At 40.4% G+C, this 144179-nt stretch overlaps 4 protein-coding genes, 1 long non-coding RNA gene and 1 other non-coding gene across 18 annotated transcripts; 3 read left to right on the forward strand and 3 right to left on the reverse strand.

Annotated features, from left to right (window-relative positions):
• Positions 1–45602: 45602 nt before the first annotated feature.
• LOC104585712 (G-type lectin S-receptor-like serine/threonine-protein kinase SD1-13) lies at positions 45603–51240 on the reverse strand. The gene is made up of 7 exons (XM_088896820.1): positions 48919–51240; positions 48451–48576; positions 47398–47594; positions 46978–47188; positions 46525–46762; positions 46175–46325; positions 45603–46097 (listed from the first exon to the last, which is right to left on the reverse strand). Exons 1-7 carry the CDS (start codon positions 50228–50230, stop codon positions 45789–45791), a joined length of 2544 nt encoding a protein of 847 aa, XP_088752946.1. The 5' UTR covers positions 50231–51240; the 3' UTR covers positions 45603–45788.
• A 4153-nt stretch (positions 51241–55393) lies between these two features.
• LOC109115920 (uncharacterized) lies at positions 55394–64688 on the reverse strand. Of its 9 annotated transcripts, none has more exons than XR_016080254.1 (5): positions 64252–64682; positions 61153–64065; positions 56233–56284; positions 55877–56149; positions 55394–55777 (listed from the first exon to the last, which is right to left on the reverse strand). XR_016080254.1 is itself a non-coding variant. In XM_088894454.1 (3 exons), exon 3 carries the CDS (start codon positions 61022–61024, stop codon positions 59213–59215), a length of 1812 nt encoding a protein of 603 aa, XP_088750580.1. In that variant the 5' UTR covers positions 61025–62898; positions 63598–64065; positions 64252–64687. The 9 variants fall into 9 exon arrangements, 3 of the variants coding, with proteins under 3 accessions (XP_088750580.1, XP_088750581.1, XP_088750582.1); XR_016080256.1 differs by having other exon boundaries at positions 63598–64065; positions 64252–64668; XR_016080253.1 differs by having other exon boundaries at positions 55877–56284.
• Positions 64689–65659: 971 nt separating this feature from the next.
• Positions 65660–69228, forward strand: LOC104585755 (uncharacterized). The gene is made up of 3 exons (XR_016081462.1): positions 65660–66091; positions 68451–68598; positions 68692–69228. It is a non-coding gene; the product is annotated as an uncharacterized LOC104585755 (long non-coding RNA).
• A 40560-nt stretch (positions 69229–109788) lies between these two features.
• On the reverse strand, positions 109789–109895 carry LOC148803899 (small nucleolar RNA R71). The gene has a single exon (XR_016081585.1). It is a non-coding gene; the product is annotated as a small nucleolar RNA R71 (small nucleolar RNA).
• Positions 109896–115866: 5971 nt separating this feature from the next.
• On the forward strand, positions 115867–120090 carry LOC148803900 (G-type lectin S-receptor-like serine/threonine-protein kinase B120). Of its 3 annotated transcripts, XM_088894458.1 has the most exons (8): positions 115867–116612; positions 116760–117292; positions 117484–117591; positions 117693–117901; positions 118730–118940; positions 119073–119310; positions 119418–119565; positions 119659–120090. In XM_088894458.1, exons 1-8 carry the CDS (start codon positions 115999–116001, stop codon positions 119965–119967), a joined length of 2370 nt encoding a protein of 789 aa, XP_088750584.1. In that variant the 5' UTR covers positions 115867–115998; the 3' UTR covers positions 119968–120090. The 3 variants fall into 3 exon arrangements, with proteins under 3 accessions (XP_088750584.1, XP_088750583.1, XP_088750585.1); XM_088894457.1 differs by having other exon boundaries at positions 115867–117292; XM_088894459.1 differs by lacking the exon at positions 119659–120090 and having other exon boundaries at positions 115867–117292; positions 119393–119528.
• An 8211-nt stretch (positions 120091–128301) lies between these two features.
• On the forward strand, positions 128302–132224 carry LOC104585713 (G-type lectin S-receptor-like serine/threonine-protein kinase B120). Of its 3 annotated transcripts, none has more exons than XM_088894461.1 (7): positions 128302–129752; positions 130016–130129; positions 130432–130604; positions 130734–130944; positions 131148–131385; positions 131537–131624; positions 131724–132224. In XM_088894461.1, the coding sequence occupies exons 1-7, from the start codon at positions 128465–128467 to the stop codon at positions 132033–132035; spliced, it is 2424 nt and encodes an 807-aa protein (XP_088750587.1). In that variant the 5' UTR covers positions 128302–128464; the 3' UTR covers positions 132036–132224. The 3 variants fall into 3 exon arrangements, with proteins under 3 accessions (XP_088750587.1, XP_010240983.3, XP_088750586.1); XM_010242681.3 differs by having other exon boundaries at positions 128303–129752; positions 131474–131624; XM_088894460.1 differs by having other exon boundaries at positions 128303–129752; positions 130019–130129; positions 131474–131624.
• The last annotated feature ends 11955 nt before the right edge of the window (positions 132225–144179 follow it).

Below are 144179 nucleotides of genomic sequence, written 5' to 3' on the forward strand. Positions count from 1 at the left end.
TTAACGATGACATCAAAATAATTCTAAAATTGACACCTAGAAATTTATATATATATATATTCAATATCACTTGGACCTCACCATGCCATAAAAGAAAAAACGAAAACATTTTATAAATAAAGAATGAAAAGGATATTACCTCTGTAAATGGGGCCATTGCTTAGTATAATAGTTAAATCTCGACTTGATTCGTAGGTTTGAGTTTGAGAACAGTCACTTTGTGCAATAAATAAATGAATAAGAGTTGAGTTTGCATCCAATCTGTCCTTTGAAAGATCATATAGTTGAGGCGTCTTTTTTCTTTGCCTCTAAGGGGCATCCCCCTAATCCACCTACACACAGGTAGGCATCCCCCTAACCCGTTTCAGAGTATAATCATTTTTTGGCCAAAAACTGTTGATTTGGTCAGCGAATCGTTAATCTGGGCGATTGAATTATTGACCTGTTGATTTGGACAATGGTTTTTTGCCTTTTTATTTTTTATTATTTTTTTGTCAAAATAGGTTGTTCGTTTGATTCAAGCAACCAGACTATTCGACCCGAGAATTGGATTCATAAAGGTTCCCTGTCCGATTTGGTTTTAAAAACCTTGTATGATGTAGCCCACCTTGCCCCAAAACCAGAAATAACCAACCCAACCCGGCCAAAGATATACATGCATTGATTATTGATGATTAAAGACACATTTTTCAAAATTGATACTACAAAATGCACCTCAAGTTGCTAAAAAAAGGTGTAAATATTTCAACATGAACTCTATAATATATATGTGTTTGCAAAACCAACGCTGTAATGTTTGTGTTGGATTTTAATCTCATAAGAGATTAAATCCAATGGGTTTGATTGGTCAATTATATGAGAAATTGCACCTGCACACTTGATTGGAAAATCAGTTTTTCTCTTACAAAACTTAGTTTAGAACTTTTCCCACATTGGAAAATTATAAGTTTTGTTTTTAGTATTTCAATAGGAGTTGATTTACATTCCTTAGAATTAGTAGAGGAGAGTATGGGGATTCGATACTGCGCAACGTGCGCGCACGTGTGTGTGGCGCAATGAGGCGCACTTTGCTCGCACTCGCGATGGGGGCTTTGGTTTTGGTGCGTTGCTAACCATTGATCACCGTTGATGAGATCAACGGTCACGATTCGATCGGGTGTGATCAAGAGGCACAATTCAAAGTTAACAGTCACTAACTGTTAACTACTTTTTAAACAGTCACAATGTTTGAAATTAACATTGTGACTGTTCAAGGTGCCTTTTCTAAACCAGCACCTACATTTTCTTCATACCTCTTCACAAATTATTTAAGGAGCATGAATTAGTCTCCAAAACACACAATTTCGAAATTCACTCACTCTCTCTCTCTCAGTCCGGTCTGCTACAGTCTCACAGAAGGTTTCTTTGGAGACTCTTCAACTTTGCTGGTTGCACATTATCGCCCAAGGCTCTGTTGTATCCTGGGAACGAATTTGCCTATAACCCAACAGCAAACTCAGTAAAGCTGAGTGGGGGCAAATGATGTTCTAAAGACAGTGTCTTCAGACGCGCCTCGGAGCTTCTCCTCCAAAGTTATAGTGACCCCATTTTCTCCAATAATTTGCACTTATGATTTACACTTTTGATGCACAATTTGCACAACCTTTCATCTTCTTTAAGGCTGCATTTGGAATCAGTGTAAATCAAGAACGATGTAAAAATTTATATCGGTTTGGTTTTGTTAGCATTTGGAAGGAGTGTAAATGAAGATCGATGTAAAACTCCACTCCGATTTAGATTTGTTGGCGTTTGGATGGAGTGGAGTTTTACATCGCGAATCGATGTAAAACCTCATCGAGCATAAAGTTTTACATCGATTATCGATGTAAATACTACATCGATTTTATCGATATAAAACTTTTAACTTTTTTATCATGATTTTCAAAATGTAACGGTCACCTATTATACGGTTCAGTGTAAAACATATTCAGTGTACTTTTACACTGATAACGTTTTACACCGGATCCAAACGAAGCCTAATTCTCTCATATAAAACAGAAACCACATCATTTTGCTTCATACCTTCTTCCCTTCCAAACAAATAACACCATTGATTCTCTTTCATTGAAAGTGGGGGCTACATCATTTTACTTATTGGCAAACAAAACAAAGCTAAATCTGAAGCAAAAATAAACCAGGATTAATTACACTCCGCCTATTTTACGGAACTCCTATTACATTAGTACAAATGAAATTCACATAGCAAACAAAAGAAGCCTTATGATGCTTTCACGATACCAGTACCAACGGCATACCAATCAGTATTTTTCGAGCTTTTACTTGTAAATCTTCAAGCAAAGTAATGCAGTGGCAGATGGTGCACTGATTGATAAGGGGTGTGGTGGATTTGAGGCAAATATGAATGGCTCGTAATGCTAAGATATTCCAAGGGAAGCCGGGTCTGAAAACACTTTCACTAACGTCCATGTTGCTCAACGTGGACAACAAGACAAATCCAGCTATAATAGAAACAAGAGCACCAACAGAACTACAACAAGAAGAATCCAAATGCAAACAACAGCACTTGGTATCCAGATTCCGGAGTTACAAATCATCTTACTTCGGGTCTTGCAAATTAGAAATTTCACTCCGAATATACTGGACCAGATCAAATTCGTATTGATAATAGAGTAGGTTTGCAAATTCAAAACATTGGATCTTCCATTCTACATACTCCATCTCGTTCTCTTATTCTTAAAGACATATTGCATGTTCTAGAAATTACAAAGAATCTCTTATTTGTAGCACAATTTTCAGTTGATAACAATGTGTTCTTTGAGTTTCATCCTCGCTTCTTTCTTGTGAAGGACTAGGCAACGAAGAAGGTTCTTGTACAAGCGATCATTGATATATGGCATCAACAATTAGGCCATCCTGCTCCAAGCATAGTTGGTCAAGTTATTTCTCAGAATAAACTACCAGTTAGTTCCAAAGAGTCTGTCTTTTTGCTCAGTTTGTCCAATGGACAAAAGTCACAAATTACCATTTTCTACTACTAGGTCTTCTGTTTCTTCTCCTTTACAACTAATTTTCGCAGATGTTTGGGGACCATCCCCAGTCACTCCTCATTCTGGTTATAAATACGACATTAGGTTTGTTGATGCCTATAGTAAATATTAATGGATTTTTCCCATGATGCAAAAATCTGATGCTCTATCTATCTTTCTCAAATTTAAGGCAAATGTTGAAAATGCCCTTGGCTACAACATAAAAGGCACTACAAATTGATGGTGGAGGAGAGTTTCGAAATTTTCTTCCTATACCTGAACAAAATGGGATCACTCAGGTTTTTGGACATCGATCTCCATGGAAGAAGTTATTTCACATTATAACTTCCTGAAGGTGTTCTCCATATTTGAGGCCCTATAACTCCCCTTAACATCACACCACAACCTTCTCCCCTTCACCCTATATCTGATCCATTGCCCTCCAATTCTGAATCGACTTTAGAATTGGCTGATCACCACACCAATGCCAATATCCCAACCTCCCCTCCCTCCACCTCTACTACTGTCCCTCTTAACTCTACCCATTTTGATCCCCCACCAACCAATACTCACCCTATGACCACTCAGTCAAAGAGTGGTATTTTCAAAACCAAAATCTACCTTGCACCCAAATACCCTACTATTGAACCCTCTACTGTTAAGCAAGTTCTCTTGAACAAGAATTGGTACAATGCCATAAAAGATGAATTTGATGCACTCACTCGTAACAAGACTTAGGTCCTTGTACTTCGCCCAATTGATCAAAATGTCATTAGCTCTAAGTGGGTTATCCGCCTTAAGTGTGGTTTAAATGGTTGCATTTTACTCAACAAGGAGGGTGTGGACTATCACGAGACATTTAACCCAATTGTTAAACCTGTCACCATCAGGTTATTACTTTCTATTGCCGTCTCTAAAAGTTGACCCATTCATCAAATTGATGTTCCAAATGCATTTCTTTATGGGGATTTGGAAGAAATAATTTTTTTTTCTGAACAACCGCTGGGTTTCAAAGATGCTATTCATCCTAATCATGTTTGTTTGCTAAAGCACTCCCTCTACGTGCTTGGTAGAACAAACTTGCCATGTTCTTACAAAATCATGGCTTCACCTACTCCAAAGAAGATCATTCTCTCTTTTACAAACATGATCATCATGGCTTCACCTACTCCACTTTGTTAGAGATTTCGTCGCCAAGAAGAAGCTTCATATTCAGCATATCAACTTTGTAGAACAGTTGGCCGATGGTTTCACTATAGGGCTCCCCTTTCACAAATTTGCATCTCTTCGTTCCAAGTTGCACGTGACATGCCCACGTACAACTTGAAGGGGGATAATAGAACACGCCTCTGATTTCAGATCTTAGTTGGGCTCTCTATTTCCATATCGTAGCTGGCTCTTATCCCTTTTGTTTTATCCATTAATTATAGTTATCTTTATTATTTATTAGAGTTCTACTTGGACTCCACTTTATTGTATTTAAATACCTATGCATCGAATAAGGCCTGAATTTATAATGTGTCAGGTTTGGTCTTTGGGCCCGGCCCATTTAAATTTTGACCAAAGTCAAGCCTGAACCCAACTCATGAATAGGTTTAGATGTAGCAGTTATGAAGCAGAAGCCATGGCGTCCTATGAAGTTCTCTAGCTATCAAAATGCAGTTCTAAGATGTACGGTCTTTCATTTTTTTATACAATGGAAATTTAAAATCCATGAAGAAGAGCCTAGCCCACCACATTGAGAAAAACTAAGGCTTCATTTGGTTCACAGGAATAAGAGTCCAGAATCGGAATCAAAATAGGCTATTTCAATTTCAACTGTTTGGTAGGGCAGAATTTGAATCCTATTCCAATTTCTGCTAGAATGGTATTCCCCCGTTTGAGGGAATGGCTATTCCCTGCCCCTCCCTTGGAAATGAAATCTCATTCCCAAACAGACTATGGGAATAGACCTCTTATTCCAATTCCAAAGGATTTTGATTCCAATTCCAATTACAAACTAAACGTGGCCTAAGAAGTTTAAATCCCACAGGCCAGATTGAGAAAAGGATTCCTCCCCCCTCAAGGCCTTTGCTAGCCAACCAGTCAGTCGTACTATAGTGTCCATTTTAGCTTTTAGCATTTCCGTTCTATGGTTCCTAATTATACAACCACAAGTGCAGCCCCCTATTTTATTTGGCTGTTGCATCAAATTGATTTTAATAAAATTTGGGTCAGGGCCGGGAATCCAATGCATCCCGTTCAACAAATTAGGAATATCCTTTGGCTCCTTATTAACTGGTTGATAGACCTTGAGGTATTCTATTGCAAAATTGGGATATATTCCTTATAGAGCGCTCCTCACAGCCACATCCCACTATGTATCGAGAACATCTCCTCATAAATATTAAATACATATATGAGAGATGTTCTCGATATGCGGTCAAGACATACTATGAAGTCAGTGTGAGGAGCGCTCTATGAGAGCCATTGTTTTAAAAGGCTATTGAGGCGAGGCTAAGAAAAACAGGCTTGACCTCAATAGCCTCATACCCCACTAACAAGGCTTAGGCCTTGAGTTGTTTGAAGTGTATGCCTTTGGGCCTTTGGCCTCAAAATGTTCAAGGCTTGTGTCTCAATTGTTTGTCATGCTAATGCTAAATATGAAGGTTTATATGGGGGTAAAATAGAAATTTAAGAAAAAAAAGGAATGCTTTATTTTGTATAAATTGTTGTATTAAACAAATAAATAAACATACAAACAACAAATAAATACATATAAAAGTATAAAAAAAATAGCTTGCTTTATTGTTCATGCTTTTATTCTTACACACTTGCCCACTTACCCTGTACTCAATGATCTATTTTGCATCACATAGGTGGTCATTCTTCACTAATGCATACAGGTGCAAGAAATGAAACGTGAATGCTTTACTCTTAAAACAGTTCTAATTGGTTCATATCCCTAAACTGAAAGATTTGACTATATTGTTTTATTCTAGTGTTTAGATTTTAGGGAAAAAACTACTATGTTAAGATTCTAACTATGCAAGGTTCAAAGTATCGATACGATATGCCATTGTAACTTGGGGTACCAATGCCCATTTTTAAGGTATTTAAAAAATTCTTTTTTAATAATTAAATAGCATAAAACTAACCATGCTATTGATGCAAAATTTTGAAAAAAAAAAAACATACATGGTTCAAAGTGTCCATATTTGATACACCCCTTTCAGGATATTGGGGTACATTAATACTAATTTTGTGTTTAATGTATCAAACATGCTATATGAGATCTTAAGTTTATGTTTTTCATATTTCTATTGTTTATGAATTATATCCTTTCTTTTTTACTCGAGGCTTGCACCTCAAAATGCCTTGAGGCTTAACACCTTATCTCCGTCTTTTTTAAAACCTTGTGAAGAACAAATCCGGACTCTCTACTGCATAGTTTTTAACTTCACGCACCATTTCCTGTTCTTCCAAAGGTACCGACAGAGGACTGATGTCAGTTCAAGTCTTTCTGGGGTAATTGCCATCCATCTTTTCATCTAGAAAACTAATTTGGAACTGTCATTTGGTGGTGAAATTCTTGGTCCATCAGGCGCCAACTTTGAACAGCAATCGGGCAGTTCGCTATAAGGTTTTTCTTAGTTGGCAATTTATTTAAAAGCATTAGGCATAGGAAGAATTTAATATTTTCTAAACAGCCCTTAGAGTATTTTATTAATTTCAGCTTCTCTTGGCGCAGGCTCTAATTTGTGTCTGGGCCCCATACTAATTCATCTTCTTTGTCATTCAGAGGAATGTGGATTGCCGTAATTTTTGGAATGAATTCAAGAGGAACATTTTCTTCTGGTTTCCTTTGGTCCCACCTGACTATTTCTTAGATCATTGACTTTGAGATTAATATTTATTTGGTTATTAGGGTTTGAGCACACTACCTCTTTTTAGAGGTTCTTTATCCAATCAGGTCACTCATGTTGTGGTACGCAATACTTACCTTAAGGCTTAAGCATAACATTAATTACTTGAACGGTTGGACCACTGTTCCTAATGCTGAGTTTGATTACAGTGCAATCTTATTTGCACTAGAACAAGTGCATGAGAGTGCAAATGAAAAAAAAATTACAAATTCTGATTTAATTTTGTTTTGGATTTCTCCTTTTAGGTTTTATTTTATTTAATTTGTACTACAATCAAACAAAATAAGATAAATTTTAAAATAAAAATAAATTATAATTTGCACAAAAAACATTTATGCTATCATAGTTTTGCATCAGTGTAAATAAGTTTGCGTTCCAACCAAACACAACCTAAGTTTTTGTATTTGATACAACCGGTCCTAGTTGGATGGAATGGCTTGTCGACTTCTTTCAAAATAAAGAATAAATTATAAAGACCCCCTGTACAATGGGGTTAGTGACAAATAACGCTCTTTACTTTCATTTGCCACAAATTAAGAACACATGAACTTTTACATTGCAATAAAGACACCCCGCTCCTCCTCTTCCATTAGTGTTCAGTCTAGGGATGGCAATTTTTACCCTATTCGGTAGATACCTACCCTGACGGGGTGGGTTTTTTTTGCTTGAATGATAGATTTTGGAGCAGGCATGGGTTTTGGGATTCTAACACCCTATGGATATGGGTGGGGTAGGGTATTAGGCTGAATTCAACCCTCCCCGACCTGCATATTGTTGAAAATCATATGAATTTTGTGTATAGGTATTGAATTTAATAATATTTTGAATTTTGTGTGAAAGATAATTGATAGCCTATGTGTTTTTTAGATGTCTTAATCAAGTAATTCGAAATCTTGTTGTTTGTTCATGTTAATTTACTTATTTATTGCTTATATATAACAAGAAATAATAGGAAATTAGATGCAGGTTCTAAACCTACTCACCCTACCGTTGCATGCGAAGAGGGTAGGGTCGAGGAAGGTTTTGCATTCCATGTATGGGGAGGGTTTGGATTTTCAAAATTCAACCACTATGGGTTTTGTGGCAGGTACAAGTTAGGAGGTTTTGCATTCCATGTATGGGGAGGGTTTGTATATGTAGAGTGCAAAATCTTGTATTTACACTATATATATTTATATTTGTACTCTTTCAAAATTTAGCCTTAATTTTGAAAATAGTGGGGACAAAGATGAGGCTGTGCTTCAAGTGCATATTTTAAAAATTCAAAGTATTATTAAGGACATTGTTGTCCTTCAAATTTTTTTTTCCATTAACCTTTAATGGTTAAATATTTTAAGAATGTATATTTAAGTAGTTTTGAAAATTACTAGATATATTAAGTAATTAACCTTTTTTTAATATATACATTTAGGCTATGTTTGGTTTGAAGGAAAATGTAAAGAAAGGAAGGGAAAGATAGGGAAACCTTTACAAACCTTGTATAAGTTCCCCTGTCTTTCCCTACCTTTTCCTTCAAACCAAACAAACCATAGGTTAGGGAAAATCTATGCTGCCAGAAGGATATGATACCAAAAAGGCTTTCATCAATCAAAACTACCGATGTGAATTTTGATAAATACCACCTGATTGATTATTACTTTTATGATATATACAAGTTTATCCTATATCATAGTCGAATCCATACTAAATTATTAATCTTTGAAACTCTAGAAGAACAAAGTGGACAATCTAGAAGTTCAAGATCTTAAAACAATTGATATTCCCATAATCAGCACATAAAAAAATAAGAAAACTGAACGACTGAATAATTAAGTCATCTCTACATGCATGGTTCATGCTGACTAGTGGCTACATCAGCCAAGGGGGGACCAAATTAAAGAAAGAGATAAAACCCAATCAGGTTCAATACGCATTTATTCACCACCAAACTTCTAGGTCGTTGTCTTGGTTCATAAAGCCCTATCTAAGTGATGCATGAACAAATTAAAATATTGTCAAGTCATTGTACCTTAACTTTCTCCTTTTTTTTTTTATTCTTTTTTTAGGTGTGTCTTTCACTCCTTGCCATTGGTCCTTTCTTTTTTATGTAGAAAGGTGAAGGCAGCTTTTCAAAATAAAGGGGTCCCAATTAATATTTTACATTATTTTAGGTTCGAAACTCGGGTTAAGTCCATTCAAATTTTGATAAAAGCCTAACCCAAACCTGCTCAAGTTGCACCCCTAAAAGGGATGAAACAATCAATCCAAAACACATAAATATGGGCTTGGCCCATGGTGTCCTTAGGAACTAGGAAGTCCCTTTCCCTGTGGTCCCTAGAAGGGATTGGGTCTTCATGTCATTTGTCAATCCATTCATAGTTGAGTTGGTCATAAGGCATCCCTTGTAAAAACCGGGTTAATATGCTTTTTATGTCATTTGTCAATCCATTCGTAGATTTTAGTAAAGAAAAATGTATGATACCAGAAAGATATGATACTAGAAAGGCTTTGACCAATCACAACCCCCATAAATTTTAGGTTACTACTTTTATGATGACAATTGATTGGTTTGTAAGTTTTACTTATATTATGTCTTCCCGACATCATAGTCGAATCCTTTTTAGCCTAATAGATGCATTCATTCATTTGCAAATTAAATGCTCAGATTAGAGTTACGCAATAGGAATTGATAATTCCTAATCTAATTTAATTATCCGCCTTGATCAAATGAAACCTAATTTTCCTCTTCCCATCCTTTTTGTTTAAGGGATAGATTTCATCCCAAACAAGTTGGTGCCTATATGAAATGATAGCTTAGGCTGCATTTGGCATTCTTTATTTTAAGAACTTATTTTTTTTTTTTTTTTGCTGTTAAAAAGTCGGTGTGCATAAGGGCATTTTAACTGCAAAAAAAGATAAATTTTTAAAATAAAGAATTTCAAATGCAGACTTAATATATAATTGAAATTTTATTAAAAACCTTATTGCTTTCCATGGATATTTCCCTTTAAAGGGGCTCTACCTTCCTATAGACATTAATGATGGATTAATGGAGATGAATTCTTCCACAGGGTAGAAATAGGTTTGATTGATTGCCTAAGGAGATGATGTAGCTAAGTCAGACTGTGCATCAGATATAGAATCTCGGTCAAAGTCTTCACCACCCAGCCTTTGCCAGCCAGGGGCCATTTGGTAGTGGCTGACGTGGTTAAACTGAATGGTTTATTGTTTTTTCTCTTTTTAACAAATAAAATGGTGATACATAAAATATGTAGGGTTTGTACATAGTGATGGTCGTGTGTAGGTTGTAATCTGTTCTACCATTCTATAAAAAAAAAAATCAACATAAACATACCATTCAGCCATTAATGAGTTAACTTATGCACTAGCTAACATACAAAGTGACGAGCCATTCAGTTCAGCCATAAAAAACATTATATGAAACAGATAGCTTGATCAGGCCAAATAAGCTGCTTCTCTTGACCACCCCTATTTATTATCACCATGATAAGTCATATCACCAATTAAGAACCATAGTTAATAATTGAGGGGTGGTCCACTTTGTATGTTAACTGATTTAGGCCATATTTGAGAGTGCTTATGTTAAAGATAAGTCGATAAGCACTTATTTGTGTTTGGTACTCAATTTTTTCAAGTGTTTATTAAAAAAAAAACATTAATTTTATATTGGGTTTTTGGTGGTTTTTTTCTCTAATAAGCACTTAAATAAGTAATTGTGACTCTTTTGTCCTTCATTTTTTTTTTCAAATTTTCAAAACATCCAACTCAAAGTAAATGAATAATTTATTTTAAAAAATAAGCACTTATTTTATATTGGGTGTTTGGCGGTCTTTTTCTCCAATAAGCACTTAAATAAGCAATTATGACTCTTTTGTCCTTCATTTTCTTTCAAAATTTCAAAATATCCAATCCAAAGTAAATGAATAAAAGTACTTTGATAAAGTGCTTTTATGGAAGTGCTTTTATAAAAGTGCTTTCATAAAAGTACTTTGATAAAAGCACTTCCGTAAAATACTGTTATAAAAGTGTTTTGTAAAACGTGCTTTTATAAAATCCCTTCCATAAAAATGCTTTTATAAAAGTGTTTTTGTAAAATTGCTTTTATAAAAGTACTTCCGTTAAAATACTTTTATAGAAGTGCTTTTATAAAAGTACTTTCATAAAAGTACTTTGATCAAAATGCTTTCATAAAAGTGACTTTATAAAAGTACTTTCATAAATCACTTTTATAAAATACTTTACTTTCGTAAAAGTAATTTTCTACAAACGTACCTTTGTAAAATTGTTTTTGTAAAAGGGTTATAATGGGTTTTCTAAAAATTCAGTGGGGATAATTATGGGAGAAAAAAAAATTGAGTAAGTGCTGGAAATTTGGGCTTAAAAGATAAGCCCTTATTTTTAAAATAAGCACTTATTTAAGGCTTATTTTCCAAACACTTCAGAAGTGCTTAATTATGTAGTCCCTGCTTTTTAAGCACTCCCAAACATGGCCAAAAGAGACACGGATTCAATTTCTACAACCACCGACTTTGGGGAGGGGATAATTAGTGTGATGCTGCACTATTCAAATGGCTCTTATGGGAGATTCGGACATATCACCGGCCAAAAACAAAATGTGAAAAACTATATTTGACGGCTGCAGCACCCTCTAAGAACTCTATACCCCACCCTCTAGTAAGACTCTCCAAATGATATATTCTTCTTCTTCTTTGTGCTGAAAATATCTCAGAACAAATATGGTGGAAAAAATGGACGGTTCATAACAATTGTCTAATTACTATATATTTCAAGGAGCAGACCCAATATTAAAATGGATAAAAGATATGCATAACAGGTAACTTTTTATCATCTGGTCTGACTCATCCCGGATCCATTTATCAAAACCCTATAGGGTTTGGGATTTTAGATTAAAATCTTATAGGGTTTGGGACGATATTGGGTTTTGACTTTAGGGTATTTAATACCCAATACGTGGGATGCATAAATATGAATCTATTATATTATATATTATGCACAAATTTATAAATTTTAAGTAGTAAGATAATTATTCTATTATTAATATTTTATTTGTGTAAATTTTTTGGGATTAAAATCATCATTTGATGTAAATTTGGATTTGATAGATTATTTATTTTATTTAGTTATAAAATACTAATTTTAAGTATTATTTCTTTTAGTTTTTAGTTGAAATTGTTAATCATATATATATATATATATATATATATATATATATATATATATATATATATGTATTGATTGTTTTGATGAACACAAAAATTAATAAAATCTATTTTATTTCATTAAATAACACAAAAGGTGAGATGACTTGGTGGCTTAAAGTAGGGCTAAGAGATTTGTCTCTATCATTAATTGATCCAACTTCAAGTCACATTATAAGCATTAAAAATCTTTTTTTAGTAGAAAACGTTTGGTCAAGGGGTTTAACGGGTGGGACGGAACGGGTTTAACAGGTTTGGGAAATTGAGAGAAAAAGTTAAATGGATTTGGAACCAGAGATACATAGGTGGGTTTGGGAATGGGTACCCTACCCATTGCCATTCCTAGTATCTAATTCATGATAGGACTAGTCCCAAATCAATCCTTTTTTTTTCTTGAAAAAGGTATACATTGAGCCACAGACTACAACCTCCACGCTAGATGACCCAAAAATACAAAGAAGCCTAGAACCAAACCCCCCAACCCAAAGGCTATATCCAGTAGCCAACCACCAAACAAAGCCAGACAACATAAATAATAATAACAACAACAACATATGACTTCATTTTTATAATATAATTGATGAGAGGTAATTTGGCCTTTCAGTGATATCACATCACGTGGTACTTCTGAACCGTTGCATAATATCTCGGTGCCACGTATGCAATGACTTGCCTTTTCCAAGATGAGAGACAAGCCACTTTGGATGCACCTCGAGCACACCTCGTACACATCAGCACCACCTCAGCAGGGCCGACTTGTGGGCACCTCGATAGGATCAAGCCAGCAATCTCGTCTAGACTAGAGACCTCGACATAAGGGGCGATCTTCTACCGAGATCCCACCGACTTGACTGAGGTCCAGTTGGCAACCTGTGTGACGTGGTGACCGAACTCCTCTATGTGCGATTTATCGTCTTCGAATCCTTTAGGACATTGCCTCACCAATGGAGCTAGCTCTCGTGCCACCCACTTTAGAGGTAATTGGATAAGCTCTATCACTTTACATGGAAACCATCTCCGAGCGTGAAACCACCTCCAAGCACAATAGGCCGAGAAGCCATGTCCCCCCAGCAATCTTGCATGAAGCCCATGACTACTCGTGCCTATATAAAAGCATCTCTTCAGCTAGAAGAGGTACGCACGATTTAACTCTTAAAACTCTCTTGCTCTCTTGCTTTCTAGATCTCTTAATCATTCTTAGCTCTTAAAACCACGACTACTTTGATTGTCTTCTTGCAGTTTGGCCAATCGACCACGTTCGACAAATGTCCGAACTATCCTCTAGCAGGGAGCACCAAATCGCATAACATCAATAATCTTTATAAAAATAATAACAAAGTAGTAAATTGTTTATATGTTAATAAAATAAGTGTTTTTAATCAAAATTATCTTATATACTATTTATGAAATTTACCCTTTTAATTTACGCATAAAAAGAATAAAAAATTTCTCATGGGCTATATTTGGTAGTTGAGAAATCACGTGCAAGAGACAGAGAGATAAAAGAGAAATGAATGGGACTCACAATCAATGTTGTAAGATTCGAACCAGCTGACTTAAATACTTTAATGCTTCTCAAGTCCTGGTTTTGCCGGTTATTGGATGGTTAACCCGTTCTGCCCATAAAAACCATCATTTAACTGAAACCGAAAAAGACACCCGTTCTTGGTTTTCACGGTCCGACTGTATGGCCCAAGCCAAATCTTAGAGATAAGAGTTAGTTTGTCCTTTTTTCCTTCTTTCTCTTCTCTTTAAATGATTTTTTCTTTATTGAAAAAAAAAAGCAAAGTACAAAGCAAGGTTTTTAAAACCAACCCGGACAATGAATTGATCAAGGGTCTAGTTTCTGGGTCGAACGGTCCAACCATTCGAATTGAACAGACAGCCCGTTCTGACAAAAAAATAAAAAACGATCAAAACCATTAAATGATTCGAATGGTTAAACCGCTTAGATCAGTGGTTTGCTGACCAAATCAATGTTTTTGACAAAAATCCAGTTTTAGGAAAAACCAAAACCAATCACCTGACTGGTTCCCAATTTTTCTGGTCCAACCGTTTGGTCCGGTCCGATTTTGAAAACCATGGTACAAAGGGTAAAGAAAGAGAGCTTTATGAATGTGTTTATCTTTCGGCCCTAATTCTTTTCTTCACGCAACAATAGAGAAGCTTGAGCTACTTTAGACTTCCAATCTCAAACTAGGAAAGAAATATTATTGATATTTCAATTTAATTGAAAAAAGAAAAGAAATGATAATTCAACTTAATTCAAAAAAAATAAATAAAAGGAAGAATGCACAAAGAAAAGTTTTTTTTGTAGGAACTTGAAAGCAACTTGCTAAAGGCAAAGACAAAATAGAAACCACTTTTGCCTTTTACTTTTCAGTCCACTCACGGTTTATCCATGGCGAGAAGCTGAACCAAAGTCACATGTTTGAATAGAAAAAGGCAGAAATAAAAAACAGATGGGCTTTTCGTTTAGCAAATAAAATAATAGTCTTCCAAGAGAAATATCAAAATAGGAGCTGTAGCCTGTAAGATAAGAATAGCTGAAAATCAATATGATGTGCCCGGTTTTGGATAGGGTTCTTTCCGTGGTGGCTCTTTTGGCTTAGCAAGGCAGGCCCCACTTGAACAGCTATCCTATAAATCACTGACCTTCCAACCAGTGGCCGGATTAGTAACCTTTTCATTGAGTAACTAGACGATTAATGCAGTGTTTGGGAGTGCTTGTTGCTTCTATCTAAAACAGTCCTTTTCAAATAAGTTTTCATAAAATAAGCATGTTGTAAGTGTTTGGTGTGATATTTTAAGGGGGTTTTTTCTTATAAAAGTGCTTTTCCAATAAGGATGGCAATTTTCTCCATTTCCTTGATTCCCATGTCATTCTGAATGGGGCGAGGATGGAGATGATTTTTTTCCACGGGGATGGGGATGGAAAAATTTTCGTCACCGTTAGCGAGAACGGGGAGAACACTCCCCGTCCTGTGGGATCCCCACTAATATATATGTATATATATATGCATACATTATACATCTATATATTAATATTTTTAAAAATATGGTTGAATATATTTGAATCTTTTCTAATAAGATTGTAAATTTTAATTATTTTATTTTTTATTTTTTAAAATAAAATAAAATGAAAAAAATAAAAATAAAAATAAATTATTTAATATTATAAAAAATCACAGGCATGGAGATAACATTGTCCCTGTTAGCAGGGATGGGGATGAGGAGAGGCTCCCGTCCCCGCCCCGCCCCGCCCCGTTCCTATTCTCCAATACATAATAAGCAATAGAGTCCAAAATTCCCGGATTTTTCTAAATGGGGTTTTTGGATGAAAAAAAAAAAAAACTTTTTTAGGCTTTTTTATCAAGCACCCACTTGGGCTATTTTGAGTGCTTTTAGAATCTAATAAGCAATATACTCAAATAAGTGCTTAAAATAAGCACTCCCCAAAACGGCCAAAAAAGCCGAGAACTACTTGTAATATTTTAGAGACAATGAGTGAGTGATAAGACAAAGAAAGGTACGTTCTCACCACTTATCTGCATTGACCATCACTCATTTCCATATCTGAAATGCTTGTTCCCTTACTATACGTTTACCTCTTAAATTTTCAGACAAACTTCATTAATTGAATCGTCTCATAATTTCATTTCATGTCTTGGTTAGCTGGGATGTCTCAAACAGAAGTCTCTATCAAACAGAGCCTAATGAAGGAGGACAGCCTGTGTTTTTGCCCATTCTGAAAGGCACTACTCTTTGGATCTATCCATCTCTCTTAGTCTTCTATAGTCTCCCTTGTTTTCTAAAAATACAAAATGGCAAGAGAAATAAAGCTTTTTGGTTTAGAATGAACCATTGAATTAACAACATTTGAGAACTGTTGAAAGCCAGACAAAAGATGTTGTTGCGCTTTCTAAATCATTGTTTGTCATCAAAATTCTGCCTACATGCTGTGGGAGACAAGTGGGCCTGAGAATCCGGAATATCTGGCCGAGGAACACCTTTTTATTGGTAAAATAAAGAAGCAAAACTTTTCTTCTCTTGAATTCCAGTATTTTTTTAAGGAAAAATAAGGATCCGTTTGGTTTTCAGTTGGAATCCGAATCGGAATAAAAATCCTTCAGAATCGAAATCATGATCTGTTCCCATAGTCTATTTGATCATTTAGACAAAAATTGAATTCATTTGGAATGAGTTTTCTTTCTCAAAGGAGAGGGAAGGGAATGACCATTCCCTCAAATAAGAAACACAGCAGGAATGAAAATGGGATATTCAATTCTGTCCAACCAAACAGTTAGAATCAGAATGGCTTATTCTGAATCCGATTCTAGCCTATTCCTGAAACCCAAACAGAACCCAATTGTATTAAGAAAGAGAGTCTCAAGTATCAACAAGAAGCTTGGAGGAATATCAAACCATTCATATAGATTATAGAGCCAAAAAAAGGATTTGGCTCTCTTGCTATCAGATTTATACCCATGATTAATTAATATAAACAAAAGAAATACCATGAGAGGTAGAATCAAATATCTCATCTAGTGACATGACATCTCTCATTCAAAATATTTGGCCGACCATAAAGATCTGTAATCACTAGCAATCAATAACATCTCTTAATTAGTGATCACCCTTGTTTTTATTTTCTTTGTTCCAGTTTTATTTTCAATAGTTCTTGTTCAATCCTAAATTTCGATTGTCCAAATAATTAGGGAAAATTGTGATTCTAATACTTATTTTGTTAAATCCCCATGGGAACGATATTATTATACTACTTGATAACTAGTGCACTTGCTAGGGTTATATATTTATAACTATCACCTTCCTAACTGCTGCCCAGTTGGGCTTCCTTGTATGATGTGTGACCGAAGCATTGATCTACACATCAACCACATGGGTTCAGCCCAGCCTTTGTTACAAGGCCTAGCTGAATACACTGTTATGGACAGTGCACCCCCTGAAATCCATCACATGGGCTCTATGGGCCCAACACTTACCCTAAGTGGTCCCTGGGCCAAGCTACCTTGTAACACCCAGGGACTGTGGGCAGAAGCAAGATTATCCCATCAGCTATTATCTTCAATGGTCTTACACTTAACCTCTCAGCCCATAATGATCAAACACTGCCCGACAAGAGAGGACCTCTCCCTCGGCTGCAAGGAACAGTGTTGCACTCTCTGCTTATATGGATCCCGAGAATTAAAACATTTTGCAAACATTTTAGAAACCATAATGTATATATACTTTTATATCTCATACAAAATATATTTTGCAAGACAAATCTCAACGATTGAAATCGGCTGCCGGCAGTCTTGGTTTCCATTAGAGAGAGTGCATCCCCGATCAAAGGAAACATGAATCAAATATGTACTTTATTCATTTACAATAAACTCATAATGTACATCATTCTGATTGAAGCTAAGGGCATACAAAACTGTCCAACACCAAGACCCCGGGGCCGAGCTAGACCCCGAAACTCAGAAAACGATGGTGTCCTGTGCATCGGTAGGCTTCCTCTGTTCGGACTACTTGGCCGAGGAGAAGCTCGTGCAGGCCGGCCTGAGCCTGGGTAGGTTGTCCTTTTAGGTCGCATGGTTTTTGTCACGACATTGTGTTCATATGCATATATATATTTCATTCTTACCGAACTAACACTGATTTCTTCTTGGCAGCCATCATGTCTGGTATCGATTCGTGCCTTCTCTCAAGCAACCAAAGGCATAAAGTGAAGAGGTCACGCCCCGACTGGACTCCCCCCTCGGGGGGCACTGAGTTCGGATCTACAGAGCTAGTTTTATCCTCACCTCCGCCTGAGATCCTGGCACCTCCACCCGAGGTAACTAGTGGGGCTGGTCTCGAAGGGGACGAGCTCCCTCAGCAGGGAGCAGCTCCTTGTAACCCCCTCCAGCCATACCCTTACCCTCCATTCCCAGTGGGGAATTGGGAAGGGGTGAACGACTACCTCGTGGCTCGCCGGAGGAGCCGGAAGGCGATTAACAACGACGAGGTCACTCACTGGGGGAATATGGAGCCCGGGGACCTCGCCGCGTTTGCCTCCTCCCACTGCATTGTGGTAAGTCATTCTTTCCTTTCTTCTTCTCTCATTTTGCTTCCTTTCACTGTCCTCTGATCTTCTTTTCTGTTGGCAGGTGAATACCGCCATCCATGCCATGGCTCTCCAGACGCACGTCCACCGCGTCGATGCCCTCGACCAGTGGGCTACTAATAAGAAGCTCCAAGGCGAGCTCAATGGGATCCGGGTTGAGCTCCATCACACTCGCAAGGGGAGTGAGTCTCAAGAGCTGCTCGTCCGCGACCAGGAGGCTCAAATTGCCTGGCTTTCTGAAGAGAGTGCGCGTTACAGGGAGGAGTCATCGAGGGTGGCGGCGGAGAGGGAGCTCCTCCGGCAGCAAGTGTGGGACTTGGAGTCCACTCTTCTAGATCGGACTCGAAACTTTGACCAGATGGTGGAGGCTGAACGAATGAAAGTGGTCTGGGATTTCAGAGACTCCCAAGAATACCACGACCTCTAGGTGGAATATGGCTCAAGTTTGTACCGCTTTGTGTTTAAGATCTGCCGGTGGTTGGTTCGGAAGAAGTTCTCCGGACTCAACCTCGACGGCATCACTATGAAGGGCCTGTCTCCTAAGGCGGTGGATCAAGCGGAGGAAGAGGAGCCTAACTCCCCAGAGGATGAGGATGAGGAGGCGGATCCCTGAGGCGGTGTTTTTCCGGACTTCTGGTGGCTCCCGGGTGCCATAAACCCAGTCTTTCAAAGGTCTTTGGTAGGGTGGTTGTGCCTTGTGATTGTTAAACTTTCTCGAGCTGTTTAGCTCGATTATTGCATTGTCATTTTTCTCTCTCTTTCTCTCTTTTTTTTTTTTGAAATGGTAATGAAAGTTCTCCCTTTTTCTTCCAAGTATGATGTGCTCTCTTTATCTTTGCTAAGGCGATCTCAACACCCAAGCTATTAGAGCTACATACCTGAAGTAGGACTCCTCGATAACCGTTATCTCGAAATGTCCCTTAAATCATTTAAGGCATTTCTATGGTGCACGGTGAAGTGATTACCACGCATGCCTGAACTATACGCTCGTCGGTTATTCTCTAGTTCGATCATCGTACTAGAACGAGCTATGCTTGGCGGGGTTTAAGCCCGAGCTGTTTACGCTTCTCATACTTTACCTTCATCATCGAAATGGCTAAGTCTTTCTTGATGCCGAGGTGTTGGTCAGCTCGGCACTTGAAGTTCGCCCATGCCATGGAGACGACTGGGTCTTATTGCGCCGAGGTCGTGTTAGCTCAGCATTTTGGCCCTTAGGCTCTAGGAGTGACTTATAGTCCACTCTTGGAGTTCGCCCATGCCATAAAGGCGATTGGGTCCTATTGCGCCGAGGTCATGTTAGCTCGGCATTTTGGCCCTTAGGCTCTGGGAGTGGCTTGTGGCCTACTCAGTTCTTACAGATAGTATTGTCTTAAGTTGACAATATTCCATGTCCGAGGTACTTGTTTCCCTTTGAGAGTCTCGAGCTCGTACGTTCCTTCCCCGAGCACTCGTTTCATTCGGTAAGGTCCTTCCCAGTTGGACCCAAGCTTGCCAGCGACAGGCTCAGGTACCATAACTTTGCGAAGGACTAGGTCGCCGACGTGGAGGTTCCGCTTCTTGACCCTGGCATTATAGTACCGAGCTACTCTTTGCTGGTAAGTTGCAGCCCTGATGTACGCGAGGTCTCTTACTTCGTCAAGTAGATCGAGGTTGGTACGGAGCTCATCTTCATTCGTCTGGTCATTGTATGCTTCTAGTCGCAATGTAGGGACTTCGATTTCTGTGGGGATAACTGCTTCGGTGCCGTAGGTGAGGTTGAAGGGTGTTTCTCCCATGGCAGTCTTCTCCGTGGTTCGGTAGGCCCATAGGACACTAGGCAGCTCATCTGCTCACAACCCTTTAGCCCGGTCCAATCGTGCTTTCAGTCCGCAGAGGATGGCTCTGTTCGTGACTTCTGCCTGACCGTTTGCTTGAGGGTGTGTGACTGAAGTAAAATTCTGTCAGATTCCCATGTCTTGGCACCAGTCTTGGAATTTGTTGTCCTCGAACTGCTTGTCGTTGTAAGAAATCAATACCCGAGGTAACCCGAAGCGGCACAAGATGTTCTTCCAAAAGAAGTTTTGGACGTTCCGGGCTGTGATCGTTACAAGGGGCTCAGCTTCTACCCACTTTGTGAAGTAGTCCACTACTACTATTAAGAACTTCATCCTACCCGATGCTGGTGGGAATGGCCCGAGTAGATCAATGCCCCACTGTGCGAAGGGCCAGGGGCTGGTGAGATACTTGAGGTCGGCATCGGGTTGGTGGTGAATATTGGCGTGCCTCTGGCATTTGTCACATTTTCTAATGAGCTCAATAGCATCTACCTTCATTGTTGGCCAATAATACCCCTGTCGAAGTGCTTTCTGGGCGAGGGCCCTGCCCCCCAAGTGCCCGCCGCACAACCCCTCATGAGTGTCGCGGAGTACGAACTCGGCTTCGTTAAGTCGTAAGCAATGAAGGTAGGGGAGCATGTAGGATCTCCGATATAGCCGTTCGTCTATTATGACGTATTTGGCTGCCTGGCGCTGCACGCTTCTGGCTACATTGCGATCTGCAAGGAGGGTCCCGTGTAGCAAGAAGCTCGCGAGCGGGTCCATCCAGCTCGGCTCTGCTTGAACGACGGGAGCAACCTCCTCTGCCCCCCCCTGAGAAAGCTAGGCCGAGGCAGGTCGTCTATTACACGGTTCTCATGGTGATGTCGCTAGCGCTGGCTAATCTGGACAGGGCGTCGACCTCAGCGTTCTCCGACCTAGGGATTTGCCTGATAAACTGTGACTGGAAGTTGAGCAGGTCTTCTCTGACCTTGGCTAAGTAGGCGACCATGGTTGGCTCACAAGCTTCGTACTTGCCAGTGACCTGGTTGACCACGAGCTGGGAGTCGCTGCAGATAACGATGTGCTTGACTTTTACTTCTCTGGCTAGAGCTAGTCCATCTATCAACGCCTCGTACTCCATTTCATTGTTAGATGCCGCGAACTCGAAGCGTAGCGCGTACTCCAAATTCATGCCACTTGGGTTGTGCAGAACTATTCCGGCTCCACTGCCCTGTTGGTTCGAGGAGCCATCTACATGAAGGATCTAGGGCTCCTCATCCCAGCTCGCGCTTGGCCGAACTAGGAGAGATGCCACACTGGCTACTACCTCACGGGGCTCGGACTTGACCGACCTGGGAGCTTCGGGCTCACCCGAGCTGGGAGCCTCGTGCTCAACCGGCCTGGGAACTTCGGAGCTGAATGTGCACTCGGCGATTAAATCTGCTAAGGCTTGGGCCTTAATGGTAGTTCAAGGCTTGTACTGGAGGTCGTACTCGCTGAGCTCAACGACCCACTTCGTCAATCAACCAGAGACCTCGGGCTTAAGTAAGACTTGCCTCAGAGGTTTGTCGGTGAGGACGATAACAGTGTGAGCCTGGAAGTACGGGCGGAGCTTTCGAGCTGCAATTATCAGTTTGTATGCTAGCTTTTCTATCTCTGGATATCTCGTCTCTGCTCCCTACAATACTTTACTAACATAATAAATGGGTCGTTGAACCCGATCTACTTCCTTTATTAGCACTGAACTGACCACTTCGTCGCTTGCCGAGAGGTACAGTTCTAAAACATTGCCCTCCTCGGGCCGGGTTAAGATCGGCACGCTAGCGAGGTACTTCTTGAGCTCGTCAAACACGAGCTGGCAGTCTTGGGTCCACTCGAACCCATTACTCTTAATTGCATTAAAGAACGGCAGACAGCAGTTCGCCGATTTGGACATGAAGCGGCTCAGGGCAGCTATGTGGCCGTTCAACCTCTGAACTTCCTTCAACTTCCGAGGTGGTCTCATATCTAAGATGGCCTTAATTTTATCCGGGTTGGCCTCAATGCCGCGCCGATTGACGATGTACCCTAGGAACTTGCCCGAGGTCACACCGAATACACACTTGTTTGGGTTTAATCTCATATTAAACTTACGCAAAATTTCAAAAACAGAATGCAAGTCTTATATTAATTCATGCGAAAGTTGAGTTTTGACGACCATGTCGTCTACATAGCATTCTACTTTTCTGCCAATTAATGGCACAAACAACTTATTTACAAGCCTTTGGAAGGTTGCCCCTGCGTTTTTCAATCCGAAGAGCATAACCTTGTAACAGTATAGATCGAACTCCATGATGAAGGCAGTCTTTTCTTCGTCCGTCGGGTCCATCTTGATTTGGTTATTCTCAGAATAGGCGTCCAAAAAACTTAGCAACTCGTGCCCTAAGGTCGTGTCCACCAAGCGGTCAATTCTAGGGAGCGGGAAGCAGTCCTTTGGGCAAGCCCGGTTTAGGTCGGGGTAGTCGACGCACATGCTTCACTTGTCGTTGGCCTTCTTTACCAGGACGAGGTTGGCTACCCAGCTCGGGTAATGGACTTCTCTTATGAAGTTAGCTACGAGGAGCTTCTTGACCTCCTCGTCGACCACTTTCCACCGCTCTGGGGCTAGGTTGCGTTTTTTCTGTCTAATGGGCCTAACTATAGGATCAGTATTCAACTTGTGAGTTATAAGGTCGGGGTCTATATCGGGCATCTCTACCGCAGACCATGCAAAAATATCTAAATTTTGAAGTAAGAAACTTACCAGTTCGGATCGTAGAGGTTCCTAGACGGAAGCACCGATCTGAAGCGTCTGAGCTGGGTCTGCTGCTGAGGTCGGGACTATGATTGTTTCTTCATGGGCGCAGCTCGTTCTTCGCCTTGTTCTATAGGCCGCTCCAGTTCGAGGTCGTCGGCCACCTTGGTCTTTCACTTTAGGGCGGTGACATAGCACTTGCGGGACTCGAGCTGGTCACCTCGCGCTACCCCCACACCGAAGTCTGTAGGGAACTTCATAGCCAAATGATAGGTGGAGACCACTGCCCGTAGGACATGGGTGATCGGCCGACCTATTATGGCATTGTATGGGGAGGGAGTCGCGACCACCAGGAAGTCGTGGTTGAGTCTGACTACGCAGGGCCATGTGCTGACTTCCACAGGTACTGTTATTTTCCCAAGGGGTCAGACTTCTTCTCCGCTGAAGCCCACCAAAGGAGTGTCCGCGGGCTTCAAGTCACTTTTCTACAACTAAAACTGGTCGAACGCGGATTTGAAGAGGATATCTATTGAGCTACCCGAGTCAACGAGTACGCGCCTGACCTCGATGTTGCTGATCATCAGCTTTATCACAAGTGCGTCATTGTGGGGGTAGTGGACCCCTCGCGCATCATCTTCCGTGAAGAAAATTGGCCCTTCTGTCCTCGGCCGCTTCGGAGGATTCTGTTCTTCCTAGGCGGCCTCATGAACTGACGTCCGAGTTGCTGCTGAAGTACAACCCGCGACGATCGAACCTCCCACTATCACGTGGATGGTGCCCCGAACTGGCCTCTCTTCCGGAGGCTGCCTTTGTGACTGTTCGGCCGGCCTACTGCTGGACTCGGGAGCATCCTCAATCTCGTCGTGGAGGTTTTTACAATTTTTGGTACTATGACCATGATCTCTGTGAAAACTGCAGTACATATTCTTGTTTCTCTCATTGGGATTTCCCCTCAAACGGGGTGGCCACTTCACATACGGGGCATCCTTGATCGTCATCAGGATTTCGGCCCGCTTCGCGTTCAGTGGGGTGTAATCAGTTCAGTCCGCTACAGGAGCTCGGAACGACTGACCCGGCTTTGCCCCCCGAGCTGCATCCTTTTTCCTTTGGCTGTCCCCTTGACTGGAAGGCTCTCCTTCCCTTTTCCTCTTTTCGGGCGCGCCCTCGCCCTTCTAGCTGATCTCTTCTTCGGTGGCTATAAACCTGTCCGTGAGCTTAAGAAATTTGGTTATGGTCGCCGGTTGGTTGACGACCATGTGCCATTTGAACTCTTTGTGCATCTCACCTTTCTTGGCTGCTGCGAGGCGCACGGTGGGGTCCAGGCACAATATCTGCATGCAAGCATCATTGAACCACTTGGCATAGCTTTGAATGGATTCTCCCTTTCTCTGCACTATGTTGAGGAGGCTTTCTTCAGTCCGCGGGCACCGCTTGTTGGTAACGAAGTGGGACGTGAAGGCTTGCGCGACCTGCGCCCAACTTCTTACTGATCCGGGCGCCAGGTTCCGGTACCATATGCAGGCTACTCCTCTGAAAGTGGTGGAGAAGGCCACGCACATGCACGATTCACTGGCTCTTGCCAGGTGCATCTGCGACTGGAAGGCATCCACATGATCATTTGGGTCGAACAACCCGTCGTACTTGTCAAGAGGGGGGAGCTTGAAATCCTTACGCATTGGGACTGCTAGGAGCTCGGGGGATAAGGGGGATTGAACTAAAAGGAGGGGAGCCTTGACTTCGCCCGAGCTTACCTCTTCTTTGCCTCTGAGCTCGGGCAGGTCGTGGGTGGCAAATCGGCGAGCTCGGCGGCGGCGTTTCTGCTTCTTGGTGGGCTCGGCGTTTGTGCTGCTCACCTCTGTGCTGTCAGGGATGGTGTGTGCAGGAAGTAGCTCAGGCCGCTGGTGATGACTGCGGACAGAGGGATCCTACTTGAAGCCTGCAGCCAGAATCTCGTACCAGTTCTCTAGGAATGGGGTATTGGGCTTGGAGGGCTGAGGCCCTTCCGACTTGACTGCCCGTGGTGAGACCAGAGTGGCCGGTTCTTGTTTGCCGCGGGAGGAGGCCTGGCTCCTAGGAGGGTTCTGGGGGGCCTCTCCTTGGCGAGAAAGGTGCTCCTCCTAACGGCGAGACCTAGCTCGTTGTGAGGCTGGGTACCGAGGAGGGAGCTACGACTGCTGAAGCTAGGGTTGAGGCAACTGGGGGAATTGCTGCTGATACTGGTATTGGGAGACCTGGTGTAGCACCTGTTGCTGATAGAGCTGGAACTGTTGAAACTGTTGCATTTGGGCCTACATGGCCCGCATGCACTGCACCAAGTCCTCCAGTTGGTTCGGGTTGGCCGCTGGGGGCACAACCGAGGGTTCGGTGAAGGTTGCTCTAACTGTAGTAGGGAGTGGAGCAACGACGGGTGCCCCTGTAAGAGGCACGTTCAAACTAGGGATCTCGTCCGCTGAGAGGGCAACGGTGAACTGTCCGATGCAAACAGTAGGAAGTTGGGGTTGTTCCCTAAAGTTATCAATCTCCATGCTTCGTTCAATGTTACTTGAGGAAGCCATGAGTGTCAAGTTTTCAGCGAAGAAAGAGCTGTGAAGGTTTAGAGAAAGGCTTTCTGAAGTGTTCCCACAGACGGCGCCAAATGATGTAGCACAATCCGGTCACTCCTAGCTGGCACTCACGTGGCTCCTGGAAGATACTTGAGATGAAGAAGAAGAAGAATCCCCGGGGGCTTACTCGGCGGGAACACTCAGATGCTTAAGTTAGTACTCTCTAGGAGAAGCAAGGAGAAGACGAAGGCTAAGAGTGCAGATAGCGCATTATCACTATACTCGAGAGATTAGAAGTCTCAAGAAGAAGTTTCTCTTCTGCCCTGAGGGCTTTTATAGGGGCGTTCATGTCAGGTCGGGCATAACCGCCACTGGGCTCCTGCCACAGCTGTTACCTGCCAGGGCTGCGCAGGTGGCCGTTGTGACGTACTTCTCGCTCGGGTGAGTGACACATCTCCAAAGTGCCAGGCACGCCTCCGCCTGCTGAGAGACGTGGACGCAGACTGTTGAAAGGACTGGGACTGTGCAATCGGTAAGGGACGTGGTGCAGTCCGATCGGTACGGCCTATCAGATAGAAGCTTCCTGAGAAGTGCTCACGTGGCTCATTCACGAGCTACTTTGTAGCGAGCTCGGAATACTTTAGGATTACCCTTAATAGAATTGGTCATTGGGATGACTTGTCTGCTTGGGAGCTCGGGCGAGCTAGTTCCTCTAGCTCGCGAGCTAAAGTTGCCTCAGAGTATCCCTTCAAAGGTAGCTCGGGGAACCCGGAGCTCGCGTGTGGCGAGCTTCTCTTTTTGTGAGCTACAATATAACGAGCTGTTTTATGGGCCTGCCACTTGATCGCACTAGGCTACAATGCTGAGCTGTCGCTTGTGCTGAGTCAGTATCCATGTGTCACCATTTCATAGATCGGGTCAAATCATCCTCCATCACAAATCAAATATATATACAAAAATTACATAGACTAACAGAAGAAAGGGAGAGATTTTAAATCGTTCATTAAATTTTGTTGGACTCGTTTGGAGCGGTCTTGGCCTATAAAAGCAGCTCTGTGTTTTCCATTTCGCTTTATATTGATCAGAACGACATCCTTTTCACCAGATCTTGATTCTCCCGGAAAACGAACCCCAAATCGGATCGGAAGGAAACTGGGTTTCGTCTTTGTAACCAACACTTGGCTTCCTCTTCCTCTCTCTCTCACTCTCTCTCCACTGTCTGTAGCTTCTTGTAGGGAGGCAACTAGAAATTTAAAGTGAGAGTATAAGGCAATCGAGCAGGAAAAAAAGGAGCGTTTTTCCTCTTCTCCCTGTCTTTCTGCAAACCTTGACGAAACGGTCTGTTTTATCTTTCTGATTCGACACTTCACCCTTCCTTCTTGGTTTTCGGCACTGTCATCCTCTGTAAATAAAGTTGCATTTAAGTGGGGTTTCTGACCGAAATATTCTAGACCGGTAGTATTTGACAGGGGTGAGAGATTGGAGCTGGCAAAGTGGCAATTTGTTTTTATAATAACAAGCGTGCATTAAAGCTTTTCTGCAATTGTAATAATTAGGGAATTAAAAAATAATTTAATTAACAGAGATTTAACGTTTATTGAACATTTGTTCGGAGGTTGAACAAATAAGGCCAAGTGATCTGATTTGAATGGATTAGTAGAGAAGAGAAGAGGAAGAGATCAGCAGAAAACCCAAACACGGTCCCTGGTGCATCCGGTCATGTAATATTGCCGACTGCAGTGCATGTCTCCTCACCTCATCTCTCTCTTGTACGGCTTTCTCTTATATGTTCTCGGTGGTTGACTTTATTCGGTGAATAAATTCAGCCTTTGGGCTTTTAATAAAACAAAGAAACATCATTTTAGCGGGGCGTCCTACAATAGTAATTTTTTTTTTTTTTTGTTGCCGGTTCTAAAAATAAATCAAAACCATTCGATCTGAAAATAGATGGTTTCTTAAAATAAAATACAAAAAACATGTTTTTAATTATGTGCTTTTTGTTTTTAAAACTGAAATTAAAAATATGTTCTTGAATCTAGTTTTTAAAACATCATTTGATTATTTAACAATATATTCCATAAATCATATAATTTTTATATACTAGAAAATTTGTTTTTTTTTTTATTTTAAAAAACCATTAATTTGTCGGTTTCAAAAACATGTATTATTTTTTTAAACATAACCAACTTGTTTTTTTCCCTTAGTTTTGAAAACAAAAACAAAGTTGAAGAACATGCTTTTGATTTTTTACTGATGTAAAATACCCCCTTAATTTCCTTGAGCTATGTATGGTTTGATAGACAATAAGGCTGTGTTTGGTTGCAGTGCAAGTTTATTTGCACTAGTACAAATGCATGGGAATGCATTCTTCTTCAAGTCTTAATTTATTTCATTTGTATTGCAATCAAATAAAATGAGGTAAATTTTAAACTAAAAACATATCATAATTTGCACCAAAATCATTTTCACTACCATTGTCTGCATCAATTTGCATTGCAAACAAACACAACCTAAGAGAAAAACGGAAAATAGACAAAAAGTTCTTAGCAAATTTTATGAAAATCTTTAACAACTCTCTCAAATTTATGTTCTTATCTTATTTTCTATCAAGTATCAATCCAAACATAGCCTTAAATAGTGATATAATGCATAAATGATTACATCCTCCATATCAATGCATATCATTAAAAGAAAACAAAGGATCCGCTGAATATTTTTCTTCTCTTTCTACCTGTTATTAGAATTAGATTTGAAACAAAGGGTTCGTTTGGCTTGCAATCAGAATTGGAATTGAAATCCCTTGAAATCGAAATTGGAATGGTTTATTCCCATAACCTATTTAGTACAAATGAGAATTGGAATCAAAATTAGAATCAATTAGAATGGAATCTCATTGCCAAGCGAGGGGGACGAAATAATCATTCCTTCAAATGGGGGAATCTCATTCCACTAGGAATGAAAACAGAATTCTGATTCTGCCAAATAGGGGTAGATTCGAGCCGAGGCAAATAGTATGAGGCTTGAGCTCGGCTCGCCATTGTTGTACAAGGCTCGAGTTAGAACATCGAGCTCAAGCTCGGCTTGAGTAAAAAACTCATAAGCTCAAGCTCGATTTCAGAAAAAATGTTTTATAAAAATAATATATATATATATATTTATTTGATATTTAAAAAATTAAGAATTATAATATTTTTATTATACATATTATTTTCTATAAATTTATTATATATATATATATATATATATATATATATATTCGAGCTCGGCTCGTTTATTAATCGAGCCTATAAATTAGGCTCGAGCTTGATTTCAAAGAAAATGTTTTATAAAAATAAAAAAGTTATATATAAAAAATATTTTTTATTTGATATTTAAAAAATTAAGAATTATAATATTTTTATTATATATTATTTTCTATAATTTTATTATATATGTATATATGTATATTCGAGCTCGGCTTGTTTATTAATCAAGCTTGTAAATTGGACTCGAGCTCGACTCGAAGCTTAGTTAAAACCGAAATCGAATAGCTTATGAATAGCTCGGCTCGTGGCCACCTACTGCCAACCAAATGATTGGAATCAGAATGATTATCCTATTCTCACAAACCAAATAGGCCCTAAATAATTTGAATAACGATGGACTATATCATAGTTGGGCCTTGCAAATATCTCTTGTTGATATCCAAGAGAATTTTGTTAGTAAAGACCTAAGCCCATTTATATCTCCAAGTCCTTAATACTATGTGTTTAATATAGTTTTTATTTATTAATAAATGTTTATACTTGATTTGTGAAAAAATACTTGATAAACCATTTATTGACAGCTATGCATCATTAACAACAAAATATTGAATAAATAATTAACTGTTAGAGAAATATTAAAATAAAACTTCTCCCAAAAGATTGAAGTGCATATAAATCAAAACCAATTTTTATTAATACTTGTACGTTCGAATCAAAACCAATTTTCTGACACTTGCTCCATTAATACTTCGAGCACTATAGAAAGGATTAAAAGCAATTCTGTAGGAAAGCGTCAGAATATTTATTCACTCACAAGGAGGGAGGAGTACTCCTGGTCCTAGTAAACATAGTCCATACTGCGTTCAGTGTGCGAACCGCCTAACCGGCAGATGGCCACTATCAAACAGAGTTTCTTCTTGCCATGAATGATCTGGAAACGTTAACGCCCATGAAATGTAGAACTTCTTACGTTTTAATGTCACTGTACCATTACAAGATCGTAAGCTGCTATACGTTTTAATTTACTACTAGACTTAGACAGGGCAGTGTACAACGGTAAGCATCCTGAAATTTCCTTATGCATAGCGGAACCATGAAGAAAGAATCAAGGATTACATCTCAAGAATGTTCACATTTATTTCCAGTTCTCAGGTGTAGTGTACAAGGGCTTCAAGTGGTGGAAATTAATTTTCATGGATATTCAATCGGTGTAATTGAGAACTTATGTACATATGGACGTATATATGTATAACAGAAAATTTGAGAAAATATATGCGATTGAAGCGTCTTGCTTTCAATATTTATTAATTGAGAAAAAATAATAAATATTCTAGGGCCCGTTTAGAATTTAATTTGCTTTCAATCATTTCAAGGGTAGGCTTCAAACACTTGACTGGATTGCTGTGATCCGACAAATAATACGTCACACTAACCCTTTTTAAAATAAACCGGACTGGACGATTAGATTGGAAAAATTGGGAATCAGTCACCTGAGCCGTTCTGTTTCACTCCAAAATTGTTTTTTAGCTAGAAATTATAGATTCGGTCAACGAATTACTGGCCTGGGCAGTTGAATTATCAAGTCAATGATTCAGACAATGGTTTTTGCCTATTTTTTGTTTTTTATTTTATTTTTTGTCAGAATGAACCATTCATTTGAACCAGATGATCAGACAGTAAGACCTAAAAACTAAAACTCGAAACGATTCCTATCTGATCCAGTTTAAAAAACCTTGATTATATACTATAACCACTCAATCTCTCACTTTTATTGTATGGCTCGCATGGGAAGTTATTGCTACACAGTCATAATGTGGATTGACAATTGATACAAAATATCAAAAACACCACTATTTTTTTTTTTTAAGTATACTTTCAGATTTGCACAAGGAGCTTGTAACGGCCGTGGAAATTAAGGCGTTGAATCACTTCAATTTTAACATGCATAGAGCCGTGATGAACTCACCAAAAAAATAAATATTATAAAGCCATGGCCGATGACCCCATGCATAGCTAGCTACAAAATTATTTGGCATTTCAAAATACTAATAGAGCTTCATCGACACATGAAGTAGAAAGAGAGAATACTGGTAGCATGCATTATGCATCAAAGTTCTGACTTTTGAGTAAATTAAATGACAGGCAAATGTTATTGCTGTATGCATAATGATGCCCAATATTGCCCTTGTTGTACAAAAATGTACAGTGTTTTGCAATGATGGCGCTCCTTAATATTAAATTTCATGACATAAATTCTGGCGAGAATGAGGGTTCAGCCCAGGCTAAGGATATTTAGGCACAAAGTACATTTGAGGTAGATGTCAACTCAAAATTGGTGTGAATTCATAGGGGGGCATTGATACATAAAGTGAAGATATATATTTTAAATATTTATAGATCTGAAGAATTAAAAAATCTGTATTGGATTTATCCCGTACTTTTCCGAAAATAAAAATTCTAAGGGGGGGTTGGTTTTAAACAGATCAGCGTCGGAAACAGCCCCCCCATTTTCAAGATTTTTGTTGATCAAACATTTATTGAAAATGTTAGTTGATGGCCTATCTTGTGCTTGGTTACAATTTCCAATGATTTTTTTTGTATAGAAAACCTAGAAACTTAAATAAAAGGGAAAATTTCAGTTTAATATCTTAAATTTTGAGATAGTGTCAAACTAATACCCAAACTTCATAATGTCTCAGTGCAATACCCAAATTTTGGAAAACTGTCAATTTATTATCGGTCATTAGTGAATAGTGATGCACGTGGTGTCACATGTAATTTATAATATTTTAAAATTCCAAAATTACTCTTTTAAAGACACTGTTCATTATCTTCTTCTTGGACACTAAAACTAAACCAGGGCGTATGTGGATGGAAAATTTGCTGTTGAAAAGAAAACTAATACCGAAAATTAAAAAAATAAGGACTGGTAATACCAGCAAACTAATACCAATAAGGATTTGGATGACGACGGACGCAAGGTGTAAAAAGGATTGGTAATTGTTTCCAGTTGTTAAAACAATTATGAAATTCTTATTAAAAAATTAGTTATATATATTTACTTGTTGTGATTCGTTTTGATAAAAAGGGACATTGATGATTGCAAGTGCTCACATATTTACTACTGTTGTTATTGGATTGGAGTTATCTCCCTAGCTTGGCTTATAGCTCAGTTGGGTTGGATAGTTGGACCTGCTGCCGACTGTTACAGGTTTCTTGACAATGAAGCCAATCTAGGTAGAAAAAAAAAAAGAAAAAAAGAAAAGGTTCCTAAAAGTCTGAAACCAGTCTTTTCTTGGTGAGATTTTTAAGAGGAATTAAACAAACCCTTCAAAATTCAACTTCAAAATATTGATAAACCAAAGGTTTCTCTTGAATGTTTGGAATCCTAATGGGGTTTTTAATTTTTCCTTTCTTTTTTATTAAGCTGCGTTTGGAAACGATGTAAATAAGTGTGAATACAAATATGTAGAGTGTAAAATGGCTTATATAAATTATAAAATTAGGTTAATTTTGCACTGATGTATTTTCATTTTTACCAAACAGATTTTTAACTGTAATGGATGCAAAAATGAATTCCAATAAAGCATATGTTTTTTTTTTTTTATCAAAAACCCACTTGAATATAAATTTACTTTTTTTTTATTAATATATTATTACATCTTATTATCATTGTAAATATGCATTGGTCTGTCATTTGTCAATGCATAAATGTAATATTACAGGCAAAAGTGAACCAAAGTACGAATTTACCAAAGTACGAATTTACCCTGAATCAGGATTTACACTCCATTTGCATCATTTCCAAACGCAAGCTTAGAAATAATGATTCAGCTCTATAGATTAACTCAATACGGTAGCTTTGTAGGGGCTACCATCGGATACACCATCACTCATCTATCAGTATGGTATAAGTAATTTAATCCGGCCCTCTAAGCTTTAAATGCTTTCTTTAACTTCTTTTCATTGAATTTTGGCTTTAAATGTTTGTAGATAATGTTTGGTTTTGATTTCATATTGCTTTTCTCAATCAGGGCAGTCAAATATCCAACTGCTTCCACAAGAACAGCCACCATGCCACCATGCCACTGCGACACATCACACTATCCACAATAGCAGATAATTCATCTTTGCTTGCATTCAGATAATTCTGTCTCAAACACCCAATTTTCACGAACTCTCTTGTTTATCCATAATAGCAGCTATTATGCCATTTTCTTATACTCTAATAGGAATTGATCTCTCCGCAGCCAAAGTTGCAGGTTTTAAATAATTGATTCATAAAACTCTGAAACAAGATGGATAGATACCCATAAAGGATGATTCATTTTTCTTGGATGGGTTTCATTCTGCAGAGAGAAACCATAATGCAAGGACTAGTTTGAGAGGGGTCAAAGTTGGATTGGATGTCACTGCAACTGAGAAAATGTGGAGGATCTTTCAGGCCATTGGAGACACTGCCTTTGCCTACTACACCTTCGCTCCCGTCCCCGTTAAAATAAATTACCAGACCTTTTTGTCCGGCCTTCAGCTTCAAAACGTGTCATTTGTGTCATTTTCACAAAGGACATTATAAAGAAAATTAGATAACGTTTAAAGGATATTTGTGTCATTTCACATGTTACTTAACAGTTTTCCAAAATTTGGATACTGCAATAACACGTTTTAAAAATTGGATACTAACTTAACACTTTGACAATACTATCTCAAAGTTCCGAGTATTAAATTGAAATTTTCCCCAATTAAAACGAACTTTCCTTTGAATTATGTCTATCCGTCTTTCTATCAAACTAAACATAGCTTCAACATTCGGTACATGCGTGCATGTCTTTAGACAAGGGAATGTGGCGGCATGAAGAGGGAAGCTTTCTACCCCCAATTATAATGGGCTTTCAATTATATTTGTTTCTTTAATGCATGGAGGAGGGCTAGTGGGCTACCCCCAATCTTAATGTTGGCAAATTAAATTGAATAGTTGTCAGCATATTTATTGAATGCTTAGTTTATTAATATTCTCAAATCACTCAATAAATATTCTGGCAGCCACTTAGCTAGGAAACTATTTGTAATCAAGTTGGAGTATTTGAGACAGGTTTCAGCCATTTCCATTTGAATGTAGGAATCCTAGGCTGTGGGTGTTTATTAATGTTCTTTTTTTTTTCTTTTTATATTGTCTGAAGGGCTAAATAACGGGGTAGCCCATCTCCCAACCTAAAACCCATCAACCCAGGTGCATGTTGGATTTTGTTAGGACTAGGAGTTCGTTCAGTATTATCTTATTTGTATATATTTTCTTATCTTTTCTTTATATTGAATAGTTCAGATAGGATAGGAAAGATATATTTGAGTCCCTGTAAATTTAGGAGTTCTAGTTGCCATAAGCTTAGGAGGTTCGGTGGTTGTATTCATGTATATATAATACTTAAATTCTCAATGAATGAAAGACAGACAAGAATAAGCCAGCTCTGGTTTCACATGGTATCAGAGCCACGAAACAGGAGCGAGAGGTCTGCGTTCCAAGACCTCTGGAAGTCAGTGGCGGAAGCGATGTTGTTCGGCGCCAGAAAAGGACAAACTTTGCACTCCAGATTCAGTTCGGCACTCCGTTTTCTGCAGAGTTCGATCTTCGCCTTCGTCCTACCAGGGCTGCAACCGGCGGTCGTCCGTTCGAGTTTTTCGCAGAGCTCTTCGGTCTTCTTTTGACCATCCATAGATTGTCCAAAAGCCACCTGCTGGCCGTCTGAGTTGTAAGCATAAGCCCTCACGAAGTAAGTTGCCTTGGGAACATCTCTCTCGATTGTCCAATCGAAGCTCTGTTGGTTGGAGTCGTAAGCTCTGGTTTTACAATACGGCCCGCCGGGAACTGGAAAGACAAGCCTGATCGCTGCCATTGTGAATTTCCTCGAATTCGATGTCTATGACCTCAAATTAACGGCTGTGTCGAGTAATTCACAACTGAGGAAGCTCCGAATCTCGACTTCTAGCAAATCGGTGATCGTCGTGGAAGACGTCGACTATTCGCTTGATCTTTCAGATCGGAAGAAGAAGGAAAGCTTAGAGGTGGTGGAGACAGAGGAGTCACAACGGCAGAGGAAGTAATAGCTCCGGAGCACTGTTAGTCTATCTGGGGTTCTGAACTTCGTCGATGGCCTCTGGTCGTCTTGTGGTGGAGAGAGACTGATGATCTTCACAACCAACCACAAGGAGAGAGACTAACAATATCGAATTGACAGGTCTTGTCTTTGCTCAGCTCATCTTGGGTCTTCCTCCACCCACAGTCTTTTTGGCTGATGGGTGAAGCAGTGACAACGAGAGTTCGTTGAAGAGAAGAGAAGAGAACGGTTCCATGACATGACTCCACTAATAAGCAGAAGGCAAAGGCAAGAAGAAAGGCGATGAGAAAATGGGAGGCCATTCGTACAGAAGAATAGAGGAGGAAATTCTTCTCCTTCTGCAAAAGTTCCGTTTGGCCGAGACTGTTGATCGGACAACAGTCCTAACAAGGGCTCAAGTCTCCGACGAGTCAACATTCTGCGGCAGCGGAGATCGGCTCTTTGTCGTTTGTGGCGATTCTGCCACCGATTGTGGGTTTTCAGACACAGTAGTCGGTATGGCTGAAAACAAAGGAAAAGAACAGGGTGAACAGAAACAAGGAGCAGGGGCAGGAGGAAAAGGTCGTGGCGGCCAAGTCAAGGCCCATACAGCCAAAGCCTCTGCGCAAGGCAATGCGACTCAAGGAGAATCAATTAATGCAGCCAAGACTGGGTTAAATGAACTGAGTAGTGAGCAGTGGAACATGTTACTCAAACTTTTTTACACACAGAAAGAGAGGAGTCAACGACTAAGTGGTAAGCAAAAATTGACATAATGGATAATAGACACAGGGGCCTCTCATCATATGACAGGAAGCCTCGAGTCGATGAGAGACATAAAGAATGTCATTCCGTGCTCTGTTGGGCTACCAGACGGGAAAGCGACAATAGCAGAGAAAGAAGGCACAGTTGCACTAGATGATCATCTGAAACTGACTAGTGTTTTATATGTGCCTAGTTTGAATTGCAATTTACTTTCCATATCACAATTAATTGAGGAATCGAATTGTATTGTCCAGTTCACTAATAAATTCTGTGCGATACAGGACCGCACTACGAGGATGCTGATTGGAGCGGGTGAGCAGCGAGAGGGACTCTATTATTTCCGAAGCATTGCATCAACAAGAGCAATGAAGACTACAGAAAGCAGGACGAATGGTGATATTTGGCATTAAAGGTTAGGGCATCCTTCTTATAGAATTGTTAAGTTGCTGCCTTTTATTAGTACTAAGAATAGTAATGATGATAGTATTAAGGGTTGTGATGCATGCTTCCTTGCTAAAAAATGTTGAGAAGAGTTTGTTTCTAGTAATAATAAAGCATTCGACATTTTTGAGTTAATTCATTGTGATTTGTGGGATCCTTAGAGAACTGCAATTTCTTGTGGTGCTCATTATTTCTTGTCTATAGTAGACGATTTTTCTAGAGGCGTTTGGATTTATCTTCTGGTTTATAAGACGGAAGTGGAACGGGTTCTTCGAATTTTTTTTGCTATGGTTCAAAGGCAATTTAACAAACCTGTAAAGGTGATCCGTACTGATAATGGGACTGAGTTTGTATACTTGGCTAGTTATTTGCTGATAGTGGTATTATTAATCAAACCACTTGTGTCGGGACCTCTCAACAAAATGGGAGGTTTGAACGCAAGCACCTTCACATACTCAATGTTGCCCTAGCTTTGTGCTTTCAAACCAATTTGCCAATTGATTTTTGGGGGGAATGTGTCCTGACCGCATGTTATTTGATCAATCGAACACTGTCCATTCTATTGAAGGGAAAGACTCCCTATGAAATGTTATTTGGGCGACCTCCTTCTTATGATAATGTGCAAGTTTTTGGTTGCTTAGCATATGCGCACAATCATGGACATGGAGAGGATAAATTTGTCAGTCGAAGCAGACGGTGTGTTTTTGTTGGGTATCCTTTTGGAAAGAAAGGATGGAGCATGTATGATTTAGAGTCTGGCATGTTCTTTGCACCGAGAGATGTTACCTTTTTAGAGCATGAGTTCCCGTATGCACACAAGGAAGATGCATAGCCGAACAAAGCACAAGGCCAATTTAATTGTGGAATAGGTGGGACAGATGAGGTGTTGATACCATCCACTTATTTACATGTACTAGCAAATGGTGAGATGGAGGCTAACCAAAAAAGTGAACTCGCTGAAGAAGGAACCCGCGTAGACCCGAATGCAAATGCTGGTGAACCCATGCATTCTTGTGACGCCACCACAGAAAATACAAGCGAAGACGGTCCTGATGTCAGGGGGGTGGCGATGTTGAGCAACAACAGCACTCTGAATTTCATTTGGGGTGTGGGCATCGACAGAAACAACAGTCCACAAGGTTGAGAGATTATGTGCTTCACACCACACAACACTTGAGTCCCTCTCCGCGTCCCTTTGCAAGCTCACTCGGCCAATCACATTTTGTAGGTAGTCCTTATCCCAAAGATAACTATGTGAACTGTAACAATTTTTTTTGTCAACATCATGCTTTCTTGACAGCTATTACTGCAGGAGTTGAACTTACTTCTTTTGCTGAGGCCGTAAAGGATGAAAAATGGAGGGATGCAATGCAGAAAGAAATATAGGCACTTGAAAATAATCAGACATGGACTGTGGAGTCTTTGCCATCCAGAAAACGAGCCATAGGATGCAAATGGGTGTATCGAATCAAGTATAACGCTGATGGGACAATGGAAAGATACAAAGCCCGTCTCGTGATTTTTGGGAACAAGCAGGTTAAGGGAATTGATTATAATGAAACTTTTGCCCTAGTTGCAAAAATGGTTACTGTTCGTACCTTCCTTGCAGTCGCAGTAGCTAGAAATTGGGAGCTTCATCAAATGGACGAACATAACGCATTCTTGCATAGTGACCTTCATGAGGAAGTCTACATGCGAATGTCTCGTGGTTTTCAGTCGGATAAACCAAGTATGATGTGTCGGTTGTGAAAATCTCTGTATGGCTTGAAACAAGCGCCGAGATGTTGGTTTGCTAAATTAGCCGCAGCCTTGAAGACATATGGGTTTCAGCAATCATGTTCAGATTACTTCCTCTTCACCTTTTGTCGAGGCAGGGTGCATATGCTTGTTCTCATGTATGTGGACGAAATTATCGTGTTAAGTAATGATCGTATGGCAATTCAAGTCTTCAAAAAATATTTGAGTGACTGCTTCCATATGAAAGACTTGGGACCATTGAAATATTGTTTGGGCATTGAAGTTGCCCAAAACTCAACAGGAATCTTTCTGTCTCAACGTAAGTATGCTTTGGATATTATCTCTGAAGTTGGATTACTTGGTGCAAAACCTGCTCATTTTCCTCTGGAGCAGAATCACAATCTCGCCTTGACAGATGAGCCTCTCTTATCTGATCCTGAGCGATACAGGCGCTTGGTGGGCAAGCTTATTTATCTTTCAGCATCTCGTCCAGAGTTGTCTTATTGTGTGCATGTTCTGTCCCAATTTATGCAGCAACCGCAAGAAAAACATTGGGAGGCTACATTGCGAGTGGTGTGCTACTTGAAAAGAAATCCTGGTCAAAGAATTCTCTTGCGTTCAGATTGTGACTTACAGTTATATGCATGGTGGGATTCAGACTGGGCGAGCTGTCCTTTGTCCCAACGTTCTCTGTTTGGATGGTTTATTCTACTTGGGAAATTGCCTATTTCCTGGAAAACTAAGAAGCAACACACTGTGGCTCATTCTTCAGCGGAAGTAGAGTATCGTTCTATGGCCACGGCCATGTGTGAATTAAAATGGCTAAAGGGATTGTTATTGGCTCTTGGAGTTACGCATTCAAACCCAATGCGATTATATTGTGATATTCAGGCAGCCTTACATATTGCAGCAAACACAATGTTTCATGAATGTACGAAACATATTGAAGTTGATTGCCATTTTTTATGTGATGAGATTCAAAATGGTTGCATTCGTCTTGCTTATGTGTCGACTACCGTTCAGCTGGCAGACATTTTTACAAAGGCACTGGGTCACAAAGAATTTGAGTACTTTCTCCGCAAGTTGGGCATTCACAATCTGCATGCTCCAACTTGAGGGGGGGGGGTGTTAGGATTAGGAGTCCGTTCAGTATTATCTTATTTGTATATATCTTCTTATCCTTTCCTTATCATGAATAGTTCAGATAGGATAGGAAAGATATATTTGAGTCCCTGTAAACTTAGGAGTTCTAGTTGCCATAAGCTTAGGAGGTTCGGTGGTTGTATTAATGTATATATATACTTAAATTCTCAATGAATGAAAGACATACAAGAATAAGCCAGCTCTGGTTTCACATATTTAATTCTAAACAAGAGACTTTACCAATCAGTTGGTTAATACCTTGCATTGATGTTTTTAGTTTTTACTGTGTGCATATCTACCAGATTCGATCTCCAGTCTTGAGCTTGATGTTATATCAAATTTGACCATTCTTTGTCCATGTAAAGGTAGCTTTGATTAGTGTTTGGAAAATTAGATTGGATTGACTGGTCAAATTGGTTGAACTAAGACTGGGCCTCTGGCCGGTTTGGTCATACTCCCAAAGTCGGAACGAGTAAAACTGGCCAAAACCATTGACCTAGTCGGTCAAATAAAAAACCAAGTCAACCGAGTCCCAATTTTAGAAAATTAGTCATTTTTTAAATATTTTAGCACATAAATGCAATATTCTAGCGGCCACAGCTTTGTGATTGGAGTGATCCTTTTTTTTTATTTTGGATAACTTTTTGTGATCTATGTATTCTCATGGTTCCTAAGGCATTTTATCCCACTATTTTTGCCAAAAATGCCTTTTTTTTCCCTTAAATCTTAGTTTTTAATATAAAAATTTTGAATCTAAAATAAAAGAATATATATTATATAACAATATAATTATATATTTTGAATATATGCATATAATTAATATTATTATGTATATATCATATAATTGTGCGAGTGTATATATACACACATGAACCTCTGACCCATGAACCTCTCTCCCTTTTCTGGATCTATGCCCAGTTCAGTTCTCTGAACAACTGTTTTGATATTTGCTTTTTTATATATTCTCAGTTGTATTGAAATTATTGAGTTGAGAATGCTGAATTCTCACCAGGGTTCATCCCTAGATGTAAGCGCAAATGGATGAACCATGCTAAATCTTATTTGCTTTGCTCTTCTCTATTTTGTGTTCTCTTGGCTCTTGGCACAACAAAAACAATATCAATTTGTACCAAAATTGATGGAAAATGAGTGTTTCCCATGGCCATGAGTGAATCACCACCCCTTTAATGTGACCATTACATTTAGAACTGTCAAGGGAGAGTGTTAGGTGTTCAGATCTCCTACCCACAATAACCCTATCCACACATCACTACAGCTGCACGTTGAGAACATTTCCTGTATTTCCATGGTACCATTCATGGAGAGATGTTCTCAATATACAGTTGTTGTGTCTTTGTGGGTAGGATTCCTGTGGGCAGAGATCCCGATTGGAATGTTCGGCCCCAAATATCCCTCCTCTCCTTCCAATTTTAGTAGAGTGTTGGCTATGTCTCATCCAATAATCCATCAATTCCTATCCATTGAGAGTATTGAGAAAAGTCTTATCAATGTTTTACATCACATATAAACCTTAAATAGGATCAGTTTTTACAGGTGTCATGTTTAGAAACATTGTATTCAAGTAAAGTTTCTGATCTTGGCGGAGGAAAGACGACCAATTATATACCTGATATGATCATACATTTTTGTCTAGTCTAGTTAATAAATGAAGGAGGGGTAATAGAGTTTCTGGGCCCTGGAGAAAAAAGAATGCAAACGTGACTCGACGAGCTAGAAATAAAGTGGGCTACGAAACCCATTGACAGAGAAGACGCCATCCTGACTCAACACCTTAAGCCCAGGAATTTCTTAGCCCACCTTCACAATTACTGAAGTAAGCCAATAAATGCGGGCACCGCTCTTCGCAACGTTCTCTCTGCTATTCAGCACCATCGAACCATCAATATGACCTCCCTACTCCCTAGCAGTTCTTCACAGTTGTAAGGACTTGCATTATTAGTTGCATATTAGATGGTTAGTGGCAAATATTATAAGAGATGAACCACGGTTGCAAGGGCTCCACTATGACACCGGAAAAACACGATGCTGGAAAACCTGTTTGTAACCAATCAACCACTGTCATTAATATGGTGTTTGGGAAGCATGGACGTTTTTTGGGACCAATTTTCAAGAAAAAACATCTACACTTTCAAGACCCATTTTTTATAAAAAATGTTTCTGCCACGTAGGCAGTGAGTAGCACTATGTTGTTTGGCAAGGTGATTTTTATTACCGTTTTTCATGTATGTGCTGACAGGTAAGCACCATATAGGATATACATCAATCAACCGTTGGAAGAAATGATTCACCGATCATGCATCGGTGGGGTTCCGATTTTCGAGGTATGCCCGATTTTTTAATAATTGACTGAACCAAATAATGAGATACATGGGCAGTTGTTGAAATGCTTATGTGGATCCAACGTGGCACAATTTTTTTGAAAAACGGCCACGATTCCAAACATCCCCTAAAGTGGTAACCATTCAAGTGGTATTTATCAAAATTTACAAGGGGGTTTTGATTGGTCAAATCTCTTCCGGTACCGTGTCTTTCCAGTAGCATAGTTTTTTTCCCGCAAAGAAATAATACAATTACAACTTGAGTTGGGTAGGTTGGATCGAGTCCATGACAAATCCAAGCCCAAGCCTATGTGGATAAAGTTCAAACCAAGCCGAAGCATATCTCACGTTGATGGGTTAGGTCAAGTTGGGTGTGGTATGTTCATAGGTATAAAAATCTGACTGGACCAGTGGGCCAATTTGAGAAAACTGGGGAGTTATATGTTATGAGTACCCACACCACACGGCAGCAGTTGAGGCAGCAGCGCGCACACGATAGGCACCGCACGGCAGCAGCACCATGAGCCGCGCGCAGCACCGTGCGCATGCACCGCGCGGCAGCGGCGCCACGCGCCGCGCGCAGCACCGTGCGCACGCATCGCGCGGCAGCGGCACCACGCCCATGCGCAGCACCGTGCGCGCCGCACAGCGGTGGCACCATGAGTCGTGCGCACGTACACCAGCAGCAGCAGCAGAGTGGGGCCCACACGACAGCTCATAGGGTGGGCCCACCCTTAGCCGGACATGACAAGAGAACGCACCTTATCCCTTATCCCTTATCCCATTCTCTCTTATCTTATCCCCTATCCTTAGAAGGAATTGTAGTACGATTAAAAGTAAGTAGTCTAATTAGAAGTAGGAGTTTAAGTCCGTTTAGGACTAACCTAGCCGAATCCAACAAGGAACCCTCCTCTTGTACTCTCCTATTTAAGGAGATGCTATTATTGAATGAGGATATCGAATATTCAGTCAAGAAAGAAAGTAAAGGAGAGTTTGGTGATCTCTTGGACAAATCACCCCTGAGATAGTCAAAATAGGGCCTGTACGCAAGGCCAAGGGCAAGGAAAGATCTGAGGTTCCTGCGGTGGAGCGACCCGTGATGCGATCCTACGCACGGGCCCATAACATCTTGGTATCAGAGCCAACCGTCATGGGGGAACAGGAGCCGCTGTCTTTCAGAGTCCATGAACTGGAGCATAGGCTCGCAGAAACCAGTATGGAGGTCCGAGAGGTCAAAGATGACGTCCGGGAGCTGCGTCGCTTGTTAGAAGCGTTCCTCTCCAACAAAGAAAAAAACTCGGAGGGACTAGCCTCTACCGGCAATCGCCGCATGGATGGGACAGAATCAGCCAACGAACATCAAGCCACAGCACCGATGACTGCAGTTGTCCCCAAGTACAGCCGGCTTGAATTTCCATCTTACGACGGCACCGGAGACCCATTAGGTTGGTTGTACCGCTGCGAGCAATTCTTCCGCAACCAGCGCACGGATGACAGAGACAAGGTCAGCCTGGCAGCCTTCCACCTTACGGAAGAGGCATAACTCTGGTTCTACCGCGTGGAGCAAGAAGAACCCGGTTTCAGTTGGGAGCAGTTCAGGTCCTATTGCCTCCTCAAGTTTGGACCCCCGATGACGAGCAACCCACTGGGTGAGCTAATCAATCTCGAGCAAATGGGAACCGTGGCTGAATATCAACGCCAGTTCCAAACCTTGCTTGCCAGAGCGGCCACGGTTAGACCGGATCAGCAGGTGGACATGTTCACAGCAGGGCTGATAGAACCCTTAAGGGTAGACGTAGAGATGCAGCACCCCCCAAATCTGGTTACGGCAATGAACCTCGCCCGTGCCTTTGAATGGAAGATGCAGCTTACTCAGGGACCCTTTAGCATTAGACGGCCAGCCACGACTTGGGCGCCGTCAAGGCCAGCGGGAGTGTCTACCCCTGTGCCCAACAGGGAGCAAAGGACCCACACCGGTAACCCTCCAGAACAGTATCACAGACAGGGAGTAGCAGGGTGTCACCCTCCATCCGGCGTCTGTCCCGAGCCGAGATGGCAGAACGGCGCGCGAAGGGGCAGTGCTTCAATTGTGATGATCTATACTCCACAGGGCATAGATGCAAGAAACTACTCTGCCTTCTAGTAGATGAGACTGAAGAGGATGAAGAGTCGTCACCAACTGAACCCGAGATCTCACTTCATGCAATCACAGGGATCAGAACCTCCCAGACGATGCAACTAAGGGCACTAGTGACGGGGAAACCCGTGCGCATTTTGGTAGACTCCGGAAGCACCCACAATTTCATCAGCAATCAGGCAGCTCGCAAGTTAGAGTTGCCCATGGAAGTCAGGCCACAACTATAGGTAGCCGTGGCGAATGGGGAAAGAGTCCACAGCCCCGATATCTGCAAGAGCACCAGAATTCAGGTTGAAAAAGAATCCTTCCAAGCAGATTTATTTGTACTGTTCTTGGACGAATTTGACACCGTCCTAGGTGTCAAATGGCTGATCACGCTAGGCCCAATCCTGTGGGACTTCGCTGCCCTGACCATGACCTTCCAATTAGATGGCAAACCGGTTACTTGGTAGGGAACCCGGGCAAGGACCAAGACACAACTGCATGCACTTTAGGGGGAGAATTCGCGCACATCGGATGTGGAGAGACTTCTCACCGATTACTCGGCCGTCTTCCAAGAACCCAAGGGCCTCCCACTTCCTAGAGCCTGTGACCACCGGATCCCTCTAATTGTAGGGTCAGACCCGGTCGTTGTTCGGCCCTATCGCTACCCCCACCGACAGAAAGATGAGTTAGAGAAGCAATGCGTAGATATGCTACAGCAGGGGATCATTCGGCCCAACCACTCCCCTTTTTCCTCCCCAGTTCTGTTGGTGCCCAAACAGGATGGGACTTGGAGATTTTGTGTAGACTATAGGGAACTCAACAGCCGAACCGTCAAGGACAAGTTCCCGATCCCCATCGTAGACGAATTATTGGACGAACTCAACGGCGCACAATTCTTCTCAAAATTAGACCTCAGGTCAGGCTATTTCCAGGTCAGGATGTCTTCCGCAGATGTAGAAAAGATAGCCTTCAGGACGCATCATGGCCATTTCGAGTTCCTAGTTATGCCATTCGGCCTCTGCAACGCCCCTTCCACATTCCAGGCCCTGATGAATGAAGTGTTCCACTCCCACCTCCGTAAATATGTACTAGTCTTCTTCGACGACATCTTGGTCTATAGTAAGACGTGGGTGGAACACATTCAACACCTACGGGTCGTGCTCGAGCTCCTAAAGCAGCACCGACTCTTTCTTAAAAGATCCAAGTGTTCCTTTGGGGAACACCAAGTCCTTTACCTTGGACATGTAATCAGCGGGCAAGGTGTAACTGTGGACAGCACCAAGATTTAGGCTATTAAGGACTGGCCCCGGCCACAATCCACCAAGGCCCTCCGTGGGTTCCTAGGGCTAACAGGGTACTACCGAAAGTTCGTACAGAATTACGGCCTGTTAGCAGCCCCGCTTACCAACCTGCTCAAGAAAAATGCCTTCCACTGGGACAGCACAGCCGATGCAGCCTTCGTAGGCCTAAGGGAAGCCCTCTCTTCCACACCAGTCCTCCAGCTACCAAACTTTGATCTTGAGTTCACAGTCGAGTGTGATGCTTCCGGCACAGACATAGGAGCCATCATTCAACAGCAAGGGCACCCGATAGCCTTCTTCAGCCGCAAGCTAGCTGACCGCCATCTCAAATTACCCGCCTATGAACGCGAGCTCATTGTCCTAGCCAAGGCAGTACAACACTGGAGGCCGTACTTGTGGGGCAGACCCTTCGTCGTCAAAACAGACCACTATAGCCTCAAATACTTGCTAGAACAATGACTGACCACCTCCCCATAGCAACATTGGGTCAGCAAGCTTCTGGGGTTCGACTTCCGAGTGGACTATAAGGCAGGAGCCCTGAACCGTGCAGCAGATGCCCTGTCCCGACGAGAAGAAGATAGTATGCTCCTCCATGCGATCTCCCAACCATGAGCCACCCTACTGGAAGACATTCGGAACACACTGCCATAGGGTGGGCCCACCCTTAGCCGGACACGACAAGAGAACGCGCCTTATCCCTTATCCCTTATCCCATTCTCTCTTATCTTATCCCCTATACTTAGAAGGAATTGTAGTACCATTAAAAGTAAGTAGTCTAATTAGAAGTAGGAGTTTAAGTCCGTTTAGGACTAACCTAGCCGAATCCAACAAGAAACCCTCCTCTTGTAATCTCCTATTTAAGGAGACGCTATTATTGAATGAGGATATCGAATATTCAGTCAAGAAAGAGAGTAAAGGAGAGTTCGGTGATCTCTTGGACAAATCACCCCTGAGATAGTCAAAATAGGGCCTGTACGCAAGGCCAAGGGCAAGGAAAGATCTGAGGTTCCTGCGGTGGAGCGACCCGTGACGCGATCCTACGCTCGGGCCCATAACAGGAGCCCATTAACTATTCTGTTTATTTATTTTGAAGGCGTTCTGTTTAATTTTTCAAGGGTCTCTAAAATTCAATAAAAAAATCAAGCTACAAGAAATGAAAACAAAATGCCCAGAAGAAAAAACGAGGAAAAGGAAATAGGTGAAGAAAATATAGTAATACCATATTAATTCTACCGGCCTTCAGTCATTGTAATACTAATACTGTTTAAAGAGCATACGCTGCGGTTATTTTGCGACGAATCTCCATCAGATGATATCTGCCTTTCTATAAATCCAGGTTGTTTTGGAGCAGGGAGAGTTGAAATTTCACAACTAAGCATGGAGACTATGTTAGACATGGTTGGTCTGTCTTTAGCAAATTCTTGCACGCATAGAAGTCCCACATGAATGCATCTCAAAATTTCTACTTGGGAAGACCGTTCTCCAAGTATTGGATCAATTAATTCCCAGATCTTTTCTTCGTTCCATAACTTCCATGCCTGAAACAAACACAGAATTTGTGAGAAGAATGATAAAGTTAATTAAAAGAAACGAGCATATTTATAGGTATCCTTACATGTCCCAAAAGGTTTGAAGGATCCGGGTGAAGGTAAAAGCTACTATTCCTTCTCCCACTCACAATCTCCAGTAACAATACTCCATAGCTGAACACGTCAGATTTTTCTGAAAATCTACCTTCCATGGCATATTCAGGGGACATATAGCCACTGCAGTTGCCAAACTTCAAATACTTAAATGATGAATTTGAAGAGATCACAATTTCGTAATAAAAATGTTAAAAGGTTTCATTTGCTCTAGATTGAGGATTTAACCAACTTAGGAAAAATTATATTGATGAGCTATATATATATATATATATATATATATATATATATATATATGCTTAGCAAAATAATTACTACTTACTATGTCCCAACCACCCTCTTAGTATTTTCTTCATCTTGGCTACCACCAAATATCCTTGCCATGCCAAAGTCTGAAATCTTGGGATTCATCTCTTTGTCTAACAAAATGTTACTTGCCTTTAGATCTCTGTGGATAATTTTTAATCTGGAATCTCTATGAAGGTAAAGAAGCCCTCGGCCAACTCCTTCTATGATATGGAAACGTTTCTTCCAGTCTAGAAGTGTTCGTTTGGCTGGATCTGATTAAAAAGCACAAAACTAATTAGATGAAAGGTTTTGAATATGCAAGTATGCATGAGGGTTTGTCAAAACAAAATACATATAACAAAATACAAGTATGCATGAGGGTTCCCAAATAAAAATGGAAGCAGATTCATGCATGCATGGTTTTATATCCAAATGAAAGAACAAAGTACTTGAATACTTTTTTTTTTGGTTTTCTCCAAAATCTTACCAAAGAGAAGGGCATCAAGGCTTTTGTTGGCCATGTACTCATAGATCAGCATCTTTTCCTCTCCATGGGTGCAGCAACCAAGGAGCCTCACAAGATTTCGGTGCTGGAGCTTGGAGATGAGCACAACCTCATTCTTGAACTCCTCTAGGCCTTGCCCTGAGCTTTTGGAGAGTTTTTTCACAGCTATTTCTTGCCCGCCCCACAGCTTTCCCTGGAGTCAAATTCTCCAATTATTTATTGAGGCCACTTCCACTAAAACTAAGCTGCAGCCTTAGGCTGCTTTTGGGCCAATCCAATCATCACAACTTCTCCCACGGTTGAGAGAATATCAAACTTCAAATTATGTAGCAGATTTTGATTGGCCTGGAGCAGATTAGGCTGCAGCATTGCCAATTAAATAAACAAGCCCTGCCTACCTACCTTGTATACTGAACCAAAGCCACCCACCCCAAGCTTGTTTGCTGCATCAAAGTTGTTTGTTGCAATTGCCAATTCCTCAAGATAAAAGAATGGTAGGTCTATGCTTTTTCCTTGTTTAATCCTGTCTTCAAGCATGTCGATATCAGATAATTCTTTAGATGCCTCTCCCAAGAGCACGCGTTTTTTCTTTTTCTTTCCTGTTTCAAGAGTTAGCATTGAGGAACTAATTAGCATTAGCATGGTCTAACCCTTTACCCTTGGTTTGGCTACTCAGTTTGCGATACAATATCCTTGAATAGAAGTAATGGTTAAGTCACTGCCATGTAGGAGAGGCAACATGCTGCACCAACTTAGTGCTAGGTCTTAATGCCACACTCTGGACAGGTCTGGTAGACCAGCTAGGCTTGGTAAGTGCTTAACCATTCTAGATCTATATATTAGCCAAACTTTACTCTTTCTTAATAGAGGATACATAATTATGGAAACAAATCAAACAATTTAATTAACTCTCCTTTCTGGGCCTAGTCATATGGCTTGCAGATCAAGTGGGTTGGTTGATTCGAGGACTCTACTAGAATTGGACTGGTGCTGTGTACAATGATAAGTATATGGGCTTGTCATGGTTTAGGCCGGCCCTGCACTCCTCACAAGTCATAACTCCGCCAAAAGCAACCTGACCCTGAATTGGTCAGGCAAACTGCCAATTCTTAAAGGCATATGGTGCATCTATCAGATTTCTTTTTTGGTTTTTGGTAGCTAGGAGAAAATTCCATTGATTTAAGGAAGGTGGGAATACAGTATCATAATCACCACATGGGCCACTACATTGGCCTCCCTATTAACATAACTGAACTGATGAACATGCAACAGACCCTTTTTATCCTTAGAATCAATCTGTTCAAAAGTTTTGGTCCATGAAAGTTTAGAAAAAAAAAAATATATATATATATATATATATATATATATAATAATTAATATGAATGCAATTCATATTACTCGTACATTTTCAATTTGAACAAAATATATCTTTTAATATCATAATAAGTAAATTACCTCTTTGTGTAGCCATCCACCTCAACAAAAAGTAGATAAAGACAGCCATAATAGTTGTTCCTATCACCACCACCACTACGAGCACTACAGTTGTAGTTATTGCTTTGGGATCGTTTCTACCTGCTCCTGAAAATTGCAAAAAGAAGTGTAAAATGCTTTCATCAAAAGTATAGGTTGGCATGGCTGAAAATTATAACCAGTACTAAAAATAAGCAAATGGGTTGTTTCGAAATTCGAAACTTCAAGATTGTTCTGTTCTTTCCAGTGTTATTAGCCAACTTGTACAAACAAAAGATGTCCAAAGTTGGTGAGAAAATTTGACTTCCAGTTATCTTTACACATGGAAAAAAGTAAGTATTTTATGACTTAATTAAACCTCATCATCATCATAATTGTACTAATGTAAGACAAGGGCGACCAGGGGAATGAAGAAAAATAACAAAAAATAGAAAAAAAAAAAGGCCGTACCAAGTTCTGAATGAGCTAAACGGATGTAAAGGTCCACTCCGCCATTAGAGAATTTCTGCAAATCAATCAAATTTCTGCTCCAAGACATACACCCTATGTTGTCATCAAAAGCGTAAGCAATACAAGAACAGTTGTTTAAACACTGCTCTTTACACTGTTTCTCATGATCAGCAGCAGACCAATCTGCAAAATCTGGAACTTTCATCATTTTCAACGCCAAGAATCCATCTGCTTTCTCTTTTTCACCATTGCTGCTATTTCTCTGACATTGTAATTGAGTCCTCCTCTCACACCCACTGGACCAATTTCCCATACTCCACTCCTCTGTAGATTTGGGTGTGAATCCCTTCAAACAACTACAAATTGGTGAATCCGCTGCATTACAGCTTCCGAACGGCCCGCACTTGCCGTAAACATCACACTCGGTATTTGGGACGGACCAGTGAACAAACCAATCGTTTTTTCTTTTATTCCAACGATATTCTACCAACTTTCCCTGAGAATTCAAAACAAACCTCATAAAATCAGGTTTACTAACATAAGAGAAAGTTAGGTACGCACTGCCCTCTTTAGGATTTGCTTCCAGATTGAATCCATCGAGGTATACAGAGTGCATGTCCGGCACCCCTATAAATATCCGATTGTTCCATGGACCACTTCGCCAGTGCGGTGACGAGCCATTCCAGATGAAGATCTGAGGAATGTCCAAAGGGACAATACTTGCAGAATATCTACCGATCAAAGGGAGGGAGTCATCTTCCCATGATGTTAAAAGTTGTTTCTCACCCGTTTTGAGGGCGGTACCAAGCCTCATGGTGGGCAAGAATGTGTCTGAAGGATGAAGAAAACTCTCCCATACTGTTTCATTGTTATTGCCATTCTTCAGGATAAGGTTCCCTGAATTTGATAACTGGGCTATTGAACTTTTTGCAGTGTTTGAAACATTTGTAGACCAGATAACTTTTTTCCGTCCATTCAAGACGACAAGGTTCCCATTGCTATCGATCATAACAGTCCCAGACGAATCGTTAAGCGGCTCTTGTCTATTAGCAACCCAGACGACTGTGAATTCCGGGATGTTGTTATACCAAATCCCGACATATCGGTCGGTAGAATTTGTGGGGCTGAAGAAACCTAGTCTGAATTGGCTGCCTGCGGAAACTATACTTTCTGGGTCTTTAATATATTGGGTGTGGGATATAATGTCTATGGAATTGGAGAAACATATAATAAAGGAGAAACAGAAGCATATAGGGAGGAGACCACTACTTACAGAACACCCAGTACTGTAATACTTGCCGCTGATCCCCATGGTTCCACAGATGATGCTTGTTGCTGCCGTCGTAGACAGTGCGATTAAGAGATTGAGAATGGAGGAAGGATGAACTAAATATGGTCTAATGAGGGAAGGACTGATTACCAAACAAAAAAATAAAAAAAGGGAAGGACCATCACCTAATAACTATTAAAATAGCAACTGACTTTGGCTAAGCTAGCTGACCACTGGTTTACCAATGGCAGACCAGCCAGTCTTTTAATCAGAAAAGAACAAAATGAACAGCCAGTTTGAGAGGAAAGATTTGCTAAGCTGGTTACGCGGATGTGCATTTTAAATAACCCACCTTTAGCTGCTATTTTAGAAGATTCTTTTGGCGTCGAGAATATTTATTTGTAACATAACCCTTCTACCAAAGGTCTTTTTAGTCTAAAACCATCTACTTGTCTATAAAAATATTGTAGTCATATAATACAATCTGTATTTTTTTTTCAATTTTCTTTTTTTACTATTTTTTTGGGTTGTTACATGTGATGGGACTGAAAACTCCGCTCCACAACAAAGCGGTTATTTTTGTATCTCTACATCCAATCAAAGAAGTTGCAGAAGAGAGTGAAACACCACAATCCATACCCAGAATTCCAATCTTCCAATGCAACGTTACAGATATTTTGCTCTCTCTCTCTCTCTTCTTTTCTTATTTTGGGCAGGTGGATTGAAAACTTGCAACCATAGGGGTAGCCGTGGACCTGCGTTTTATATTTTTCAAAAGTCTAAAGTGATTGGACGGTCCAATTGAATACGCGTAGAGGTGTCAATTGGACAGGATTTGATTCAATCCAACACAGTCCAATTCAAATCAAATGAAATATCGAAAATTATATAAAAAACAGAACATATAAAAAAGTATAAAAATATATCAAAATGAAGAAAATCTGAAAATTACAAAAAATATATCATTTTGGCATTGAAAAAGCATTTTTGTAAAAGTATTTTCATAAAAGTGTTTTTATAAAAGTATTTTTATAAAAGTACTTCTATAGAAGTGCTTTTGATTTGTAAAAGTACTTTTATAAAAGTACTTTCTTAGAAGTGCTTTTATAAAAAGTACTTTCTTAGAAGTGCTTTTATAAAAAGTACTTTTATAGAAGTGTTTGTATAAAAGTACTTCTATAAAAGTTCTTACTTCTGTAAAAGTGCTTTTATAAAAGTACTTCTATAAAAGTGCTTTTGTAAAAGTGATTTCATAAAAGTGCTTTCGTATAAAAGTACTTTTATAAGTGTTTTCGTAAAAGTGCTTTTATAAAAGTGCTTTCATAAAAGTATTTTTGTAAAGTTACTTATGTAAAAGTGCTTTCATAAAAGTATTTTTGTAAAAGTGCTTTTGTAAAAGTACTTTTTTATAAAATTACTTTTATAGAAGTGTTTTCGTAAAAGTGTTTTCATAAAAGTACTTTCAAAAAAGTGATTTTATGTTGGCTTCGGTTTTGATCAGTTTCAAATTGGACAAGGGTTTGGACTCATGATCGGGTTATTGGAAATTTGATTTAGGTCTAATTTAGACCAATAAAAATATGGACCAATTTATTTTGGATTGGCCCAATCCAATAATTATAGTATATGAGAAAACGGTGCTGCTGATGTGTGGATTGGAAGCACCATTTTTGTCTTTTTCTTTGTTTGGAATTCTTGCTGACAAGTAGATTGAAACTCAAATTGGTAGAAAAATATCAGGGTCAAGTTTAGATTTGAGTTCGATTCAATCTAGAGACATGTCTAATTCAGTTTGATTCAAAAGCTCGTATGTTTGAACTTGACTCATCTCTCAAGCTTGATAGTGAGGTAAGCTTTATATAAAATATAAAAATTTATACATGTAAAAAACTATTTGTTATTATATACACAATTAAAAAAATTATATAATATAAGTTTGATTAGGCTCATGAGACTCACAAGCTGAGTTTCATTAAGCTCAAGCTCAATTCGATTAGTAAACAAGCCTATTTATTGTGCTTTAACTTGTCTTAAAACTTAATTTAAACTGAGCCAAATCAAATTTTTCATGAACCAAATTTAAATAGCAGATAAAAATCTTAGGTGGCGTTTGATAACACTTTCCAGACCTCTAAAGCCTAAAAATGTTACTTTTCAAACACTACCTATGTTTGGGTTTGAGTCTAAAAAAATATCTGAATTGCATTTTCAGATTTGAAAACCATAAGACCCAGGCTAGGCATTGAACACGGTCAGATGTGTTTCAGACCTGGCCAAAAGTTTAAAATGTCCTTAATATTTTTCATAATGACAAATTAGATCCCTATTTTAACCCGATAGAAGCCCCATTTGATCTTTTGCCATCGAACGAGAAGGGAGACGACGATGGAGAACCAGAAGAAATCCAATAGTTGCTGGCGATGGAGAACTCGTTGGAAGGGAAACTATGATGTAAAACACAAAGAAATCCCATTCTTCCCTCACTCTCTCTCTCTTTCTCTCTCTCTTTGTGGAATTCATTCGATTAACAAAATATGATTTTGGCTAATCATATTCTCTCTCTCTCTCTTTGGAATTCCCTCTCTCTTCTTTTGTATATTCTGATTTGGGTTCTCTCCTTGCAGGGTCTTCGACCTTCTTCCGATAACCTAATTGGAAAAACAAAAGCCATCTTCACCATACTAAACCAGATGTCCTGGGTTTCAGTCTTTTAGCGGAACGGTTACAAAGCAGAGCCTCCCGGATACATTGACAACTGCATTTGAGACTAGTTGTGACATCAATGAGGCTGGACTTAGTTGTAGCTTGCTTGGATCTTCTAATGCGAACTTGTCCCATGCAAGTGACCTTGGGTGAAGAGGGTTCTTAGGTTTCAACGACATCATTCTTCTTTCTGATGAACATGGGGCTGGCTCGATCCCTCCCTCTACTTATGTTTCCTCCATTGTTTCTACCAAACCTCATCAATGGAGGTGGGAACTTATCTACTTGACCTGGGCTTTCAATGGTTTTTGAAGAGAAACGCATTTAAAAAATTAAAAAGGAAGAAGACCTAAAGAACAAGATTTCCGAAGAAAGTTTCTAGCTTTTGGCCCTACGAATTCACACTAACAAGCTTTTGGCCTTCTATGGCATCCTCCGTTCCTTTCGACTCCAGCCTCCTCAGCCACCTTTGATCCTATCTCACGGGCTTCGAAACCCTCCAAAGCTCAAATTCACCCTGTTTCAAGTTCGCAAGTTCTCCTCACTCCCCCTTAAGAGATTTACAGCTTTCTCTTCTTCATTGTCTTCGAATCTATTGGATTGGGATAGAGAAGAAATAAGATGGCTTAGAGAAGAGCAATAGTGGCTCTATGAATTCAAGGCCTAGAATGCCAGAATTCTCTTGATAATTCATTATTATTTTAACTCTTAATATATATTTTTTCATTTATAAATTTATATATATTTTTAATTTTATTCTTATTGTAATAAATTATTTTTTATTTTTATAATTTACTCGTATTTTTTATTATTATTTTGAATTTAATAAATTATTTTTTTTAATAAAATAATGCAAATTGAGCTAAAAATTATCAAATAGTTTGTTTTAGGGGTAAAATAGTAAAATTAGGGAATTTTAGATGCTGAAGGGTTGATCCAATACAAACAACCTTATCTATTCAAAACCTCTAAAAAGTAAAAAAGCATATATGCCTCTTTTAAGATTTCAGACATTTTTAATATCTTTTTAACTTTTCAGATGTCAGATTTATCAAACACCACCTTAGTTGATGTTCATCCCTAATTACTCCCCTTCAACGTGGGCATTTTTAACACTATCCTAAATATGACTCTATTAAATTAAATTGTAGGTTCAAAAACTTCTTACGATGGATAACCTCGTTGAGCATTCAAAAATTTTGACAAAACACAAACGAGGTGTGAATTGATCACCGTTAAAAGAGATCATAACATCACCTAAAGTTTTTTGGTGCTGCAATGGGTCTCTTGTAATAATATTTATAACTTTGAGATTTGACGTTCAAGGGAAATACTGAAGAGAATAGGAAAGATTGACATGATATTTAAGGCAACAGGCACCGAATCGGTAATTGAATTCATTGACTTCCATCACAAAGAATGATAAACAGGCAGTGGTTATTAATTAGTAACTGGATATCACATGATAAACTTGTATGACCACTTCCTTTATTCTCCGACTCTTTCTGGGGGTGACTGCTGGTGGAATTCCAGAACATTCTTGGGATGAAAGGCCCATTACGGATTACGGTACAAGACTTTCTTTTTTGTTGACGGTCCATCCATATCCATCTGCTTGAAGTTTTAATTTAGTATCCACCTTCAACTTCTAAATGGCCAACAGAAAGCCCATTAAAAAAGGGGTAGGTACGAGCTAGCATTTGATAAATATTTTAACAACTGTTAATAGTAGTTTTTAATTTTTTATTTAAGGGTAAGATGGAGTATTTTAAGAAACAGGTGTCAAAAAATTTAGAAAAAATGGTTTCTGTAAGCAGTTAGAATTGATGCCAATACAAGCGGGGGTATTGATGTTTAGGCGAAGATATTTAAAATTTTGATTTGTTATAGGTATGCAATGAAATTCAGAATTCTGAGGTAAATCCATTTTCTGTTGGTGAAATTTGGAATTGTTTCTCTTTTTGAATTTGAAGAACCAATTTTGTGAAAAATGCGGTCTTACATTAATGAAAAGACTAGCGGAGAGGCCCCTGCAAGCTAAAAAGGCTCGTTCATTTTGGTATTAGGCCTATTTATTGGCCCATTCCCACTTTCATTGATGGTTCATTGGGATGACGTGGATTCGCTGTTTGCCTATCCGAACTCCAAAGAGAAACGAGAAACGAGAAGCGAGAATCGAGTGGAGCGGAGGGTAGATGACGCGGGAATCGTGTCAGTACACCATCAGCCTGTTAGACGAGGGACCACAAGTGTATAAAACCTCTTTCACACGATCTGAGACAACCTAAAACCTGAACCTCCCTTACTACCGATCTCACCATTTCTCTCTAATTAATTAAGCCTTTCTCTTCGAAAATCTATTTCACCGACTGGGGTACGGAGTATTCAATTATCCAGCTACAGAACCCGTCGATGCTATTACCACCATCACCACTACCACCCAACTCTGTTTCAAACATTTGCACGTGTTTTCTGGCTGAGACCCCCAAAAAAAACCAGAAATGGCAGAGAGAACCGAGATATCAATTAATTTGGCAAGATTCTGTTCATAATCATCTTTCTTTTTTGTTATATCATCCAAAGTCACCTAAGCACCTTGTCAACTATGGGATTTAGAAACACAAGGAAATATTTACATAGACTAAATGTCTAACTGATATAGAATGGATACATGTGTCACAAGGACAAGAGTTATAGGACATCACACATCACTTACTCTTCAAAGTTTCGCCAACAAACTTTGCAATTGCCTTGACTGCCTTATCTTCTTTGGTTGATCCATTTCCACCATCAATCACATGCAATTTATTGATGGAGAATTTCATCTTTTTGCAAACTGCAAACATCCTATCTAGTGGACAGAGCCCAATCTTTGCTACCCTCCATCTAAATCAAACAAATATTTGTGTAAGAAGAAGGCATAGAAGACTATGAAAAATGGAGAACAAAAATAAATGGAGAAGGGGAAACAAATATTTGTGCAACCAGATTGGGGCTCTCCATTTCTGAAAGATCACAATTTGAAGATGATTTCAAATGTTGTAGAGCCTGGGATATATTAGGCAAAATCATCTGTCTACAATGAAGATGCAGGTGAGGCTGCTTCTCTGCAATGCTTCCACCCTCTGAATTAAGGCCAAATGGGGACTCCTTTGTCCTTGGAAGTTTCTTATTCTTCTGAGGATTTGACCAAGAAAGAGGTTTCCATTTCCTGTGAACTTGCCAACCATACTTGTAGTCTCCAACCATTGGTGTCCCCTAGCACAGTGGACACAACTCTATCATAATAGAGTTGTGTACCATAATAGACAGATTACTATCACTGAGTACAGAGATCAGACCTGACTTGGTGTTTTCTACCAGTAAGTGGACACAACTCTAACCATGTATATCCTGTAGCATAGATAAGGAAACATAAAAAAGACCAACATTATGTGTGAAAATAAATAAAGGTGCAAGCAATGAAACATACAAATCAAACCAGGAACTTTGCTATGCACAAGGGCATAAGGAGAAGAGACTGGCTCAAATGGAATAAAAGTATAAAAGTTTAGGTCAACAAGGAGAAGAGACTGTGATGCAGCGTGGAAGCAATGAGAACCGGAGCTGGCTATGCAAGCACCGGGCGTTCGCTAACACCTAGCGAATAACACCGATTTCTCTAGGAGAGAGAAAAGGTGGCGAAAACTCAAATAAGAGAACTCAAGAAAATCTGAAAATCTGAAGTATGAATTGATGAATAACTTTGGGAAAATAGCAATATTTATAATACATTTGAAAATTGTAAAAGAACTAGGAAATAATAACTAGGATAGATCTAAATATCTAATTTGATAGGATCGAACTCTCCTTGGTTGATCTCCACCGTCCGATCTCCCTAGATGCATGGATCTTGGATTATCTTGCTAATCTTGATGCTTCTTGGAGTCTTTCTTGATAATCTTGAAAGAGTCTTGCATTATCCTGCTGATCTTGAAAGAGTCTTGCTAATCTTGGATTCTTTGATCCCTTGCTTATCTTGAATTCTTGGATCTTAGTTAAGTTATCCTTATCCTAGGAGCTGCCGCCCCTAGGGATGAGATGGGCCTTGTGATGGGCCTCTATCATTCTCCCCCACTTGGAGAGAACTCGACCCCGAGTCGTGACTAGGGTAGGCGAGTGTTATTTCCAGCAGGTACCGATGAAGGTCAGCAACGTTGAAGGTCTTGGACATACCCATATGATCTGGCAAATCTACTACATAGGCATTGTCATTAATCTTCTTCACGATCTTATATGGACCATACTTCCGAGGCTTCAACTTGTTGTAAGTACCTACGGGAATCCGTTTCTTCCTTAAGAAGACCATAACCTCATCACCTACATCAAACACTTGAGGTCGGCGGTGCCTATCTGCAGCCATCTTGTACTTGGCGTTGGATTGCTCTAGCTTCTGCTTCACGGCTTCTTGGACGGACTGGATTTGTTCTGCCATCTGTTCTGTTGAGATATTTGCGCTGGGTACTCTAGGTAGCTTCACTAAGTCCAGTGCATGGTTAGTAACCTTCATGTATACGATGGAGAATGGGGATCTGCCTGTAGAACTATGCACTGCATTGTTATAGGCGAACTCAGCCTGGGCAATGGCGAAGTCCCACTGTTTTGGCCTTTCCCGGCATATGCTGCGGATTAAATTCCCTAAGGTCCGGTTTACCACTTCTGTTTGTCCATCTGTCTGCAGATGGGCTGTACTACTGAAATTAAGTGATGAATCAAACATCCTCCACAGGGTCATCCAAAAGTGACTGAGGAACCGTGTGTCACGATCTAAAGTGATGGTCTTGGGTACCCCATGTAAGCGAACAATCTCCCTGAAAAATAATTTGGCTGTTGCGGATGCATCTGCTGTTTTCTTGCATGGGAGGAAGTGAGCCATTTTTGAGAACCTATCAACCACCACGAAGACGGAGTCCATGTTCCTCTGGGTCTTTGGCAAGCCTAGCACAAAATCCATGGACAAGTCTTCCCATATAGCAGTAGGAACGGGTAGGGGCATGTAGAGACCTGTGTTCTAGGTTTGTCCCTTAGTTGTCTGACAAACATAGCACCTGCTTACGATGGTAGACATGTCCCTTTTTAATTTCGGCTAGTAATATCGCCCCTTAACGGCTTCAACTGTTTTGTCCCTTCCCAAGTGTCCTGCTAATCCACCCCCATACAAATCCCTGATGATCTTTTCACGGAGGGAGGTGCGAGGGATACACAGTTGTTCCCCTTTCATAAGGAACCCATCATAAATAAAGAAGTCCTCTGCTGGCTGGTTAGTCACACATTTCTCCCATACCTGTTGGAAGTCTCCATACTGGGCATATAAGTCCTTTAGGCACTCAAAATCCACAATCTCAACGCTGAGGGTCTTGATGAGAGCTACACGCCTGCTAAGTGCATCAGCCACTTTATTTTGCTGTCCTGTCTTATACACAATTTTATATGGGAACTTGTCTAGGAAAGCAGACCATCTGGCATGTAAATCACTTCTTAATTGCTTTTGCCCACTAAGATATTTTAGGGCTTGATGGTCAGTGTAGAGAACAAATTCTTTTGCAATTAAATAGTGTATGTTTTTAGGGCTCTAACCACAGCATAAAACTCCTTGTCGTAAGTAGACTACTTTCTCTTGGCTTCACATAATTTTTCACTAAAGAAAGCAATGGGTCTTTTCTCTTGGGACAATACAGCCCCTATGCCAACTCCACTGGCGTCACATTCAACTTCAAATAATTTATTAAAATCTGGCAAGGCAAGAACAGGAGCAGTACATAACTTTTCTTTTATGAGAGCAAAACTTTGCTCTTGTTCTTCTCCCCAATGAAATTTACCCTTTTTCAAGCATTCAGTAATGGGAGCCATGATACTACTAAAATTCTTAATAAAGCGCCTATAGAAGGTTGCCAACCCATGAAATCGCCTGACATCTGTGACAGTGGATGGGGTCGGCCACTCCCTAATGGCTTTCACCTTTTCCTCGTCTACTTTCACACCATCCTTGCTTATAATAAATCCTAGGAATAATAAAGTATCATTCATAAAGATGCATTTCTTCAAATTAGCATATAATTTATTTTCCCTCAATGTTTTCAGGACCTCCCTAATATGTCCCACATGCTCAATGATAGATTTGTTGTATATCAAAATATCATCAAAATAGACTACCATAAATTTACCAATGAAGGGGCGCAATACCTGGTTCATTAGCCTCATGAAAGTGCTGGGTGCGTTGGTTAGTCCAAAGGGCATGACTAACCACTCGAACAAGCCATCTCTAGTCTTGAAGGTTGTCTTTCATTCATCTCCGGGACGGATCCTGATTTGATGATAACCACTCCTGAGATCTATTTTTGAGAAAACTACAGCTCCACTTAGTTGGTCCAGCATGTCGTCCAGCCTAGGAATGGGAAATTTGTACCCAATGGTGATCTTGTTAATGGCCCTGCTGTCGACACACATTCTCCAACTGCCATCCTTCTTAGGTGTTAATAAGGCAAGTACTGCACAAGGACTCATGCTGATTTGAATGTGTCCCTTTTTCAATAATTCTTCTACCTTTTCCCGTAAGATTTCATTCTCCTTGGGACTCATCTTGTAATGTGGGAGGTTAGGTAGACTAGCACCTGGGACAAAATCAATATGGTGCTGTATATCTCTCATGGGAGGGAGTTCATTTGGTAACTCCTCTACAACTACATCATTAAAATCATCCAGTAGTCCATGTATTTCAGTTGGAATTGTATTTTCATCACTAACATCTTCTCCTTTTACTACTAACAAATGTATCTCATGAGTATCCTTACATTCGTTAACAAATTCAGCATGATGATGGGTGATGGTAAGGAAATTCTTTTCATGTGCCTTTGGAGTATTTGTAATATTTTTTTCTGCTATGGGTAACAAAGTATAACGTGTACCTTCTTTTTCAAGTTGGTAGGTATTCTTCCTACCCATGTGCCTTGCATCTGTATCAAATTGCCAAGGCCTCCTTAACAAAATATGGCAAGCATCCATATCTACAATATCACAATATGCCTCATCATGGTACTTACCAATTGAAAAAGGTACCTTACAGCGTTCTTCCACTCGTACGCCGCCTCCTTCCTTGATCCACCCAATTGTGTATGGGTTGGGATGTTTTTCAGGAATCAGCTGTAATTTTTGGATGACATCCCTACAAATAATATTTTCCTGGCTACCACTGTCAATAATTAAATTAAATAATTTTCCCTTGACAGTACATCTAGTACGAAATAATCTGTGCCTTTGAGAAGTATCCTTATTTTTCTGGGACAACATTAATTTTCTTACCACACAAGTATACTCCTCATGTTCATATGGACCCTCTTCATCCTCCCCATTAGGTTCACAATATACTTCTTCCTCAATATCTTCTTCCTCCTCTCTTCCTACCATATTAACTGCCTTCCTCCTGGGACAGTCACTGGATCTATGTCCAACCTCATTACATTTAAAACATTTAATAGGAGCAGGCCTTGCATAAGGGTTACTGGGTTTAGGAGGATTGGAAGAGTTACCTCGAGTATGTCCTCCTGTAGTAGCCTTACTGGCGTTACTTGTACCTGCTGGGTGAGAAGGTTGTACTGCCGGGACTGATTTGTTCTTGTCGACAGTTGCCGGTCTGTTGTCGCTCCCGCTGTACCGGCGATAATTATCACTGCGTGCCTTGTCCTGGAACATTAATTCTGCTTTCAAGGTTAAGTTCCTTGCTTCCTGCACACTAAGAACCATTTGTACAACAATTTTGTCTCTGATGGACGGTCTCAAACCGCTTAGATAACGGGTTGCCTGCTGGTTATCACTTTCAGATAATTGGTTTCTTTCAGTTAATCTCAAAAATTCAGATGTATATTCGTTAACACTACGAGAACCCTGCGCACACCTCTGATAAGATTCAAACATATATTGTTCATAATCAGGAGGTAAAAATCTACCTCTTATTAATTGTTTCATGCGCCTCCAGGTTCGAACAGGACCCCTTCCTTCTCTCATCTGGGTCTCTCTCATCCGTTCCCACCAAACAGATGCGCCTCCCTTTAATCGGAAAGCTACCAGTTTTACCCTTAGTTCCTCTGGTATCTCCATGTAATCAAAGAACCTATCGATTTCTGTGATCCAATCTAGAAGTCCCTCTATACCAAGATCTCCACTAAAAGTAGGAATATCTACCTTGAGTTTAAATTCATCAGTATTACTATGGGGATTGAAATTACCTTGATTGTGCCAATTTCTACTGTTTCTGTCGTTGCCAGGAAGAACTGGAACCCCACCAAATTCGAAATCATCATCAGTGTCGTCGTCAAGAACTGGACGTCAAGACGAAGTAGCGACGGGTGGTCTGTCGTGGTTGTCTCCTTCGATCTGCTGTGGATTTTCCCGGTTCCGTGGGACAACCTCCCGTAACAAGGTTCGCAGTTGTTCAGCCATCTCTACCAACTGCTGCTCGATGTTACGTGTGGCTGTACGCTGTTCTTCGATTGCTCTCCAAACAGCTGGAAACCCCTGATCTCCGTCACAGGGTGGGTTGCGACTGCTACCATCTGGGTTGGACATGACTGAGTGAATTCCCTGCTCTAATACCACCTGACGCAGCGTGGAAGCAATGAGAACCGGAACTGGCTATGCAAGCACCGTGCGTTCGCTAGCACCTAGAGAATAACACCGATTTCTCTAGGAGAGAGAAAAAGTGGCGAAAACTCAAAGAAGAGAACTCAAAAAAATCTGAAAATCTGAAGTATGAATTGATAAATAACTTTGGGAAAATAGCAATATTTATAATACATTTGGAAATTGTAAAAGAACTAGGAAATAATAACTAGGATAGATCTAAATATCTAATTTGATAGGATCGAACTCTCCTTGGTTGATCTCCATCGTCCGATCTCCCTAGATGCATGGATCTTGGATTATCTTGCTAATCTTGATGCTTCTTGGAGTCTTTCTTAATAATCTTGGAAGAGTCTTGCATTATCCTGCTAATCTTGGAAGAGTCTTGCTAATCTTGAATTCTTGGAACCCTTGCTTATCTTGAATTCTTGGATCTTAGTTAAGTTATCCTTATCCTAGGAGCTGCCGCCCCTAGGGATGAGATGGGCCTTATGATGGGCCTCCATCAGACTGGTTCAAATCTTCTTCATTCCTTGGAGACCCTTCTCTCTCTCTCTCTCCTTATTTTTTCTCTTTTTTCTACCGTATCAAGAACCTTTTCAGTGCAGTGAACTCGACTGTCTTCCCATTGTTTATAGAATCCACTATATTTCTTAATGTATTTAAATATGAAAGATAATGAAAAACAGAATAGTCTTAAGTAAATGGTGAAAATAACTTTTTTTTGAAGATCAAAATGGTAAACATAACTTCCAGTGAATTAGATAAAAAATGACCTATAACTTTAATCTACAATTATTTAATTAACCTAAAAAATGACTTTTAAGTTCAACATAAAATTCAATAAAATTCAATAATCATTAGCTACATTAATCATTGTACTCCATCAAGAACTCTTTCTTTAGTAAAATTGTATGTACATGCATCCCCTTTGGCCTTCCCCTTGCTCTTTTGAGCCTTCTACTTGCACCAAGTAACTTCTTTTATAAGTTTGATAAATCTTTTCTATATTAAAATTACATCTTAATAAAACAGTACACTTTTTGTTTAATACATTCAATCTGGCCCCTCTAAGAAAAACAATTGCTGGATTTACCCTGCAAAGTATGCTACTGATCTAGAAGTATGCACAGCGACATGCCATTTATAAAGCTTTGTTGACACCATTCAATGTCATTATCTTCTACAGAAGGTCACTGTAGCCAAGTTTTTAGCTAACCATGCGTTGAAGATTTCATCACTTGAAATTTTGTTACTGCATGTTGAGATGAGATGGCGTTGTCATTGGTAGCAACGGTCCATCATTCAGATTTCCCATCATCCAGCACCACTTGAAAACAATTAATTAGTAGCTGCAGTGCACATTTGAACCACAGTCATTAATCTAAAGAACTAGACCAGGATGGACATGCTATCACCTGGATCCTAAAATAGATTTCTTAATTCACAGTTCCTGAATCCTAAAGAACCATTTAACTCAAAATGAACCACATGGGAGGACCATTGATCCCAAGAAATCCTTATGGTTTTCACAAAGCCATATAGTTAAAAGGGAAGGCTTTTAGTAGCATCAACAATTTGCATCAATCTTTGCTGGGAAAAGGAGGGGAAAAAAGAAAATCTTGAAACCACTAAGTAACAAGACACAAATCTAGGCATCAACCCACAAATCAATGAAACACTGGTTCGAATTAAAAAATATAAACAAATAATTAAATGAAAAAAAGGAAAAAAAAAGATTTAGAAACCATCAAGTGTCAGGAAACAGATCATATCTAGGCATCAACCAATTGATTGCAGGGGAAGGAGACAGGCAGATTTATCAGGAAAAAGAACACAAATTGTTCTTGTGGTGGCCATATATGTAAATAACGTTAAACATAAATATAAATTCCTACATTGACAAAGAAGAAAGAAAAATGAACAGCCTCCTGTCTCCATCATACCTTCACTTACCCAAAAATCTGATAAGATCTTCAGGAGTTCAAGACCAAGCCCTAAATTATTCAGCAGCTAAAAATAAACAAAATCGTAGGTAAAAGAAAACAAACCCAGATGATGAAAGGCGACATGAGGATCGTGGAAACCGAAACGGTTAAAAAGCTATCGCCTGCAACGGGTGATCTTTGAACACCCTCCGGTGTATGGATGGACAGGGCCTCTAGCCTTGTAGCAGTTATGAGTGTAGTACGACCTCCCAGAGCGAGGTGGGCATGGGATCCTGTTGGCGGAGAGAGCACCGTAGGAAATGTAGTAGTGAGTCGTCCTCCAGAACAGAGACCTCCGACTCATCCCACCATCTATGTCATCGTCCTCACCGAACTCATCGTAGAATGGCATTGTAGAAGGCCATTCCTGGGCCTCTGCCATTAGCTGCAAGCTCGTGTCTTCGGCCTGAACTTGAACACCTGATCTGCAACCGATGTAGACGAGACAGAAGCCAAGCAGTAGAAGGCCATGCCAGGGCCTCTGTCGTTAGCTGCAAGCTCGTGTCTTCGGCCTGAACTTGAAAACCTGATCTGCAACCAATGTAGACGAGACAGAAGCCAAGCAGGAGTAGAGGTCCCCGGTTTTCAGAGGAAGTGGTGAGAGAGAGAGAGAGAGAGAGAGAGAGAGAGCGGGAAGATAGACAGGGAACCAGAGTATATGATTATCATATAATTTTTGCCAGAACAAATAGCAGACGGGAACTGATTCAGAATTACCTTTTGTTAGCAGTTCGTACATCCCACCCGGACAAATTGGCAGCTTCGGTGAGAGCTGTCCTCCACCTCTGCACCTTCTCCTTCACCTTCACCACCCTGTAATATTCTTCTTTGTGTCTGGCAAATGCTTACTCGTAACTCCCGCTCTGTTTCCAAACATCCGACGGATCGGCATCGAAGAAAACAGGAAGCACCAACCGGCCTCCTGTTTTCCAGCATTCCAGAAAACAATTATCGATGCCCTTGACTCTTCTATGGCATTTAGCAGTTCTGAAGATATGCTTTTTCCTATCTTGAGTTGGTGGTCGTCTCTGAAGGTGCGGATTCCCCTTTCATCCAAAGCAGTAGAGGTGATCGATAAAGTAACTGTTGGACTCTCCGCCTCTGAAACTCAGGAAGACGTTGTAGTTCCGCCCGGTCCACGTGAATAAGCTGGGAGTGTGAAACGTGTCCTTCGCAAATGAGTCTTGATGAGACACGTTCTGCCACTCCACATGAAACGTGTTTTTCGCATGAAAGGTAACGTACAGAAAACGTGTTTTTCGCATGAAACGTGTCCTTCGCAAATCACTCTTACGTGAAGGACTTTGCCTACAGGCACAAGCACAAGTAGATTCCGTTTAGCGTAACGTAAGGAAAAAAAGACAGTTGGATGAAAGAATAAACACGAGGTGCCGCCTTTGAAAAAGTATGAGGTGTGAACAAGTACAACCACCTAAAGTTGGTATTTGACTCTGACAGATTCTCATCAAGTCGTCTACAATCTCATTCAATTTATCTACCAAACCCGTTCGGTTGAGAAAAGTAGACAATCTGCTACGCCTGTTGGCGTACCCTTTGCATAATCCATGCATGAATCACATCCTTCCATGTATTGATGCAAAAGCAAAACCCCCAAAATACACCCAAAGAAGGTGAATTAAGATATTAGCCCAACTGAACAACCAAGGCTATATAAGTGGTCGGGTATCCTCCTTGACTTATTATTATTCATGCAACTTGTTTCAAGCTCATGTGAACCCTCACATTGGCAGTTTGGCACGCGCAGGGTATTTGCATTTGCACCTCCTATTGAAAAAGTTATTCTTGTCCTTTTAATTAATATTAAATAATCACTAGAAGAAAGTGAGGATTTAATGGACTGGCATTTATATTATATTTAATGGCGTTTATTAAAAATGCCACTATATCCTTATCAAAAATGCCATTATATACAATTTTAAGTGCCAATTATTAAAATGCCGTTAAAGGTATATCTAAATTGCCGCTAAATATATGGTTTTTAAGTGGCATTTATTAAATCACCTTTAAAAGCCATTAAATATCAGCATTTTTTTAACCACTGATTTTACTTGTACATCAATGGCATAGATTTAACTTCATTGGAGAAAATATATGCAACAAAAATTGGTGCGTTTCTTCCCACCCACGCGCCCATTCTTCTTCTCTCTGGCAAGTGGCAACGCATGTCTCCTGCTATACTAGCAAAACCGCATTCATCAGTTAAAGCGGACGTAAACGTAATAAAAGGGGTAAGAAGGCTGTGAGGGGAAGAGGTAAGCTCTGATGTAGTGTGTTCGGACTGAGAGCTGGGAACAAGTTTGTGTTTTGTTGTGTCTTTTTGTGGTGTTTTCTGCGTGCTTTTGGTCTTTTGTGGTGTTTTCTGCTATACTACCAAAACCGCATTCATCAGAAGCCGTCACAGCAGAGAACCCTAATTTTTTCGCTCAAAACTAGCGTGTTCTTCTCTCCGGCAACGCACGTCTCTTGCAAGATACATTGAGTTCGGTTGTGCATGTCGTCATATCTTCAGCCATTGGTCTTCTGATGCTTGAAGCTGGTTAGTTCAATTTCGAACCTATGCATGTTCTCTATTTTTGTTTCATTTTAGGTTCTATTGGTTTATTTTGATTTTTGTGTGTTTTTTTTGGTAAAACATTTGGGGAGGGTGTTGGGAACATGAATTTTAAGAGATAAGAAAACTTCCCCTCACAGCCATATCAAGAATCCAGAATAAGTGTCACATCATGTGGATATAGGCATCTAAGCATGTTAGTTAAATGAATATAAATTGAAACAGGCTTATGCAATTAAGCTCAGGATCAAGCTATCTGAATTGGCCACATGTTTGCTCACCTAATCCCCCCATTAGTCTCTCTCACTCCACTTTGAATGGGAGCTTCTCTCTAGTGACAGTTGAGATTAGTAATTTTTTTTTCAATTAAAAAACCCAAAACAGAAATGGCTTAATTTTTGGATATATTTCAGGGCTACATATGAAACCAATATACCCAATGAGTAACAGATGGAGGAAGAAGCATGTGGCATGTGGTGTGCCTCTTCAGTCCATAATTAGGAAAGATTCCTGAATTGTTTATATTAAGGCTTATTAAATTTGCAATGCAATTTCATTAAGTATAGGAATGCAAATGAATTTGAATGCAAATTCTGATTTATCTTTTTTTCTGCTTGGTTGCATTATAAATGAAATAAAATTAAAATGAAACCTGAAGTGAAGTAAAACCTAAACAAAATTTTTATTGTGCAAGTGCCAATGAAATTGCATTGCAAAAAACAGGGCCTTTAAGGATCAGTTTGGAAGGACTAGAGTGCAAAACCTTGTATTTTGTATGTATTTGCACTGTACATATCTGTATTTGTACTCCTTCCAGTTTGGGAAAAGTGCAAATATAAATATGTTCAATGCAAAACCCTTTATATGGAATTTCTTTTCTTGTTAATGGTATTTCTAAACCTTGCACTTGGACTATACGTATTTGTATTTGGGATGCAAATGAAGGTGATACTCCATTGAAAAAATCCCTTAGATGCTTGCAGACTCAACTAGAAAACTTAGCTTGAGGCAGTGCTACGAAGAGGGTGCCCTCGCCATGAGAGCTAGGAGGTCCCCCCACCCCAACCACTTCTCTGTGATCCATGTATCAGACTGGGCCCACAAGTTTTAAAGCAAGTCTAGATGACTTGTCAACTACTATCTTAGACTCAAAGGCCCAAAAGTAGACTTATTAAGAAAGAAACTCTATTTTAAATTCATAATTAGCAAATTAAGGGGGTAAGAACCAAGATGCTTCTTAGCATCAGGGAAGTCTAAGGTGGAATCTATCAACTAGTGGGTCTGTGAATTATGGGCCCCATACTGATCTGCAATTTCTCCAGCCCCAGAGGCCCATATGAAGACATTTACTCGAGTAAGGTTTAGTTTTTTGAGACCACCTTGATTCATTGAGGCAAAAAAACCCACCATGGTTGATAAATTAGATTGTCCATGGGATAGATTTACTTCCTTTTTTCTGTCTGTTTTTAATCTGCAGTGGTCCCTAAGTGGACCAGCAAAGACTTATCTCTCATGGGGCTGAGTACTGAGTAGAGACCTCTCACCTACGGTCAACAGGTTGGAATTATTTTTGGCCGAATGATATTGCCATGTGACATTTTACCATTGCCAATTGACAATTCCACAATGTACTTTGTACTTTGTGAAACATTATTAGAAATTTATACTGGAATCTTCAACTAGTTTAGTTTTGGGGGGTCAAGAATTCTGCCACTCATCTTGACTTATTGCTTCTTTCTTCTGGCCCAAGTAGGAAGTGTCCTTCTATAATGAATAAGTCTATTTCAGTTGCGGATTGGGCTTTTTTGTGAAATTTCTCCAACTTTGGGTTTGAATTTGACTTCGATGCAGGCCGAATCAGCGAAAATCCAAAATATAAAAGTTGTGGATTTTTCTCTTAACTTTCTAGTGGGTCTTGAATCAGTTCATTCGGAGTTCGGAGACGCGAGTTACGCCCAAATCACTAAACAATGTCGAAACTGTAAAAAATCATCCGATTTATCTTTCTTTGCTCTTGATGCCTTCTTTCATGCCCTGAATAGAAATATGAGTCCAATTAGGTGTTAATTCAGTATAAAAAACAGAGTAATTGGAGATAAAAATATGATAAATTCTCCTCTCATCAAACCCCAAAATTTCGGATTTTGGTATGGCAAGGATTTTTGGAAAAAACAAGTCAGTAGAAAATACAAATCGGATTGTGGGGACTTAGTAAGTAAAAGCAACCTCTCAACTTTCAAATATCATTTACACATGTCACAGACTTTGAATATCTTTATATGTGTAATAAAATTTGATATAGACAATAACATCTCAAAGATTTGGGTTGAATGATTAAATGCAGCGGTTACATGTCTCCTGAATATGCCACTGAAGGCCTTTTCTCTATAAAATCCGATGTCTTTAGTTTTGGAGTTCTGATGCTAGAGATTTTGAGTGGCAAGAAGAGCACTGGGTTTTATAATTCTGACTCTCTCAATCTTCTTAGATATGTAAGTAGTGATAGAACTATATCCTGACCTTTATCTACAACTCATTGTTTTCAAGGTTCTCTAATCTAACTGAAACTAAACTCACTCTTTCAGGCATGGGAGCTATGGAGAAGTGAGAGAGGATCGGAACTGATAGATCCAATGTTGGGCGACCCACCATCTATGTCTCTGTCATTGAGATACATCAATGTGGCTCTACCGTGTGTCCAAGAAACTGCGGCTGGTAGACCGACAATGTCAGACGTCGTCTTGATGCTCAGCAACGAGCTTGTAGCTCTACCTTCGCCTAAACAACCTGCTAACTCTACTGCCAGAAGTCTGACATTAGTAAACTCCGATGCTAGCAGGCCTGGAATTTGTTCAATAAATAATGTCACGGTCTCAATGATGGAAGGCCGCTAGAATTTTATGTTTCCCATTTTGATTTCTTCACAAATTAAACATTTTTTCCTCCCACTCCCTGGTGCAATATGTTATTCTATCTTTTTTTCTTATTTTATTCTATTTCTGTCCAACGAAACAGCATTTCAGATTTCCAAGTGAATGGTATGTTAGCCACAGAAGATCCAAACAAATTTATGTCCACTGTCATCGTGAATATTTATGTCCTAGTATTTCTGTTGACGTCTTGCCACTGCAGAGGGGTGTTGTGTGTATTCGTGTCAGCGTGTGCGTATGTGGAGACAGGATCTTCTCCTTCCACAGGGCGGCTCACACCGATCTCACTGGCACATCCCACCATGCATTGGGAACATTTCCCGTATTTATACGTTATTATTCACAGAAGATGCTCCCAATGCATGGTGAGATCTGCATATGAGGTCGGCGTGAGGCACCCTGTGTGAGGAGCAGATCCCAATTCATGTATGTGTAGTGAAGAAAAGGGAAAATTCCACTTTAGAACCTTGAATTTTGGAGATATTGTCAAGTTAGTATCCGAAAATTCCATTGTAGCACTTAAACTTTCAAAAAGTATCAAGTTGGTCCTTGTTGTTAACCGATCATTAGTTATCTATTGAAAAATGTCAAAACTACCCTTCAAAAGAAGACAATGTTCATTGTCTTCTACCTTGAGACTGAACTGGTTGAGGTGTTTGAGATTCTAGACTAATGAAGTCATTGTCTTCTATCTTTAGATCTGAAGCACATTCTTGTCTATTATTTCTTTTCTTTCAATTATTGTTTCCCTCTATCAAATGAAGTCGAGGACTGGAAGACCACCGAGGCCAATAAGGAGGAGATGGCCAAATTCGGTGTCGTTTCCTACATGGAATGCATCAAAGACAAAGGCTTAGGTATTGGCACTCCAATCGGACTTCGATGTCAGTCTGCTGGGGCCTCAGTCCGGGGATGATCAGGTGGTCAAGGGGGCGGTGCCAACTGAGATGGTGCAGCCCTCCAAGGGCCATGTCGGTGACAGGCAGCCTGCACAAGCTAAGGCAACTGAGGGTGTGTGGACGTTGAAGCTTGAAGATGTTTCGCGGAGCGTTGGGGTTTCCTCAAGGAGTTTCTTTCTTTTTGTCTATTCTCCTCGTACAGCTCCAAGTTTTTGCTTATTGTTTGTTATTTTTGTAAGGGGCTCAACCTCCCCCAATCGAGGCCGACTTTTTGTAAAGTTTCACACAATTCAAATAAATGAAAACATACCGAGTTTTTTGTCTATCTTGTGCCTTTTCTTCTTTTTCTCTTCCTTGTTTTTTCTTTCTTGTTGTGCCAAGAGCCAATGCCCCCCTTCTATAGGTCACAAATAGTAGAAAAACTCATTGTTTCTTGGCCACTCACTTGGGAATTTAAGTTAAGGTAGTTAAGCCAAGGCTGAGCTTCGCCGCCGAGGGCTCGTGGCCCCTTTCCTTAGCGTAAGGAAAAGGGAGGCGATTGCCTTAGCTCGCCTGGCTCATTCTTCATCCCTGTCAAGGTAGTTAGGCCAAGGACGAGCTCTGCTACCGAGGACTCGGGACCCCTTTCCTTAGCAGGAAGGAAAGGGAGGCAAATGCCTTAGCTTGCCTAACCTAACTTTCCTTGGGGGCTTAGTGACTAGACTCGCATGCAGCTGAGGTTCAACAAGTAGTGCCTGGCCGAGGTCAGGGAGTGTTTTCTGCCTTAGCGAAGTAGCTTGCCCGTTTTAGTGTGTTGGTTCGCCTTAGTTTGCATTAGGTAGTAGGTTGACATCACGGGCCAATATCATGGTTGACATCCCTGAGGGTCTTTGCCTTAGCGAGAAGGCAAGTAGGCGTATGACTCCCCAAGAGTCGTGTGCCTTGGCCATCATCCAATCCGAGTGTATAACCTTGGAGAAGGTTATGTGCTACAGATAGTCGTACGACCGAGGGATCCTAGTAGTTAGGTGGAAAAGCAACGTTTACACTAAAATTTGAACTGAGGTGTGAGGAACTTTGCACTTTTCATTGGTAAACTCTCATACAAGTGATTACATCATTAGTAGTACATTTAGAGGTTCTCGGAGTTCCAAGTACGAGGTACATGTCTTCCGCTTAAGTACTCCAGCCAAAAGGTGTCAGGGCCGATCACCTGCTTGATTCTGTAGGGCCTTTCCTAGTTAGGGCCGAGCTTTTCAATGCCGGTCTCGTGCACCATGACCTTTTTGAGGACAAGGTTGCCTTCTTGGAAGTGGCATTCTCTCACCCGTGAGTTATAATATCTATCGACCCTCTGTTGATAGGCTACAACCCTGACCTGAGTTTGCTTTTGGACACCTTCCAATAGGTTCAGATTGTTTCTCAGCTCTTCATCATTCTCGGCCTCATTGTATGCCTCAGTTCGAAATGTCAGTTGGCTGATCTCTGCTGGAATGACGGCCTCGGTACCGTATGTCAAGTTGAACAAGGTCTCTCCCGTGGCGGTCTGAGGTGTTGTTCGGTAAGCCCAAAGGATGTTGTATAACTCATTAACCCAAAGACCTTTAGATCTATCTAACCTTGTCTTCAATCCTTCCAAAATGGTCCTATTGGTAACCTCGGCCAGGCCATTTGTTTGGGGGTAGCCGACCGAGGTGTATTGTTGCTTTATGCTAGGGCTTGCACACCATTCTCGGAACTTTGCGTTGTCTAACTGTTTGTCATTGTCAGCACCTGATTTTTGCTCGGTCCGTCGTCTGAACCCCAATTCACCCAAAATCCCCAATTAGACACTTTCCATCCTTCTGGAACACTCATAACCCAAAAAAACCTAAATTTTACCCCAAAAGCCCTTAGATCCACTGTTAAACTTACTTGATATCTATCTGATGGCCCTGATCAACCCTTACTTACACCTCGACTCTAAGATCAGGCACCACCATTAAACTCCAAAGAACCCAAAATACCTACCCAAAAAACTGTTGCTCAAAATTCCTTTATTTACCCCTCATCAAACAAAGATTCCATTTCGACCTCTCTCGTTAGCCTAAACACTTAGAACTTAGATTCCCTTGATCTTGACACATCCGAACTGATCAAACCACACCATTGAACTCTGAATACATCAAAACACCTGCCTATAAAATTTTAACTCTAGATTCCCACATTTGCCCTTCCATCAAACCAAGATTCAATTATAAAGCGTCTCATTGACCTCACCATCAGATCTCGGACACCTCCAAATATTCACCTATGAAATTTTAGTCCAAAACACCTTGGTTTACCCCTCTATTGCACCTAGATTCCGTTTTGAGACTCAAAATTAACTAAATTCCAAGTCTTTCTGATCTAGGTCCATTTGACTAAATCTAACCTTACCAATCACATTAGACTGTCCGAAAATCCTACCCTGTGAAATTTAACCCAAAACCGCCTTTGTTTGCCCCTTGATCACATAAAGATTTCGTTTCGAGGCTTCAAATTAATTGAATCAATCCTGATGTAACCGTTTCTGGTCATGTACCAACTTTTTGTGATGTATAAATTTTTTTGGCTAAGTACCTTGTTATTTGATCTGGTGGTGAAGTGCCTTGGTGATGAGCTACTTAGTGAAGAACTCCCTGGTGGAGAACTGCTTGGTGGTGAGCTCCCTGGTGGAGAGCTACTTGGTAATGAGCTACTTGGTGGCGAACTCCCTGGTGGAGAACTGCCTGGTGGCGAGCTACCTGTGAGGTGCCGAGCTGCTTGGTGGCAAGCTGCCTAGTGGCGAGCTACCAAGTGGCGAGCTACCAGTGAGGTGGCGAACTGCTTGGTGACGAGCTCCCTGGGGTGAGTTGCCTGGTGACGAGCTCCCTGGTGGCGAGCTCCCTGCTACTTGGTGAGCTACCTGGTGGTGAGCTGCTTGGTGACGAGCTCCCTAGTGGAGAACTACCTGGTGACGATCTCCCTGGTGGAGAGCTACTTTGGTGGACTCGTCATTTGACCTGCTCCTAGGTGGCCTGTAACTCAGAGGATGGTGGAGCTCCCTAGTGCAGCGCAACCCGACTGCCCTCTGCATGAGGTGACCTTCTTTCCTTTGTAGGTAGTGGAAGCTGAGGGACCAGCGAGAACTCCATCTTTTCCTCCTCTTTGTAGGCAGCGGGAGCTGAGGGACCTACGAGAACTGAATCAGAGGACCCGGGGGTATTTTCCCGGCGGGGACTCTCCGATGCCTAAGTTAGCATTCTAATTACAGAGAGCTTGGAGAGAAATGAGAGAGCTAGAGAGCAGGGGTTACCATCATTTTTTCATCCTCCCTTTGGCTTTAGGGGTCGGAGTCCTTATATAGTGGTGTCCTCGCGGGTTAGGTGGGTGAAAAGCCTTCAAATGGTAAGACTCGTCACATCCCGTCAGAACCGGGGTACGGTGGTGAACTCCTCGAGGTTTTCAGGCTGGCGCTTGTGTCAGGCGGCCAGGTCGGCGCCTGGGCCAGGTTGTCAGGTCGGTGCCTGTGTAAGTCAGCGGGTCAGTGTCTGGGCCAAGTTGTCAGGTCAGCGGGTCGGTGTCTGGGCTAGGTTGTCAAGCAGGAGATCTTCCTGCGATACGCCAAACAACTCTTCTGTATCAAGCTACCCTACATGAGGCGAGCTGCCCGGGGGAGCTATGCCGAGCTACTTGTGGCGAGCTCTGTCGAGCTGCCTGGCTCCTTGGAGCTGCCTAGCTCCTTGGCGAGTTCTTTGGTGAGCTATCGAGCTCCTTGGCGAGCTCCTTGGTGAGCTACCGAGCTCGTAAGGTATGCATGCCGTTATAGTCCATCGGTTGGCTTCTTATGGGTTGCCAGGTCGGCCAGGTCGGTTCGGTCGGATCATGTGTCAGGCTGATCCAGGTCGGCTAGGTCGGCCAGGTCGAATCATGGGCCAGGCTGATCCAGGTTGGCCAGGTCGCGTAAGCCGCGCCAGGCCGCGTCAGGCAGTGCGCAGGCAGCATGCAGGCCACGTGCAGGACGTGTGCAGGCTGCGCGCCAGGCAGTGCGCAGGCCGCGAGCAGGCCGCGCGCTAGGCCGTGTGTAGGCCACACGCCAGGCAGTGCGCAGGCCGCGGGCAGGCCGCGCGCTAGGCCGTGTGTAGGCCACGCGCCAGGCAGTGCGCAGGCCGCGGGCAGGCCGCGTGCTAGGCCGTGTGTAGGCCACGCGCCAAGCAGTGCGCAGGCTGCGTGCAGGCCGCGCGCCAGGCCGGCCAGACCGGTGCCCCGGTGGGACTCCAACTTGGTAAGTTGTTACCTGGGTGTCGCCTAGTTGTCACGAGGTGCCACGTGTCACAATTTCACTGGAGGGCCAAATCTGCCCTCATCATTTGCCCCCACTCCCGAGTTGAGAGTAACTCAGCGAAGGGAGTAGATTTCTTCTTTGGGCCCGTAAGTCGACGAGCTAGTAAGTGCTGATCCAATTCCTTAGGCTTTGGGAGTTGCCTGTATGTGCCGAGCTGCCTATAAGGTGAGGAGGTCTCTGCTAGTTCAGTAGTGTAGCCCTTAGGCTCTAGGGCAACTTATAGTTCACTTTTGCTGATTTTGCTCATGCCAAGGAAGCGACTGGATACTATTTAGCAATAGTGTGGCCCGTAGGCTTTGGGAGCGACTCGTAGTCCACTCTTCTTGACTTTGCCAATGCCGAAGAGGCGACTGGGTCTTAAGTAGTAATGTGGTCCGTAGGATTTGGAAGCGACTCATAGTCCACTCTTCTTGACTTTGCCCATGCCGAAGAGGCGATTGGGTCTTTAAGGAGTAATGTGGCCCGTAGGCTTTGGGAGCGACTCATAGTCCACTCTTCTTGACTTTGCCCATGCCGAAGAGGCGACGTGGTCTTAAGTAGTAATGTGACCCGTAGGCTTTGCCTGTGAGGTGGGTGCCTTAGAACTATGATTGCGCTGCATCAGCTTCGTAATGCCAGTCACCCACTCATTCAAGAAGCTACTAGGAGCTCGACCTTCAGGGGCAGCACTACTAACTTTAGGTCACCAGCTCACATGGGAGCCTTAGAAGGCTCGACTAGAAAGGGCGCCCATGTAGTCTGTTGGCCGCCAACGCCCACGGAAGCCACAAAGAGCTCATCTTTGTACGGGGGGACCTTGCGAAGAGGACTGATGAGGCTTTAACTGAATTGAAAGCAAACTTAGTTTGTTAGTTACTTGCGTAGTCATTGAATTCATGAAAAATGTAAACTATAAAGCGAGAGCCTCAATTTCTAAAAAGTGAGGACTTAGCTTTCTAGGGGAAGAGGACCTAGCTTTTGTAAGATGAGAACTTAGCTTTTGTAGGATGATAACTTAGCTTTTTTGTAGTGTGTTCCCACTGACGGCGCCAATTGATGTAACCGTTTCTAGTCATGTACCAATTTTTTGTTATGTATAAATTTTTTTGGCTAAGTACCTCATTATTTAACCTGGTGGTGAAGTGCCTTGGTGATGAGCTACTTGGTGGCGAACTCCCTAGTGGAGAACTACCTGGTGGCGAGCTCCCCGGTGGAGAGATACTTGGTGACGTGCTACTTGGTGGCGAACTCCCTGGTGGAGAACTGCATGGTGGCGAGCTACCTGTAAGGTGCCGAGCTGCTTGGTTGCGAGCTGCCTAGTGGTGAGCTACCTAGTGGCGAGCTGCCTGTGAGGTGGCGAGTTGCTTGGTGACAAGCTCCCTGGTGGTGAGCTGCCTGGTGACGAACTCCCTAGTGGAGAGCTACTTTGGTGGACTCGTCATTTGACCTGCTCCTAGGTGGCCTGTAACTGAGAGGATGGTGGAGCTCCCTGGTGCAGCGCCACCCGACTGCCCTTTGCATGAGGTGACCTTCTTTCCTTTGTAGATAGTGGGAGCTGAGGGACCAGCGAGAACTCCATCTTTTCCTCCTATTTGTAGGCGGTGGGAGCTGAGGGGCCTGCTAGAACTAAATCAGAGGACCCGGGGGTATTTTTCCAACGAAGATTCTCCGATGCCCAAATTAGCATTCTGAGTACAGAGAGCTTGGAGAGAAATGAGAGAGCTAGAGAGCAGGGGTTACCATCCTTTTTTCATCCTCCCTTTGGCTTTGGGGGTCGGAGTCCTTATCTAGTGGTGTCCTCGCGAGTTAGGTGGGTGAAAAGCCTTCAAATGCTAACACTCGTCCGTGGTACGGTTGTGAACTCCTCGAGGTTGTCAGGTTGGCGCTTGTGTCAGGCGGCCAGGTCGGCGCATGGGCCAGGTTGTTAGGTCGGCGCTTGTGTCAGTCGGCGGGTCGGAGTCTGGGCCAAGTTGTCAGGTCGACGGGTCGGTGTCTGGGCCAGGTTGTCAGGCAGGAGATCTTCCGGCGATATGCCAAACTACTCTTCTGTACCGAGCTACCCTACAAGTGGCGAGCTGCCCGGGGGAGCTATGCCGAGCTCCTTGGGCTATGCCGAGATACTTGTGGCAAGCTCAGTCAAGCTGCCTGGCTCCTTGGAGCTGCCTAGCTCCTTGGCGAGGTCTTTGGTGAGCTATCGATCTCCTTGGCGAGCAACTTGGTGAGCTACCGAGCTCATAGGGTATGCATGCCGTTATAGTCCATCGGTGGGCGTCTTATGGGTTGCCAGGCCGGCCAGGTCATGTCGGCCGGATCATGTGCCGGGCTGATCCAAGTCGGCTAGGTCGGCCAGGTCGGATCCTAGACCAGGCTGATCCAGGTCGCGCAGGCCGCGCTAGGCAGTGCGCAGGCCGTATGCTGGTAGAGCGCAGGACGTTTGCAGGCCGCGCACCAAGCACCGTGCAGGCCACGTGCAGGCCGCACGCCAGGAAGCGTGCAGGCCGAGTGCAAGCCGCGCGACAGGCAGCGCGCAGGCCGCGTGAAGGCCGCGCACGCCAGGCCGGCCCAACCGGTGCCCCGGTGGGAATCCAACTTGGTAAGTTGTTGCCTGGGTGTCGCCTAGTTGTCACGAGGTGCCACATGTCACAATTTCACTAGAAGGCCAATTCTGTTCTCATCATTTGCCCCCTACTCCCGAGCTGAGAGTAACTCAGCGAAGGGAGTAGATTTTTTCTTTTGGCCTGTAAGTCGACGAGCTAGTAAGTGCTGATCCAATTCCTTAGGCTTCGGGAGCTGCTTGTATGTGGCGAGCTACCTATAAGGTGAGGAGGTCTCCACAAGTTATGTAGTGTAGCCCTTAGGCTCTAGGGGCAACTTATAGTTCACTTTTGCTGATTTTTCTAATGCCAAGGAAGCTACTGGGTATTATTTAGCAATAGTGTGGCCCGTAGGCTTTGGGAGCGACTCGTAGTCCACTCTTCTTGACTTTGCCAATGCCGAAGAGGCGACTGGGTATTAAGTAGTAATGTGGCCCGTAGGATTTGGGAGCGACTCATAGTCCACTCTTCTTGACTTTGCCCATGTCGAAGAGGCGATTGGGTTTTTAAGCAGTAATGTGGCCCATAGGGTTTGGGAGCGACTCGTAGTCCACTCTTCTTGACTTTGCCCATGCGGAAGAGACAACTGGGTCTTAAGTAGTAATGTGGCCCGTAGGCTTTGGAGAAAATACTAGTCCACTCTTCTTGACATTGCCCATGTCGAAGAGGCGAATGAGTCTTATGTAGTAATGTGGCCCATAGGATTTGTGAGCAACTCGTAGTCCACTCTTTTTGACTTTGCCCATTCCGAAGAGGCGATAGGGACTTAAGTAGTAATGTGGCCCATAGGCTTTGAGAGCGACTCGTAGTCCACTCTTCTTGACTTTGCCCATGCCAAAGAGGCGACTGGGTCTTAAGTAGTAATGTGACCCGTAGGCTTTGCCTGGGAGGTGGGTGCCTTAGAGCTATGATTGCGCTGCATCAGCTTCGTAATGCCGGTCACCCACTCCTTCAAGAAGCTACTAGGAGCTCGACCTTCGGGGGCAGCACTACTAACTTTAGGTCGCCAGCTCACACGGGAGCCTTAGAAGGCTCGACCAGAAAGGGCGCCCATGTAGTCCGTTGGCCGCCAATTCCCGCGGAAACCACGAAGAGCTCATCTTTGTAGGGGGTACCATGCGAAGAGGACTGATGAGGCTTTAACTGAATTGAAAGCAAACTTAGATTGTTAGCTACCTGCGTAGTCTTTGAGTTCATAAAAAATGTAAACTATAAAGCGAGAGCCTCAATTTCTAAAAAGTGAGGACTTAGCTTTCTGGGGGAAGAAGACTTAGCTTTTGTAAGATGAGAACTTAGTTTTTGTAGGATGAGAACTTAGCTTTTTGTAGCGTGTTCCCACTGACGGCGCCAATTGATGTAACCGTTTCTGGTCACGTACCAATTTTTTGTGATGTATAAATTTTTTGGGCTTAGTACCTCGTTATTTGACCTGGTGGTGAAGTGCCTTGGTGATGAGCTACTTGGTGGCGAACTCCCTGGTGGAGAACTGCCTGGTGGTGAGCTCCCTGGTGGAGAGCTACTTAGTGACGAGCTACTTGGTGGCGAACTCCCTGGTGGAGAACTGCATGGTGGCGAGCTAACTGTGAGGTGCCGAGCTCCTTCGTGGCGAGTTGCCTAGTGGCGAGCTGCCTGTGAGGTGGCGAGCTGTTTGGTGACGAGCTCCCTAGTGGTTAACTGCCTGGTGACGAGCTCCCTGCTACTTGATGAGCTGCCTGGTGCTCAGCTGCCTGGTGACGAGCTCCCGGGTGAACTGCCTGGTGACGAGCTTCCTGGTGGAGAGATACTTTGGTGGACTCGTCATTAACATGCTCCTAGGTGGACTGTAACGCAGAGGATGGTAGAGCTCCCTGGTGCAGGGCAACCCGACTGCCCTCTGCATGAGGTGACCTTCTTTCCTTTGTAGGTACTGGGAGTTGAGGGACCAGTGAGAATTCCATCTTTTCCTCCTCTTTGTAGGCGGCGGGAGCTGAGGGACCTGCGAGAACTGAATCAGAGGACCCGGGGGTATTTTCCCGGCAGGGACTCTATGATGCCTAAGTTAGCATTCTGATTACAGAGAGATTGGTGAGAAATTATAGAGGTAGAGAGCAGGGGTTACCATCCTTTTTTCATCCTCCCTTTGGCTTTGGGGGTCGGAGTCCTTATATAGTGGTGTCCTCGCGGGTTAGGTGGGTGAAAAGCCTTCAAATGGTAAGACTCGTCACATCCCGTCAAAACCGGGGTACGGTGGTGAACTCCTCGAGGTTGTTAGGCTGGCGCTTGTGTCAGGCGGCCAGGTTGTCTGGTCGGCGCCTGTGTCAGTCGGCGGGTCGGTGTCTAGGCCAAGTTGTCAAGTCGGCGGGTTGGTGTCTGGGCCAGGTTGTCAAGCAAGAGATCTTCCTGTGATACGCCAAACTACTCTTCTGTACCGACCTACCCTACAAGTGGCGAGCTGCCCGGGGGAGCTATGCCGAGCTCCTTGGGCTATGCCGAGCTACTTGTGGCGAGCTCTGTTAAGCTGCTTGGCTCCTTGGAGCTGCCTTGCTCCTTGGCGACCTCTTTGGTGAGCTATCGAGCTCCTTGGTGAGCTCCTTGGTGAGCTACCGAGCTCGTAGGGTATGCATGCCGTTATAGTCCATTGGTGGGCGTCTTATGGGTTGCCAGGTCGGCTAGGTCGGGTCAGTCGGATCATGTCCGGGCTGATCTTGGTCGGCTAGGTCGGCCAGGTCGGATCATGTGGCAGGATGATCCAGGTCGGCCAGGTCGCGCAGGCCCGCCAGGCCGCGCCAGGCAGTGCGCAGGCCGCGTGCAGGCAACGCGCAGGACGTGTGCAGGCCACGCGCCAGGCAGCGCGTAGGCCGCGTGTAGGCCGCGCGCCAGGCCAGCCAAACCGGTGCCCCGGTGGGACTCCAACTTGGTAAGTTGTTGCCTGGGTGTCGCCTAGTTGTCACGAGGTGCCACGTGTCACAATTTCACTAGAGGGCCAAATCTTCCCTCATCATTTGCCCCCACTCCCGAGCTGAGAGTAACTCAGTGAAGGGAGTAGATTTTTTCTTTTGGCCCGTAAGTCGACGAGCTAGTAAGTGCTGATCCAATTCCTTAGGCTTTGGGAGCTGCTTGTATGTGGCGAGCTGCTTGTATGTGGCGAGCTGCCTGTATGTGGCGAGATGCCTGTAAGGTGACAAGGTCTCCGCTAGTTCAGTAGTGTAGCCCTTAGGCTCTGGGGGCAACTTATAGTTCACTTTTGCTAATTTTGCTCATGCCGAGGAAGCGACTGGGTATTATTTAGCAATAGTGGGGCCCGTAGGCTTTGGGAGCGACTCGTAGTCCACTCTTCTTGACTTTGCCAATGCCGAAGAGGCGACTGGGTCTTAAGCAGTAATGTGGCCCGTAGGATTTGGGGGCGACTCATATTCCACTCTTCTTGACTTTGCCCATGCCGAAGAGGCGACTGGGTCTTTAAGGAGTAATGTGGCCCGTAGGCTTTGGGAGCGACTCGTAGTCCACTCTTCTTGACTTTGCCCATGCCGAAGAGGCGACTAGGTCTTAAGTAGTAATGTGGCCCGTAGGCTTTGGGAGCAACTCGTAATCCACTCTTCTTGACTTTGCCCATGCCGAAGAGGCGACTGAGTCTTAACTAGTAATGTGGCCCATAGGCTTTGGGAGCGACTCGTAGTACACTCTTCTTGACTTTGCCCATGTCGAAGAGGCGACAGGGTCTTAAGTAGTAATTTAGCCCATAGGCTTTGGGAGCGACTCGTAGTCCACTCTTCTGACTTTGCCCATGCTGAAGAGGCGACTGGGTCTTAAGTAGTAATGTGGCCCGTAGGTTTTGCTTGTGAGGTGGATGCCTTAGAGCTATGATTGTGCTGCATTACCTTCGTAATGCCGGTCACCGACTCCTTCAAGAAGCTACTAGGAGCTCGACCTTCGGGGGCAGCACTACTAACTTTAGGTTGCCAGCTCACACGGGAGCCTTAGAAGTCTCGACCAGAAAGGGCGCCCATGTAGTCTGTTGGCCGCTAACTCCCGCGGAAACCACGAAGAGCTCATCTTTGTAGGGGGGACCTTGTGAAGAGGACTGATGAGGCTTTAACTGAATTGAAAGCAAACTTAGATTGTTAGCTACCTGCGTAGTCTTTGAGTTCATAAAAAATGTAAACTATAAAGCGAGAGCCTCAATTTCTAAAAAGTGAGGACTTAGCTTTCTGGGGGAAGAAGACTTAGCTTTTGTAAGATGAGAACTTAGTTTTTGTAGGATGAGAACTTAGCTTTTTGTAGCGTGTTCCCACTGACGGCGCCAATTGATGTAACCGTTTCTGGTCACGTACCAATTTTTTGTGATGTATAAATTTTTTGGGCTTAGTACCTCGTTATTTGACCTGGTGGTGAAGTGCCTTGGTGATGAGCTACTTGGTGGCGAACTCCCTGGTGGAGAACTGCCTGGTGGTGAGCTCCCTGGTGGAGAGCTACTTAGTGACGAGCTACTTGGTGGCGAACTCCCTGGTGGAGAACTGCATGGTGGCAAGCTAACTGTGAGGTGCCGAGCTCCTTCGTGGCGAGTTGCCTAGTGGCGAGCTGCCTGTGAGGTGGTGAGCTGTTTGGTGACGAGCTCCCTAGTGGTTAACTGCCTGGTGACGAGCTCCCTGGGGGCGAGCTCCCTGCTACTTGATGAGCTGCCTGGTGCTCAGCTGCCTGGTGACGAGCTCCCGGGTGAACTGCCTGGTGACGAGCTTCCTGGTGGAGAGATACTTTGGTGGACTCGTCATTAACATGCTCCTAGGTGGACTGTAACGCAGAGGATGGTAGAGCTCCCTGGTGCAGGGCAACCCGACTGCCCTCTGCATGAGGTGACCTTCTTTCCTTTGTAGGTACTGGGAGTTGAGGGACCAGTGAGAATTCCATCTTTTCCTCCTCTTTGTAGGCGGCGGGAGCTGAGGGACCTGCGAGAACTGAATCAGAGGACCCGGGGGTATTTTCCCGGCAGGGACTCTATGATGCCTAAGTTAGCATTCTGATTACAGAGAGATTGGTGAGAAATTATAGAGGTAGAGAGCAGGGGTTACCATCCTTTTTTCATCCTCCCTTTGGCTTTGGGGGTCGGAGTCCTTATATAGTGGTGTCCTCGCGGGTTAGGTGGGTGAAAAGCCTTCAAATGGTAAGACTCGTCACATCCCGTCAAAACCGGGGTACGGTGGTGAACTCCTCGAGGTTGTTAGGCTGGCGCTTGTGTCAGGCGGCCAGGTTGTCTGGTCGGCGCCTGTGTCAGTCGGCGGGTCGGTGTCTAGGCCAAGTTGTCAAGTCGGCGGGTTGGTGTCTGGGCCAGGTTGTCAAGCAAGAGATCTTCCTGTGATACGCCAAACTACTCTTCTGTACCGACCTACCCTACAAGTGGCGAGCTGCCCGGGGGAGCTATGCCGAGCTCCTTGGGCTATGCCGAGCTACTTGTGGCGAGCTCTGTTGAGCTGCTTGGCTCCTTGGAGCTGCCTTGCTCCTTGGCGACCTCTTTGGTGAGCTATCGAGCTCCTTGGTGAGCTCCTTGGTGAGCTACCGAGCTCGTAGGGTATGCATGCCGTTATAGTCCATTGGTGGGCGTCTTATGGGTTGCCAGGTCGGCTAGGTCGGGTCAGTCGGATCATGTCCGGGCTGATCTTGGTCGGCTAGGTCGGCCAGGTCGGATCATGTGGCAGGATGATCCAGGTCGGCCAGGTCGCGCAGGCCCGCCAGGCCGCGCCAGGCAGTGCGCAGGCCGCGTGCAGGCAACGCGCAGGACGTGTGCAGGCCACGCGCCAGGCAGCGCGTAGGCCGCGTGTAGGCCGCGCGCCAGGCCAGCCAAACCGGTGCCCCGGTGGGACTCCAACTTGGTAAGTTGTTGCCTGGGTGTCGCCTAGATGTCACGAGGTGCCACGTGTCACAATTTCACTAGAGGGCCAAATCTTCCCTCATCATTTGCCCCCACTCCCGAGCTGAGAGTAACTCAGTGAAGGGAGTAGATTTTTTCTTTTGGCCCGTAAGTCGACGAGCTAGTAAGTGCTGATCCAATTCCTTAGGCTTTGGGAGCTGCTTGTATGTGGCGAGCTGCTTGTATGTGGCGAGCTGCCTGTATGTGGCGAGATGCCTGTAAGGTGACAAGGTCTCCGCTAGTTCAGTAGTGTAGCCCTTAGGCTCTGGGGGCAACTTATAGTTCACTTTTGCTAATTTTGCTCATGCCGAGGAAGCGACTGGGTATTATTTAGCAATAGTGGGGCCCGTAGGCTTTGGGAGCGACTCGTAGTCCACTCTTCTTGACTTTGCCAATGCCGAAGAGGCGACTGGGTCTTAAGCAGTAATGTGGCCCGTAGGATTTGGGGGCGACTCATATTCCACTCTTCTTGACTTTGCCCATGCCGAAGAGGCGATTGGGTCTTTAAGGAGTAATGTGGCCCGTAGGCTTTGGGAGCGACTCATAGTCCACTCTTCTTGACTTTGCCCATGCCGAAGAGGCGACTAGGTCTTAAGTAGTAATGTGGCCCGTAGGCTTTGGGAGCAACTCGTAATCCACTCTTCTTGACTTTGCCCATGCCGAAGAGGCGACTGAGTCTTAACTAGTAATGTGGCCCATAGGCTTTGGGAGCGACTCGTAGTACACTCTTCTTGACTTTGCCCATGTCGAAGAGGCGACAGGGTCTTAAGTAGTAATTTAGCCCGTAGGCTTTGGGAGCGACTCGTAGTCCACTCTTCTGACTTTGCCCATGCTGAAGAGGCGACTGGGTCTTAAGTAGTAATGTGGCCCATAGGTTTTGCTTGTGAGGTGGATGCCTTAGAGCTATGATTGTGCTAAATTACCTTCGTAATGCCGGTCACCCACTCCTTCAAGAAGCTATTAGGAGCTCGACCTTCGGGGGCAGCACTACTAACTTTAGGTTGCCAGCTCACACGGGAGCCTTAGAAGTCTCGACCAGAAAGGGCGCCCATGTAGTCTGTTGGCCGCCAACTCCCGCGGAAACCACGAAGAGCTCATCTTTGTAGGGGGGACCTTGTGAAGAGGACTGATGAGGCTTTAACTGAATTGAAAGCAAACTTAGATTATTAGCTACCTGCGTAGTCTTTGAGTTCATAAAAAATGTAAACTATAAAGCGAGAGCCTCAATTTCTAAAAAGTGAGGGCTTAGCTTTCTGGGGGAAGAGGACTTAGCTTTTGTAAGATGAGAACTTAGTTTTTGTAGGATGAGAACTTAGCTTTTTGTAGTGAGTTCCCACTGGTAGCGCCAATTGATGTAACTGTTTCTAGTCAGGTACCAATTTTTTGTGATGTATAAATTTTTTTGGCTAAGTACCTCGTTATTTGACCTGGTGGTGATGTGCCTTGGTGATGAGCTACTTAGTGGCGAACTCCCTGGTGGAGAACTACTTGGTGGCGAGCTCCCTGGTGGAGAGCTACTTGGTGACGAGCTACTTGGTGGCGAACTCCCTAGTGGAGAACTGCATGGTGGCGAGCTACCTTTGAGGTGCCGAGCTGCCTAGTGGTGAGCTACCTAGTGGCGAGCTGCTTGGTGATGAGCTCCCTGGTGGTGAGCTGCCTAGTGACGAGCTCCCTAGTGGCGAGCTCCCTGCTATTTGGTGAGCTGCCTGGTGGTGAGCTGCCTAGTGACGAGCTCCCTGGTGGAGAACTGCCTGGTGATGAGCTCCCTGGTGGAGAGCTACTTTGGTGGACTCGTCATTTGACCTGCTCCTAGGTGGCCTGTAACTCAGAGGATGGTGAAGCTCCCTGGTGCAGCGCAACCCGACTGCCCTCTGCATGAGGTGACTTTCTTTCCTTTATAGGTAGTGGGAGCTGAGGGACCAGCGAGAACTCCATCTTTTCCTCCTCTTTGTAGGCGGTGGGAGGTGAGGGACCTACAAGAACTGAATTAGAGGACCCGGGGGTATTTTCCTTGTGGGGACTCTCCGATGCCTAAGTTAGCATTCTGATTACTGAGAGCTTGGAGAGAAATGAGAGAGATAGAGAGCAGGGGTTACCATCCTTTTTTCATCCTCCCTTTGGCTTTGGGGGTTGGAGTCCTTATATAGTGGTGTCCTCGCGGGTTAGGTGGGTGAAAAGCCTTCAAATGGTAAGACTCATCACATCCCGTCAGAGCCGGGCTACGGTGGTGAACTCCTCGAGGTTGTCAGGCTGACGCTTGTGTTAGGCGGCCAGGTCGGCGCCTAGGCCAGGTTGTCAGCTCGGCGCCTATGTCAGTCGGCGGGTCGGTGTCTGGGCCAGGTTGTCAAGCAGGAGATCTTCCTGCAATACGCCAAACTACTCTTTTGTACCGAGCTACCCTACAAGTGGCGAGCTGCCCGGGGGAGCTATGCCGAGCTCCTTGGGCTATGCCGAACTGCTTGTGGCAAGCTCTGCCGAGTTGCTTGGCTCCTTGGTGGTGAGCTCCTTGGGGCTGCCTTATTCCTTGGCAAGCTCTTTGGTGAGCTACCGAGCTTCTTGGCGAGCTCCTTGGTGAGCTACCGAGCTCGTGGGTTATGCATGCCGTTATAGTCCATCGGTGGGCGTCTTATGGGTTGACAGGTCGGCCAGGTCGGGTCGGTCGGATCATGTGCCAGGCTGATCCAGGTCGGCTAGGTCGGCCAGGTCGGATCATGTGCCAGGCTGATCCAAGTCAGCCAGGTCGCGCAGGCCACACCAGGCAGCGCGCAAGCCGCGCCAGGCAGTGCGCAGGCCGCACACCAGACAACGCGCAGGCCGCGCCAAGCCGGCCAGACCAGTTTCCCGATAGGACTCCAACTTGGTAAGTTGTTGCCTGAGTGTCGCCTAGTTGTCATGAGGTGCCACGTGTCGCAATTTCACTAGAGGGCCAAATCTGCCCTCGTGAAATCCCTTTAATGATTTGCCTAATCTGGGCCCAATTGATCCAATCTGACCCCACCAATCAATTTGGAATGTCCAAAAACATTGCCATGTAAAATTTCAGCAAAAAATACCATCATTTACCCTTCCATCTAAAATGATTCATTGGTTGCACTTTTGCATAATCCCTCTCTATGGTCAGACCTATCTCAACCCTCCGTTTTTTGACCAGAACCACCCATCCTTGAATCAGGATCCCGGTCTGACCCCTAGACCGGTTTGACTCCATTTTTTAAAATTACAAAAATACCCCTAAATTTCCTAAAATTACGAAATTGCCCCTTCTCCCAAATTTAAATTTTAACCTATCTTTCTCATTAAACCGAACGAAAGCCAATGGCGGCGAACCCAAATCGACCTCATCTCCGGCCTCCCTTTCCCCCTTTCTTCTCCCCTCTTCTCAAAACCATCGATTCCACTATTCCTCTTCCCCGTTCAAACCCAGAAGCAGATGCGACGGCAGCACCCCCTCTCAGCCACTCTCTCTCTCTCGCTCTCCTCTCCTTCTTTCTTTCTTCTTCTCCTTCTTCTTTTGAGATCCACCAGAATGCACTGTTAACTTCATCCTCTTCGTTCGGACAAAGGCGGCGGCAGCGGCAAGGTCTCCCCTGTCCGGTCTCCCTCTCCCACTCTCTTCTTCTTCTTCCCACCATCTTTCTTTCTCCCTCCGTTTCGGCACCGCCGCTGCAAGTAGATCTGACACTTCACTTCACCGATCTCTCTCTCCCTCTTTCTCTCTTTATTTTCTTCTTCTTCTTCTTCTTCTTCTTCTTCTTCTTCTTCCTGCTCCTCCTATTCCTCCTCATCCTTCTATTTTCACCGCCGCTACAAATTTCAGCAGCGGCGGTTTCTCCCCACTCTTCCTCTCTGTCTCTGTTTCTCTCTTTCTCTCTCCCTCTCCCTCTGTTCTTCTTCTTCTTCTTCTTCTTCTTCCTCCTCCTCCTCTTCCTCATCCTTCTATTTTCACCGCCGCTACAAATTTCAGCAGCGGCGGTTTCTCCCCACACTTCCTCTCTGTCTGTCTCTCTCTCTCATTCTCTCTCCCTCTCCCTCTCCCTCTGTTCTTTATTTTATTTGTTATTATTATTTTTTTTCTTCTTCTTCATCCCACTGCCCACTGTAATCGCCTTGCATCTCCTTCCCTCATCCCTACCGCTACCACTCTTAGCAGCAACGTTTTGCCGTTTCTCCCTTCAATTACCGTGGAGACTTCACTGAAACCATATCTATTCAAAGCCAATATTATCTCGGATTTCCCCAATTTTATTTATTCACTGCCCGTAGCATGGAATCGATTGTAGCAGCCATAACCTGAGTCGACTTGTTGCAGCAGCTTGAAGATGTAAACAATAGACTCTAGCTTTTTCTATTCCATTAAGCAAACTGAGGTCGAAATCCCCACATTACAGCATTTTGTGCTCAGGCTACATTTCAATCCGGTAATAATCGTTTCTGCTCCATGTTTGGATTTATTTGTTTTCTCGTGTGTTTGTTGGCTTTTTTGTATGTGCAGTTAGGACGAGAGAGATCGGGTTTATGAGATCTAGGAAGCTCATGGCCGACTCAAAGAGGAATCGCCACCCATTTTTTATAGGAAATTGGCCCTCATTTTCATATTTGAAAGTTAAATTTTAGCTTTTTGATATTGACAACATCCTCCATAGAAAAGGCATTGAACCAAAAGGTTTTGGGTTCCAAAGATTGGGAGAGAGAAGGTGTTAGGCACCCCTCTCTCAAAGCTACTATAGTAGCCCATTACAATAGTAATTCAGGTTCAAATTCCAGTAAAGTACGAATTAACATGATTACTCAAAGCTCCTGAAATCTGGCGAAAATGTTCTCAACTTCGCCCAAAATTGATTTGAGGTAATGTTATTTGTTATTAGGTACTGGTTTCCGTAAGACCCTCGTATCTCTATCTCTTTTTCTTAATCTGGAGGAAGCTGGGAATGCAAGTTTCCTAGGATTTTAGGACTTTAAGCAATCTGAAACTAAATTAAAAGAAAAGAGATGGCGGAATGAGAGGCTTACCTTACGTGTACGACCTTGAAACAAACTTTTTAGCAACTAAAAGGACTTACGAAACATGATCAAGGTAAGAGCTGGATTGAATGTTTTTTGTGTTAAGTTTGGAAAACAGGGGATGAGGCTTGAGCTTGGTTTCAGGGATTTTGAGATTTCAAGTAGAATGGGTGCATCATAGAAGTTGGAAATTATGTAGGAATGTTGACTACGGTGATAGTGTGGCTTTCACAGCAATTCTCCATGAAAGATTTTGGAGAAGCCTCTTATATACTAGGTTTTCGACTCTTTAGAGATAGATCAAAGAGGATAATAGGATTATCCCAATTTGCTTATATTGACAAGATAGTCAAAAGATATAGCATTGAGAACTCCAAGAAAAGAAATGTTCCTTCTAGGCATGGAGTCACTCTCTCTAAGGCCATGTCTCCCAAGACATCCGAGGAGATTGAGGGCATGAAGGACGTTCCCTATGCCTCAGCCGTAGGGAGTATCATGTATGCCATGCTGTGCACTCGTCTTGACATCGCTCAGGCAGTGAGTGTAGTAAGCAGATTCCAGGCCAACCTAGGGTAGAAGCATTGGACTACTGTGAAAAACATACTTAAGTGCCTTCGAAGGACAAAAGAGTTTTGTCTGGTATTCGATGGTAGCTCACTACAAATCTAGGGGTATACTGATGCCGACTTCCAGTCAGATCCAGATGATAGAAAGTCTACATTTGAATATGTTTTTACGATAGGATTGTGTGTTGTTTGCTTGAAAGTCAGCAAACAGGGGTCCTAAGTAGTAAGAATAACAGTCCACAACCCAAGCTGAACACATTGCCGTAAGTGAGGCTGCATTATGAATGAAGGTGTTCATTCTGGAATTTGGAATTCAACACATCACTCATTCCATTGTTGTGTGACAACACTAGATCTATGGGAGATTGATGTTAAGAAGTAGCATCAACGGTGAATGTGGCAGACCCATTGACTAATCCACTAACACAGAAAGTGTTTGAGAAACACGTGGAAAGTCTGGGATTCCGGCTTGTACCCAATTTGACCTAAGTGCAAGTGAGACATGTTAGACAATGTATTCCCTTAGCTCCAATCAGAATGATGTACCTTATGACATTTATTGTAAATGAATAAAGTACATATTTGATTCATGTTATTATGGTGTATTTCTTTGTAATACCATTAAACTGGACACATATAAGACTCGTGTTAGTTTAGAATCTTCATAGTCGTTGGATAGATATAGGGAGATTTATCCTGTCAATGCTGACACTGATGTGCCGCCAAATTGGTTGGGGTGGCTTGTCTCAACTGCTAGGGTGAGACCTGAGGTACATGTAGTGTGAGTTTTCTTGAAACCCTAAACCGGACTAGAATTCCAGTATTGCCCTAGACCTTGGAGATTGATGGGCAAAACTGGAATGTTATACATAACCCCTAGACTCAATTATGATACTACACTAGGTGTCAGATTGGGCTGTCTTTGATATGCCAATCAGTGAGATCCTTAGAGGGCGTCAAAACCTAGGTATGTTGGGACAGTTTGAGAATTCATTTGAGTGGGTGATCATAGTGACAGGATCAGCCCCTTTGTCGGACAAAGTGAATGATCGGGGATGCACTTTCTCTGATGGAAACCAAAGCTGTCGGCAACCGATTTCAATCGTTGAAATTTGTTTTGCAAAATGTATTTATATAGAGATATACATATATATATGTATGTATAAGAGCCCATGGTGATGGACTTAGGGGTTCACTGTCACCTATAGTGAATTCGGCTAGGCCTTGTAACAGAGGTTGGGCTGAACCCATGTGGCTGATGTGTAGATCAATGTTTGGGTCCCACGCCATGTAAGGATACCCAACTGGGCAACAGTTTGGAGGAAAAGTGAGCACATGGACTTAATGGGCCTAAAGCCAAATCGAATTAGTTTAATTTGATTAATTAAAGAGGGGTGGTTCTGGGATTTAGATCAGTAGATAGGATAGGGAGTTATCCCTATTCACTCAGAGAGTCCAGATCCAAATAATGATTTGGATTAGGAAATTCCTAATAAGATTAGGAGGGTTGATCTTAATCTGCAGATAAGATAAGGGTTTATCCTTATCTCTTAAAGAGAGTTCTTATCCAAATATAGATTTGGATTAGGAAACTCATAATGGGATTAGGAGGAGCTCTCTTTAAGGCTATAAATAGAGGAGGAGGGCGAACCCTACTTCACCCAACAAGATCTCAGATCCAAGAGAGAAGACAACTCCAGTCAGACTGACGCATCTTCTGCTCTTGCCTCCCTCTATTGCTGCTGCCATTGCTAGTTCATTCTCCACCAATAGGAGTGATCAAGAAGTGTTCTTAATATCAGTTTTTTGGAAAAAAACTGATCTGAAGTCATGCTCATTTTCCCTCCATTAGATTCTTGGTGAAGAATCAAGTTATTGCTAAAGGACCACCCTGCTGATTCTGTTCCACCCTACACTCTGTCATATTCAATGGGAGCAGTCTTTAGAGATCTCTTTGGGCGTGAACACCTTTATTGGGAGTTACTACAACTCTGTATCAGGTATATCCCTCTCCTACCTTTTGGTTTCAGATCTTGTTCGGTTTAGTTGAAGGGATGAGAGATCCATCATATGGATAGCCGAACCCTGCTGGAAGGTAGGGCGAAATTTCAAAAGTTTCTCTCTCCCATGTGGAAATCGCATTCCCTATTTTAGAAAAACTGCATTTTTCAAGGATCAATCTTGAACTAAGAACCGAACCAAATCTGAACCAAAACAGTAGGAGAGGGACATACCTGATACGAAGAAATAATATCTTCCAATGGATGTGTTCACGCCCAAAGAAGGATCCAAAGACTATTCCCATTGAAGATGACATAGTGCAGGATGGAGTAGAATCAGTAGTGTTCTTCCAAAGAACCAAATCCTTCACCAAGAATTCGCTGGAGGGTAGGTGAGGACGACTCCCAATCAGTTTTTCACCAAAAACTGATATCAAGAACGCTTCTTGATTTTTCCTACAATAATAGAGGTTGAACTGGCTATGGCGGCAATTGAAGGAAACGCAGGGAGAAGATGGTGCAATCACATTATTGCTGTATTCTCTCTGGGTGCTCTGAGATCTGATCTCTGAGATTTCTGTGATGGGTTTTGGGATGAACTGAATGGTTCGCCCCCCCTCCTCCTTTTATAGGCTTAAAGAGAGCTCATAATCTCATTGGGAGTTTCCTAATCCAAATTTGTATTTGGATAAGGAGTTCTCTTTAAGAGATAAGGATAAGTCCTTATCTTATCTGCAGATTAGATAAGTTCTCTCCTAATTTTATCAGGAGGTTTCCAGATTCAAATCCTTATTTGGATCTAGACTCTCTGAGCGGATAGGGATAAGACCCTATCCTATCTGTTGATTTAATCCCAGATCCGTCCCCTTATTTAACTAATCAAATTAGGCCAGTTCGAAATGGGCTTTAGGCCCAATAAGTCCAAGTGCTCAGAATGCTTCCAAGCTACTGCCCAGTTGGGCTTCTTTGTATAGTGTGGGACCCAAACATTGATTTACACATCAACCACATGGGTTTAGCCCAGTCTCTGTTACAAGGCGTGGCCGAATTCACTGAAAAGACAATGAACCCCCTAAAGTCCATCACATGGGTTTCTAATGGGCCCAACACTTACACTAAGTGGTTCCTAGTCCAAGCCACCTTATAAAAACCCAGAGATTGTGGGTAGATGCAAGATTAGCCCATCAAGTATTACCCTAAATGGTCTTACACTTAACCTTTCAGCCCATAATGATCAAGCACTGCCCAACAAGAGAGAACCTCTCCCTCGGCTGCAAGGAATAGTGCTGCACTCTCTACTCACATGAATCCCAGGAATTAAAACCTTTCGAAAACAATTTGAAACCATAATATACATATATGTATGTATATTCGTATATAAATATATTTTGCAAAACAAATTTTAATGATTGAAATCGGCTGCTGGCAGTCTTGGTTTCCATCAGAGAGAGTGCATCCCCGGTCATTACCTTTATCAGAAAAAGGGGCTGATCCTATCACTATGATCACCCACTCAGATGAGTTCTCGGATTATCCCAACATACCCAAGTTTTGACCCCCGCTAAGGATCTCACAGATTGGCATATCAAAGATAGCCCAATCCGATACTTAGTGTAGTATCATAATCAAGTCTAGGGGTCAGGTGTAACTTTCCAGTTTTGCCCACTAATCACCAAGGTCTAGGGTAATACTGGAAATCTGGTCCGGTTCAGGGTTTCAAGTAAACCTACACTGCATGTACCTCGGGCCTCACCCTGGCAACTGAGATAGACGACCCCAACACTTGGCGACACATCAGTGTCAGCCTTAGCAAGATAAATCTCCTAGACTTATCCAACGGTTGTGAACATTCTAAACTAACACGAGTCTTATAAGTGTCCTGTTTAAGGGTATTACACAGAAACACACCACTATAACACAAATCAAATATGTAATTTATTCATTTACAATAAATGTCATAAGTACATCAATCTGATTGGAGGTAAGGGCATAAACTGTCTAACATTAGGGTTTAAGATTGCTCCTTGAAAATGCAATTTTCTAAAACAGGGAATATGATTCCCACATGGGAGAGAGAGATTTTTGAAATTTCGCCCTACCTTCCTACAGGATTCGGCTATCCATATGATGGATCTCTCATCCCTTTAGGATTGGGGCGTGCCAGACATTGCAGCCCCGTATTTGGGATTGGCAGTGGCAGAAAACGTAAATTTGATGAACTTTTACAGGAGGTTGTCCTTTCTTAGTTTTAAGTAGGGGCTTGTTTGGTATTTTGAGCTCTTTAAGCCTATTAGGCTCAAATTCATTGGTCCAGGTGTTTTAATGGGGTTAAGTATGGAGTTGATGTCAGTCCACACTCTCTTAAGATCCTAGGTTGGATAATTGATGTGGTGGTTCAATATGGTGCATCAAAGTGGTATCTTTCTAGTTTAATGATCAAATAGATGAATTTGGTCATGAAATTTGGTATGCTAGGGTGTTTTTTATGTCTCTGAACATAGTGGTGAGGTTTAATCAAACAAATGGGGTTGGGATGATTGAGATCTATGGTTGACAAGTTTGGATTAATAAGATTTATTGAAATAGAATCTTTATTTGATAAAGGGTCAAACGAGGGAATTTTGGGATGAAATTTGGTGGGTAAGCATTTTTGAACATCCCGAATCTGATGGAAGTGATGGATCTTTGATCAGAGGTGTAGATTGATTGATTTAGTTTAGATCATGACCTAAGCTTATGGTTTTCAAATCAACGAGAGGGCCCGAAATGGAATCTTGCTTTTTCAATGGTCAAATGGAGGTGTTTGGTTGTGAAATTTGATGTGCTGGGATTTCTTGGGTCTTTGAACATGGTGGTGGGTCTTATTGGTCAAATAAGGCATGGATGATGGAGATTTGTGACAAGTGAGCTTTTGATCAATAAGATTTGTCAAAACATAATCCTAGCTTGATGTTGGGTCAAACAAAGGAGTTTAATGATAAAATTTGGTGAGTAGGTATTTTTGAACATTTTGAATCTGATGGAAGTGATGGATCTTTGATCAGAGGTGTAGATTGACTGGTTTAGTTCAAATTACGACTTTAGCTTATGGTTTTCCAATCAACGAGAGGGCCCAAAATGGAATCTTGCTTTTTTAATGGTTAAATGGAGGTGTTTGGTCATGAAATTTGGTGTGCTAAGGATTTTGGGTCTTTCAACATGATGTCAGGATTTGATTGGTTAAATAAGGCTTGGATGATGAAGATTCGTGAGAGGTGAGCTTTTGATTAATAAGATTCGTCAAAACAGAATACGGGCTTGATGGTGGGTCAAACAAGGGAATTTTGGGATAAAATTTGGTAGGTAGGTATGGGTTGGTCTTATGAGGCTATTGGAAGGGTTTGATCGTGTTAGATATGTGTAGATCACGGGTTTTAGGTTCGAGGAGCGTCGTAGTGTTATACGCATCAAAATGGAATTTTTGATGGATGATTAGCTAAATCTAGGAATTTAGGGTTGAAATTTTGTGTATTTGGTTTTTTAAGAATTTTGTTTTATGTGATGGAGTTTAGTCAGGGATCAAGTATGGCAATGTGGCATATAGATTTAACAGTAAATTTATGGGCATTTGGGTTTCGTAGAGTTTTGACATATTTTGAAGTGATTGGCGTGGTCTGATCGGACATCTAGAATGTAGGAGATGGGTCAAAGAAGGGACCGAACAAAAAATAAATTATTTTTTATTTTTTTATAATGTACTCATATTTTTTAATATTATTTTGAATTTAATAAATTATTCTTTTATGAAATAACGCAAATTGAGCTCAAAATTATCAAATAGTATGTTTTAGGGTTAAAATAGTAAAATCAAGGAATTTCAGATGTTGAAGGGTTGATCCAATACAAACAACCTTATCTAATCAGAGCCTCTAAAAAGTAAAAAACCAAATATACCTCTTTTCAGATTTTAGACACTTTTAATATCTTTTTTAACTTTTTAGATCTCAGATTTATCAAACCCCACTTTAATTAATGTTCATCCCTAATTACTCCCCCTTCAACGTAGGCATTTTTAACACTATCCTAAATTTGAGCCCTATTAAATTAAATTGTAGGTTGAAACACTTCTTATGGTGGATTTAAAACTACTTCGTTGAGCATTCAAAAATTTTGAGCAATGGGTCTCTTGTAATAGTATTTATAACTTTGAAATTTGACGTTGAAGGGAAATACTGAAGAGAATAGGAAAGATACGACATGATATTTAAGGCAACAGGCACCGAATTGGTAATTGAATTCATTGACTTCCATGACAAAGAATTATAAACTGGCAGTGGCTATTAATTAGTAACTGGATATCACATGATAAACTTGCATGACCACTTCCTTTATTCTCCGACTCTTCCAGGGGGTGACTGCTAGTGGAATTGCAGACCATTCTTGGGATGGAAGGCCCATTACGGATTACGGTCCAAGACTTTCTTTCTTGTTGACGGTCCATCCATCTGGTTTGAAGTTTTAAATTAGTATCCACCTTCATTTTCTAAGTGGCTAACAAAAAGCGCATTAAAAAAGGGTAGGTATAATAAAGTTAGCATGTTTAACGAGCATTTGAAAAATATTTTAACAATTATCAATAGTAATTTTTTATTTTTTATTTAAGGGTAAGATGGAGTATTTTAAGAAATAGATGTCAAACTTACACTGTTGTGCCTACCTGATCTGGACAGATTAGAAATAGGGTTTTTATTGTTCAGTCCATTTCCTACAAATTTTATCTCCACTGTATAATTAGGGTAAGTGACAGTTCAGAATTGATGCCAATACAAACGGGTATTGATGTTTAGGTGGAGATATTTAAAATGTTGATCTATTACGTAGGTTTGCAATAAAATATAAAATTCTGAGATAGAATGCAGTTTACTTATCCCTTAGAAAATTGGGGATCCATTTTCTATTGGTGAAATTTACATTTTTTCTCTTTTTGTATTTAAACAACCAATTTTGTGAAGAATGCGATCTTCCATTAATGAAAAGATGACGATGGAAGAATAACACGAGGTGACCCCTTTGAAAAAGTATGAGGTGTGAACAAGTACAACCACCTAAAGTTGGTATTTGACACTGACAGATTCTCATCAAGTCGTCTACAATTTCATTCAATTTATCTACCAAACCCGTTTGGTTGAGAAAAGTAGACATATCTGCTACGCCTGTTGGCGTATCCTTTGCATAATGCATGCATGAATCACATCCTTCCATGTATTGATGCAAAGCAAAACTCCCGAAAATACATATCCAAAGAACATGAATTAAGATATTAGCTCAACTGAACAACCAAGGCTATATAAGTCGTCGGGTGTAGCAGATTAACCTCCTTGACTTATTAATCATACAACTTGTTTCAAGCTCATGTGAACTCTCCTCACCTTGGCAGTTTGGCACGCGCAGGTAATATATATTTGCATTTGCACCTCCTATTGAAAAAATTTTCTTTATCCTTTTAATTAATATTAAATAATAGGGTAAATTGCAATGGCCCTCTTGTATCATGGGCCAGTGGCAAATAGCTCTCTGAGCTTTCATTTTTTAACAAATATCCTTTGACCATTATGTTAGATGATGGAATGCGCTAAATTATCAAAATACCCACTTAAACTTTATTTACTTATTTTTTTTTCTTATCCTTTTTATTATAAACCCTAATTAATCAAAAATACCTCCTTTTTCTCCCAAAAAAATCATCTAAAATAACATGAATCATTTTATTGGCATAGAATATATATATATATATATATATATATATATATATTGATTCATTTCTCTCACATGAATGTCTCTATTCGTCTTAAAATATACAAACTATGCACTCATTCTCCAATAATTCAAGAAAAGCCAAATGAAACCATAAATTTATATTTATTAGAAGAAAACCTGGCCTCTACCATTCATTTGAATATTAAATCTAGATAGAAATGTGTAAGAAAATGGTAGTTTGGAGCAACCAAGAGGGCTTCAATGTTATATTTAGAAAATTAATCGAATCATAAATCGTTCAAATAAATAAGAAAATGGTAGTTTGGAAACTTGAAAAAATTTTAACAAGTGAATGAAACTCTTTCGAAGTTAACTAATGGAACTCTAACGAAGAGGGTATTTGTCGCAAAGTGAAAGTTCAATGAGTCTTTATTGTCGCAAATGAAAGTTGAGGAGGGTTTTGTCATTGACCGCATAGTACAAGGGAGTCTTTATAATTTATCCTAAAAATAATTACTTTCTAAAACGGACAACTAATGCTCCATCAGTAGTCATTGAAAAAAAAGATGTTGCCAAAGAAGGATCAATAAGCAGGGGTAGCCTGTTCCAGGATTTGACGCCACTACCCAAGTCTCCCTACTTTACTACAATGTTCTAATTAGAGAATTTTCCAATTGAACCACTTGGTGAAATTATCAATAATTCAAAAATTCAATGGGGGTGTTTGTGAACGTGAATGGTGTATATTTTTTCCCTAAAACTAAAATATAATAAATAGGAAAAATCTATCATGTCAAAAAGACTTTGACCAATCAAAACTCCCGTGAATTTTGGTGAAAATTTATATGATTGGTAACCATTTTTTTATGCTAGTTGATTGTTTATAAGTTTTTCTGGTATCACCTATTTCTGGTATCAAGAGTTGCTCCAGCTTGGAAACTCTTGAATGGAGAGCCTTGAATCATCCTTAATTCATGTCTGTAAATTCCTGTTGCACTATTGTTGCTTCAAGAGTACTTTAAGTTTTTTTTTTTTTTTTTTTTTTTTTCTGAATTGAAGTACGACTCAAGAGTGTTCTTTGGCTTCAAACTGTTATGGGGGAACTCTAAGGATGCTAGAGAGTGAGTGGGGAAGCTTTGGGAAGGTAATGTGAGAATGTGAGAATGGGGTGTTATTTATAGATTTCTGGGGAGGATTCTAAAAGAGAATGAAGGGCTGAGATTGAGAGACAAGAGAGATTAAAGGCTGAGGTTTAAAAGAGTTTTTGGAGGGAGATTGATTGAGAGAATGGGATGTTAAGACAGCTTGGGGAGAGATCATCTTAACCAATCAAGAAAATGAGTGAAAAATTTTACCAATTTACCTAAATTGGACATTCCAAGTTTAGGTGAATGGCTTGATTGATTGGAGGCTCCTACCTGGTCAAATATTGGATTTTAAGATAGTTGTAGAGGTTGGGAGAAAGGTTTAGTCGTGGGATGCCCTAGACTCAAAGTTGTAGTGAAGAGGATTCCAAATGGAAGGCCCAGATGGAGTCCAGAGTTGGGTCGCAAGATAGAGGGATTAACGGTGTTGGAATTAGACGATCTTGGTACTGTTGGACTCTGAATTTCAAGTTCCATCTATAAAGATTGGATTTCAGATTTCATGAGGCATAGGGTTCAGGATCAAAGATGTTCACGGTCGGACGATTGGAATTGATTTCGGCTTTGGGTCTTGAGATGAAAGGGTAAATGGTGTCGGACTTGGGTGATTGGGTGATCTTGGTGTTGTCAGATTTGGATTTTCAGGCTCTACATACTTATGGTTTTGGATTTTTTATTTGATGTGAAATGAGGTTCAGGATCAAAATGACTCCGATCGGACGGTTGAAATCGGTTTCAGTTTCGGGTCTTAAGATGATGGGGTAAACGGTTTCGGACTCGGGTTATCTTGGTGTCTTGTATTTCTAATTTGGTGTGAAATAACATCCAAGGTCAAAATGACTCCAATCGGACGATCGAAATTTATTCTAGCTTTGGGTCTAAAGATGAAGGGGTAAATGGTGTCGGATTTGGGTGATCTTGGTGTCATCGGATTTAGATTTTTAGGCTCTACGTACCTATGGTCTTGAATCCTTGAGGCCTTAACTTTTGTAAAATTCCAAAAATATCCATGGGTCGGATGAGAGGTTAGCTGAAGCATGATTGAAGCTCAAAGTGTTGCAGAAAGACTGAAGAGCACAAAAATGGGGTGTCTACAGTCTAAATTGTGTTGCATCCTCTAGGTTTCTGCATTTTGGGATCAAAGCAATTTATGTTTTTTTTAATTTCTTCATGAAGCACCCCTTGTTGAAAGAAATCTTGGATTGCCCTTATGCAACTAGGACCCTCAAAATTCTAGTGTTTTTGGAAGAATGAGTTTGGAAATCCATCCAACACCAAGAGCCTTGTGAGGAGATATTTGAAAAACAATTGCCTCTATTTCTTCCTCAATAATTTCCTTTTGCAGCCACTCATTATCTTCTCTACTAACTACACTAATGATTTGATCAAGAATCTACAACTCTTCTTCTAGGTTTGAGGACTTAAACAAATCTTCAAAATGACTTACCCATGACCCAAACCCCATTTGAATCCTTTAGAGATAATGTTCTATTTCTGACCCTCCTTTTTAGTGTTACTTGATGAAAAAATCTTGTATTTCTATCCCCTAATTTTAACCAAGTTTTCCTAGATTTCTGAGCCCAAAGAGTTTCTTTTCTCTTCAATTCTTTGTCTAACATCTCTTCTAAATTCTTTACTCTTGACTAATTGAATGAGCTTCTAGTTCTGTTCCTCTCATAAACCAATTCTGCTTGTAAGGTCTTTATCTTCTCATGCACATTCCCAAACACCCTTTCCATTTTAACAATTCAGACTTTAATTTTTTGCCTTTTCTATTACCAAGTTTTGATTATCTTCCTTTCTTTCTTGTTCCCAAGTTTCCTTAATCATCTTCTTACAATCTTCATAAGTGTTCCAAATGTTTTCAAATCTAAAGGGCCTTATTGTTTTTTTTTCATAGGCATAGTTTCCAACAAAATAGGAATATGATCAGAACCCCCTACAATGAAACGATGAACTCTAGCCTCTGGAAACATCTCCAACCAATCTACATTTTCCATTGTCATATCCAACCTCTCTTGAACATTTTCCTCACCCTCCCTCTCTTTGTTCCAAGTGAACTTGCACCCCATGACTTGGTAGGACTTTGCATCCAATTGTCCTTAACAGCTTTCTACTTCTTCCCAGTTCTGAGCTAGATTTTCGCTTGTCTCCACACTTGTCTTCCTATTGAACACTAGATTCATATCTCTAGTATAGGCCCAAGGATCACTTATAGAGTTCGCAGTCAGTTGCCATAGCTGAAGAAATTCTCTTTTCTTCTTCCTACTAGGCTCCCCATAAATAAAGAATATGGTCAAAGGGCTCTTGTCATCATCTATCACTTTTACTGTAATAATTCTTTCATTGGCAGATTTTATTCTTAGGTTTACTTCTCCATTCCATAGTACTACCAAGCTCCCAGACAAACCCACAACATCATACCTCCAACATTTCCAATCCCTCAGCCAATTTAATTTCCTCCTACACAGCAGAACCGAACATTTAGTTTCCATTATGAAGATTATTGTTGGCTTTGTATCCATGTAGGCTCTTTTTAGAGCTCGAACTGCATGGGAGAGCCAATCCCTTGACAGCTCCAACTTAACATTAACATTTCCCCTTTGGGGGATGATTTAGGGCAGCCAACCACACCCTTTTCAGATTTCCAACTTGACTTTCTTTCTCTATTCTCATTTTTATTGTAGAAATTCCATACTCCATATGTCTAGAATTTTTTTCCTCTTTTCTTTTTAAGTTAGATTTACTTTTTTTCCTTATACTCTTTTCGACCTATACTTTTTTCGTAGTAGTCCCACCTCGACTTCCTTTGTGATTCTTATTTTTCATTTTTTTTTGCTTTTTCCCAATTCCTTTTACTTTGAGAAATTTTTCCCATGGCTACAACAACCTCTTTTTTCTTGATTTTTTCCACCACTAGTTTTTGCAATGTATTACACAATTATAGCACCTAAAAGATTTGATAAAAACAAGCAATTCCAAGTTTTTGCATATATGAGTAGGGGTCCATACCTCAGCCCCAGTCACTTATTTGCTATCCTCTATTGTGCATGCTCCCTAGATGTCCTCATCCACCATCATTCTCTGATCCAAGCTTTCTTGGCTCCCTTCTTCTATGCTTTCCCCTGTATTTGAGCCCCGTTCCGACTCTGGTTTGCTACTTCACTCTTCTCTCCTCCCTAGCTTGGGATGCTAGTAATGATTGGTTGAGTCTTGGGCACATACATCACCCTTTCCATATCACTCTCATAGTGCTTCTTACTTCTTTTCATTGTAACTCATCCATCTATTTATGGGAGATCTAGTCTGTCCTCCACGGTTATTTTCTTTTCCCTCCTTTGTTTTTCCCAGACTCTGACTTGAGTTCTGCTCCATTTTTGGTATCTATATTTTTTCTTTTTTCTACACTTCTTGAGGTCCACTTTGTCCCAACACTTTGATTTCCTTCCAATCTATTCTTTGTTCCCCATACCTCATTTTCCTTGTTGGTATTAGTTTACTTTCGATACATATCCATCCCATCTTCCTTTTCCCAACTATTTTCTTGTTCATTCTCTTTGTTTTTCTCTAGTTGCTCATATTGCTTTTGCTTGGACTTGCCAACCAGGGGGACCCAGGGGAGCCATGGCCCCCCTATGGTCGAAAAACCTCCCACTATTAATACAAATTTTCATGTAAATTTCCTCCTCTCCCACTCCCCAACTTAATGGTTTCCCCCCCTATGAGCCCATTTACACTTATTCCCCTTATCGAGCACCACCCTTTGATGGATCTTGTGAAGGTCCCCATAGATTTAAGTGAATATAATCCAATGTGCCCTTCGTCTTGTGAACAGTTGTACTGAAGTTGGTTTTTTTCTACTTCCCAAAAACACAATGTTCACAGAAATCAAGATTTCCTGTACTTTGGCCACAAAGAAGGCCTCTCCTACTTAATATAGTCAGTCCCTTTTCACTCATATGTCCTAACCTCATGTGCCATAACATGGTGATGTCAGACTCATATAGAGATGATGTAGAAATTGCAACTAAACCTCTGATAGTACCCTGTAGCACATACAAACTTCTTATTCTCATGCCTTTCATCATAACAAGAGCACCCTTATTGACTTTCAGAACTCCACCTTCAGCTGAATATTTACACCCATTAGCATCTAGAGTGCCAAGAGAAATGAGATTTTTCTTTAAATCCAGTACATGTCGTACATTTGTTAATGTTCTCATAACACTATCATGCATTCTGATTTGAATTGTTTCTTTTCTCATAGTTTTACAGGAAGCATTATTACCCATCAATACAACTCCACCATTAATAGATTCGTAGGTGGTGAACTAGTCCCTGTTGGGACACATATGGTAAGAACAACCCGAATCCAGAATCCATTCATCATTGGATCTTGTTCTATCATCTGTCACTAAGAGAACATCCACATTCTCATCCTCAGCCACACTACCTTTTGCAGAGTTATTCTTTTTTTTTCTTCATTCTGTTTTTTATTTTTCAACTTATAACATTTTAACTTAATGCGTCCTTTCTTGTGATAATAGTTACAGGTCAAGTTCTTATGTCTAGATTTTGATCTAGACTTTGGTTTACTGTTTAAGCCCTTATCCTTAGACCTCCCTCTTGCAAACAATCTAGAGTCTTAACTATCACCTTATTTATAGTCAAGTCTTTATCAATCACCTCTTTAGAGAGTAATGCCATTTTAACATCCTTTGTACTAATGATATATCTTCCATAGATGAGGGACTCTCTAAAAGACTTATATGATGGTGGTAAGGAACAAAGTAACAAAAGGGCTTTGTTTTCATCTTCAACTTTAACATCAATATTTTGCAAATCCATAATAATGGAATTAAATTCATAAATATTAGATTTTATAGGTGTACCTTTAGCCATCCGAAATAGGATCAGTCGTTGCTTTAAGTAGAGCTTACTAGCAAGAGATTTTGACAAGTATAGAGACTCCAACTATTGCCACAAACCCACAACAGTCTTCTCATGAACGACTTCCCACAAAACTTCATTTGATAGTAGCAATTGAATCGTGATTAGGGCTTTAAAATCTAACTCTCATTCTTCATTACTCATAGTTGCAAGTTTCTTCTCCTTCCCATGCAAAGCTTTGTGTAGTCCGTCTTGTCCCAAGATAGAAAGCATCTTGACTTGCCAAATACTAAAACTGATGCTACCATCGAACTTCTCAATATTAAACTTCATTGATGACACTACAAGTGTCAAACGAAAAATAAGGCTCTGATACCAATTTATTGCAGAAAAACCCAAGAAAACAGATTCGAATGACACTCAAAAATGAAAGTAAAACAGAGACAAAGAGAAATAAGCACAGAGAACACAGATTTACGTGGTTCGGCCTATAGCCTACGTCCATGGGCGAAGGAGGAATGGAAATCCACTATGAAGTTGGTAATGGAGAAGAAATACAGAATTGTGCCCTCACAGAAAACCCTAAGCCTCAAATACACCCAAAGTCTCACTCGTCTCTTACAAGACTTAGACTCTGTATACAAGAGAGAAAGCCCCCAAAAATACATAACTCTTCATATTTGGTTTGGACCTATAAGATGAATATGGATCGGGTCCATACTGTCGCGGGGGTTGCACCCCCACACCCCTAATCCAAGCCCTATGCATCCACCACAAACCACTATGAAATTTCGCCTTTGGGTTTTTCTCAAAATAATTCGGAGCGGATTCATGAAGTGGGTCGCCACAAAGAATTCAAGGCACAAACATAACGGGAGTGATGCCTTTATATATGTGTGAGGGGCTAGAGGCCCCTTGTAACGAGTCTGAGATTTTCGAAGAGCTGCTCCTGCTATGTTTGGAGAGAATATCTTTGTCTGTTACGTGATCCATGCAGAGGGCTAAGGTCCGTTTAATCAACACTAATGCAAACGATGCAAGTACATGGGCCTAACAGCCAAGCGTTATTACTATTGGAGAATCCGAGCTTTAAGAGTATGTTGGCGAGCATGCCTAGTAGGTCGCTACCTATACCCAAGTTAGCTCATCCGGTCTTCGGAGAAGGTCGCTCTTCACGCCGAGGTCCCGTAAGTCAGTTAGGATGAGGTACTATAGGTCGGCCCTAGACGAGATACTACTAGCCACTTTGCCGAGGTGATCTGCTTATTCAGTGTTGAGGTGTCACTTAGCTGTTTAGGGATGCCATGTGTCATGATGTCATTTAGAGGACCAAGTTACTCCTTATCAAATGATAAGGGAGATATTCCCAATAGGCAATTGTAGTGTCTAGTGGGTAACAGATCCAAGTCTCCAATAGACTTGGTGAAGGGCAAAAACAAGTCTGATTTTCCCCAGTGATCATAACTGCAAAATGGTTAATGAATCTGATCCAATATTGGTAGTTCTCTTTGAAAACCTGAAGGGCATTGAAGAATAAAAAATTCTTTTTACCAATTATGTCAAACATAACGTGGTCATAAGGTTTAATTCCTTTAAAGAAACCCTTAAAGAGGTATAAGTATTTATCCCAAACGACACAGGAGATTTTAAGCTTTTTGCCCTAAATTAAAAAGCAAGCGTCTTTCAAAGCATCCCATTGACAAGCATGTAATCAAGTTGAACCTCATTTTCAATAAAAGACAAAAAAATAAAATAAAAAATAAAAAGAAAGAAAGAAAGCAAAAATCAAGCCTTTTTGCAAGACAAATGCAAATTAGGTGGTATGCATCAATGGATTGTTTTAACTCCAAAGGACACTTCTATTTTTGAGCGAAACATATTTTCTATGTGTATAATACTTAAATTACCCCTAAATTTTAATTTTGGAAAATGGATTAAAATTTGCTCAATTGTTTGAAAAAACTCTTAAGGTTTCTTTTAAATTTTTTATAATTGATAAAACTCTCCCCTACCATTAAACATTGTTATAATCTATTCACATGTGATATCAAATGACTTATATATTTTTTTTAAATTCCAGTTTTATCCTTTTGTGTATTTTATCTTTCATTACTCTTCAAATTTTCATATCTTTCCACATAAATAAGGATTTGATCATCTTCTTGTCCTCCTTCCCTCCTCCGAGCATAAAATTCTTAATATTCATCATAGAAAATCATTAACAAGCACAACAAAAACAGGTTTTATATGGATAAAGATATTAATGTGGTTATGTAATGAAGGATGCTAGATTTTCGGCTCACAATATAGAAACAACTAGGAGCATAGCAGTTTTAGTTGGGGGAAGACGTTACTTGAATAAACCATTGACTTAAAAGATTTCTTTAAATTTCAGAACTTCATATCATCATTCTTCGGCAACTTTAGCTCAAGAAAGAAAAATAACAAAACCTTATTAAGTTGAATTAAATAAAAAACAGATTCAGTAATTAATAAACTTGACAAACCTACAAGAAAAATATTTGAAAAACAATAAAAAATTGCTAATAAAAGAAACCAGAAACAATTGTGGAAGAGCTAAGTGGTAGCTTAGTTCCCTTACCTCGGTATTAGCCTTATCCCTTCCCAAGTAAAACAGATACTTGGGGGGTTCATTTTTCGGATTTTGAGAGAGGAGATAGTTGGTTAATGGGATTTTGATTCATATTGACCAAGAAATCTATGTTATTTTATCACGTTTATGTGGTGACCATAGAAAGCTTATTTTCCTGGGAATCAGTGGATAAATAACTTTCCCACTAAGGAGAAAGTTGTTAACATTTAAATGAAACAAAAATGTCCCTCTTAATAAAGGATTTTAATGGGTAAAGTGGTCATTGCCTTGTTTGCCTGGGAAATAAAAGAACATGGATATACATTTATTTGGATAAATAACTGACCAAAAAGTGAACTAGGCCTCAATTATACGTGTGCTTAAGAAGCCAACCAATCTATTCTTCAATCATACCAGCAAAGGAAAATTAAAAATAAAAGGAAAAAAATAAGAATCTCTCGAACAATTTTGCAGAGAACATCATATTGTCTGAAACCGAGGAATTGTCGGTTCAGCGTTGAATCAATTTTGTAGAGAATTGATTTGGACAATACAAATGAAATACTGTGTCAGTGTATCAAAAATATTTTTTTATCTGTTTTATTTTGTAGAGAATATCATTTGGACAATACAGATGCAATATTGTGCTATTGTATCAAAAATATTATTTTTTACCTATTTTATTTTGTTAATTAGCTTTAGCCATAGTGTTTGGGGTATTAAATGAGATGTGACATATTTTTTTTTTTTGAATAAAAAGAGCCTGAAGGCCTGACAATCATTAGAAATTTCAGTAGTATCGCTTTTTACAATTTTCTTCAAGAATTCTAGGACAGATGCATACTGAATCACTAGACAATCCAAACCTGGTTAAATAATGAACCACCATATTAGCGGATCTATTTGAAAATACTACTGAAAAATCAGGATGGTGATTAAAAATATTCTTGCAATTATGGACGAGTGTTAGAATACCCTACGGATTACCAAAATCTTCCAATAAGAATTTAATGAGAACAACACAGTTATCTTCAAAAATTGCCTTCGAAACTCCAGTACATAATGCAAATTAAAGACTCTCAAATAGAGCACATGACAAGATTCTAAGGCAGAGCACACACTAAAGGACATAGCTCGAGCATAAATCATGGAACTATTATGGTCTCTAAGGATGCATCCGGCGTATTGTTGTGAACAATACGCGATTCATCAATTCATGGTTCCATTTAATAGAATGTTGGTTAATGAGTTCCGCCATTCATTATGTGCTGAAGGGTGGGAGAAGCGCCATTTGGTAGCCAAGGATCTGGAAGAGCATCAATCACCTAGCCATTTCCAACAATCTATCTGCATCCTTTACGTAAGTGAGATTTGCATGCGACAATACCCCGCCAAATGTAAGAATCACCAGCTTTGGATTTTAAATTCTAGAAATTAGAATTTTTGATGTATTTTGCATGGAGCACCTTTGCCCAAAGAGAGGATGGATTCTTGAACAACCTCCAACCCAACTTAATAATTTGGAACCTGTTTGTCGCTGCCATATCTCGAAAACCAAGCCCACCACATTCTTTTGGTTGACAGAACAGAGACCACTTATGAAAATGCATCCCAGACTTATGGGAGTCTGACCTCCAGAAGTTTCGGCAGATATTGTTCAGATCATTGCATGTTTTTTTTTGGCAAAAGGTAAGACTGCATGATATACTGTGGAATTGCTTGAAGAGTGGACTTAATGAGGACTGTCCTACCGACATGGGATAGTGTTTTTTTTTTTTTTCACCACGATAGATTGGACTTTAATCTATGGCCACCAAGATATTTATCATTAGCCTGCATGATGGAAACACCAAACTTTGAAAGAACTTGGGATGTTTTCCTCCTATGAGTATTGGCACTAGAGTAAATGGATGATTTCTGAAAATTAATCTCTTGGCCGGACCATTTGCAAAATGAGCTGAGGACATCCAAGATATGATTAACACAAGAAATGCAACATGTTCCAAAGACAACAAGGTTGTCAGCAAAGAGTAAGTGAGTTAACTTCACACCAGATTTTCCAAATCTGAAACCATAAGTAAGACTGATGACACTTGGCTTCCAACATTCTTGAAAGAACCTCCGTACAAAGAATAAATAGATAAGGTGAAAGTGGCCGGGCAGCCCTGTTTGAGGCCCCGAGATAGAGAGAAGGATCTGTTGGGGTGAGCATTAATAGGGATGGAAAATTTCAGGGAGGTGATGCAATTTAAAATGAGATTGTAAAATACATAGAAAATCCAAAGCACTTCAGAGTCTTCATGAGAAAAGCCCATTCAATACGATCATAGGTTTTGGACAAATCTAATTTCAACATAAAAAACTCATACCTTTCTTTCTGACGCTTCATGGAGTGAAGAACCTCTTGAATGATAATTGTATTGTCAACTATATTCCTGCCCGAGGTAAAAACACACTGGAACAAAGAAATGAGCTTAGGACTTAGGAAGAGTCAGCTTTAACATGTTGGAAATTATTTTTACAATAAGCTTGTATAGGGAATTACTCAAACCAATAGGCCTAAAATCCTTAGGGCTTTCCACAACATCATTTTAAGGAATTAAACAAAGAAAAGTAGAGTTCACTTCACTAGTAGAAGTAGGATTGGTTAAAATTTTCTGAACCCATGACTCCATGAGATAATTTCATCCTTCACCGAATCCCAGCAACGCTGAAATGCACCGGCGGGAAAACCATCGGCACCAGGAGATTTCCACTGGCCCATGCTAAACAAAGTGTGGGAGATTTCCACCTCATCAGGCACAAGCATCAGAATTTTGTTGTCCTCTTCAGATATTGTATGAGTAATATCAGGAAGATTAAAGTCAAGAAGATCCGGATTTGAAGAAGAGGAAGACTTGGAAGTAATTCATAAGCAGCCTGATGAGAATAGAATTTATCATATTTTTATCCCCAATTATTCTATCTTTTATACTAAATTAGCATATAATTGGACTCATATTTCTTGTATTTTGATCCAGGGTATGAAAGAAGGCATCAAGAGCAAAGAAAGACAAATCGGATGATTTTTCATAGTTTCGACATCATTCAGTGATTTGGGCCTAACTCGCGTCTCCAAACTCCGAATGGGTTAATTCAAGATCCATTGGAAAGATAAAAGAAAAATTCACAACTTTCATGTTTTGGGATTTCGCAGATTCGGCCTGCATCGAAGTCAATTCCGGGCCCGAAGTCACGGAAAATTCACAGGAAGGCCAAATCCACAGCTAAAGCCCAACTCGCAGAAAAGTCTGGCTGAAGCCCAATTCGCAGATGAGGTCTACTACGAATACAAGAACAAGAAACAAAAAAGAATCCTTCTAGATCCAAATTATTAATGTAATCTTAGAGTGAAAAAGGGATTGAGTTCAAGAGACAAAGAGATAAGATTAGAATTAGGATAGGACTTTTTATATTCTGTAAAGATCAACTTCAAGAGAAAATAGGAGACCACCCCCTCCCCTTTAATCTATCTAAAGGAGGGGGCGGACCAGCTTTAGGGGGGACTTGATCACTTGATCACTGACTCATTCAATCATTCAACTTCTGATCTGAATCAAGAAGCAATGAGCAATCAGTCAAGAAGGATTCAATAAAGGTTCAAGAATTCAAGAAACTTGAAGAAGAGGAGATCTCAGCACCATGGGCGAATTCAAGAGTTCTTTCTTCCCCTTTGTTTGTTTTAATTCTTCCATTATGAACTGATTTTTTTCTTGCTAGGGCTATGGAAAGCCTAACCAGGTTACTGAATATATTTTTATCTTCTTGATTTATCCAAGATTGTGATTTCCATATAATCTATGAATTATTCTGCTTAATGCAATTAAGAGCTTGGCCACCTCTTAATTGATTTGGGTTATGTGAATGAATTGAGAGAGAATTCACATAATTGACAGAATAATTCATAGTGTGAATTGAGTGCTATATAGAGATATATATACATGATTCATCTGAATTTAATGGTTTTCTTGGACTTAATGCACTTCCATCTTGAGAGCTCTACTCGAGAAATCGAAGGGTTACCTGATGGGCGTAGGTTTAGTATATCTCGAGAGAGAATATTAAATAAATTTGTGAAAATCTCAGTTTATGGAATAACAATTAATCTTGGATAATTGGACCCATCAATATTCATTACATTGGTTAGGTGGACCTAAAGTCCTAGCGATTCCATCATTTGCATATTCGATTAGTGATTACCCTTGTTTTTATTTTCTTTGTTCTAGTCTTTATTTTCAGTAGTTCTTGTTTCCTCAAATCTAAATTTCGACTATCCAAATAATTAGGGAAGACTGTGATTCTAATACTTATTTTGTTAAATCCCCGTGGGAACGATATTATTATACTACTTGATAACTAGTGCACTTGCTAGGGTTATATATTTATAGCTATCAGGTTTTTGGCGCCGTTGCCGGGGATTTAATCCTAAAATAATATTAAAATTTGTTAACCTTGATTAATTTGGACCTTTTATTTCTGTTTTTTTATTATTATTCTATTTTTTTATTTCTTTTTCTGTTATTATTTTTATTTTTATTTCTGTTTGTTTGTTCGAATTCTTGCTGGTTCAGAATTACTAGTGCATGACATGCACTAGACAGGAAGGGTTAGCTGAATTCGATCCAGAAATCGAAAGGACCCTTCGTTTGTTGCTAAGGGCCAACAAAGGAAAATCAAGAGAAGAGGTTGTTATTTGCGAACCAGCCATAGAGATAGAAGGAGAGATGGTAGAAGAAAATCGCACCCTCTTGGATTATGCTTGTCCAAACATTGATAGGGCGACATCCAACATTTGCAAGCCTACCATCCATGCCAATAATTTTGAAATAAAGCCTGCAATAATTCTAATGATCCAAACTAGTATTCAGTTTAGTGGGTTACCAAGTGATGACCCTAATGCACACATTGTTAACTTCCTTGAAATATGTGATACATTTAAACACAATGGAGTTAGTGATGATGCTATTAGGCTAAGATTATTTCCTTTTTCATTGCGTGATAGAGCTAAAGATTGGCTCAACTCACTCCCTGTAGGAAGTATCACCACTTGGAATGATCTAACCCTGAAATTTTTGGCTAAATATTTCCCACCCTCCAAAACAGCAAAGTTAATTAATGAGATTACTGCTTTTGCTCAATTTGAGAGGGAATCCTTGTATGAAGCATGGGAAAGATTCAAGGAGATGCTTAGGAGGTGTCCCCACCATGGGATACCAATTTGGCGACAAATACAAACTTTTTATAATGGTATTACCCCCTCTAATCGGTCCATTATTGATGCAGCCGCAGGTGGTACAATCATGAGAAAAACTCCAGAGGAAGCATATGACTTGGTGGAGGACATGGCATCAAACAGCTACTAGTGGAGCAATGATCGAACCAATCAGAGGGGAATACACCACATTGATTCCTTTGCATCCTTATCTGTGCAAATAGCCAATTTAAGTAAAAGACTGGATAATTTTAGTATTGCAGCTGTTAATATAACATCTAGCATCTCATGCGATTTATGTGGACAAATAGGACATGCCAATTCTGATTGTCAATTAAATAGTCCTTTTATTTTCCATGAGAATGCTAATTTTATCTCTCATGCTGACATAACATATTACAACCCATATTCAAATACATACAACCCAGGGTGGAGGAGTCATCCCAACTTCTCTTGAAGCAACAATAACAATCATCAAAAGGCACCCATGGACTTCCAACAATAACCGCCCCCACAAGAGAAAATGAACAATCTGGAGGAGATGATTTCTAAGTTCATCAACACTGCTGAAGCAAAATTCCAAAGCCATGAAACAACAATTAAGAACTTAGAAGTTCAAATGGGGTAGGTTGTGAGCATGTTATCAGAGAGGAAAGAAGGAAGGTTGCCCAGCAACACAGAAAAAAATCCCAGAGAACATGTGAAAGCCATAGCCATAAGAAGAGGGAAGGCAGTTGGCGAAATCCAAAAAGAAGACAAGAAAGCTGATGTGGCCAATCTACAAAAGGGGGATGAGGGAAGTACACCTAAACTGAATTTACATGAAATTAAACTCCCTATCCCCTACCCTGGAAGAATTTTGAAAGCTAACTTAGATAGACAATTTGAGAAATTTTTAGAAGTTTTCAAAAAAATACACATTAATCTCTCCCTTCTTGATGTATTGTCACAGATGCCGAAATATGCCAAATTCTTGAAGGAGGTGATGTCAAATAAAAGGAAATGGGAGGAATGTGAGATGGTAAATTTAAACGAAGAATGCTCAGCCATCCTCCAAAATAAATTGCCCCCAAAACTTCAGGATCCAGGGAGTTTTTCTATACTTTGCACCATAGGGAGAACTGAATTTGAAAAAGCTTTATGTGATCTTGGTGCTAGTATAAATTTAATGTCCTACTCTATTTTTAAAAGGCTAGGATTGCATGAACTAACATCTACCACTATTACCCTACAGTTGGTCGATCGAAGCATTAAATACCCTAGGGGAATAGTGGAAGATGTCTTAGTTAAAGTAAGGAATTTCATCATCCCTGTTGATTTCATTGTGTTGGATATGGAGGAGGATAGATCAATGTCATTAATTTTAGGGAGACCCTTTCTTGCTACTAGTGATGCTTTAATTGATGTGCGAAAAGGTCTATTTACCCTTAGAATCAATGGTGAAGAAGTGGTGTTCAATGTATTTAAAACCATGGAACATCCCAACACAATTGAACATAAAATTTATGCAATCAATAGCATTGATGTTGGTGCAGCTGAAATTAACACATCAAAATTAGATGACCCCTTTGAAAGCTACATTATTAATTCATGTAAAAACATGCAGGTCATGGAGGAAGAGGTAAAGAAGGCAATGAACTATTTAGAGGACGACCAAGAAGGGTTCAAGCCAAGACAAGGTAATGCTCATTATATTCCTAATGAGAAACCGTTACCCTCTGTTTTGCAGGCCCCTATTCCAGATCTGAACCCGCCCATGATGGATGAAAGGGGAGCACACCGAAAGCTGCAACCAAGAGATTTAGAGGATCCGATTCATGATAGGGAAGTTTGTTTTTCTTTTTCCTTTTGCTTTTAGGTTATGTTTAGGTCGTGCTAACAACAAAAAAATAAAAATAAAAATAAAAATAAATAAAAAATAAAAGAATAGAAAAATAGAAAATAAAAATAAAAAATAGAAAATAAAAAATTATTTTTTCTTTTGTTACTTATGATTGTGTTTTTTTCCTTTCTTAAGACCTTAATCATAGATAGCAGGGAAGTCCTCTTAAATCTCTCTCCTTGTTCTTGCTATGCAGATTCCATACATTGAGGACAATGTAGATCTTAAATGTGGGGGAGGATTAAGGGGTTGATAAAATTTTTTCGAACTCTAGTATGCTTTGATCATCACTTTTTAACATTTCCTTTTGAAATTTCTACTCCTTAGAGACTTGTTTTTGAATAATTGCAAACCACCTTAAATCATGTGCCTAGGAAAGATAGACAAGAAAGGATGCATGCAAATCTAGCTGAAATTTTTGACTATGGAAGGTATCTCAGTAGTTTGAATGATCAACGGGCAAGATGCAATACAGAGTTGACCCTTGTGAACATTTGGTTTCTAACGGACAAACAGGGGTTGATTATTCTAGAACTTGTTTTGTTAGGCATGTTGAGACCACAATAATGAGTTCATGTATTGGAACGTGTTATCCAAAAAAAAAATTTGAAAAAAAAAAAACTTGTGTGAGATGGAGCATAAAATGCACTCACATCGAGAGAAAAAGAGCTAGTGTGAAATGGAGCATAAAATGCACTCACACTAAAAGAATAAAAGGGTGAGATGGAGCATAAAATGCACTCATCCCTAGATCCCAAACCCTAATTCACCATTTGATGCATTGCACTCATGATAAGTGGTGGAGATGTGATACATGAGCAAGCTTATGGTAATAACATTCATTGTTTCGTTCTAAAGAATTATGAGAGGGTACTTTTTGAATCTTGCCACATGTGATTATGAAAACAAAGAGGGCTTACTCTAGCCCTAAATTATTCATGCAAAGAGATGCCTGCTTCCCTTGATTGTCGATCTCACTTGGGGACATGAGGATTGGCGATTTAAGATTATTCTTGGACAAGTTAAAAATGAAAAGAAGTGGACGAAGGGAAGAAGCATGGATACTAATCAAGGCTTGCAGGAGGACAAATACCCTTTTGAGAGAAATCCAAAACAAATCTTTTAGTTAGTTTGTTCTTGTTTTAATTTTGTTTTGAGTTTTGTCTTGCCCGAGGACGGGCAAGAGTTTAAGTGTGGGGGATTTGATGAGAATAGAATTTATCATATTTTTATCCCCAATTATTCTATCTTTTATACTAAATTAGCATCTAATTGGACTCATATTTCTTGTATTTTGATCTAGGGTATGAAAGAAGGCATCAAGAGCAAAGAAAGACAAATCGGATGATTTTTCACAGTTTCGACATCATTCAGTGATCTGGGCCTAACTCGCGTCTCCGAAATCCGAATGGGCTAATTCAAGATCCACTGGAAAGATAAGAGAAAAATCCACAACTTTCATGTTTTGGGATTTCGCAGATTCGGCCTGCATCGAAGTCAATTCCGGACCCGAAGTCGTGGAAAATTCATAGGAAAACCCAATCCGTAGCTGAAGCCCAACTCGTAGAAAAGCCTGGCTGAAGCCCAATTCGCAGATGAGGTCTACTACGAATACAAGAACAAGAAACTAAGAAGAATCATTCTAGATCCAAATTCTTGATGTAATCTTAGAGTGAAAAAGGGATTGAGTTCAAGAGATAAAGAAATAAGATTAGAATTAGGATAGGACTTTCTATTTTCTATAAAGATCAACTTCAAGAGAAAGTAGGAGGCCACCCCCTCCCCTTTAATCTATACAAAGGAGGGAGCGGACTAGCTTTAGGGGGGACTTGATCACTTGATCACTGACTCATTCAATCATTCAACTTCTGATCTGAATCAAGAAGCAAGGAGCAAACAGTCAAGAAGGGTTCAATAAAGGTTCAAGAATTTAAGAAACTTGAAGAAGAGGAGATCTCAGCACCATGGGCGAATTCAAGAGTTCTTTCTTTCCCTTTGTTTGTTTTAATTCTTCCATTATGAACTGATTTGTTTCTTGCTAGGGCTATGGAAAGCCTAACCAGGTTAATGAATATATTTTTATCTTCTTGATTTATCCAAGATTGTGATTTCCATATAGTCTATGAATTATTCTGCTTAATGCAATTAAGAGCTTGGCCACCTCTTAATTGATTTGGGTTATATGAATGAATTGAGAGAGGAATTCACATAATTGACAGAATAATTCATAGTATGAATTGAATGGTATATAGAGATATATATACATGATTCATCTAAATTTAATAGTTTTCTTGGACTTAATGCACTTCCATCTTGAGAGCTCTACTCGAGAAATCGAAGGATTACCTGATGGGCGTAGGTTTAGTATATCTCAGGAGAGAATATTAAATAAATTTGTGAAAATCTCAGTTTATGGGAATAACAATTAGTCTTGGATAATTGGACCCATCAATATTCATTACATTGGTTAGGTGGACCTAAAGTCCTAGCGATTCCATCATTTGCATATTCGATTAGTGATCACCCTTGTTTTTATTTTCTTTGTTCTAGTCTTTATTTTCAGTAGTTCTTGTTTCCTCAAATCTAAATTTCGACTGTCCAAATAATTAGGGAAGACTGTGATTCTAATACTTATTTTGTTAAATCTCCGTGGGAACGATATTATTATACTACTTGATAACTAGTGCACTTGGTAGAGTTATATATTTATAGCTATCACAGCCCTTCAATTTCAATGTAGTTCGAAGTCAAAAACCCATCAGGCTTTTTAAGGCTATGAATATGTTTTTTCTTTTCTGATTTGAAGCTATAATATGAAAGAATCTTGTACAATGATCCCCATCAACATTTCAACTAATACAGATTCTCAGTTTCGAGTAAGTTTTCTCACGTTTCAACCATGCAAATAATTCATCCTGCAGATTTGCAATATTTTGGGGATTGACTGTTTGGTTCTAGATTGATTGTTCATGCAGTAATTGATTTTCAATATCATTAACACGCTTCTTTATACCTCCAAAGTTGGAATTGGACCATTTCTGGAGCTCAGCAAGAGTAGATTTAAGCTTTGAATGCAACGTTCCATTGAATTTGCTCCACATAGCATGGAAGAGAGAATGGAAATCTGGTTCTTTAACCCAAAATTCTTCAAAAAGACATCTTACCTTTAGTTTGCAGGAGAATAAGATGATGATCACTTCCCATCGCCGCTAAGTGTTGAACATAGGCAGTCGGGAACACATTGGCCCATTCCGTAGAGACCAGTAAGCAGTCCAATCTCTTTCTAATGAATCCCCCATCCGAACGCTGATTGGACTAGGTGAAACGAGTACCAAGAAAGCCCAGGTCAATCAGACCACAGTTCATGATCAAAGATTCCAAATGATTGATGTCCATAGCACGCCCTCTAAATTTTTTAGCAGCTGAGGAAATCATATTTAAATCTACATATGAGCACCATGGATCACGGGTAGAAGCTGAATAAAACTGAATATCATTTAAGAACTGCTGACGAGCATGAGAAGAAGGATGAACATAGTAACATGGACGATCCCACTTAGCAAAGTGAGACTGGTTCAGGACTGAACAATAAATAGCATTTTTTGAGATCTTGATAATGTCAAGATACACATTACTGGGCCACCCAATCCAGAACGACCCATCTATGGAATGATTTACATCTTATAATCAGAGGAACGACTCACATTATTCTTTGTTTCAGAGATGAAAAAGATGTCCGACTTATGTTTCAAGATGAAAAAAATGAGATGTGATAGGATAATATGAGTATTAATTATCTTTGGTAAGGCATAATTACAAGTTGACGAATAATGAGTACCGTAATACATTTGCGTTATCGAAGAGCAACACTCGGCAATCCCAAAATCGTAAGACAATATGTTGGTTATTCAAATATTATCATTTTTGAAAATATGAAGAAAATAAAGGGTAATATAGACTTTTCCTCTTTTGCGTTTGCATTTGTCAATTGTCAAAAAAGAAAAAAAAATAAAAATAATAACTACCAAAGTAGGTATATTTTGAGGAATTTTCCCAACATTAAGTTAAGGTTTATAAGTGGGTCCATTTTCTAAAATTTAGCAGCCGCCTTCTTGGAAAATACACTCGCCATTCTCTGATGCCCTCGTTAGGATTAGTCGATTATGTTCTGTTGCCCGTCGTTACTAGTCGAAGTCTTGGTACATACAGGTCAAGGTCGGGATGAGGTTTCCCGCTCTCGTTTTCCTGCTGTTATTGTGCAGGTTTTACTCGCCATTCTCTGATGCAACTGACACCATCAAACCAGGCGAATCGATCAGTGGCCAGAGGACCATCTTCTCTGCCGGCGGGGAATATGAATTAGGATTCTTCTCTCCAGGGAGCTCAAAGGGTTACTACGTCGGGATATGGTACAGAAAAATTTCAGTTCGGACGATAGTGTGGGTTGCCAACCGAGAGTACCCACCCTTCAGTTCTTCAAGTTATCTTACCATCAACAACGAGGGCAATCTTGTAGTTGTGGACGGGCGGATGTCTATCACGGTGACCTCGATATCGATATCATCTCCCGTCAATACGAGTACTGCCACCGCCACGTTGTTGGATTCAGGTAATCTAATACTCAAGGACGAGAACTCACATATCTTGTGGCAGAGCTTCGATTATCCTTCCCATACTTTACTTCCTGGAATGAGGCTTGGTCACAACGTAAAGACCGGGCATAAGTGGTCGTTGACTTCGTGGAGGGGTACAACAGATCCTGGTCCTGGAGATTACTCTGTGGAACTCGATCCTGAAAACTGGAGGCAGTTTTCCATCTTTAGGGGATCGCAAAGGTACTGGACTAGTGGGACTTGGGACGGGCTCATGTTTAGCATGATGCCTGAAATGAGACTAAACTACATCTATAATTTCAGCTTTGTTTCCAACGAGAACGAGACCTACTTAACCTATTCTTTGTACGTTGGCTCTATCATATCCAGATTGGTGATGGATCTGAATGGGCAGATCAGGCAATTCTCGTGGCTGGAAGACACGCAACAGTGGAATTTGTTTTGGTCTCAACCGAGGCCCCAGTGTGATGTTAAATCTCTATGCGGGCCTTTCGGGAGCTGCAATGAGCAGGCCATGGCAACATGTCAATGTCTGCAAGGCTTCAAACCAGTTTCTTCGGAGGACAGGAATCTGAGAACTTATAATTCAGGTGGGTGCGTGCGGCAATCCCCTTTGCGATGTGAGACTTCTAATCCGGAAATGTTGGAGGAGGACAGGTTCTTGCAGATGGATAACGTGGTGAGGTTTCCTGAAAATAATCAATCTTCTGCAGTCGGGAGTGCTGACAAGTGTAGATCATTCTGCTTGAATAATTGTTCTTGCAATGCCTATACTTATATCAGTGGCCTCTGTTTTGTGTGGTACGGGAATCTCTCGAATCTGCAACAACTACCAGAAGGTCAAAGCGCTGAACAGATCCTCTATCTCCGACTTTCTGCTTCTGAGCTTCCACAACCTAGAGGCAAGAAAAATATAATTCTCTCTTCCATAGCCATAGGTTGTTTGCAGTAGTAGAAATTTTATATAGGAGATTCCAAGGAGCTGAAATTAAGCTAGCTCTTTGGGATTACATTTACTTCCCTTATTGGTCATTGATGCTTGGTTGCTTAATTATTATCATCAGACCAACAAGCAACTTGTCTTCGTGTTCAGGAAAAAAGATCCTTTTGGGTGCAAGTATAGCAGGGGGCGTAGCAGTTGTAGTGCTTCTGTTCAGCTTCTACTTTTGTTGCCAATGGAGGAGAAGACTCAAAGGAAAAGGTAGAAGCAGCCCTTCTAATCTGATGTTAGTATGATTAGGCATGATCAATCAAATATTCTTGATGAGGTAGTGACATGGTCTTTGTTCTATACATCAACAGAAGGGCAAACGGGCCAGAATTTGTTATTGTTTAATTTCGATAGTAGCTTTGCTACTATAGGCGAACACCGTGATGAATCTAACTTCAGGGCATCTGAGAGTAAGGATGTTGAATTGCCACTGTTCAGTTTTTCAAGTGTATCCGTTGCAACAGATGGCTTCTCCGCTGCAAATAAGCTCGGAGAAGGTGGTTTTGGTCCTGTTTACAAGGTAAAACAAAATAGCTATGTCTTGACCACAATTTTACGATAAAGAAAAACTAAGGTTGCATTTGGAAACGATGCAAATAGAGTGTAAATCCTAGTTCAGGGTAAATTTGCACTCTGGTTCACTTTTACCTGTGTTTGACAATATTACATTTATGCATTGACAAATGATAGGCCAATGCATATTTACATTGATAATAAGCATCAATAAAAAAGAAGTAAATTTGCATTAAATGGGTTTTTGAGAAAAAAAAAGCATATGCGAAATTCATGTTCGCATCCATTATAGGTAAAAGTCTGTTTGATAAAAAGGTAAACTTGCTAGTGCAAAACTAACCCAATTTTACAATTTATATGAACCGTTTTACACTCTACATATTTGCATCATTTCCAAATGCAGCCTAAGGGTCGGTTTGGTTTGCAGTCAGAATGGAATTGAAATCCTTTGGAATCAGAATAGGAATTGCCTATTCCCATAGCCTATTTGGTTCAGACAGAAATGGGAATGGGAATGGAAATTAGCAAGAGTGGGATTTCATTCCCAAGGGAGGGGCAAAGAATGGCTATTCTCCCAAAAGGGGGAATGTCATTCCAGCAGGAATGAGAATGGAATTCTGATCCAACCCAACCAAACAGTTGGAATTGGAATATCCCATTCTGATTATGATTTCAAACCCCTATTCTCATAAACCAAACGGGGCCTAAATGTGTTACACACAGTATTCCATCATAGAATTATGAACTCGTTAAATATTACAAGTTATTTGAGACACTTGAAGCATGCATTCTCAAGCCAGAAATGAGCATCAATTTCATTGTCCTCCATTTTCAGGGTAAATTACTCAAGGGACAGGAAATAGCAGTGAAAAGGCTTTCAAGAAGATCTGGACAAGGGTTGGAGGAGTTAAAAAATGAAACCATGCTTATTGCAAAACTCCAACACAGAAATCTTGTTAGACTCTTGGGCTGCTGCATTGAGGGAGAGGAAAAAATACTGATCTACGAGTATATGCCCAATAAAAGCCTGGATGTTTTCCTATTTGGTTTGTTCATTTAGTACTCTGGATTTTTTTTCTCCATTTTCATCGACTTCTTATTTGACTTTTCGCTGCATTTGATTGTTTTGAGGGCATTTTACAATTTCTTCTTTGTCCTTGACTGTAAAATTGAGACAGATCCAAACAAATGTGAGGTATTAGATTGGGGAAAACGTGCCCGAGTCATTGAAGGAACAGCTCAAGGACTTCTTTATCTTCACCATTATTCCAGATTACGAATTATTCATAGAGATCTGAAGGCTAGCAACATTCTTCTGGACAGTGGCATGAACCCCAAAATTTCGGATTTTGGCATGGCAAGGATTTTTGGAGAAAACAAGTCAGTAGAAAATACAAATCGGATTGTAGGGACTTAGTAAGTAATTACACATGTCACACAGACTTTGAATATATTTATATGTGTAATAAAATTTGATATAGGCAATAACATCTCAAAGATTTGGGTTGAATGATTAAATGCAGCGGTTACATGTCCCCTGAATATGCCACTGAAGGCCTTTTCTCTATAAAATCCGATGTCTTTAGCTTTGGAGTTCTGATGCTAGAGATTTTGAGTGGCAAGAAGAACACTGGGTTTTATAATTCTGACTCTCTCAATCTTCTTGGATATGTAAGTAGTGATAGAACTATATCCTGACCTTTATCTACAATTCGTTGTTTTCAAGGTTCTCTAATCTTACTGAAATTAAACTCACTCTTTCAGGCATGGGAGCTATGGAGAAGTGAGAGAGGATTGGAACTAATAGATCCAATGTTGGGCAACCCACCATCTATGTCTCTGTCATTGAGATACATCAATGTGGCTCTACTGTGTGTCCAAGAAACTGCGGCTGATAGACCGACAATGTCAGACGTCGTCTTGATGCTCAGCAACGAGCTTGTAGCTCTACCTTCGCCTAAACAACCTGCTAACTCTACTGCCAGAAGTCTGACAGTAGTAAACTCCGATGCTAGCAGGCCTGGAATTTGTTCAATAAATAATGTCACGGTCTCAATGATTGAAGGCCGCTAGAAGTTAATTTATGTTTCCCATTTTGATTTCTTCACAAATTAAACATTTTTTCCTCCCAGTCCCTGGTTTAATACGTTATTCTATATGTATATAAATATATATATTTATCATTTTATTATTCTATTTCTGTCCAATGAAACGGTATTTCGGATTTCCAAGTGAATGGGCAAACAATGCCTAGTGGCTTCTCCAAACGGATCTGCTGACAACAAGATGGTATGGTAGCCATAGCAGATCTAGACAAATACTCTGTTTCTTTCTCAAGAGCTCAGTGCATCTGTCTCTTTATACGTATAAGAGCCTTTTCACTTGTAAGTTCATAGAAGAATCAAATCCCGGTTCCAGAAATCAATTGTAAGCGACCCACTTCATTAGGTCATGCAGAAAGATAAAAGAGTGGAAGCAAATAAAAACCTATTCAGGATTCTCACACCAACTGGAACTTTCAGCTCACCCACAACCACCATTGATCAAGATCGTTGGTGGAACCTGTCAGTATTACAGAATATCCGAACATATATATATACCAATTCACAAGTGAAAAATAATAAGTGTCTTCAATTCATCGGATGTTGCGCTGAGATTTGCATCTTCTCATCACAAATTTTTCCTATATTGCATCTCCATGTTTTGTCATGGTATCAGAGCAACGACCACACTTGCTGCTACAATCTTGACTGATTTTTCTGCAGTTTCTTAACTGATTCCTTCACCCCTTGGCTTTTGATCCCTCAAATTCTTGATCTCCCATATGAATCCGTATTTCTTCAGTAGTCTCTGCTTTTCGTCATGAATTCAGATCTGAGTTTTGAATCTCCATATTACCTTCACCCCTTGGATAATCCAGGGACTGTGTTGGTTTCTTGTCTCTTAACAGATGAAAACTGTCCCACCTGGTCTGGAGCTATGCGGAATGCATTACAGGCAAAGAATAAGTTTGCTTTTGTTGATGGAACGCTGGAACGACCTGAATCTTCCACGACAAAAGAACAAATTTGGGACAAATGCAATTCCATGGTGATTTCATGGATCTTTAATTCCCTAGCTCGTGAACTCCATGATAGTGTTGCATACGCTAATACCGCCAGAGATATTTAGCATGATCTTGAAGAAAGATTTGCACAAGGAAATGCTCCTCACATCTTCCAGCTGAAACACGACCTATCAACCTTGCACTAGGGTGATCTCTCTATCGCCTTCTACTTCATCAAACTGAAAGGATTGTGGGACAAGTTAGCAATTCTTGCTCCTCTTCTTGATTGTAGCTGTGGTGCAGCAAAAGGAATAGCTGCAGAACGCAAAAGGGACAAACTTAACCAATTCTTGATGAGACTGAATGAGGTGTTTAGCAATATCCGTTCCAACATTCTAGCTACTGAAGCACTCCCAACCATCAATTGAGCTTATGCTCTAGTGGTCCAAGAAGAACGACATCAGTCCATACTACCAACCAAATGTTTAGTTATCCCAGAGGCCACTGCTTTCTTTGTCCCACGAACCATTGATCGATTTGCTTGTCCCCGTCCAAAATGCGAGCACTGTAAGCAGACAGGTCATGTCAAAGAATGTTGTTACGAGTTACATGGCCACCCAGAAGGATGGGAAAGAAACAATCTAGTACGTGGTCCAAAATAGAATTCCCCAGCGACTGCCTGTACCACGATGACTGGGTCTTTACCTGAAAACAAATCTTCATCTATATTAGTGATTGGCTCGACTCCAGAACAATATAATAATGTCATGAGGTTACTTAATGTAGATACTTCAACCATTTGTGCCTCTAATGTAGCTGGTAAGACTTCATTTCCTTCTGATAACAGCAGGTCCACCGCTTCAAATCATTGGATACTTGATAGTGGGGCATCCGATCACATTGCATCTACTTTATCTTTGTTCCTAGACATTTCCCCACTATTCTCTACCACCATAGTTCATCTGCCAAATAGATCCACCTTTGCAGCCAGTCATAAAGATTCCATTATATTGGACTCAAATCACATTATGCATGATGTTTTATGCATCCCCGAGTTTAAATTTAATCTCTAGTCCATTAGCAAACTCACGCTCCAATTGCGATGTACTGTTGTGTTCTCTTCTGCTTCTTGTACACTTTAGGACCCAGCTTCAATGAATCTGATTGGCAAGGGGGTGTTGCGTAATGGACTCTACTGTCTCCTAGCCATCAAACTTTCAATTGCTCTATCTATTCACACTACAAAAGGCTATTCTATTTGGCATAATAGATTAGGACATGCCTCGTCTCATCAACTATCAATCATCTCTAGTGGCAGCTTAACTTCACCAAATAAAGCCTGTGATGTATGTGAAAAGGCCAAACACACCTGAACTCCATTTCCTATGAGCTCTTCTTGAGCTTCAGCTCCATTTTATCTCATCCATTGTGACATATGGGGGGCTTTCCATATACCTACACACTCAGGTGCAAGGTATTTTTTAACCATAGTTGACGACTACAGCTGGTGTACATGGGTATTCCTCATGAAAAATAAGTCTGATACATACAACTTCTTGATTTCATTCTATAACATGGTGAAAACTAAATTTCACACCATTGTTTGGATTGTGCGTTCTGATAATGGTAAAGAATTTCTCTCAGGCCCAATGTAGTAATACTTTATGAACAATGGCATTTTGTACATCAAACATCATGTGTAGACTCTCCTCAACAAAATGGTGTTGTTAAGAAAAAACATCACCACTTACTGGAAGTTGCACAGGCCTTACGTTTTTAAGCCTCGCTCCCTTTAGTATTTTGGGGAGAATATGTTCTTACTACAGCCTACATTATCAATTACTTGCCTCCATTACCATTACAAGGTAAATCTCCTTATGAGTTGTTGTTTGGAAAAAAAACCCTTCTTACACCCATTTACGGACTGTTGGACGTTTGTGCTATGTTCAAGAACTTCTTATTTCAAAGGACAAATTTGCACCAAAGGCCTCTAAATGTATTTTCATAGGCTATCCTTTTGGTCAAAAGGGATACAAAGTTTACAACCTTGATTCCCACCGAATTTTTACTTCTTGAGATGTTTCCTTTTATGAAACAACATTTCCCTTTACTACCACCATGTCACAACCTTCACCTGTACCACCTCACAAAAATGTGGTCATCCCTTTACCCTAGTTTGAGGACCCATGTGTTGACATTTCACCCTTTACAATACATATTGACATCAACAATACAAGATCCATGGTAATGAAGCCCAAACCATTGTTAATTGTCCCCATGAGAGCCCGCCCATTGTTAATGATGCATCACTACCACCCAATTCTGATTTGGACAGATTACCCACAAACCCAATGCTACGTCCTCAATTTACTAGGCACACTCTATCTCACCTTTGTGACTATAATTACAGTTTACCCATCCCCCTCTCTAACACCATTGCTACAACTCCCTTACCAGTTGAACCCACCGCTTACTCTCATGCTGCACGTGACCCTAATTGGTGCAAAGCCATGGAAATTGAGATTGATGCATTGGAGCGTAACCAAACATGGCTCATTATGGACTTACCACCTGGAAAGAAACCAATAGGATCCAAATGGGTGTATAAATTGAAATTCCGTGCTGATGGAACCATTGAACGCTATAAGGCATGACTAGTGGCTAAAGGTTATATATAGATTGAGGGCCACGATTATCATGATACATATGCCCCTATGGCCAAACTTGTAACTCTACTGTGCCTTCTCACCATTGCTGCTATAAAAGGATGGGAACTACATCAGCTGGATGTGACTAATGCCTTCTTACATGGCGACTTGTCCGAAGAAGTATACATGACCATTCCTCTAGGTTTTCCTAAACATTCTAAAAACAAAGTTTGTAAGCTGTAGAAATCTCTATATATGCTCAAACAAGCCTCTCGTTGCTAGTTTGATAAATTTGCTACTGCCCTAAGGAACTATGGTTTTACCAATCAGTCGTGGATTGCCCATTTTTTACCTCCAATCATTCAGATTCATTTGTGGCTGTCCTAGTGTATGTTGATGATCTAATCATCACCGGGAATGATGTTGCCCGCATTGATGTTCTTAAGACATATCTCCATAGTTGTTTTCATCTCAAAGATCTTGGGTCTCTCCACTACTTTCTTGGGCTTGAGGTCACACGTTCTAATTTTGGAATTTTGTATGCCATGGACATCATCACTAAAATAAGCATGACTGATTGCAAGCCTGTATCTCAACTTATGGAGCAACAGAAACAATTCGTTGACATGGATAACCCACCATTGATTGATCTAGCCCGATATCGATGGCTCATTGGCCGCCTCATTTACCTTACCATCACTAGGCCTGAACTAACTTTTCCAGTTCACATGTTGTCACAATTTATACATGATCCTCATGAAGAACATATGTAAGCTGCCCTTCGCATTGTACGTTACATCAAAGCAACTCCAGCTCAAGGAATTTTCTTCTCTTCATATGCTAATTACACCCTTATAGGTTACTGTGATTCTTACTGGGCCACATGTCCCCTTATAGGGAGATGGACTACAGGATATGTCACCATGCTTGGAACATCTCCCCTATCATGGAAAACAAAGAAATGAGCCACAAGTGCATTCTTCATGACCTTGGTCATACCTTACAACAGCCTATTTAACTTCACTGTGATAGCTAGGCAGCTATCCACATTGCAACAAATCCCATTTTTCATGAGTGGACAAAGCACATTGACATTGACTGCCATTTTGTTCGGGAATACGTCCAAAAGAAGGACATCTAGCTCTGCCACCTCTCCACTAAGTCTCAATCGGCTGATATACTTACTAAAGCTCTAGGGACTGACCAATTTCATTTTCTTGTACGCAAGTTGGGTGTCACTACATCTCCAACTTGAGGAGGTATTACAGCATATTCGAATAGTTAGGCAGTCATAACTAAGCTGACGTGGCACTATATATATATATATATATATACGATGAGGGTAATTTGGTCCTCCCAGTTGTACAACGACATGTGGCTTCCGGATGACATCTTGGCGCCAAGTTAGCAAGCTAGCTTAGTCAAATTAGCTCAGAGCATCTCACCCAGGCTGACCTCTACCTTGGCGAGACCGAACTAGCTGACCCCATAGGATTATGACAAGCTGTCCTAGGAGTCGGTTAAGCTGTAGGGACTTAAGGCAACCTGCTAAGGAGAGCTCGCTAACCACCCCCAGCAGTTCACCTCAGCAAGACCGAGATGGCACCGACCTGTTCTAGGAGCCGTCTAAACTGAGAGGACCTAAGACGACCTACGAGGAGGAGCTTGCTAACCGTCCCTAGCAGCTCGCTACCAATGGCGCCGATAGCGTGACCGTTAGAACGACTCACCACGTCACGCGCCTCGACTTCACTTGGTCGAATCGTAATTCCCACGAAGATCTTTCAACTGATCCACAAAGAGCTCAATACTGTTACCCTGAACCCCTAGAGCCCAAGAGCCTATATAAGATGTCCAGATCCACCCAAAAAGGTATGCGCACTAAAGCTCTTAAACTCTCACATATTCTCACAAAATTCCCATTCTGACTTAAGCATCAGAGTGTTCTCCTAGGTAAAATGTACCTAGGCACTCTAATCCTTCTTTCTTTATAGCTCTTTCCAGCTCGGACGTACTGATACCATCTCGTCCGTACAACTCAGCACTGCCAAATCAGAACATTGTTCAAGCCTAGTCACTGAACACGAGGGAGCGAGCAGATCGCACATCATCAATTAGCGCCATCTATGGGAACACGTTACAAAAAGCTAAGTTCTCTATTACTGTTTTGGAAGTTAAGAAATGGCCTCCTTAAGCAACCAGCTTGCTAGTAATAGCAACAACAACAACAGTGATAATGGTCGAATCCCCACTGTTACTATTGGATAAATTGACATTCCCCTGCACCCTGTTATTATACTAGAGAATATGAACGCGCCTCCTCCTACGATTGAGCCCGTAGTGGCTCTTGCAGCAATAGACGTGCACTAGTTCTATGATATGGTACGTTGCGTGCAAGGAATGAGCAAGCAACTCAAATCCTGGAAAACAAATTCATCTCTGTAGCAGGAGAGCAACAACAACAACAACAACACCAACCCCACTAGGTGCCTCTCGAGTAAGTACCTCAACACAGCTAACAAGTGCCTCTCGGGTAGGTGCCTCGGAACAATCAACAGGTACCTCTCCAGTAGAATGTCAGACTGAATCAGGTCGGCCGCATCAACCTGGCCCCAGTCTGTAGCCAGATTCAAGGATTTAACAGTGTACCAGGGAACACCAACAACCAGCCTCCCATTGACAACGTGGCCCTTAATAACAACCAGCTACCAATGGAGAGCCGAGCTGTGGCTCCGATTGGGACCAAGGCCGCAAGCTCATCCACATGGACTAAGAAAAAGCATGGAAGGCATGCTCACCACACTAGGAAGAAAAGCCAGCTCGCTTCAACCAGGGAGACATTAGGAAGCAAAGTGAACAACGAGGAAGAGACAAGAAGCAGCAAGAAAAAGAAGAGAAGTAAATCTCCTAGAATAAGCAAGTTTCCTCGGAGCAGGAACAACAACTCACCACGAAGAAAAAGCAGGTAGCCACCTCGAAGCTCGACTCAACGACTGGCCACTCCATCTCTATACCACAACTCACCTTTGACGTGCTAAAAAAATACCTTAGTTCGCCCCCCTGTTGACCAAATTGGAGACCGAGGTCGAGCTCAAACTTTACCTCTCTGCGAGTAACGAGGTGGTTAGCTCGGTCCTAGTAAGTGAAGTCTACAAGGTACAACAACCAGTATACTACGTGAGCAAGGTCCTGCATGCTACTGAGACAAGGTATCCTGATATAGAAAAGCTTGCCTTTGCATTAGTGCTAGCAGCCCGGAAGCTAATGCCCTACTTTCTGGCCGCATACCATCGTTGTCCTGACCGATCAACCTCTGAGGCAAATTCTTCAGAAGCCCGAGGTCTCGGGGAGACTAACGGAGTGGGCAATAGATCTTAGCGAATACGACATCCGTTATGAGCCGAGACCAGCAATAAAAGCACATGTTCTCGCATATTTTATTGTCGAGTGCACTTTTAGCTCGCCAACCCCTAACGCAACTGAGCTCGCAACAGCTTAGAGGCTTCAACCAGTGTAGCACCACCCCTCGCGAGCTGGGATGAGGAGCCCTAGATGCTCCATGTTGACAGCTCGTCCAATCAGGGTGGGAGCAAAGCTAGGTTGATACTCTATGGACCATGCGAGGTAAAGTTGGAGTACGTGTTCTGGTTTCAATTCCAAGCTTCAAACAATGAGACCAAGTACGAGGCATTAATAGCTGGGGTAGCACTAGCAAAGGAAGTAGGAGCCAAACACCTCATAGTGTGTAGTAACTCACAGCTCATCATAAACCAAGTGAATGGGGAATATGAAGCGCAAGAACCCTTCATGGCAACTTACTTGGCCAAGGTAAGAGAACTCCTCCCCAATTTCGATTCTTGGTATCTCCAACAAATTCCGAGATCAGAAAATACAGAGGTTGATGCTCTTTCCAGATTTGTGAGCACGATTGACTCGACAAAATGAACGGTCTACATAGAAGAGTTGCCTCGTCCCTTGATAGAAAAAGGGGTCGAAGTGGTCGCCCATATAACTAATACAAAGCTGAGTTGGATAGACCCAATCTATAACTACCTAAAACACGACACAGTGCCAAAAGAAAAAAAAATACAACTCGAATAGAATGACAGGCAACTCCCTACATGATAGTGGGCGAGTTGCTTTAAAGAAGGTCATTCACACTACCCTACTTACGATGCCTACGAATGACTGAAATAGACCATGTGCTGCACGAAATCCATGGAGGGCTCTGTTGAGGACATTTGGGGGGTTGGGTGGGCAGGGACGTGGCTATAATTTATTCTTGAAGGGGCCAACTTTTCTTGTTCCGACTTATGCTTAGGTTTTCCGACCACTTGGCCACTGTCATCTCCGGTGAATATTTATGTCTTAGTATTTCTGTTTGACGTCTTGCCAGTTGCCGCTGGGAGGGGTGTTGTATGTATTCGTCACCGTGTGCGCATGTGTATGTGAAAAAAAGAAAAAAACAATGAAAAAGAAAAAACAGTGTATGAAGTATGTGAACTATGAATTCAGAATTGAGATTATTCCTCACTGAGCGCGCCTCACACCGGCCTCACAGACACATCCCACACTGTATTGGGAACATCTCCCATAAATTACGGGAGATATTCCGATGTGCGGCGAGGCATGTGTTTTGGATTTTTTTATATTTTATTTCTTCCCTTTCCTGCCTTTCTCCATTTCAACCTTTGAGGTAGCAGTAGCACCATGGCATCCGGTCAAAACACAAAACTGTACAGACTTATTGCGAAGGAAGTTCCCTCAATCACGCAACAACTATATTTTACCCTTGTTTCCGCTGGCGAAATGGAAAAGTGAAATGAAGAAGAAGAAGTAAAAAACAGATAAGATCTCAAAATCAAAAGACCCGTTCATGGGGTGCTCTGTTCTTTCATTGTTTCCGTTCTTCATCTTGTCCTCATCGCTTTTGCTAACTTGCGTCACTGGAAACGATAGGATTAAATCAGGGGAAATGATAACCGAGAACCAGATTTTAGTCTCGGCTGGAGATACCTTCGCCTTAGGCTTCTTCCGTCCTGGCAATTCTACCAAGCGGTATCTCGGTATATGGTACCATAACATTCCCGTACAGACAGTCGTTTGGGTTGCTAACAGGGAAAAACCCCTTACAAAGAAATCTTCCGGGAGTTTTACGGTCAACGACGATGGGAATATTGTTGTTTTGGATGGAAAGGGAAACGTTATATGGTCATCGAATGCTTCAGGTGCCGATATTGGTAGAAACAACACATTTGGGCTACTAATGGATTCCGGCAATCTTGTTTTGAGACACAGTAATCAGACCGACTTGTGGCAAAGCTTCGATCATCCCTCCGACACACTCTTACCCAACATGAGAATTGGCTTGAATCTAAAGACTGGCCAAAGCATCAGTCTAACATCATGGACAAACGAAGAAGACCCAGCACCCGGAGAATTTTCTTTAGGCGTCGACGTTCAGAGGTCTATCCATATTTTTATCTGGCGAAAGTCGAATCCATACGTGAGAGGCGACGTTTGGGATGGTCGGCTGTTTCAAGGAGGAGCTGCGCCCACCGGCAACTACGCCGGCTTTAATAGCTATTTTGTCAACGACGAGTGGGTTTACATGACAGTAAGTCTGTCACAGAATTTGAACCTTTTGAGGTACAAGTTAGATCAAAATGGGCAACTCGTGACATTTTCATGGCTGCAAGACAAGAATCAGTGGGATGTGTTATCATCAGTGCCGCAGGGATGTGATTTCTATGGTCGTTGCGGTCCGAATGGCAGTTGCGATCAAAAGATTAAAAACAGCTCTTCCCAACCGCTCTGCAAATGTTTGATAGGGTTCGAGCCTAGAGTTGGCGATGAGTGGGATATGGGAAACTGGTCTCGAGGCTGCGAGAGGCAAAGGGAACTGAGTTGTGACAAGACAAACGGGTTTTTGAGGTTCGAAAGAATGAAACTACCCGATCATTCCATCACACAGAGAAATTTGAGTATGCCAGATTGTGAAACTGATTGCCGGCGGAATTGCTCTTGTACAGCTTATGCTTTTAGTAATTTTAGCGATGGGTTTGCTTCTATGTGTATGATTTGGGTTGCAGACTTCATGGATCTTGTGCAGGATTATTATGGCGGATTAGATCTTTATGTACGACTTGATGGTTCTGAGTTAGGTACTCATTGTTTCTTTGTTTGATTTGCATTTTGGAATATACAGGATGTTTCTAATTGTTAATTTTTGTCTAATCTTTCCATGGACCTTAAAGCACGTATGCCACGAGTATAAATAGAGGCTTAACCACAGAAATATGCTCTGTTTCTTTTCTTAATTTGTTATCTTCGTTTGCTTATGTAGCCAAAAATAAAATATATCATTCTTTTCGACCGTAAAGCTTTATATGGCTGGGCTATTGATTTTCTACCTCGTGCACTGCAGCAGTAAATGGTGGAACTACTGACGATAAGAAGAGACGTCTGGTAGCAATTGCAGTAGCAACAGTTGTTAGCGGATTGTTTCTTATCGGTGCTTTTGTTTATGTTCTTTGGTGGGGTAAGCTTAAAAAGAAATCTCTCTCTCTGTCTCTCTCTCTCTGTCTCTCTGTCTCTCTGTCTCTCTTTCTCTCCAAACACACAAATTATAGGAAATCAGTACCCTAAATACAGATAAAAACGTTGAAATTAGAGTATGCTAATTATCGTTTTCTTGGAGTTGGAGCATTCTTTTCATGTCCCAAGCCACAACAAGAAATGATGGATTGGGTCTTCAAGATTATAAGTTACCCGACAACCAGCAAAGGGTAACCCCCCGTTCCACACAATGAATGCTTAATTTTTCTGTCTCTTTGAAAATAGGTGGGGAAGAAAAAAGAAACATTGAAGCTAACTACAACGATTCTGAACTGCTTATAAGCAAGAATTGTGCTCCAGAGCTGTCTATATTCAGTTTTGGTAGTGTTCTGGCCGCTACCGACAACTTTTCTGCAACAAACAGATTGGGAGAGGGTGGTTTTGGCCCTGTTTACAAGGTAATGCACTTGGATTCCTAGTCTGTCTTTTACAGTTAAAGAATTCCCTTGGTTGTTTCAAGTTCAAATGTCGAAAAAATTGTTCTTATTTACAAAGAGGATCTAAAATGCATATTCCAAAAATTTCAGGGATGCTTGCCTGATGGTCAAGAAATAGCTGTCAAAAGGCTTTCTAAGGAGTCTAAACAAGGATTTGAGGAGTTTATGAATGAATTAAAACTAATTGCTAAGCTCCAGCATAGAAATCTTGTTAGACTCTTGGGTTGCTGTGTACAAGGAAACGAAAAGATACTGATATACGAGTACATGCCGAACAAAAGCTTGAACAAACTTCTGTTTGGTTGGTCATTGTTTTAGTGGTTCCAGTTTCTACGACTTTAATTTAATATCAATACAACATGCTTAGGCTAGCTGATCAAGAATAATTATAAATACCCAATTACCCATATATCAGAAATTTGATTTACAAAAGTTACTTGATTTTTCTTAACTGTTAAATTGCAATGTTGATCTGAATCTTGTGATGGAAATATCTATCATCAGATCCCACCAAACAAGCATCCTTGGATTGGCATAAGCGTTTTCACATCATAGAAGGGATTGCTCAAGGTCTTCTTTATCTACACAAATATTCTAGATTAAAGGTCATCCACAGGGACCTAAAGCCAAGCAATATACTGTTGGATGAAGAGATGAACCCCAAAATTTCAGATTTTGGGATGGCAAAGATATTTGGTTTGAGCCAGACTCAAGCCAACACTCGTAGATTGGTTGGAACACAGTGAGTTTTATTTATATCCTAATTAACATTATTTTGAATACTTTTTGTGCTACCCATTTTTTTTTTAATCTTTTGGAATGACATACAGTGGTTATATGTCACCTGAGTATGCCTGGAAAGGGATCTTTTCTGAAAAATCAGATGTATACAGCTTTGGAGTGCTACTATTGGAAATTGTAAGTGGTAAAAGGAACACAGGCATGAACTCTACCAACCCAACGCCATCCCTGTTGGGACATGTAAGTATTAAAAGCACCTTTCCCTTTTAATTTGCTTTATATGGTGCAACATGGTTCAAATAGTTTCTTCCAGAAGAAATGATCAATGTACTATTTTAGGCATGGCAACTGTGGATAGAGGGTAGAGCTGTGGAACTTATTGATCCATCAATTAAGGATTCATTTCTTCCAAATGAAGTTGTGAAATGCATTCATGTGGGACTCTTGTGCGTCCAGGAGGATCCAGTTGAGCGACCAACAATGTCTTCAGTTCTTTCAGTGCTGAGCAATGAAATCGTGTCCTTGCCATTGCCCAAAGAACCTACTTTTTCTGTAGTGAGAAAATCCACTGCTGTTTCTTCGCCTTTGAACACACTTACAAACCAATACTCCATAAACTATGTGACAATTACCATGGAAGAGCCCAGATAGATCTTCCAAATTCACAAATGCATTATAATTAGTTCCTTTGTTCTGGTATACTAGATAGGTACTGAGTGGGATGCATTATGCTATTGATGGAGATATTCTTACAGAATTTTGTTTTACAGTTTGAGAGAGAAATAAAGAGATGGATGTCTGCTCTTATATCAACAATAAATATTACTCATTATTTCATTATTTTGTTGAATTTCCAGATATTATTGGATTTTTTTTGCTTTATTTTTTGTTAAATGAGATACGAATAAGTCTATTAATAAAAGCTAAGAACTTTCATTCCATTCCACGTGGTTCAAAATGCCATAACCATATATATATTGATAGTGTCTCAGTTGGTAGGTTCTCTAGCTGTTTGGAGGAGGGGGGGGGGGGGGGGGGGGGGGGGGGTTATAAGTTTGGCCCATTTGGAAGACGGCCCACGGCCCCTTTGTGTAGCCCGACTAATAAAAATTAAATAAATGAAAGTTTGCTGAAAACAAATATGTTATGAAAGCGACCGGGTTCTATTAAAAGAGAGGAGAAAACAATGACAAATATACTTCAATATACAAACTACCCGATTACTCAATATTTGGTATTTTACTCAATACTTTTCACTTCATTTGTCAAGTCAGCTAACCAAATTTGACCACTAAATTCTTCAAAGGAAAAGTAAAAAGAGCTTGACCATTGAATTATGAAACCAAACTACCACAAAGAGTTAAATCTAAGAATGCATCATTGGGAAGGCATGCAAAGTGTGAGTGTAATTTGAACTACTTTTCTAGTTAGAATACTTCTATTTTTGAATTTGGTCTCTATAATCATAAGATTATAAAACGTAATTAATTTAAATTACTACATTTCTTCTCATTTAATTCCCTTTCATTAAGTTTTACATTTAGGATTAACTCACATTCTTTCATTTAATCCTATATTAATTAACCATATTAAAAAAATATGTATCATAAATAATAATTATTTTTATTGATGGTAAAAATAAAGTACAAATTTAAAACCAACCAAAAAATGGAGTTGTTTTGTTGTATGGTGGCGAATTAACAATTTAACCTTTTGGGTCAAAACGTGTCAACTCTTGATGTAATAGTTACTAATAATAAAAATTATTAAAATATGAAAACACGCAATGTAATTAAGAAAACAAAAAAATGTAGAAAATTTTGGATACATCTCTAATATCATATACTCGTCATATTAAACAAAAATAAGTGTGGCAAATAAGAATATTTTTTATAGACATAAAAATATAAAAAATTTTAGAAACATATTATTTATCATCATCATCATCATAAATTGCCACATGCAAAGCATGTACGCACTTACTGGTTATTTTTTAAAAGCATGAATGATGAGTTTATGGATTTCTTCTTGATTAAAATACCCTTTTGAATTTGGTCCCTTATTCTGAAGGCATAAACTATTGTAATTAGAACTACTATTCATCTCGTTCAATTCCTTTACATTAAATCTAATATTTAACGTAATAACTCTCACCTAAGGTTGTCAATTGGACTTGATTTGGTCCAATCATATCCCATCCAATCCAACATTTGTCCATTTACAAATGGATTGGCCCAAATCTGGTCCAAACCCCATACAAACCGGTTCCAATCCAATCCAAACTAAATGAAACATTGAAAATTATATGAAAGCCCAGAAAATATAAAAAAATTGCAGAAATATATTATTAAAATTTTCAAAAAATATAAAAAAAATGCAGAAATAAAGCCTACATTAAAATTGTATCAAGAATTATACAATTGTTGTATATGTAACAATGAATATATTATACAGTTATGCAGTAATGTGTACTATTGAATTATAGAGAAATTGCAAGTTGCAATAAGTATCAGTTATGCAATAATGTCTTCTTTCACAAAAGGAAGACCAGCCCATATAACCTTCAGCTCCACTTAAGCAGAACCTTGAGTTATTCTGTAATAATTAGCACCTAAAACACATGAAACACTTTGATCAGTTCTAATAACAAATACATAAGACACAAATTATCATCTTTTCTGTCACCATAGCATGTGTTTTGGCTCTTCCACAAGCAAAGCTTTGCTTGTTTGTCCCTTTTAAATGGAAAAAATTACAACCTATGCGAAATTCTTCTCTTATTCAAAAAAATACTAAGTGTTTGAAGCAGAGAAGCTATTCATGCAAAGGGCCAAAACATCCAATGTAAGAGAGAAGATTATGAGAAAACAAAAACATAAGAAGCATATAAATGGCTGGAATGAACATTTTGGCAATCATCTTACAACCCTTGCATGAATGTAAAACAAAATGTCAAATAATAGACCATAAACGTGATCCAAACAGGCAACCCTCCCAAAGAATAGACCATGTGATCCGGCCACAACAAATGTAGAATGGCCGGTGACATTACCAACTATTAAGGAACAAACCACTTGCTACCAACCACAACAAATATCTATGAGTATACTGAAACCACATCAAGTAAGCAAACTGAAGATGCTTCAACAAGTAGCATGTATTTGTACATATCTTCATACCTATAACTTGATGATTTTGGTAATAATGTTTTTGGAATTAGCATGGTATTGCACTAATTATAATGAAATTGTCTTGCAAGATGATTTAGAACTTAATTGGGCAATTTTAAGGAGGAGTTCGATTTAATTGATCAAGATAATCATAGAGGAATGACCATGCAACAATGATGCTCCATGGTGTAGCCATGAAGGAGAGAATCCATTGAAATTGGATTTGATATGTATGCACAAAAATTGGGAAATTTCTTGTTTTGATATAGTTCCCGAATTTTGGGAATAACTTTCTACCTACAACTCGGATTGAGGTGATTCAAATGGATAATTAAATCTAAGAGATAGGGCTACAACTCTTGTGTGTATCACTCAACCTAATTCCACCGCCAACCAAGTGCAATTCGAGCTACAATTTTTGGGTCTAGCAGTTGATAGTGCAGAAGAGATAGGAATTCAATTGAGATAAAGACTAGGAGACCTAATTTGTTTTGAATTAGGAATCTGTATTGAGAAGCAATTGAGGGGAGGCTGCACTATAAAAAAGGCCATAGATTCAAGGCAATGAGGCACATCCTTAGAGAGAATTCAGCAGAAAAGAGAAGAGGAAGCAGTCTCAGCACATCAGAAGAGAAGAGGAAGCAATTTCAACACGCCAGAAAAAAAGAGAGGAAGAATCTGAATTCAAGAGGGAGAAAGACTTACTTGCTACACTTGTCTTCTACCTTCAAAGGCTAATGTTTTCTTATTATTCTATTCATTCTTTGATGTGTTCTTGATATGTTTCCCCTTTAATTTTCTTGAGTATATTGAATTTAATGATATTTAGCTAAATTCTCTTAGTTAGGGTTTAGATGGATTTTGATCTTAAGATTATATAGTTATTTGTTTAATTCAATTCAAGACCTTTACTATTTGCATGAGGAATTTTTATTGCTATGCTTAATGCTTTAAAAGAATTGACCAATCTTTTAATGATTGGATGATTCATGCATGGCTAACTAAAGGATTGTTATGAATTAGATCCCTAGGCAATAAAAATCGCATGATAGACTATGATATCGAAAGATGATTATCTCATGTGTGGGAATCAATGATGCTTAGTGAATCAAATCCCCTTCTACGATTAGAGGTTTCCAAAGAAAATGCTTATTTTTCCTTTTGACAATCACTTAGAAATTTAATGGTAGAATTGGATTAATAAAGGATTAATATGACTTGAGAAAACTTATTAATTAATTTAGGGAAATCCACCATCACATGCAAATAACTTTAATATATCTTAGGGTAATTTCGGTCTTGAGTTGGATTAAATAGGTAATTATATAACCTTGATTTAGTGAAATATAAACCCTAGCTGCATTCATCCATCAATTTAGTTTTTATTAAGTTCTTGGATTTGCATTAATTCTTTTATTTTTATTCACTCAATTGATTCACGAGTTCGACTTAGGTTAGTTTAAAATTGATTTGGTACTGCGATGTAGTCTCTGTGGGATTGACACTTTTCTCATCATTATACGCACATTTGACTAAGGTACACTTAACTGAATTAATTGTGCTTAAAAGAAGTAAGAGGTTTTTGGGGACATGTAGGTTTTTATAGAAGGTTCATTAAGGACTTTTCTAAAATTTCTAGGCCTCTAACTAATCTTTTAGTGAAGGACGCACCGTTTGTGATTGATAGTGCTTGTTTGCATGCATTTAATTGTTTAAAAGAGAAATTGATCCAATCTCCCATAGTTTTGGCCCCCATATGGAATTTGCCTTTTGAGATCATGTGTGATGCAAGTGATGATACTTTAGACGCAGTTTTAGGACAAAGAATAGACAAGAAATTTTATACCATTTATTATGCAAGTAGAACCATGAATAAGGCACAAAGAAATTATACAACAACTGAAAAAGAACTATTTGTTGTAATATTTGCTATTGAAAAATTTAGACCTTATCTGATCTTGTCTAAAGTGATTGTTTATACTGACCATTTTGCATTGAAGTATTTACTTGCTAAAAAAGATGCAAAACCTAGGTTGATAAGATGGATTTTATTGTTGCAAGAATTTGACCAAGAAATCAAAGACAAGAAAGGCATAAAAAACATGGTAGTTGATTATTTGTCTAAATTAGATGGGGAGTATGTGGAGAGCATGGATGAACACCCTTTGCATTATGAATTTCCTGATGAGAAATTATGTTTTGCGCATGATAATGATGAACCGTGGTTTGCTAATTTTGCTAATTTTCTTGTACGTGATGAGCTGCCCCCTAACATTTCTTTTCATCAAAAAAAGAAATTTTTATCTGATATAAGGCACTGTCTTTGGGAGGAACCATATCAATACAAGATTTGTATAGGTGGCACGGAGATAAGATGCATACCAAAGGAAGAGGTGCAGAGTATACTTAGTTTTTGTCATGACAAAGAAGCAGGTGGGCACCATGGACCATCCAAGATGACGACGAAGGTTATACAATGTGGCTTTTATTGGCCTACATTATTCAATGATGCTTATGCCTATGTAAGTTCTTGTGATTGATACCAACGGATGGGTAATATATTAAGAAAAAATGAGATGCCCCTAAACAATATTCTTATTTGTGATTTTTTTTATGTTTAGGGCATTGATTTCATGGGTCGTTTTCATACCTCTAACTTAATGATTTTGGTAATAATGTTTTTGGAATTAGCATGGTATTGCACTAATTATGATGAAATTGTCTTAGAAGATGATTTGGAGCTTAATTGTGCAATTTTAAGGAGGAGTTCAATTTAATTGATCAACATAATCATAGAGGAAGGACCATGCAGCAATGATGCTCGATGATGTAGCCATGAATGAGAGAATCCATTGAAATAGGATTTGATATGTATGCACAAAATCGGGAAATTTCTTGTTTTGATATAGTTCCCATATTTTGGGAATAACTTTCTGCCTACAACTCGGATTGAGGTGATTCAAACGGATAATTAAATCTAAGAGATAGGGCTACAACTCTTGTGTTTATTACTCAACCTAATTCCACCACCAACCAAGTGTAATTCGAGATACAATTTTCGGGTCTGACAGTTGGCAGTGTAGAAGAGATAGGAATTTAATTAAGATAAAAACTATTGAATTAGGAGTTTGTATTGAGAAGCAATTGAGGGGAGGCTGCACTATAAAAAGGACCATAGACTCAAGGCAATGAGGCACATCCTTAGAGAGAATTAAGAAGAAAAGATAAGAGGAAGCAGTCTCAACACATCAGAAGAGAAGATGAAGCAATTTCAGCACGCTAGAGAAGGAGAGAAAGAATCCGAATTCAAGAGGGAGAAAGGCTTAGTTGCTGCACTTGTCTTCTACCTTCAAAGGCTAATGTTTTCTTATTATTCTATTCATTCTTTGATGTGTTCTTGATATGTTTCCCCTTTAATTTTCTTGAGTATATTGAATTTAATGATATTTAGCTAAATTCTCTTAGTTAGGGTTTAGATAGATTTTGATCTTAAGATTATATAGTTATTTGTTTAATTCAATTCAAAACCTTTATTATTTGCATGAGGAATTTTCATTGCTATGCTTAATGCTCTAAAAGAATTGGCCAATATTTTAATGATTGGATGATTCATGCATGGCTAACTAAAGGACTGTTATGAATTAGATCCCTAGGCAATAAAAATCGCATGATAGACTATGATATCGAAAGATGATTATCTCATGTGTGGGAATCAATGATACTTAGTGAGTCAAATCCCCTTCTACGATTAGAAGTTTCCAAAGAAAATGCTTATTTTTCCTTTTGACAACCACTTAGAAATTTAATGGTAGAATTGGATTAATAAAGGATTAATATGACTTGAGAAAGCTTATTAATTAATTTAGGGAAATCCACCATCACATGCAAATAACTTTAATATACCTTAGGGTAATTTCGGTCTTGAGTTGGATTAAATAGGTAATTATATAACCTTGATTTAGTGAAATATAAACCCTAGCTGCATTCATCCATCAATTCAGTTTTTATTAAGTTTTTGGATTTGCATTAATTCTTTTAGTTTTTATTCACTTAATTGATTCACGAGTTCAACTTAGGTTAGTTTAAAATTGATTTGGAACTGTGATTTAGTCTTTGTGGGTTTGATACTTTTCTCATCATTATACGCACATTTGACTAAGGTACACTTGCCTGAATTAGCCGTGCTTAAAAGAAGTTAGAGGTTTTTTGGGACATGCATATTTTTATAGAAGGTTCATTAAGGACTTTTCTAAAATTGCTAAGCCTCTAACTAATCTTTTAGTGAAAGACACACCGTTTGTGATTGATAGTGCTTGTTTGCTTGCATTTAATTGATTAATAGAGAAATTGATCCAAGCTCCCATAGTTTCGGCCCCCATATGGAATTTGCTTTTTGAGATCATGTGTGATGCAAGTGATGATACTTTAGACACAGTTTTAGGACAAAGAATTGATAAGAAATTTCATACCATTTATTATGCAAGTAGAACCATGAATAAGGCACAAAGAAATTATACAACTACTGAAAATGAACTATTTGATGTAATATTTGTTATTGAAAAATTTAGACCTTATTTGATATTGTCTAAAGTGATTGTCTATACTGACCATTCTGCATGGAAGTATTTATTTGCTAAAAAAGATGCAAAACCTAGGTTGATAAGATGGATTTTGTTGTTGCAAGAATTTGACCTAGAAATCAAAGATAAGAAAGGCATCGAAAACATGGTAGCTGATCAGTTGTCAACATTGAATGGGGAGTATGTGGAGAGCATTGATGAACACCCTTTGCATGATAAATTTTCTAATGAGAAACTATGTTTTGTGCATGATAATGATGAACCGTGGTGTGCTGATTTTGCTAATTTTTTTGTAGGTGACGAGTTGCCCCCTAACATTTCTTTTCATCAAAAGAAGAAATTTTTATTTGATGTTAGGCACTATCTTTGGAAGGAACCGTATCTATACAAGATTTATGCAGATGGCATGGTGAGAAGATGCATACCAACGGAAGATGTGCGGAGTATACTTAGCTTTTGTCATGACAAAGAAGCAGGTGGACACCATGGACCATCCAAGATGACGACGAAGGTTATACAATGTGGCTTTTATTGGCCTACATTATTCAATGATGCTTATGCCTACGCAAGTTCTTGTGATTGATACCAACAGACGGGTAATATATTAAGAAAAAATGAGATGCCCCTAAACAATATTCTTATTTGTGATTTTTTTTTATGTTTAGGGCATTGATTTCATGGGTCATTTTCCAAAATCCTTCAATAATGAGTATATACTTGTTGCTATTGATTATGTGAGTAAATGGGTGGAAGCAATTGAATGTCCCATTAATGATGCTAAGGTTGTAATCAAATTCTTGAAAAAAAATATTTTTACTAGGTTTTGTACACCGAGGGCTATCATTAGTAATCGAGGTAAACACTTTGGTAATAAAAAGTTTGATAATTTATTAATTAAATTTGGTGTTACCCGTAAGATTGCTACCCACTATCATCCCAAAACTAGTGGACAAATAGAAATTTCAAATAGGAAATTAAAAGGTATTTTGAAATTGAATGTGAGCTTATCTAAAAAGGATTGGTCAATGAAATTGGATGATGCACTTTGGGCCTATAGGACAGTTTTCAAAACACCCATTGGAATGTCTCCTTATAGGTTGGTGTTTGGTAAGGTTTGTCACCTCCCTGTTGAATTAGAGCAGAAAGCATATTGGGCAATGTAACTGCTTAACTTTGATTTGCAAGTTGTAGATGAACAAAGAAAGATGCAATTGAATGAACTTGAAGAATGGCGGCACCAAGCTTATGAGAATTCTAGAATTCATAAAAAAAGAACCAAGGCATGGCATGATGCACACATTAAAAATAAAGATTTCACAGTTGGAGACAAGGTTCTTCTTTATAATTCTAGATTGAAGCTTTTTCCCGACAAACTAAAGTCAAGATGAAGTGGTCCGTACATTGTAAATATAGTTTTTCTTCATGGTGCAATTGAAGTATCTAATGAAACTAAGGGGATTTTCAAAGTCAATGGGCAAAGATTGAAGCTTTACATTGATGGTGGACATTATCCTTTCTTCAAGTCCACCATTCACTTGAAGGATCCATGAAAATGGAAACAGAATCATGCTAACAAATATAACTTAGAACTATATTTTTCATTTATGCACTTTAGGATTTCTAGTTGTTTCATGTTTTTTTATTTCCTTTTAAGTTTTGTTTTAATTTTTGCTTTCTCTTGTTATTGCTATTTTTTTTTCTGTTTTGATTGATGAAAGGTAAGTTACAATTTTGTAGTCTATGGATAGGAAATTTCAGCATGTATAGTTGAAACCAAGACCAACTCGAAACGAAGTTTCTTTCCCTTCTTTTTGCTCTTAAATTTATTTAACATTGAGGACAATGTTAAATTTAAGTTTGGGGGGAGGAGATTGCAATTTTTGTGAACCCGAGAGCATGAGCATGGTATGATTGCACCAAATTTTTTTTTCGAAATATGCTTTACCTTAAGTATGTGATTGCTGAATTTTTCTTGATGAATAAAAGTTTATGATAAATTCTTGATTAAAATCGAATATGACTTAGAAAATGAAGATAAATGCTAATCCTGAGGATTAATTGATTCTCATGTTAACTCTATTGTATCATGAAAGTTAAAATTCTTGAGCACATTATGCCATGATCTTGTGAATTGTATACAACTTGGTGAATGATTATGTGAGTTATATAAAACAATATGATCATTATGTGATATTCTAAAACTTGTTTGATTAGCCTTTGAGGCGAAATCCTAGACAACATATTACTTTGGAGATGATTTAGGCCATCTTTGGATCGTTTGAGCCTTTTCAAGCCAACATTGATATTTTTCAATCCTTAGTTACCCTTTTGAGCATTTTCGAAAGAATGGCATATGCAAAGCATATGATTAGCCACTATTCAAATTCTTTTCTTTAACACTCATTGTACTTAACCTGTTAAAGCCAAAAAACCATGATCTACCCTTTAAGAGAGCTTATTTTTGCGCAATGATGTTGATGAATGAAAGAAGGGAAGATGAAAGAAAAAGAAAAAAAAAATGTGTTGAGAAAGAAAGACAAGAGACTTCAAAAATATATCATGAGCCTAAAATTATGTGCTGAAAAGTTTATTCACTCCCTAAGAAGATCAAAAGAAATAAGTTTGGGGGTTGTAATACATGTGAAAAATAAAGAATATGGGGATATCTGGAGATTACATTTATATGTGCATATCCTTCTATGCTCTCTTGCTTTGTAATTCCTTATCATTTCTTTGATAGCCCCTACCTAGGCCTAACATTACAAGTTTAATAAAGACCTATTGATCTAAAGTTTTATGATTGTTTATATTAGTGGAGAAGGACTATGAAGAGCAAGCCTATGGAATATCCAAAAATTTCAAAGACCCATTGGTTTGCTTAATTTGAGCTAAGAAGCATGCATGACACTCAAAAATTAGCAAAACACACACACACACACACACACTTAATTTTCATGATGAGATTTTGTTAGCATAAGATTCACAATAATTCTTGGATGGTATTTTGAATGCTTTCTAAGTTATATACCTTATTCAATCTTTGAGGCATTTACTTTGGAAAATCAAGATAAGGAAAGCATGATCAATTCATGAACTTAAGTATGATTTTATTCATATTTTGATCGAGGACGATTAAAAGCTAAGTTTGGGGGTATTTGATAAGCCTATATTTGTACATACTTTCATATCTATAACATGATGATTTTGGTAATAATGTTTTTGGAATTAGCATGGTATTGCACTAATTATGATGAAATTGTCTTGCAAGATGATTCGAAGCTTAATTGTGCAATTTTAAGGAGGAGTTCGATTTAATTGATCAAGATAATCATAGAGGAAGGACCATGCAACAATGATGCTCCATGATGTAGCCATGAAGGAGAGAATCCATTGAAATTGGATTTGATATGTATGCACAAAAATTGGAAAATTTCCTGTTTTGATATAGTTCCTGTATTTTGGGAATAACTTTCTTCCTACAACTCGGACTGAGGTGATTCAAATGGCTAATTAAATCTAAGAGATAGGGCTACAACTCTTGTGTTTATTACTCAACCTAATTCCACCGCCAACCAAGTGCAATTCGAGATACAATTTTTGGGTCTAGCAGTTGGCAATGCAGAAAAGATAGGAATTCAATTGAGATAAAGACTATTGAATTAGGAGTTTGTATTGAGAAGCAATTGAGGGGAGGCTGCACTATAAAAAGGACCATAGACTCACGGCAATGAGGCACATCCTTAGAGAGAATTCAGTAGAAAAGATAAGAGGAAGCAGTCCCAGCACATCAGAAGAGAAGAGGAAGTAATTTCAACACCCCACAAGAGGAGAGAAAGAATCTGAATTCAAGAGGGAGAAAGGCTTAGTTGCTGCACTTGTCTTCTACCTTCAAAGGCTAAAGTTTTCTTATTATTCTATTCATTCTTTGATGTGCTCTTGTTGTGTTTCCCCTTTAATTTTCTTGAGTATATTGAATTTAATGATGTCTAGCTAAATTCTCTTAGTTAGGGTTTAGATGGATTTTGATCTTAAGATTATATAGTTATTTGCTTAATTCAATTCAAGACCTTTATTATTTGCATGAGTAATTTTTATTGCTATGATTAATGTTTTAAAAGAATTGGCCAATCTTTTAATGATTTGATGATTCATGCATGACTGAACGAAGGATTGTTATGAATTAGATCCCTAGGCAATAAAAGTGGCATGATAGACTATGATATTGAAAGATGATTAGCTCATGTGTGGGAATCAAGGAAGCTTAGTGAGTCAAATCCCTTTCTACGATTAGAGGTTTCCAAAGAAATTAATGCTTATTTTTTCTTTGGACAGCCACTTAGAAATTCGATGGTAGAATTGGATTAATAAGGGATTAATATGACTTGAGAAAGCTTATTAATTAATTTAGGGAAATTCACCATTACATGCAAATAACTTTAATATACCTTAGGGTAATTTCGGTCTTGAGTTGGATTAAATAGGTAATTATATAACATTGATTTAATGAAATCTAAAGCCTAGTTGCATTCATCCATCAATTCAGTTTTTATTATGTTCTTGGATTTGCATTAATTCTTTTAGTTTTTATTCACTCAATTGATTCACGAGTTCAACTTAGGATAGTTTAGAATTTATTTGGTAATATGATCTAGTCTTTGTGAGATCGACACCTTTCTCATCATTACACATCAATGAACATTTTGGCATTCATCTTACAGTCCTTATATGAATGTAAAACAAAATATCAAATAATAGACCATATACGTGATCCAAACAGGAAACCCTCCCAAAGAATAGACCATGTGATCCAACCACAACAAATGTAGAATGGCCAGTGTCATTACCAACTATTAAGGAACAAACCACTTGCTACCAACCACAACAAACATCTATGAGGATAGTGAAACCACATCAAGTAAGCAAACTAAAGATGCTTCAACAAGTAGCATGTGATTCTTTCATAAAAAGAAAAAAGAAGCATATCATTTTGGGGAAGGAAAATAAGTTGTGAATAAGATTTTCACCTATCACAAATGGGCAAAACT

Source organism: Nelumbo nucifera, chromosome 1 (assembly GCF_055504915.1).
Source record: "Nelumbo nucifera cultivar China Antique chromosome 1, China Antique-T2T, whole genome shotgun sequence".
In the NCBI taxonomy this organism is placed as follows: Eukaryota; Viridiplantae; Streptophyta; class Magnoliopsida; order Proteales; family Nelumbonaceae; genus Nelumbo; species Nelumbo nucifera.

What these genes read in the sequence shown, in the direction of transcription:
- LOC148803900 (XM_088894457.1), top strand. Translation starts at nt 115,999, where the DNA reads ATGAGGTTTCCCGCTCTCGTTTTCCTGCTGTTATTGTGCAGGTTTTAC. An exon ending in GAGAAGACTCAAAGGAAAAG is followed by an intron (nt 117,592 to 117,692) that starts GTAGAAGCAGCC and finishes ATACATCAACAG; the next exon opens with AAGGGCAAACGGGCCAGAAT. An exon ending in CTCTCAATCTTCTTGGATAT is followed by an intron (nt 119,566 to 119,658) that starts GTAAGTAGTGAT and finishes TCACTCTTTCAG; the next exon opens with GCATGGGAGCTATGGAGAAG.
- LOC109115920 (XM_088894455.1), bottom strand. Translation starts at nt 61,024, where the DNA reads ATGGAGATACCAGAGGAACTAAGGGTAAAACTGGTAGCTTTCCGATTA.
- LOC104585712 (XM_088896820.1), bottom strand. Translation starts at nt 50,230, where the DNA reads ATGGGGATCAGCGGCAAGTATTACAGTACTGGGTGTTCTGTAAGTAGT. An exon ending in GTGGATGGCTACACAAAGAG is followed by an intron (nt 47,595 to 48,450) that starts GTAATTTACTTA and finishes CTCTTGAAACAG; the next exon opens with GAAAGAAAAAGAAAAAACGC. An exon ending in AAGAGGGTGGTTGGGACATA is followed by an intron (nt 46,326 to 46,524) that starts GTAAGTAGTAAT and finishes TGGCAACTGCAG; the next exon opens with TGGCTATATGTCCCCTGAAT.
- LOC104585713 (XM_010242681.3), top strand. Translation starts at nt 128,465, where the DNA reads ATGGGGTGCTCTGTTCTTTCATTGTTTCCGTTCTTCATCTTGTCCTCA. An exon ending in CTTGAACAAACTTCTGTTTG is followed by an intron (nt 130,945 to 131,147) that starts GTTGGTCATTGT and finishes ATCTATCATCAG; the next exon opens with ATCCCACCAAACAAGCATCC. An exon ending in CGTAGATTGGTTGGAACACA is followed by an intron (nt 131,386 to 131,473) that starts GTGAGTTTTATT and finishes AATGACATACAG; the next exon opens with TGGTTATATGTCACCTGAGT.